Below are 144,179 nucleotides of genomic sequence, written 5' to 3'. Positions count from 1 at the left end.
TTTTTAAATGAACTGTATATTTTTTAAAAATTATTCCCCTTTATGTCGTTCTAGTCTGATATAAATGTCTAGGACAGCTGTATTCTGCATAACTATTCTTCTAAAAAAGTTAGGTACCCTGGCTTAGAACCCGTCAATGCCTCTCAATAATTACTATCTCCAACAGACACCAGCCTCATGATGATCTGAACGGCTTGTTCATATTTTGATAGCTCTGCTGGATACCAATACCGCGATATCCCCAGAGGGGTCGAAAAGGGTTGATCTGAGAGTGGGAGTAATGGAGTTACCCGGTTCCGAGATTTACCAGACGCTCCTCTAAAATTGCTCTCCCGTGGTCGTTATCTCGCGTTACTAACGGAAACATCACGTGATTCGATAAGATTTATAGACGATAGAATTTTGGGGCTGTGTAAAATATTAATAAATGTCAGTGTATGGTTTTATTATCTATTTCTGTGTAACTTTGTCAGTATAGAAGACAATGTTGTGGTGATGGCCATTTAAAGTAAGCTATTCTCTCATCAACATCAGTATATGTAACACGTATTCGATTATTAACCGATAGCTGTTCCGTTACTTTAGATTTTCACATTAAGATTAAGAAAGATGGCCAGTCAGTTGGAGCACATACAGTAATCCCACTCACGCAGACAGTTTTCTTACTTATCTGATCGTGCACTCTGCATATTAAGGAAACAACAAGGCGCTGGTCATCTCCGTCCTGGACGGCTACACCGTCTTGGTATTTACTAACCACATATGTGCAAAGACTTGTACTCATCTACATACATGAATGTCGATCAAGAAAAGATTTCCAAATGTGTACAAAAGTCTCCACAAAAGAGCCAAGATGAGCCAAAGCTTTTCTCACCACAGCCGATAATCCCCAGTAAGGTTGTAGGCTCGAATCCAACTCTCGCTCTAACTTCAAGTTGGCTGTGACTTTAAGTTAGGAGGTTTCAGAAGTGTCAGGTGAAGGGTTGCAGATTCTTACACCTGTAACCCTGACCACTTTCGTGTAGGTGGAAACATAATGAGTTTGGCCTTTCTCACTAAATCTGTTGATTAAATCAATTATACTAAATTCTCTCATATATTTTGTACGGATCGAGGAACAACATAGTTAAAATCTGTAACTTCACTTTACTGCTCTGTAAAAAAACATATCAGCCACTCACAGCCTGGATGGCCCGGCGATAGTTTTCTGATCTCTGCTAGTTTCGATTTATAAATGAACATCAGGTAGCAACATTAATCAGCACTTACAGTACTCCCATTCACGCAAAAAACAATAAATCATTATGAGAACAAATACAGGCCCAAGCTGAATCTCCATTCGTCTTGTACTTAACACAAGTTTGAGACTTACCTGACTTAATACTGAATAATAAGGGGAAGGCTGTACGCGTTGATTGGCTGCGTCTTAGTAAATGGGTAGGAAGAAGTGTTTTGATATTTATTCTCCATGTTATATCGGAGGGTTGCTCTCACCAAAGCTGATAATCTCCTGGTCACTGAGGTCGCAAGCTCGAATCCAAAGCTTGCAGACTCATTTTGTATGGATTGAGGAAGAACATCAATAAATTTATGGTTTAACTTTATTGCTCTGTAAAAAGCCATAACCATACCACCCACAGCCTGCATGGCCTTTAATGCACACTTGGTTTCTCAATTACTATTTGGTAATCAAGACATTTGGATAAATTTCACCTTCCCTTGACGGCCCCGTTACGTCAACAAAAGTTCCACTGCTGGCATAAAAATTGTGCCAAACCAAACAGTTGGTTATTTACACTCAGGATGCACACGTCTGGCTCTCCTCTCTAGAATCGATCTCCTGTGGCCGAATTAACGCAAAGGGCTCACTGATATTTCTGCGACGGAAAAAATGTCCTAAAGGCTCTTTATCGGTGGACTGTAAATAAACCCTGGGGGATTGAGTCTTTCAGAGACTCAGGGCGATGCGGGTTGCATTGACACGTCAGGCTGTTCAATAATAACCTTGTATCTTCGAATCCACTGACGGCAACACCAACTGCGAGTTTAGATTCCACGTCATTTACAATCTCTGCGTCAATGTACATGGCACTAACAAATAATTTACATCTCCTAGTATGTCGCTCACTACATCCAATCTCTCAAGAATTCACATAAGGATCTCATTTCATTAAAATCTTCGGGACTTTTTAAATGTACTGTATTAATTATCCCCCGCCCGCTTTTTGCCATCAGTGTATGATATAAATGTATAGAACCGCTGTATTCTACACGGTTTCAAGGCTAATGACAATTGTTGTCCTGGCTCAGTGCCCATCAGTAATTACTGTCTCCTACAGACATCAGCCTAATGATGATCTGCACAGCTCGTTCATATTTAGATAGCCCTGCTGGATAATAAATTCCACATATCTCCATAGAGGTCTGAAAGGAGAGTGGAATAAATGGAGATACCTGGTTCCGATACTTACCACAAGCTGCTCTCAATGTGTTACCGTGTCATCGTTATAACGGGGAACATAACGTGGTTCGATAGGGTTTATGATTACAAGATTTTCGGGCCGTGTAAAATATTAGTGAATTGATTAGTCTAGAAAATTATTTTATGACTGTTGTCGTCTAATTTATAATAATTTATGCTTACGTGTATACCGGTTCTTTTATCCCTTATCTGTAAAGCACATAACCAAAGAATAATCATTAGCTGCTAGTTTCGATTTATTTCCCATTTTATCTAATTATATGTGAGAAAGAATCGATTTATTTTATAATGTAGACCAAGAAAATCAGCTTGAGTCAAGGTTGCCCTCACCACAGCCGATAATTCCCTGGACAGTCAGGTCGCAAGCTCGAATCCAGCTTTTTCTGCAATGTTCGGATTTCTTCATATGTTAGAATGTTTTAGAAGTGGGTGGTGAAGGGCTGCAGTTTTTTTCCCAGAAGTACAGTTTTCTATACACTATTGGCCTGACAGGTATCATGTGCATAGAAAATTGATGAATTCGACAATTATCACAAAATCAATTAATGATATCAGTTTTGTATGGCTTGAACAACTACATCAGGAATGTCTATGTTTTCACGTTACTGCTCTGTAAAAAGCGATCGCCAAACCACCCACACCTTGTATGGCCTTGCTCATTTCTTATTTTGTAATGAAGACATGTGGATAAATTTCAATTTCGATTCTCCTCCCTTGGCACCCCTGTTACGTCAACAAAATTTCCGATTCGGGCATAAAATTATGGCAAACCAAACAGTTGGTTATTTACCCTCAGAATCCACACGTCTCGCTCTCCTCTCTAGAATCGATCTCCTGTGGTCGAATTAACGCAAAGGGCTGACTGATATTTCTGCGACGGAAAAAATGTCCTAAAGGTTTTCTACCGGGGACCTGTAAATAAAACCCGGTGCTTTGATGAAGTCTTTCAGAGGCTCAGAGCAATGCCGTTTTCATCGACACGTCTGGCTGTTCAGTAATACCGACTTAAGATCTGGCGATGTCGTCCGAAATTTAATTTACGTCTGAGCAGATCTAAGCGACGTCAATCCCTAACAAATAAGTCTTTTTTGTCTGCTGAGGAACACTTGAGAAGGGTTGAGCTGTCCAGATGTAACTGCGTCCTGGATATTACAGAGCGTTGCCTGCTAACTTCAGGCAGATCTGCTGGGAAATGCTACACTTTCATATCACCCTGATATGCCTGCTAGCCTCTCTCTGTTTGTCCTGACACAGACCAAAATTTACGAAAGCCGTAATATTTAATTACGTATATATATAATAGGGAATGTTGTTCATACTGGAAAAGGGTCCACCTTTGAATCCTCAGACGCCAACAACAATTGCGATTTTAGATTTTACATCAATTACAATCTCTGCATCGATGCACATGGCACTAACAAATAATTTACATCTCCTAATAGGTCACACGCTACAATCAACCTTTCTCTCACCAGAATTCACATGAGAATCTGACTGCATTGTGCGACTTAAATTAACTGTACCGGTTCGTTTTTATTAATTATTCCCCTTGTTTTGCCATCAGCACCTGATACAAATGTCTACGACTAATGGATAAAGTTGCGGCTAATGACAGTCGGTGCCCTGGCTAACAACCTATGAGTGTTTTTCAGTAACTACTATCTCCTACAGACGTCAGCCAAACCATGATCTGCATGGCTTGTTCATATTTAGATAGCCCTGCTGTATACTTTCGTAAAGGTTGGAAAGATTGATCTGAACTAATCTAGTTATCCGGTTTCGAGATTTACCAGACGCTTCTCTTAAAATGCGCCCTTGTCATCGTTTTCTCGCGCTGTTAACGGAAATATCACGTGATTCGATAAGGTTTGTAGACTATAGAGTTTTTAGGCTGTGTAAAATATTAATAAATGTCTTAGAAATCCACTTTGTGTATTGGTGTCTATCTCTTTATGGTTTTACTATCTATTTTTGTGTAATTTTTGTCAGTTTAGAAGACAATTGTGTGGTTATAGCGATCTAGAGTAATCTATACTCTCATCAACAGAGGTCAGTATATGTAAGACGTACCCGATCATTATTCGCTAGTTCATCTCTTACTTTAGATATACACATTAACATTTATAGGAGGCGTGGCCAGTCAGAAAGCACACATACAGTATTCCCACTGACGCAAATAAACAATAACTCTACACGCACATTGTACAATGTTTTGTATGTTGTAGATCATATCAATATGCCTTGCGTGTCCTGAAGTCAGGTGATGTAATCGAGAAGAATACTACACACTGTCCTTGTGCAAAGGAGCTATTCTACAAAAGGCCGAAAAAGGGAGACGTTGAGATGAAATTTTTGGTTGATTGTTTCTAGAATATGCTGACAGTAGTGTCAAAACATAAACGTGGTTCCCTGATCGCATTAATAGCAATGATGATACATGAAACTATAATAGATAATATTTAATGTATTTATCGGTAGGATATTGGATATGAAATAGACTCCATATTACAAATTCTCCGCTCTGTCTCAAGCGTTTGTCTGGTGTCGATTGAGGAAATTCCAAAGTCTTATTCTCACCAATGGAAAAACATTTTGGTCTGATAAAGAGAAGTTCATATACTACAGTGTATATGAAATAATACGAATTAATTTATTATTAATTTATTATGACAAAAACCAACATGCTCTAAAATGTTGTTTAGGTCAACTGAACAGACAAACTGGACAAGTTTTTTAAATTTTCCAACTGAAATCTCTACATGAATGTACATGGCATTGACAGATAATTCACATCTCCTTATAGAGCACACATCATAATTATTCTTTCTCTCCTTGGGATTCACGTTAGAATATCTCTTGATTGAAATCTTGGCGACTTTATAAAATTAACTGTGCGTTTATTAATAATAATACCGTGTTTTCGCCACCACTGCTAATGACAATCGGTGTCCTGGCTCAGAACCCATCAATGCCCCTCAGTAAATACTATCTCCTACAGACTTCAGCCTAATGATGATCTGCACGATTCGTTCATATTTTGACAGCCCTGCTGGATACCAATTCCCCCATATCTCCAGAGAGGTGAAAAAGGTTGATCTGAGAGTGGGATCAATCGAGTTACCCGGTTCCGAGATTTACCACACGCTCCTCTTAAAGTGTTTTCCTGTCATCGTTATTAAAGGAAGGATCATGTGATTCGATAATGTTTATGATCACAAAATGTTAAGGCTTAGGAAATATCTTAATAATGGCCCGGAAAATCAACTTCATAGAGTGATTTTTTATTTCTCAGTTATTGTATGTGCTTGCTTTCAAAGACAGGTTTATATACAGCAGTCTGCAATTTGTCGAATCGACTCGGATGAAAGTAGGGCACTTCGCATACAATGGAATCGAACAAATCCGCTATGATAATCTCACAGACTGGCAGAAACTCGTGTAGCACAATGGACAAAGTGATTCAGACACGTGACACGTAATGCCGTAAAACACCACACTCAAAAAAATAAAAAGCCCGTTTTCTGAAAGATGCTCGAACGTCTTCTGTTTTTACAACACGATATTCTATCACATTCAACATAACGTCCTGTTAGTCGAATATAATCTTTGTGTTGAATTAATAGAATAAGCGTGTGATATTTACCAGAATAATCTGTTGCAGTAACAGAATACATTCTAGCACCCCTCAGACAACAGGCTTTCTGTTAAAATTAACAGATTAACGTGAGTGTATGAATTTTTACTTAAATGATGGCAGTCAGTTTTATTCGTGGAGGAGACGTGGTTGACCGGATTAAAGCAGCTTACCTTTGGTAAGTTGCACAGACATAGTAAGTTTTATTCGTGGAGGAGACGTGGTTGACCGGATTAAAGCAGCTTACCTTTGGTAAGTTGCACAGACACAGTAAGTTTTATTCGTGGAGGAGACGTGGTTGACCGGATTAAAGCAGCTTACCTTTGGTAAGTTGCACAGACACAGTAAGTTTTATTCGTGGAGGAGACGTGGTTGACCGGATTAAAGCAGCTTACCTTTGGTAAGTTGCACAGACACAGTAAGTTTTATTCGTGGAGGAGACGTGGTTGACCGGATTAAAGCAGCTTACCTTTGGTAAGTTGCACAGACACAGTAAAAAACAAATGCACACCATTTTGGTAGGAGACAATTTGTCTTCAACAGACACTAGATTGAGGAAATGGGGTGTTCGACGGTTTACTGACCCTGCGAATAGGGTATTCCTTGACGGTAATAGTGAAGTAACGTTTTTTTAAGTATTTGTTTAAAATGCCCACCGCGCGATTCTTTTCCAGAATCAACAGTTGCTCGTCGTTTCTCCACTACTTAATATCAGTTATCCCTTCTGTGTGAATTCGAGTAAAGATAGGAGAACTGCTAGGATCCTGAGGGGTTAATACGAGACTGTTTGGTTTGGCACATATGCCATCTGTGTCCTTTATGTGAGAGGGAAATTCTGAATAGGCGTCGCCAGGAATTGTCGAGCGCGGATCCACTCTCACGTCTAATTGGCGAAGATCCAGGGTCTGCCTGGGCCCAGGGAGCTCCGAGATCCTACAGAGGCCTAGAAACGCATCCTGACCACTTTTCAGCATTGAAAAGGGATTTCATCTGAGCTCTAAACACGGATCTCGACATAATCAAATGTTCAGGTGCGGAGGAACGCAATATGATGTGTGGTGAGGGTTGAAGCGGCGAAAATACTACGTGTATCCTGGGCCGAATGTCCTCAGGCTGTCTAGGCACCGATATTTCAGACAGCCGGAGATACGTTTGGGGGCGTTTCTATGTGGTGGTTAAAATTATAATAGGAAACCTGGATAAATTACATAATTTGTGTTTTTTTGTTTTTTATTTTCAGAAAGATTCATATCGTTTGGTGGCTGAAATATTCCAGCCTAATAGTCGAGGGTTCAGGGGCTTCTCATGCAGGCCCCAATAGAGCGGCCGATTCCACGAAGCCAATTCTGACTTTAGTCAAAATTTGAAATACGATCTTAAAGTTTATTATTCGACTTTAATTTTGTGTCCACCTGATCAAATGCATCCAAATTTCAACTTTCTGTACCAAAATGTAAGCATTTTGAAGAGGTTTTAAATTTTGACCTAATTCAGATATGGTTTTGTGAAATCGGCCCCTGGTAACTCTGATAGCCGGAGATACACTCTGAAGACAGACTTCCTGTACAAGTGACGTTACGCTCTTAGTATAGAATGTGCTTTTTCTAAAAATCATTTTCCAAAGTTTTGTCCTTTTTTGAAAAAAAATAGTGGGTCGTTTGGACTTGGCGCTGATAGATTGGACAGGACTAATTCCGAAATACTATATAATAAAAGGCTTATACCTTAGAAGAAAAAAACAGAGCAGCGACGACAGTGTGATAGACGTAAATCATAGAGAGTAAAACCAGAGCAGCGACGACAGTGTGACAGACGTACAAAACAGAGACTAAAACCAGAGCAGCGACGACAGTGTGACAGACGTACAACACAGAGAGTAAAACCAGAGCAGCGACGACAGTGTGACAAGACGTACAACATAGAGAGTAAAACCAGAGCAGCGACGACAGTGTGACAAGACGTACAGCATAGAAAGTAAAACCAGAGCAGCGACGACAGTGTGACAGCCGTACAACACAGAGAGTAAAACCAAAACAACGACGACTGTGTGACAAGACGTACAGCATAGAAAGTAAAACCAGAGCAGCGACGACAGTGTGACAGCCGTACAACACAGAGAGTAAAACCAGAACAACGACGACTGTGACAAGACGTACAGCATAGAAAGTAAAACCAGAGCGGCGACGACAGTGTGACAGCCGTACAACACAGAGAGTAAAACCAGAGCAGCGACGACAGTGTGACAGCCGTACAACACAGAGAGTAAAACCAGAACAACGACGACTGTGACGATAGCTGGAAATGGACATCAAGGTTTGAGCTGTCATCGGACAACGATCTGGTAGCAGTAATAAATCTATCTGTCCTGGGTATGATGTCATAAGTGTTAGTGAGTATCATCTCTACGTCTAGACTCGATCGTTGGAGAGGATTATGCTATTCAAGCAGATCTCGTATAAGCCTGCTGTGTTCATTCTACTGTATGAAGACATTTATGATGTTCAGACAACATGTAATATCAATATAATAATCCTGGCTTCAATGCGTTTTGCCAAATTCCCTCGTGATTTTAGATTATGTAATATCAGGAACCCTTTTTTCACGATAGGTATAAAATATTTAAGACTTTCATGAAGATAGAATATGAAGGTGACACAAAACTTTTTGTTATTGTATTATTATTTATGTATCTATTTATTTATTTGATTGGTGTTTACGCAGTACTCAAGAATATTTCACTTATATGACGGCCAACATTATACTGGGAGGAAACCGGGCAGAGCCCGGGGTGGTGGTGGTAGGTGGGGTGTGGGGTGGGGGTGTTTGCAGAAGACCTTAATGACGTACGGCCGGAGATGATACTGACTGACTATACCTCTGGTAACAAATGCAACAATAAATCAATCTGTCAAGCGGACTTATTTCGGAATTGCTTTGCGCGTCGAAATCGAAAGGATTAAAAGTACGTTTTATTTATTCTGTTTTTTAGGTCAAGGTTTAATCTTGCAGGACTTGTTCATACTGCCTTGCGGTTAGTGGAAATTGATGATCCCACGTAGAGAAAATCACTACCCGTCAGTAATTACTGTCTCTGGCGACTTCATCGTTATATGAATGATCCTCACGTTTTATTCAAATTTGATGGCCTCGGTGGATAAAAACTCCCCTTGTATAATATTTCTATTCAGGTTTAAATAGGTTCCTGGAAGAGCTAGAGTAAATGCGTTACCTAGCTCCGAGATTTACCAGGCGCACCTCTTGTCTTCACCATCCCCGTAATCTAGCGATACTGAGGGTCACGTCGATTTTCCAAGGGTATTAAATTAAAGAAAAAGTGGCCTGGTACTTTGCTGACCAACAATTTATACACCACAATATCCGGATGAACAATTTATACAACACAATATCTGACCAACAATTTATACAGCATAATATTTGGATGAACTATATATACAGCACAATATCTGCACCAACAATTTATACAACGCAACATCTAGCCACCCATTGCTAGATCAGCTGTGAAAATAGATCTCAGTAATGGAAGGCGAACACCGCAAAAAAGACATCTCCCAAATTAAATGAGCATCTCCAAAACGAAAAAAGAATCTACGGCCATACCAGATAAGCGTCTTCCAAACCAAGCAATCATCACCAAAACCAAACAAACATCTCCAAAACCAAATAAGCATCTACGGTAAACCAAATAAGCAAACACGCATTTCCCAAATAGAATAAGAATCCCCTCACCAAACAACAACAACAAGTGGAAGAAGCAACTTTCGTAGAACAAGCATCATAATAAAAACTGAGGTTTTTCTCTTTCTTCAACAATGATCGGTGTTCCATATTTTTTGTATGATGTGCGACTCCTCTATAAAGCACAAAACCAAATAAACATCTACGGTAAACCAACCCTCATCTCCCAAACCAAATAATCATCTCCCAAACCAAAGAAAGGTCAAGTTTGACAAGTTAGAGGTTAAATGTTTAGTATGCAGCCAAACTGTAGTGTTATATATTTAGTAAATACCGTGGCCACAGGATTTCCCTATAGTACCCATGGTCTTTGAAAGTTCGAGTTACTCTAGTTATGATACTTTGTTGCTAAATATGTTATCCTATGACCGACGAGGACTACACAACGTTGCGTGGTAGCGAAAAATATAACCCAATAAGTCTATTGTTGCAGAGTGTCTGAGGTGTAAATAAACATAATATTGGGAGCAACGTTTGATTATTATTATTATTATTACTTTTAGCCCTGGACATACCACTGGACATTCGGTGTTGACCACGAATTTTCTTTGCACGCTTACAGTGCCCACGGGGCTTGGGTTACACGGTGTACCGCACATAGGCTACTGTTAGGAACGCTGTTGTAATAATCCTGGCATATATCGGATGGACATAAAAAATGGGCCGTACTTGGACACTTAATATCTCCGAAACCCTCTTACGTCAGCTTCTGAAAATTTACACACTCAAAAGCCATTGTATTCTTAGTATACAGACCAAATCTCAATATCATCCTTTAAGATTTCTGTTCATTGGACCAAAATCAAACGCATGTTCCGGACATTTCAAAATGATGTTCTACCTTGTTTTGCTTGAAAAGGTGATCATTTCCTTGTCCGCCTCAATCTTGATTCAGCAAAACCTGTGCCTATGTGGCAGAAGGGTTTCTTTGACACTAGAACCAGAGAGTTTTTCCAGACGACATATTACTGACGCGTGTCACACAGGTGCAGCGCGTGCTCTACTCATGACACCTGACAGGTGATGCAATGTGGGTCACCGGAACGTGCGTTTTTTGAGGCTATGTTTTCATTTTAACCCTGTGTACAGGCTACTCAAGCTATGGCCTCGAAAACTGGTCAGTACATTAACCAAATCATGCCATTTGAATGTTGAAAGTTTGAACAAAGGATAATAGAGCAAGGCACCATCAAAGTGCGGCCCATTTTTTATGCCCACCCGATATATATGCAATGTTCCTATAATGATGTTTTGGCAGTTGAAAGTATTAATCGACATCAACAGTACAAATGTTCAGCAAGGTTATACAATTGCTTATTGAGACAGGAACAATTCAGTAGTAAAACGTTAAATGTTCTTAAAATAGGCCCATATATACTTCTGTGGTCTTTGAGTGATCTTTTTTTTAATATAGTAAGCTTTTGCATATACGTAAGTCTATTAACATAAATGATGAGTATATTTAATACTCAGGCAACAATTTCATTGTTATTAGTGGCCTGAAGTAAGCCAAGAGTTCATCTGGAGTATTTAATTTGATATCAGTTTTTATAAGTCTGCGTTGCAATCACATCTGCTCAGTTTATATATCGTAGATCACCACGCAAATTTCATCATCATCATCGTGTAGAAGGGGGCCGTCTAAGGCTAACTACATTGAACGATGTAATACATTACCTCTATTAACAGTGAAAAAATAAAGCTCCAAGCACTTGAAGGATTTTAAAGAGCTACAATATGTAACAAACATTACTAAGTATTAATCAGTCAAACACTTTGTTGTAATATACAACATTCATCAGTAATGAAAAACTAATCTCTGGAAAAGAACTGCTTTAACACAACAAGCTAATACTAGTAAAATAGTACGAAGTGGATGTTGATGCTTAATCGGTTTATGAGATGCATGTTTAGTTTGGGAGACGCATGTTTAGTTTGTAAGACGCATGTTTAGTTTGGGAGATGCATGTTTAGTTTGGGAGATGCTTGTTTAGTTTGGGAGATGCTTATTTGGTTTGTGAGATGCGTGTTTAATTTGGGAGATGCCTATTTGGTTTGGGAGATGCATGTTTAGTTTGGGAGATGCATGTTTGGTTTGGGAGATGCATGTTTAGTTTAGGAGATGCTTATTGCATTTTGGATCTATATTTTTGGCAGTGTTCGCCTTCAATACTTGATGTGAAATGAAGCTATATAATAAAGTATGGCTCACCACATGAATGCTGAAAATATATAGTCGCAGTATTGATATGATCATATCATAATAATGCTGATTCGACAGATTCGGCCATATCACAATAATGTAGATTCGGCCATATCACAGTAATGTACATTCGGACACATCACAATAATGTAGATTCGGACACATCACAGTAATGTTGATTCGTAGACATCACAGTAATGTAGATTCGGACACATCACAGTAATGTTGATTCGGACACATCACAGTAATGTAGATTCGGGCACATCACAGTAATGTAGATTCGGACACATCACAGTAATGTAGATTCGGACACATCACAGTAATGTAGATTCGGACACATCACAGTATTGCAGATTCGTACACACCCCAGTAATGTAGATTCGAACACATCACACTAATGTTGATTCGTACACATCACACTAATGTAGATTCGTACACATTGCAGTAATGTAGATTCGGACACATCACAGTAATGTAGATTCGAACACATCACAGTAATGAAGATTCGGACACATCGCAGCAATGTAGATTCGGACACATCACAGTAATGTAGATTCGGGCACATCACAGTAATGTAGATTCGGACACATCACAGTATTGCAGATTCGTACACACCCCAGTAATGTAGATTCGGACACATCACAGTTATGTAGATTCGGACACATCACAGTAATGTAGATTCGGACACATCACAGTAATGTAGATTCGGGCACAACACAGTAATGTAGATTCGGACACATTACATTATGTTGATTTTGTCACACTGCCATATTATGCAGATTCGGTTACATCACAGAAGTTTTAATTCGGCCCGATAACCGTATGGTTAAATCAGTCACATTGCTTTTATGTTGATTGGGTCCTTGGTGTTCATTTCACCTCACCACTTTGATGCTCCCTAATCCAGTTTATCGGTTCAGATGTAACGGTATTCTTACCATGTACGCAATGGTTAAGGAGAAAAAAAACATAAAAAAACGAAGCAAACATCAGACGGAACGTATTTACAAATATGGTGTTTAATATTTTTTTCTGTTTTCGTTTTCAGGAGATAGGGTAATTGAAAATATTTTTGCACGGTAGGGATTTGGGACCACAATTTGATACAGTCTGCATTATATCGAATTTGCACTATAATATTTTCAATAAGGATGTAATGCACATCTAATCAATTTATTTCAATGTAAATTTGTAGTTTACATCCAAAGATATAAGTTTCATCTGAATTATGAAAATATTTATGAATATATTAAAAGTATAAATATGATTAAAATTCAGGTTACATCCTTATTTAGATCATTTTTTGCAAAGACAATATGTACCAAGAGGTGGTCCCAAAATACCCTTTATACTCAAATTATTTTGAAATGTCCATTTCTAATTAAAGAAAATATTTAAGATCTTATATATAACTAGCTTTTCAAACTCTTTCATATGAAATTTGTGTAATTCTTAGGCGTTCCCCATTAAATACGTGTAGTCGTTGCTGTGCACGTAGACTATAATTTTCAGTGGTCAACAATCATCTTTCCTCTGCATAAAAGAACCTATTAATATCAGGTGTTGATCAAAGCCGTCAGCTTGACAGAATGATTTCGTGGATGACTGAACAGCCTGATATGAACCAGTTTTATAGAGACGATACATCTTGTTCTGGTGACAAATCGACTTGTTCTTCTTTGTAAATCTCACCATCGGTAGATCTGCAGAGGCCAGGAAAATAGATCCGTATCGATCAAATCTGCAGGAAGGACAGGAGCAGTATGTTAGTGACACTGCTATTACGATGGCGTATGTGGATGTCTATTGGGTAACCACAATGATCGATTGTGGGTATCCAAGTGGTCGATAATTCCATGATCATTATCAGTGAAGCAATCTAAATTATAGATGAATGATGAACCGTTTTACAGACGGAATTACACAATGAAGCATTTCACTTGTTAATAAGATGTTCTTATTGTTCCTTGACTGGTAACGAATGAGGGATGTGGCGGGTAGAGTGTGTTCTGTGTGTACATAGATGCAGTGAAACAGGCAGAATTGATACGTTGATTATAAGGACCTGGTCGTGCCCGATGTGTCCACAATTTTAGGACAGGCAGATTTCAGGATTCGCCTGCTTGATCTAATGTTCTCGAGTCCTTGGTGACAATAAACAGTCGACGGAGCTATTTTGTGTGGTCTTGCATAACGTAAATAAATAAATAAATGATTAAAAAATACGTACTCCTACAAACATGAGTTCAAATCCAGCTCATTCTTCATGGCTTCCTCTCTGGCCGTTCGTGGTAAGGTCTGTCACCAACGTGCGGATGGTTGTGGGCTTCTCCGGGCTCTGACCGTTTCCCTCCCACCATAATGATGGTCACCGTCGTATAAGTGAAATATTCTTGAGTGTGGCGTAAAACACCAATAAAATAAATGTATAAATATACGACGAGAATCTGTTACAAGGTATAGCATAACAACTTTATCTCAAGCGATGGTTATCTTTTCTTTGGATATACACAGAATCAGTCATTGTCGTACAAAGGACTCCACTTCGTTCCAATCACACCTACTTGTCCGGCAACTCTCAGACATGTGGCGTGAGTGGTTCTCAAGGCTAGACCTCGAACTAGACCCACGGGATTATGATGAATGTTTGGCAACCACGCGAGGAAGGACGTACAATTGTCCAAGTAACTTCTCCTTCACACACCAAGGCTGTATTCGAAGCCACGTTAGAGTATAAAACGAATGCAATGTTCTCGTCTCCACGTCTACGAATATGCTAAACTACAAAAAGAACACAGAGGCTACTTTATTCCAGTATAGTCCTTTTTGCACCGCTGTCCGAACCGTGAAAAATGGGGAGAGACCCCTACCCCTCCCCAACCCAATACACAGATTTAGCACATATTAGCCCCTGTGTCATGTTCGACTGCGCCTTGTGGCTACAGATCAATTGGTTTTCTTCTATCGCCTGTGATTCGTCGTGAATAATTCAGCTGTGATCCCGGGTTTCTTACATTAGCAGCCCCATAAAACCGTCAAACTACGTGGTGGGCAGCTAAATTAAGACCACCCCTCATCTTCGCAGAATTATAAATTTACATTTGTTAAATCTGTGGGGAAATTCCCTTGGCTGCGCCAAGATAGAATAAAGGTCATATGAAATAAAATAATTCTCATTTCTCAAAGTCTCATTTCGCCTGTGTTTTGTTTATTTATTTATTTATTTATTTTATTGGTGTTTTACGCTGTACTCAAGACTATTTCACTTAAACACGGTGGCCAGCATAACGGTGGGAGGAAATCGGACAGAGCCCGGAAGAAACTCACGACCATTCGCAGGTTGTTACAGACCTTCCTACGTAGGAACAGAGAGTGGACTTGAACTCACAGCGGCGGCATTGGTAAGAGGCTTCTGGGTCATTGCACCGCCCTGCCACAAGAAGACACATAATATGTATACGCACACTTCATGACTCTTCGTCGTGAAATGATTGAAAAATTATTAAGTACGATGTTAAACCCCAAGCATACATCCACATATATACATACATTAAACCCCAAGCATACATCCGCACATATGCATACATTAAACCCCAAGCATACGTAAACACATATACATGCATTGAGCCCCAAGCATACGTAAACACATATACATACATTGAACCCCAATCATACGGACACACATATATACATTAAACCCCAAGCATAAACCCACGCATATGCATACATTAAACCCAAAGCATACGTACACACATATTTAAACATTGAACCCCAAGCATACGGACACACATATGTACATTAAAACCCAAGCACACGGAAACACATATATACACTAAACCCCAAGCATACGGACACACATATTTACATTGAACTCAAAGCATACATGCATATATACCAAGCGCTGACACGCTAACAGCCTCGGTCACGGAGGCCCTGTTTTGTCTACTGGCCAAAATGAAACACATATAAAGCTAAATTTTACGAAGTAGCTCTCATGGTTGGTTTTGAGGCAGCCCATGGACGTCTGGTCAGGGAGACCTCGGGTTCAAATCCAACTGTTGCTGGTTCGGCTGCGGTTTACGTAAGGCAGTCGAGAATTGTCTGGTGCTTGTCGAGGGGTAATATGACCATTTTACTAATACGTTGTGATGTGTTGGATTTCTCGACCCATGTGATATAGGTCATGCAGGGTGATCAGGTGTGATTACCACGATTACCAGGTATGGTTGCCACATGATTACCAGCGCAATTATCATGTGAGCCATGAATGCCTTTAAGGCCGTCTTCCTTTGTCACTTGGAAAATCGTGGCATTTTCTCTGTACCGTTTCGATACAACCGTATAGACCACGTGGGGCCTCCGTGGCTCAGTTGGTTAGCGCGACCCAGGTGTCTCTCACCAATGAGGTCGCTGTGAGTTCAAGTCCAGCTCATGATGGCTTCCTCTCCGGCCGTACGTGGGAATGTTTGCCAGCAACCTGCGGACGGTCGTGGGTTTCTTCCGGGCTCTGCCCTGTTTTCACCCACAATAATGATGGCAGCCGTCGTATAAGTGAAATATTCTTGAGTAGGGCGTAAAACACCAATCAAATAAATAAATAACAATAGACCATGTGATCGAGTGTAGCAACGGGAGCCGCTAATCAGTGTTGTCACAAGCAGTAGCTATAGCCAGAATTTTCCTTTCACTGTGTTGGTTGTATGACTCAACCATTAATTCTGAGTTATGGTTTGCTCTATTTGTCAGAACGGTTTCATTGCTTCCATCAGACAGGATACGTGATACATGAAAGGAAAAAGACCATCCCCAGCCCCTGACTGTTCATTTAAAAGCATTCATATTCAACGCTGATTGACTGTGACGATCACGATATGATACCCCGGGTTAAATCCGTCTTTCCTCATCAGAAACAGAAGATATATATACCACCATGATACGGTCACTGGATAAAGGAATACCATCTCTGATTATGTATCTACTGAGCCGTAAAAGTGACATGGTGAAAAAAAATTTGGAAGAGAAAGAAAAAATTACATGGTGAGAAAAATGTCTTGGGAAGAATTTTTTTAACTCCCTACTTTAAAAGTCGGGGCCCAGAGTTCACAAGTAACAACTTATTTACAAGTTAAAACTTACCCTGAGTTTAAAAGTCGGGGTCTCGACATAACTGATCAATCACAATAAAGGGTTACGCTAAAATCTAATGTATATATATAGAGGGCATCTGTCTGATCGTCAGTGACATTACGCTTTTGTAAATTAGCTTTTGCCGCTTGCAAATTATAATTTCTCACTTCCAAAATGCTCTTGTAGACGACGGAGATCGCCAACACGATTTACAGTATAAGCTCCAACAATCCCGGATTATTATTAATACAGTAAACACTCGACCACATAATACGATAGGTTTAACACTTATCACAGCCGTTCTCAAACATGTATATGACATAAAGTTAAGGCCTTTGGTCCTAACATATATAGCTTGCCTTAGTTCCACCCTGGCTGGGTCAGGTACATGTATTCGAATACTGTCTCACATATAGCTGTTGCAGTTGAGATTGAAAGAACTCATCTAGGCTATAATGTCACTTTGAAATCTGTTTATTAATAAGCTGCCTCGTTGGTGTAGGGAAACGCATTGCCCGCCTTCAGCATGTCAGCGTACCTGACGCCACCCGTCTTGATCACTGGGACGGTGGTCTTTTATTTTCACCATTTGTTTTCATATATACTACTTGACCAGATACAGAAATGGGGGCAACATTATAGTGCATGCATACTATCAGCACTCTTCTCAAGCAGAGGTCCTTACCAACTGTCCCAACAATTCGAATGCTCTGGTGTGGAGGGAGTATACTGGTAACAGCCGATGAGAATTTTTGCTTAGCTCAGTAGGTAAAGTGTGCCTTTCCAGGTAAAAGCATTCTGACCCGAGGCTGATGGGTTGGGAGGACAGGCATATGAGGTCTCAAGTTAAAGTCGTTTATTGTCATTAGAAGCAGAAGAGCAATAAAACTATAATACGAGTATTTCATGGATATGTGATAACCATCTTTTAATGATGTTGGATGGCTTTCACAATAAGGCGAATCGGAATTTGTCTCACAAGTTGTAGGTTTAACCCAAAAGGCGAGGGCTCTCTCACAATGACGCATTTAAAAGACGCGATTTTACGGTATTATGTAAGGATGCCGTAGCATGACAGATCTATGTATGCAATTGATTGCCGGAAAAATCCTGTATATTGACCACGTTAGTTTGCAAAAACCCTCATTATTTCTCGCCAAAACAAGTCAGATTTCGCGACAATTCTAAAATGGCGATTCGGCTTATTTACTTTTCGTAATGTACATTTACTGAATCAACAGTGCAGATTAATGCATTTTACGATGCATTACGTTAATTCAGTATTGCGAAGGTGTGTATGAACGCTGTAACGATAACATGATTGCGCTGTCGACAATGCTGTTTCCTAACACCACTTGTTAATATTTCATTTAATACCTAATGCATTGAAAGTCTAAATATTATCTATACTTTTTCATCTTCTTCAAATGGTTAAATACAAATCAGAATTCTTAACAATTTAACATTTTTGCTGTTTGCATATAAGACATACGATCATTAATAGATCTGCAAAACGTATATATCAAGCAGAAAAGAACAATAAACGCACATCTGTTACAGTGAAAATAATTTGTCACGAACACCGTTTAATTCATCAGTCAATAAATAATAATAATAAATAACAGACTACTTATAATAACATCACTGTACTCGTTGGAGGCCGTTTTAAAGACAAATATTATCATCTAAGGCTCTTTCGTATTTTCCAATCACAGGTATGGGGGGTAAACGATTGCAAAAATAACAAATTTGACAATAACGTTGAAAAAACTTACACCATAACTCAAGAAGGATTAATCAACTAATATGGCGGAAAGAGTTTACAGTGAACGTACAGGATATACATTTTACGGATTAACAATTTGGGGTTTCAACATGAGAAACAAAAGCACCTGATTAGGCCGCACCGTTGATAGGTCGAGACATAAGTTCTGGCACGTAATGATGATATATGGATCATGAATATAATTTGATGATTTATGTCAGTGTCCTACATTTTATATTCGGCAGATGAGTTTAAGTCTCTACCACAGAACCCTATCCTAACGCGGTAAGTAAATGTCACAACGCCACATCAGCCACACTTGCTGAGGTCAGATCAATTCTGCTTCAAGTTTTGCTTTAAGTTTTGCCAACTGATAAGGCCAACGTCACATCTCCCATGATGTCCCCTCAACGTTACACCCCTCGCGGTGCCCCATCCACGTTACATCCCCCATGATGTTCGATCAACGTTACATCCCCCCATCATATCCCTTCAACGTTACACACCCATGATGTCCGTTCAGCGTTACATCCCCCATGATGTTCCATCAATGTTACATTCCAGTACTGTCCCCTCAACATTCCATCTCCGATTATGTCCTTTCAACGTTACACCCCACGATGTCCGCTCCACGTTACGTCATTCATGACGTTCCCTCAACGTTACATTGCCCACGATGTCCCCTCAAAGTTATATCCCCCATGATGTCCCATCTACGTTACATCCCCCACGATGTTCCATCTACGTTAAATCCTCATGATGTCCATCTACGTTACATCCCCCACGATGTTCCATCTACGTTACATCTCCCATGATGCCCCATCTACGTTACATCCCTCATGATGTTTCATCTACTTTACATCCCCCATGATGTCCCAACTACGTTAAATCCCCATGATGTCCATCTACGTTAATCCCCCACGATGTTCCATCTACGTTAAATCCTCATGATGTCCATCTACGTTACATCCCCCACGATGTTCCATCTACGTTACATTCCCCATGATGTCCCATCTACGTTACATCCCTCATGATGTTTCATCTACTTTACATCCCCCATGATGTCCCATCTACGTTACATCCCCCACGATGTTCCATCTACGTTAAATCCTCATGATGTCCATCTACGTTACATCCCCCACGATGTTCCATCTACGTTACATCCCCCATGATGTCCCATCTACGTTACATCCCTCATGATGTTTCATCTACTTTACATCCCCCATGATGTCCCATCTACGTTAAATCCCCATGATGTCCATCTACGTTAATCCCCCACGATGTTCCATCTACGTTAAATCCCCATGATGTCCATCTACGTTAATCCCCCACGATGTCCCATCTACGTTAAATCCCCATGATGTCCATCTACGTTAATCCCCCACGATGTTCCATCTACGTTACATCCCCCATGATGTCCCATCTACTTTACATCCCCCATGATGTTCCATCTACGTTAAATCCCCATGATGTCCATCTACGTTACATCCCCCACGATGTTCCATCTACTTTACATCCCCCATGATGTCCCATCTACGTTACATCCCTCATGATGTTTCATCTACTTTACATCCCCCATGATGTCCCACCTACATTACATCCCCCATGATGTCCCATCTACGTTACATCCCCCATGATGCCCCATCTACGTTACATCCCCCATGATGTCCCATCTACGTTACATCCCTCATGATGTTTCATCTACTTTACATCCCCCATGATGTCCCACCTACATTACATCCCCCATGATGTCCCATCTACGTTACATCCCCCACGATGTTCCATCTACGTTACATCCCCCATGATGTCCCATCTACGTTACATCCCCCATGATGTTTCATCTACTTTACATCCCCCATGATGTCCCATCTACGTTAAATCCCCATGATGTCCATCTACGTTAATCCCCACGATGTCCCATCTACGTTAAATCCCCTTGATGTCCATCTACTTTAATCCCCCACGATGTCCCATCTACGTTAAATCCCCATGATGTCCCATCTACGATAATCCCCCACGATGTCCCATCTACGTTAAATCCCCATGATGTCCATCTACGTTAATCCCCCACGATGTTCCATCTACGTTACATCCCCCATGATGTCCCATCTACTTTACATCCCCCATGATGTTCCATCTACGTTAAATCCCCATGATGTCCATCTACGTTAATCCCCCACGATGTTCCATCTACGTTACATCCCCCATGATGTCCCATCTACGTTACATTCCTCATGATGTTTCATCTACTTTACATCCCCCATGATGTCCCACCTACATTACATCCCCCATGATGTCCCATCTACGTTACATCCCCCATGATGTCCCATCTACGTTACATCCCCCATGATGACCCATCTACGTGACATCTCACATGATGTTCCATCTACGTTACATCCCCCATGATGTTCCATTTACTTTACATCCCTCATGATGTCCCATCTACGTTACATCCCCTATGATGTCCTATGTACGTTGCATCTCCCATGATGTCCCATGTACGTTGCATCCCCCATGATGTCCCATCTACGTTAAATTCCCCATAATGTCCCATCTAAGTTACATCCTCCATGATGTTCCCTCAACCTTTCATCCCCCATGATGTCCCATCTACGTTAAATCCCCCGTGATGTCCCGTCAGCGTTACATCCTCAATGGTGTCCCATCAACGTTACACCTCCCACGATTTTCCCTTAACGTTAAATCCCCCATGATGTTCCATCTACGTTGTTCCCTCAAAGTTACATCCCCCATGATGTTTCATCTATGTTAAATCCCCCATGATGTCCCATCTAGATTACATCCCCCATGATGTCCCATCTACTTTAATTCCCCCATGATGTCCCCTCAGCGTTACATCAATTACATGTATATATATACATAAGTATCGGCGACAGTGCTGGCTGCCATTTTAAATACGTGAGGTAATGTCAAAAGGGCTTTGAACAAGCGGGCTCTCAGCCACAAAACAGTCCATTTTTTTGGAGTGGTCATTTTGTTGTTACCTCAAAAGCATACGTTCAGATTGTCACTTGACCAAATTCTCGTGGTCTGTCAGATTTACCCATACATGATGCGCCGACATAACCATTTGTCCTTGCTACAACATCGTCACGAGACATTCGCTGCCTCATTTAACAGCAGGGTTCCTCTCTTGGTAACCGATTCATCACTGACCAGTGAGGCCAGAGACTCGATTCCAGCGATCGCTAGTTGAATGCTGTTTTAAATGAGGAGGTTTCTCTGGTACCAGGCCAAGGGCTGTGGCTAAAATACGGGCACTGCCCTCAAACTCAGGCACCGTCGTATCACCAAAAATACTTGTGTACGGTGTAAAATACAACACCAAACTGGAAAAAATAACTGCGACGCATGCGAAATTCATGAATGCACCCCATAACAAGGAACAAGAAAAGCGCCATCTCCGACAAGAACAAAAATAATGCAGCCAAAAACCAAAAATTTATACCGGTATGGGTCCTATATCGTCAGAGCGCCTTTTAGCCACTTTCACTTCGTCGTGACATTATACTGTCTTGATATTTTCGCGCTTCGATCATTTTTTCAGGATGCTTTCTCCCCAGCATCAATTAGATTGCAATTAGATTGTAATTTATCCTTGGAATAAAGGTATGATAATACCAGCTCTCCATATTTCTGTGCAATGAATCATTGACTTTCTCCGACTCTCCAAAACAGCGACAGAGAACGTTTCAAAAGGTTCTGTCCATCTAGGTGTTCTCTGAGGGATGTTTTTCTGATGATCTAGAATAATGAATGAATCTTGATGAGAAATTGATGAATATTTAAGTGGTGTAATTCCATCATCTGTTTATAAATCTTGAGTTGAGATATTCCGTCATGTTGGTCCAAATCGAATCAATTAAGTGCACCATTTTGTTGTCGTAGTGATCCTTCGCATATCCTCCGGCGTCTGTCCGGTGAAAAAGCCCTTCGGAATTCTTCATCATGCACGAGAAGTCCCTGTTACTCACGCGCGTGCCAAGGAATGTCAGAAGTTTGCGCATTTCCGCTAAAAGGTCCGTCATGAGATTCTCGTAGCGAATCACGTGCAACGGGCCATCAAACTGCAGCCAATCAAAGTTCATTTTCTGCCAGTCACGTGAACGGGCGTAAACGAATTCACGCCAGGCTATAAATAAAAAATCAGAACATTCATTAGCCTAAACGATATGCATTTTATCGGCCAAATGAAGTCACAGACTCCAATCCAGCATTCACTAATTCGGCTACGGCTTTAAGTAAGAGAGGTTTTGTCAGGGACCTGGCAAAGGGTGGCTGTTTACTCCGGTCACTCCGTATTTCTCGACCCAACAACCTGACTGCATGACGTCACGTAAAAAAAATCTTGAGTATAGCGGTACTGCACAACTCGAAAAATTACATCAATGAAATTTTCACTCGAAGAATTTGTTTTTGAGCCACCTAACTTTTACGGCTCGGTAATGTCCTTACTTACCCCTGCCAAAATTGCTGGAGGTAGCGTGGCCGCGATGGCCGGCATGGCGTCGGTTGAACTCGGCCAGGAGGGCGCCGTAAGGTTCCCGGATAATCAACACGCACCTGTCAAACTTTGCTCGTTCCTGAGGTCCCCATTCATGGGTTTTTACGGCTATCACAGACGTATTGGCGACTCCCTCCCCAGGAAACCCGTACAGTTTTAAGGCATAATCACGGTATACACTGCCAGTGGCGATACCTGTGGAAAGACAAACACACCTTGTCACTGACTTATTTATTTGGTACAGCTAGAGTACTATAATTAAAAACTATCTATAAGCACTACCTGTTTGATATTTTCCGTCGTATACGCAAGATTATTTAAAGCAATCGGGCGTGCAGGGATTAAAAGACAACACTAGACCGATTGTATATATGCTTCGATAAAGCATCCCACAGGAAGGTTAAAACGCATAGCCGAAGCGCTAAGCACGCCAACGCGGCACAATGATCCAGAAGCCTCTCACCAATTCGGTCCAGTTTCAATTCAAGTCCAGCTCAAGCTGGTTTCCGCTATGGACGTACGTGGTAAGTTCTGCCAGCAACCTTCGGATGGTCCTGGGATTCCTCCTGGCTCTGCCCAGTTTCCCGACCACAATAACGCTGCATGGCCGCCGTCCTATATGTGAAATATTCTTGAGTACGGCATAAAACACCAACCAAATAAATAAAAATAAAAAAGCAAAACTATAGATTTTTGTGATGTTACACATCCGCAGGTCAAAGTAAGCAAAATCGCACATATTGAGACAATCACAAGCGACACTTTCTTATCCGTTTTAACAAGTCAGGTGCGAGTAATTTCTATAACCAGAAGACGCAGCTGTTACCTCTGGCGTCACTCAAACTTACTTTGCCTTTCAACCATATGTATACGTACGGTACGAGTGTCGCGACATTATGTTTCTAGTTGCTCTTACTTGGCTTATTCCATGACCTGGTTAGAATTCCTCATTAAAAGCTGATTTACAGAGTTGCCATGCACGTCATAAAAATGCCTGTGGCCTGTTAGATCTGTTTCCACCTCTCTCCCTAATTATTTCAGGTTTTTTTTATTTCTTGCCTTTTCTTTACTTTTAAAATGAAAACTCCAGGACAGCAGCATAATGACGTCACATCTCAGACGCGCATGTGGTGTGGGATATTTATCGGGGTGGAGGTGGAGAGGTGGGGCCATACTGATTTTTGAGCGAATTGTCAACGTACTAAATGACAACCTATTCAACTGCATATGAGGAAAGCCAACATTTGTCACAGATATCTTTACTTTTATAAACCATGGAACAAAACTGTAAAATCAGTTTCTACAAGTCATAATAAAACCTCACGTGTTGTCAAGAACAGCTAGCCCAACAACAACAACAACACGAACTAGTTTACTTTTAGTCTCTGGACAAAGACATCACATGTTGCTCCACAACATCTAACTTAACAAAAGCAAGAAATAATTCAGTTTTAGCCTCTAAGCAAAGGGGATGTATATTTTATCAACCTATTGCTCTCTCAGGTTAGCTCTCTGTACGTTACTTTAAAAGCAACACACCTCGCTGGGTACCTGACAAACGTCCTAACGATACAAATTAACTGACGATAGTTGGGATCCCTCTGAGAGAAATAATTCTAGCAAATCCACAAGTACGTGAGGCTACTATGTGAGCAACCAAAATTTCTAACTGTATATCCGAAGGTGTTTTATATGTTGCAATCGCTCCGAGATTCAAACTGAGAATTTCTTAATTTTATATAACACGAGACGACTATTTGCTAAGCTCGTGTTACCACCCGCAGTTCCTCCAGGGACTATTTGTCCTTTCGTCATCGAGCATGACGGAACCAGTTCATCAAGACGGCGCTTACCTTTGTTAATTAGGCTTGAGAAGACGAGCTTTTTCCGGAGAGACTGTATTTGTTTTTGACCCGATGAAGATCAATACGAGCCGGTTTCGTCGCATTACGTAAAGCTCTGCTTCTATCGGCCTCTAGTTCGATATCACATTCCGCGCCCACTCAGAGGAGAACAAACATTTAGTGCATTATTCAGTTTTGTTACCTTCAAGATGTCTGCATATTGAATGTTTGCAAAGTCCAAGGCTGCAAAAGTTCGCAAATTAGAAGATTGTTTACATTGCTATTTCTGGCGAGTTACATTTCCTAGTTTTATGAAGATTATTAATTTCGATCTGGGCCCGGATCGACCAAAATCTTCATCGTTTAGAATTGTTAATCCATCGATGTTTTCATTCTGCTGGAGGCCAGCTCTCGCTGAATAGTTTGCCACTTTACTTCAGCTACTCTCGAAGAATCTCGTGCACCCGGCATTATCAGCAAGGCGTTCAGCGGGTAGTCTGAGAGCTGACCTCAGACAGTTAAAAAGCTTGTACGGCAACAATTGTCACTCGATGTCAGCGCTTAAACATTTCTCCGTATGACTTGCGCATAAATCTGTCTGTACAGAGTTCAGTGGCGTGATTTTTTCAGTGAAGACAAGTGATTCTCAACGAGGTCATTCAAATGGTTTTCAAAAAAGACAAGTGGTCTTCACATCGCTAAACGTGACCACTGACTGCCAACGAAGGCGGTGAAATCTGGAAAATGCGTGTCTAGGGCCCCGATACTCTCTTTAATTCATGCACACAAATATTTCAATAGTTTCAGACCAAACTGCATTTTATTAAACACAGTTTTTTTACCTTATCTTAAAGAATAGTTACTCAGATGCCATAAAGCAATGGATAAGAAACACTGAACTAAATGTTGAATATTAAACCAGCGCATGGCAATTCACTACATACGGAGACAATATATAGGACTACCTTTTAGGTAATCTAACGGTACTGATTGTCAGCACTTTTTGCCATAAAGCACCCATCTAATTCGCTCACCCCTGTTAGCTACAAGGTATAAATGGACATTTAACTACGTCAACCGACAATGCACGCGACACTTAACAACATTGCTTGCAAACAGACTTCTATTTTCAATTAGCAGAGTGCTCGTTTGAACAATCAGCCAGAGGCTCTACGACCGTTATACAAGCTGGATTAACAAACTGCGGCTGCATGTATTTGATGAGAAGACTCTTTATCGGCCCAGAGCTCGTGGCTAACGGTCCTTGTATTAAATAATGGATAACACAGTATAATCAATCGGCTTTTCTCCGAGGATCGCTGTATCGAAAACACAACACTGGATTAGCTACCATTAATGACTTGCCAATGGCTAATCACGAAAGTAAGATACCGTATTTGCCTTAAAAATCCGTCAAAAAGTGCATTTGTAGAGGCAAATAAATACCAGAACTATATTACTTTCGGTGCGGAGTTTTTATGATTTTTCTAAAAGGGTATCATCCTTGGCACCTTCGACAAAACACCTCTTATAGGTCAAGAGAACTCTCAGAATCAGGCAAAAAATGTAACTTAGTCCTGGTCGAAATTTAGGTCAAATATGGTAGTTGTTACGGAGAGTGAGGATAAGCCACAGGTGCATTTGAATGAATGGATTAGTGAATGAATGATAAGGTTTAAGGCCACACTAGCATTATTTCAACCATATCGTGACGAGAACCTGTTAGAACCCAGAACTGTAATGACTTTCAGCATGAAAATGAAAACATCCAAAAAAACATTAGCAGACGGTTTTTCCAAACCAGCTAAAAGTGTGAATTAAAAATTCTAAAACCACACTGAATATAGTTTGATTACAATATCCTAATAAGATTAAAAATATCCTTCAAATATTTAGTTTCGAGAAACAATTTGTAGACTGATTTGCCCTCACTGTTTTGTAGGGTCTGGTGACTATAAGTGGTCAGCAGTGATCGGCTGAATGTTTGGGCAGTTTAACGTTCTTAACAGATCACTTTTTCTCCTAACCAATATGGTGTACATGTCTGCATTATAATCAAAGACGTACAGAACAGAGAGTAAAACCCGAGCAGCAGCGAGAGTGTGAAAGCTGGCAAACGGTCATACGTAACCAGTGAAATACGGCCTCTTATCAATTTACCTAATTCTGGGTTTCATTTTAACTGTTGATGCAAATGCATAAATAAGAGCAATTTACATGCCCCTAGCACCGCGACTTAGAAATTAGGTAAAAAGAAATACAGTGATGCTAACTGCAATTTGTTAGACTTCACTGGTCTAGACTTCACTGGACACGTGCATACCACACGTGGGAAAGATCGTCATTAGCTTGCCAAAAGCTCGTGGTTTACCCCTTGCTCTCCCATTCCCTACACTCGTAAAACTGCCCGCCATATTATTGGTGAAAAGTTCTTCAGATTCAAGCTGTTGAAGTCGAGTTGAAGTATCGGTGGAATTTCTTTAACCATGAGGTTTTCTTTTCTTATGGTCTATGAGTATATGTCTCTACCCATGTGACAATCACACACCCTGCAGGAGTGAGAAGCGACTATGTTGTTCAGGTGTTTGTTTCTGAATCATTGCTTACGGAGCTGTTAGTTTAATTCCAGCCTCGCACAGAGAATTTTCGAGAATTCCTGCACCCACCTCGTTTTCGAAGCCTTGATAGCGGTAAGCGGTTTAAGGGATCTTATATGAAGTTCCTTAGGGACCACCTGCATTTGACCAATTCTGGAGTACAGATTGAGCTAGCACTGCGCATTAGATCCACACCTTGCCAAAGGTCGGTGGTTTACTCCAGGTGCATATATTTCCTCAACTTTTAACACTGATCGCTGCTGTTTGACACCGTATTCAAGTGACCATTTAGCATACTCGTGGTATTTATACTAATGTACACAATCAGGAATGTTCATTTGACTTACCGCTAACATGAATACTAATGTACACCATCAGGAGTGATCATTTGACTTAACCCTGTCAGTAATACTAATGTACACCATCAGGAGTGATCATTTGACTTAACCCTGACAGGAATACTAATGTACACCATCAGGAGTGATCATTTGACTTAACCCTGACATGAATACTAATGTACACCATCACCAATGACTAAGTGGATTATTCAAATTAGATATAATTCTACATCTGAAAGCCATCTACTTTGGAAAAGTAACATTATTTTTAAGATCGGATTAAGATTGGGCTTGTTTACATTCAAAGTTGCTATAACACCCGCACATGCGAACGAACCCGGGTTTTTCTTTCAGTCTGAGCTATTGTAATTGATATGGCTGTAACTAAACGTGTCATGCTCGGTTTCCAGAAAAACAGACAGCTTTTTTTTAAAATAAATATAGCGATAGTGATGATTACCATTTACCAGCATTGAGAAATAATAATTACATTTAATTCAAACATAGTTACGATGATTTCACGTCACGTTGCTAATTACCGATTTTCCTGTCGATGAACCCCAATCGCCATGAACCCACAATACGTCTTTTACCCATCTTTATGGATGGGGGATTTTCTGAACGGTGAAGGGTAATAACTGTAGGATTCAGTACATCATTGGCTGCCTCACGCATGCCAAATCTTGTCATTCATGTAACAATCACCAAACGTGAGGTCTGAATGTATTTCCTCCGAGAAAAATATGAAGCCGTGTTCGATTTTTGGCAAACTGTTGGTGAACTCCACATATCTGCTCACCTTCCGGAATTGACAAAGTATAGGTCTACCGATCTGAATCGGGACAAGCGCATGCACAGGCTTGGAATGTAGGTAAAAGTAGAGTTATTTTTATAAGACCGAAATATTTCGTTACGAAGAAATGGGTTTCTTCATACAATGGAGCTTCAGTTTAAGTCAGCTTCTCCCTGCTGCCGATTTGCTTTAGGCCAGTAAGGCAGTGGGTTCAAATTCAGCTCTGGCTATAGAGACTAAGGATTTAAGTTCGTATGAATTCGTTAGGTATTTAGCGATTGTCAGTCGTTGACTTAGATTTTTTTCCACCCAAAAACATTCCCGCCGTCAGGTTATTGAAAATTGTCGAGTACGGTGTTAAACTCTAGTCAAATAAATGTAGCATTAAGATACAGCAATGGGAACTATGATTGAGTATCATATTAAAAAAGGGTATAGGACAAGATCAAGATAACTGAGACTAATAATTTAGCGTTAGTACTGTCTCATCTAAACTGAGTTATCACAGAACATGAATGACTATTTTAGACTAATTTACGGTTACATGAACCAACTACAAATGCTCTTTTCATTTACAGAGATGGTCAGCGCAGTTTACTATAATTAATATATGGCCTGTTGCCAGAAAGTGTTCATTAATCTATCCTCATTATACAAAAGAAAACAGACTTCCCACAATGTAAGCTATACACGCAGCGTATTTAGGAAGAGTGCAGGGTACAGAGATACCCTCACATAGAACTGACCGTCGTGACATAAATACGAAATTGGCCACACATCGGGGCATTGTCAGTTACACACATCATACTGCATGTAGGCGACGGCACAACGAATCATTAGAAACGTACATTAATTAGGCACTGGTGCATTGATATGCAGCCCGTAATTCCACTGAGCTGGTTTATCAACAATATCAGACCTCTCTTTGCCTTTAAGATAAATGAGCTCACTGTAAAATGGTTTGGGGCACGAGATATGTGGTATGATCTCCACATACAGTTGATTAACAGTAAATCACACGCACTCGATCAAAGATGAGAAAACAATACCCATGCGTGATTAGGGACTTTCGCTGAGACGCCATCCATACTATAGGCTATACCTGTCACCTGATCATACTTTCAACGGTAACAATAAAGAATAAAAAATGTTCTCCATTCATGTGTAAATGTTGTTTGTTGGGGAAGAAATTCCAGACGGATGATTGATGGCATGATTACACTAAGCAGGTGGGTAACTGATGGTATCATTGAACACCAAGTCGTTGCTCTCAAGATGGAGTTTTCTGCCGGATGACAGAAAACCACTACAGCACTGTGTCTCAGTGTATATCTCTACCAACGCTTTGCTGACAAATGCTGAGAACGCTCGTATTCTGACTTGTTCTCAGAAAATCCCATCAAAGCCTAAGTCAGCGTGCTTGGTAAGAAGATTCTAACGTCTCATATCAAAGTTTGAAATTAAATTACATGAAGGCACAAAATCAGCGAGGAGTATGGAACGGGTTATGTCGTCACATGTCAGCATAAAGAGAAAGTGTCCTTCGATTTGGGAATTGTCCTTGCGATTATTGACTCGGAACATCCATTTTGGTTGACGGCTGGTAGACGATTGTCTGTTTCGATGCATACATAGATCCTGATTCATTTTCGAAAAAATTCTAAATTCAGCGTGGTTGTGGGGTTATGATGTCAAAGTCAAAGATTCTGGATTCAGCTACCTTGAGTGTAATGTTGGTGTGTGTGTCTAAAGGTCAGATTTAGGATGGTCTTTGAGGAAACATCTGATGATCGCCAGCGCTCTGACACAAGAGGCGTTGCATCTGTCATAGTTTGGCATAGGAAATCATCAGGATTCTTGCGCTGTCAATATGGGCCTTGGTGACGGTAAGTCGTCGGCAGTTTTCATGTTTCCGTTCAGGTGGTCTAACATGAAGTTCTTTAGTGATCACATGCCTTTCATCTTTTATGTGTAGGTAAAAACCTCTGGGTCATATGTGAGAAATTTCTGGTGTGGAGAAAAGTCAAGTAACTGTGGATACGCAAGTACGAGGTGCGAGGTCATAATTACCCAGGAATGTACAGTTTCGAAGTCTTTCTCCCATTTAAACGGTTGCATTGGTGTTAAATAATAAACGATTTCTGTGTTTAGCGGTGAGAGGGAGTGAAGATAAGAAATAGGGAGATAACACGGGAGCTTTGTGTTAGTTGTATGGCGACAAGGCCAAAGATATGCTTGGCCTAATCTGGCTGACAAATTTTGTACGGCTGCCTAAGCACTTTTGGCCACAGTGCTATAACACATGTACCCATGATAATGAAAGGACTTTAAATAAAGAATTCATTAAGTGCTTACAACATCAGCTTGACAAATAGAATATATTTCTTTGTATATTTATATTTAATTTGTAACTGTTGCTTGATGTCATACTTAAGAAACCTTCATTTACACCATGATAGTTAGCTTAAGCGTGGAAGCATGATGGCCAAGGGTATAGTCCTTTGGTATGTTAGTGGCTTGTGACGTAGACACTTGCACGCCATCTTGGTGGATTCCGTGAATATCAACCGTTTATTGTCACCAATCCCCCCCCCCTCTCCTCACTACCGGTGAGAGCGTGTAGCAGTTCGATAGGAGAAATAAGAGCGACGTTATCAGGATTTCTGCTATGACAAATGCTCACAGAGAAACAACAACTACGGAATCAAATGCAAACTGACTGACTGATAGCTGCCCGGCTTCTTCCGGCACCGGAAGAAGCCGGGCAGCTTAAAAAAGTGATAAATCTATTGCTTCTGCGCAGCACGCAGGAGATCGTTTGTATATCTGCGATCGACTGATAACGGTGCTCACACATCTGACAGCGCCGGGCAATCGCCTTAACAAATCGTGGCATCAGCCACCGTGATAATTGTCACCAGGTGGATGTGGGCTCCGGAGGCGGACGAGGCACCTGCTGGCAGCCAGAGCGTCTTGGAGAGTCTAACTTCCGGACCTTGTACAACAGAGGATCAGGGATGACAGGACCAACCGGAAGTGTGGGTTTAGGTGGGAACGAGGAGACTAAATTTTCAAGAAGGAGAGAGATAGAAAAGGGGTAGGGGTGTCTGGAATGTAGGCCTAGTGACGATCGGGACATAAGACTAGCAATGACATGCAGGAAGCAGAATTGTTCATTTGACACAGCAATAAGAAAAATGTAATTGAGAAACGGTGATCAAAGGAAGGGCATGGCTGAAAAAAGAAATGCGACAGCTGATTTAATTTCTCGGTGTATACTTAACAGATATGTAGTATATCATTGTAGGCGGAGAGTTTTGTTTCGCTACATGACAATTCTTAACGGATCTATGGTTCAAAACAGACATTCATATACCAGCCGTCAGTTAATATTGAGTAATTCCTAATACGACGTCTAACACAAACCATCAAAGAACTAAGAAAGTATATAAAGTACGAAATTAGGACGGAATCATTCAAAGAGAAGTCATCAGTTTTCAATGATGTGGGAAAAGCGCATGGTATGTTTTAGGCAAATGAGTGCAAACAGTATTCAAATCGTGTACGTGTGATGCGTCATTCGTAGTTAGTAAAGGTGATTTCTTAAATTCTTGTTTTCCCACGACACCTCTGTCCATAGACACACTGCTGATGCCTCACAACTTGCACGGCTTATATACCTGGTTACTTGGCCATTACCTGTGGCCATAACTGCTCTATCCTCGGTGTCTTGGAGCCTCTGCTAGTATAATAACGGTCATATATTAGATTAGCCAGAAGTGATGAGGGGCATTAAGAGGCTGGCTGGTTGGCATAATTTACAGCGCCCTGTCAAGGCTTTTAGCATGTCCCCAGCGTCCTGGCCTAAAATTCGTCCATGGCAGGCTGATGTACGGCATCTTTAATCCAATTCTCGCGAGAGTTGACTGACGTGGTGAATGTTGAATTTGACGGCTGACTAGCTGTCCCTCTTATCAGTAGTCGCCTAATACATATACATGAAAGCACATTGACTTCTATACAAAATATAAAAACTCTACCGGTGCGCAATATATTAGTGATATGACACGTAGGATATACAATGTACGATGTAGACTCTTCATCTATATGTGTACTTCTGAATTCTCTAATTGGAATGTTCGGTTCTGCGTAAATTTCATTTGCAAACTTTGCAAACAGTCACCATGTTACTTTTCACATTATTACTAAATACTAACTCAGTGTTTATGTATTTCGATACTTGATAAATTCTATAACTTTCCAGGAGCCTTTTAGACGAAATTCCATGACTTCTTTGCTTTGCGGGTTATGAACATGTACAAACTATCACTCCCCAGACACTGTTCTGTTTCTGCCCTAACTTGCAATTACCCTTGGTACGTGCCATTTCCGTTAGTGTATGTACGTGTCACTATCGCTGGTACATGTACGTGCCATTTCCGTTGGTATGTGCCATTTCCGCTGGTTTATGTACGTGTCACTGTCATTGGTACATGTACGTGCCATTTCCGTTGGAAAAAATGGCATAGGTTGGCTTTTTGTTGAGGAGTCACATTCAAAAGCTTTCAGTGGAAAAAGAGGATCACGATACACAGGAAACCTTTCACTACAATGACAACCCGTTCTTGTAGAAAATACTACAGCCCGTTCCTGTAGAAACACGGCAGGAATTACAGTCTTAATATTCCGCATATCAGTGCCTAGGCATCTTCAATGAGCATTCCTCATGTCTTCATGCTCCCTGCGTTAAAAATTACGCTGGCTGTGCTGCAGTTGCCAGAAATTTGAACCTCGGGAAGAAATGGACAAGTGATTATCAAACGGGGGAGTGTGTTAGGCCTTTCCCTGGCTTGCTTCCGGCTTTTGACTGTGAAGAATTATCGGGAAGTGCAAACAGACCCACCTCCGTCTTTATGGCCAGCGGCATCGCCACTGTTCGAATAAGGGTTAATACCGTAGAGTTGTGACACAAATGGAGTGTTAGCCTTCAGTTGTAGCAGAACGGTGTTTATGGTTGAGTGACGCTATCGTTTTCGCGCTGCATTTGAGGTAGGTTTTGTGACGGATAGTGTTGCATGTTGGCACAGTTGATATGGCATACATCTGTACAGTGCTCCAAATGTGCCTGCAGTTCGTATCAAACGTTTGAACATTATTAAATCAGTATTTTATGTTTTAATTACCAATCTTTGATATGAAATCGTCCACATCCTCAGTGCAGGTGCGACAAGAAATGGAAGCTGTGACAGTCGTTTCTTGGTGTTACATTTATTAAATGACTAGCACACTTTGAGTTTGTATCAAGCACGTTTATCCATCATTGTGTCTAGCACGTTTTGTCCATCCTTGTATCAAGCACCTTTTATATTTTCCTTGAATCAAGCACGTTTATTCCATCATTGTGTGAAGCACGTTTTCTCCATTTGTGTAACAAGCACGATTTCTCCATCATTGTATCAAACACATTTTGTCCATCCTTGTATCACGCATTCTGCACATTGTATTAAGCACTTTTATCCATCACTGTATCGGGCACGTTTTATACATCAGTGTATCAAGCAAGTTTTATCGATCTTTGTATCAAACACGTTTTATAAATCTTTTTATAAAACACGTTTGTCCCATTCTTGTATCAAGCGCGTTTTATCCATCATTGTATCAAGCAGGTTTTATTCACCCGTGTATCAAGCACGCTTTGTCTATCACTGAATCAAGCACGTTTTATCAATCATTGTAACAAGCACGTTTTATCCGTCCCTCTACGAAGCACGTTTAGTCCATTCTTGTATCAAGCACGTTTTATCAATCTTTGTATCAAGCACGTTTTATTCATCCGTGTATCAAGCACGTTTTATTCATCCGTGTATCAAGCACGTTTTATCCGTCCCTCCACGAAGCACGTTTAGTCCATGCTTGTATCAAGCACTTTGAATCTATCATTGTATCAAGCACGTTTTATTCATCCTAGTATCAAGCACGTCTTCTCCATCATTGCATCGCGCACATTTTTTCCATACTTGTACCAAGCACTTTGAGTCCATCATTGTATCTAGCACGTTTTGTTCATACTTGTACCAAGCACTTTGAGTCCATCATTGTATCTAGCACGTTTTGTTCATACTTGTACCAAGCACTTTGAGTCCATCATTGTATCAAGCACGTTTTATTCACCCCTGTATGAAGCACGTTTTGTCCATCCTTTTATCAAGCATGTTTTATTCATTCTTCTATCAAGCATGTTTTGTCCATCCTTTTATCAAGCATGTTTTATTCATTCTTCTACCAAGCACGTCTTCTCCATCATTGCATCAAGCACATTTTGCCCATACTTGTAACAAGCACGTCTTCTCCATCATTGTATCAAGCACGTTTTGTCCATCATTGCATCAAGCACATTTTGTCCATACTTGTAACAAGCACGTCTTCTCCATCATTGTATCAAGCACGTTTTAGCCATCATTAATTGACTTAATACATATTATAGCCTTGCACAATTTTCGATGATTCCAAAGACAAGCACTAAACTGTCGTTTGAGGCCAAATACGGCCTTAGATACGTGCTATTCGTCGAGTATGTAATCGTGTTTTCTCTTATACATCATACTCTACACTGTTTTGTAGCGTGTTTTAGTCCTTGCAATGGCTGAATATACGTTGTTAAATACGCCAATTTTGCATACGCAAAACAAATTCAAATTGTATATAGCAAATGCAGTCAGTCACATAATATGGGGGCATCTTGCTTTATTATGAACAACACCTAAACAATGTTGTTCAATAGTCTCCTGAAAATACCCAAGTGAACAGTGAGATTGAATCTGAAACAGACATTCGCACACCAGCCGTCAACCAATATGGAATTCCCAGGGCCCGGTTTCACGAAGTACTCTTGACGTTCACTTATCTACCACGGCAACCAGTACTGAAGGCATTACGTCGTCATGGTAGTTGCGAGCTCGTAACGTTAAGAGGGCTTCGAGAGACTGCGTCCTAGTCAATCATCACAAGGTCCAAATCGACAAAGCCTTTCAGTATTAAACATACAAATTACAACTACAAGAAATGAAGACAATTGTAAAATTAAACATTTCTCCACCCTTATTGTTCATGTAAAATAGCGTTCCTCACAACTCTCGAATCTATTTGTTCGTAGAACAACTGACTGTGATCTCAGAGACATGCTGTCGGCTTTTCCTTCCTTATTTGCTCTATAAAAGAAAAAACTGTAAGAAGCGAAGCTTTAATAAAACAAATAGTTAAAATAAACCTCTTGTGATGTTATAATGCTCACAGCCAAAGAAAAAAAAACATCAAAGAACGTGCGTGTATTCTTAAAAACATTATAGAAAAAGACAGGGTAGGAAGGGATTTCAGAGCTCCCTGACAACTAGCATGGAACCAGTGAATAAACAGCTTACAAAGCAAATATGTCGACGTGTTCACGAAACTGGTTAATGTTATTGCCGGCCGATTATCGACGGATGTTAATGGTTTGAAGAAATTTTTGCTCATTTCGCTGATGTTAACACGTCGCCATAGCTATGAGTGAACATTGGGGAACAAATCTGGAGATCAAACAAATCCTCAACAACCGAGTTAGTTATGACAATTGAAACCAGCATTTCACATGCAGCAGTTTGCTGTGTTAACGCGTTCAATAGGGCCTAATCAGATTTTTTTCACTCAGCCTAAATTATCAGGGGACGCCTATTTTCAAAATCTAATGGAAGTATAAAGGAAGGTATGCAAATAGAAATGCCATTTAAACAATCCATTTTTTAATTCAACATTAATGACATTCTATATATGTACACAGACCTATACCAACTTTCTAAACAGCTTTTTAATGGATGCACGTAGACCACAAAGATGACAATTTTGGTTTGAAGGTGCAGCTTTTGGGTAATTATTACACTCACAATTATAAACAACTTTCCTCACATATATACGTGTATTCGAATGATAAACAGCGTGATACTTTTCAGTCAGTCTAGACCAGCGACGCAGTTGATATCAATGGATTTTTTCGTGGAGTTTTCTTTTGCGTTTGAGTTACTACAATTGAAGCAGCTTTAAAACATTAGAATGAAACTAAGCAATAAATTGACAAGAGACTACTTCGGTGGCCTAGTGGTTAGATCGTTCGCCTCGAAGTCGGGAGACCCGGTATCAGACCAAAGACCATAAAATGGCCCTTTTTGCTGCTTCGCTTGGCGATCAACACTGAGAGGTTAGGGCAAAGAAAGAGGACTGGTTGACCCGGTGTCAGTCAAATGTGACTAGGTGACGTGTCATGTCTAGTGTCATACATACATAAATATGTATAATAAACTGCATTTCACTGCATTTTTTCTATTTTGGGGGGGGGGGGGGGCTTTGAGTTGCTACAATTTAGGCACCTGCTAAACAGTAGGATAAAACTAAATAATAAATTCGCATGGCATAAAGACTGCATCCCACCGGTAGCCATTTGCCAACTTTCACATCGTCTTCGTTGTTTTATTCTCCATACTGCAGTCGTTTATATTGTTACATTCATGATTAATTAATGTATTAAAGTATTTACTTTTTAAATACATTTAAATACATTTACTCTTTAATTAACCATTAATGTATTTACTTTTCTCAGCTTTCCTGGGAACAGCCTGAAACTTAAACCTGCTCGCACAACTAACAATTAATAGATCAGCATGGTAAATTTAGTGCAACAAATGCACTCCGAGTTTCTGCACTCAGGACAATACAGAAAATAGAAGGGAAAAATTCGAACGTATGGCGGTAAACACCAACCAAATAAATCAATACACAACAGCAGATATATACCAGAGAGAAAAAAAGAGAGAGAGAGCTGGATTGGAACACCTAGAGATGATTTGACGGCCAGACTGGGGGAGATTTATTGGCTCACCTGTTCGGGATAAAGAGGATGAGTACACAGAATATTACAGAGTACAGCGTAGCATGATAGCTGGCGAACGGTCACATGTAACCGGTGAATTGTAGCCTCTATCAGTTGACCTCAGTCAGTGTTTTATTCTAAATGTTCATGCAAATGAGACAAATGCAGCCAATTAGACACCTCTTAGAACTATGAATTGAGCAGTAAGCACCATGACACGTACTTCAAGCTGGTCTGTCTAAAATGTGGAAATTAAACTAATGATCGCTTGTCGTTATATATCACGTGTATGTATGTATTTGTTATATCGCTCCATTTTCGCATGTGTATCTAGTGCTTGCCAACCAGGCCGTTGAGCGAGTTTGTGGATTTCATTCCTAAAAAATTTTTCAGTAACATCATTGTTTTCATCTGTATTATCTGCGATGTTGGCTTTAGCCACGTTCTGCTGCTAAAGTGTTCCGATGTAACAAGATAGCGAATCGTTTTCTGTCGCTCTGGACCCGTATTTATCAAGCTACTTGGGGTTTAAGTCATTAATGGTAAGTCCTTTAAATCCAAACTCAGGACAGGAAAAAGATAAAATTGTGGTTTGTACATTGCTCTGCGGTAAAGAATCAGTGTACAAGTTTTAAACTTTCTAGAGCAAAACATTTTAACTATAGCTGTGTTTGAATATTTGACTTAAGTCTTAAAAGGTTTCATAAATACGGACTCTGGCTCCCATTCCACTAAGAGTCGTATGTCGCAACTCTGATCCTAAGTTAAATCTTACGACACACGACCCTTTCACAGAACAATGCTTCCTATTCCTTATTGTGTACCGACTGGTAAAACTTACGACTTAGGACTTGCGATTAAGATTTACGACTTAAAATTTATTCGTGAAATGATGAAATGTACTTATCAAGCAACTTTTAAGTCATAAACTGCGACTGTTACGGCTTCCCCGGTATGCGGTTAAAGTTGTTACGTAACACGTGTAGCCAGTAAACTGGATCAGCTACAAAGTAGTCGTCAATAATCATAGGCCCACTGCGGCTTTTAATACATGGGCTAATGTAAAACACTACAGCACAGAAAGCAAAACCAGAGCAACGATGACAGTGTGATAGTCGCCAAATGGTCACACGTAACCGATGAAACAAAGCCTCCGTAGTTTACCTTACTTAAGGTTTTATTCTAACTGGCCATGTAAATAATTAGATAGTAACAAATTACAGGTCCCCTTAATAGTAACAAATTACAGGTCCCCTTAATAGTAACAAATTACAGGTCTCCTAGCATCTAATCTGGATTGTTAACAGTTTAGGAATATTTATTGTGATGGGAATTCCCCCAGAATAAAACCCTTAAACTGGCGCAATCTACATCCGACCATTCTTTTCTTTTAAGTCCAACTCACCCTTGGCCGCTGTTGTATAAGTGAAGTATTCTTGAGTACGGCATAACACACTAATCAAATAAATTAATAAATAAATAAATAAATGAATAAATAACTAAATAACTAAATAAAATACTTCTGTCTTCCGGAAAAACAAAAAGTATGATTCACAACACTTCAAATTTTCTCATAAATTGCACTTTATTACTTTTATTATAAATTTTTCCTATTTTCTGCATAAAATTATTACACTTCATTACTACACCAGCGGTCGGGGGACGATCCCCTATCTAGTTGAGGTTCTTTGGCTGATACGGTTTTCAGATTCGAACCAGGAAGAGTGTTTCGGTGGCCTAACGGTTAGAGAGTCCCGTTTCTCTGTTAAGTTTGTGGGAATAAAAAAAGGTGTAAGCAATTTGTAAACACTGTCAGGTGAACTATTTAAAGTTGGGAGGTATTGAATGTAATCAGGTATGTGCGAGCAGTTACTCTGCACCAGACTGCTTCGGTGGCATAATGGTTAGAGTATCCGCCTCGAAGTCGGGAGATCAAGTCCGGGTCTAACGATACCAAAGACATTAAAAAATGGTACTTGTTGGTGCCTCGCTTGGCCCTCAGCACTGGGGGGTTAGAGAAATGAGACAGGACTGGCTGGCCCGGTATCAGTATAATGTGACTGGATGGGGTGTCATGAGTGGTGTCTTCGACATGATACTTCAGTGGCGGCAGCACTTTGGCGGCATGGACTCGACCTGTACAAGCACCTAATGATTCCTCGTCGTCATATGACTGAAAAATTGCTAAGTACGACGTTAAACTCCAAACATTCATTCATTCATTCATTCGAGCCAAGGGCCTCAATCAGTCAAACATTCATTCATTCCAACCAAAGGTCTCAGTCAGTCATCAAATATCTAACGGCACAAATGTACACAAATCTAATTGATGCGGGCAGCGTTGATACTAATACAAATGCCTTTCGTATAATATTGACGGCTGCGATTCAGGAGGCTTAAATTTTCACGAAACGTGTTAACATTTGACCAGCAGCAGATGTGACAACTGTGAATCATTTTATGTAACAGGCCTTATGATCCATTATGAACAACGATTTTTAATCTCGTCTCGCGCGCTCATAGTTGGTGATATGGCGATCACCCCGATGATTACCTTCACGTGGGCTGGGCAGATGCAGGTCTGTACCGTCTTCAGCTACACATGACTATCAATGTACAAGTATCTCCGCCGTCTGCAAGGCATTGGTCTTAAAGCCGTAACACTGTACAGTCATTCCACACTCCATCAGAGAGCTATTAATAGAATGCTGCCTTAGAACTGCAAATATATGTGAGCAATATTAAGACCGTGTATTATATCCTATGAGGGCGGTAATGGAAACTGCAAGTGTCGGTTGACTAGAAATGAAGGAATGGTAGGGAAACAGTCTACTGCTCATACGCTATACACAACCAGTTAAGGAGGCCTATGTCTATACATTGACAAATAGCTCTTCGACATCAGTACACCCATGGATGGCCCCATCATTTCTGCTTCATCAAATAGGCATATGATCATTTGAACAAATCGTTTACCTCATCGCAATATGCAATACGGTGTTTATGGGCAATGGAGAAAGGCAGACTGACCCAACTTGATAAATCACGTTTCTACATTACGGTGACAAAAACTTGTGTTAAGGGCTTTTAATCGAACATGTGGCCGTTCATTGCTTTTGATGACATTTTTTTGGTTACGATGATTGAAAAAGATAACAAAATGATAGTTGGTACACGGTCGCATGTAACCGGTGAAATCCGACTTCAATTTTTAGGGAACATACCAGCTACCTGCTTTAAAACCACTAGACTACACATGTTGTAACTGACGACGAACACGTTCGTAACTAAATTCACCATATTTACACATTGCTTTCTTCGTGCAAACACCAATCCACTGATGCCTAGCCCTGATTAAAAGTAGAGCTTCCGGGCGGAATTTGAAGAGCTTACCTGTGGGCTTGTTGTATCAGGTGTCTCACCCAGGTGTTTCCGGAGCCCGATAACTTGCTAAGGCCGTCATAGCTAAAGGGTGTCCGAGATAAACTTAGCTGTTTGCAGGACCATCCCCTGACCCGGGCTAGGCGCGAGAACCGGCCGCCCCGGGGAACGCCCTTAGGGAAATAGACATACCCTCACCCCCGGGGTCCCAGGTAGATTGGTCCGAGAGACGGGAATGGGTGATCAAGTTGAACACCCCGACGTAGAAGATCACCACACTTATCACTAGGGCACAATTTCCACTTGCAGCCGCCGAATTTCCGCCGGCCCATAGAGCCAGTGTCGTTCTCTTCCCCTCGCAGGTAATCGTACTCTAGTAACAGCGGCTGCTGTGTCTGGCCATGACTCCTCGGCTGCTCGTTGTCGTTATCAGCCTCCAGCCTACTCGAGCCGCTTTCATGCCTTTCGCTACACACAGCCGTTCTGTCCCGTACTCATCGGTGCATACATATACGCTGAAATGATTATGTGTAGCTGACAGACTGGTTGTGGGCACGGCGTATGACACACGCCTGCTGGAGTCTGGGGGCGGGAGGGTACGCTACTCTGCTCTAGCTGTTGTCTGTGCAGTCGATTGTCCGTTCCTTCGGGAACTCCGAGTACGGTGTGGCTGATACGGTGCGGACGCGATGCCGCACCGGTCCTCTCACCTCAACACACGGCTACGGCATCCCCTGCTTTGGACACTCGACGTAATCCCCTCCGTATTTCCGTCACAGGAAGCCGGCCATGCCGATCTGTCTCCGGCATAGCAATGTAACTGGGAAGGGGTGGAGGCGTGTTGGGGTAAGATGTGGGTCAATGACCAGTGGAAAGGCAATATGTTGTATAAATTTCTGTGCAAAATTACTATCAAAATAATGAGTATCACACTCTTTGATATATCTTTGATATATGCTCACGTGCTTCATTTTTCAACTATCCACATTTAAATTTTTTGCATCAAATTGCAGCAAATTAGGCGTAAACGATGTAATGAAAATGAAATTAAGTCACCTCAAAACACATTGTATCAGTTTAATTTCATTAAATGAACGAAGTATTTGAATTTTGAGAACAGTTAATATCTCGTAGGTAAAACCATTTAATAATTATTCCATCCTTAATTTGATATTGACAACACGAGGTATTGGTGTTTATTCTAACATTCTAGTTTTGTGTGTAAACGACAAGCCGTAGGCAGTAGAACTATAACGACAATAATAGTATGATACAGTTTTATAGGGACGTCTAAATATATACATGAAATGCCGGAATAAAGCCTGACTGAGGTAAATTGACATTTGGCTGGAGTTAATCGGTGTGACCATTGTTAATTATCACATTGTCGTCACTGCTATGGTTTTACTTTCTCTGCTGCAGTATTTTATATTGTATACAGGGTTAAAGACGTCGTTTTGGCAATTGACATGCGAAGATTGTCCTTTAACGTCCATTTTGGTTGGCGGCTGGTTTACGAATGTCGGTTTTTGGGGCCTTGATTCTATAAAAGCTCAAATACACTGTACCATATGAATATACCCCTCCCTATCGACACACAATCACGAAGCAGAGTGCTGGGATTCCTGGACGCTCTGTCTGTGTTGTGTGCGTAAAGATGTATGCCACATGTGGGACATTTATAATCTATTGTCGAAACAGACAGTCATATACCAGATATCAGCTCATATGGATCTTTCAGGTCAATAATCACAAAGCCAATTCCCAAAACGACGTATAAACCAAAACCACCATGAAAGGACTATGAAAGTATATAAAGTACGAAATTAGAACGGAATCATACAATCATACCAAGCACTCAACAGATTTCAATGATAATGGAAAGACCTAACTGTATGTCTACCAGAATGAAATGTAATCAGTATTCAAATCGTCTACCATGCTAGTACTGAACAATAAAATATGTATCTCAGCTGCACTTTGAATTCAACTGTTCATATATGCAGCACGATGAATATACAGTCGCAAACCTTGGGTTAAGCGGCGTTAGACACAATCATGAAGCAGAATGCCAGAGATTCTGGATGCTCTGTCCATATTTACTTACTGAGAAGAATGTTGGCTATGTTCGCATAGAGATGTATCGCAATATGTACGACATTTCTTCAGCCACTTTTCGTGTATATGGAAATATTTGCCTGAATGAAGCGAATTGCACCTTTTGAAAGTTCAGTGGTTAATTACATGTATAATTTTCCCAGCGTTTTAACTCTCAAACAGGGTAATTCATCTTTCTTGTCAATATTTACATTTTTTGCGGTAAGCGGTGAATTTAATTTCCGTAACTGTAACCTGTGTATGTCAGACTGCTACACGTTAGTTAAACTTCAACCGCAAAACTTTACATGCCAAGTGTGGCAAAAATATACAATTTCCGGCAACATCCCATGTGCTCTGTACATAATACAGGGACACACGTGACTTGCATGGACAATGTGTATTGGATTTTTATCTTACATCATGCAAGTAGGCCTACGTGGCGTGTGTAATTTATGTGAGATATAAATGACAGCCGATTACCTTGTTAGTATTATTCTAAAAATGGCAAGGACAATTCTATTTCTGTGAGACAAAACCATTAATATTCAGTACATTTCATTAATAAAAAGTTTAATAGAAACACTGGGGCATCTGATTAAGGAAAAGTAGTCCTTGTTTAACCAGTCATATGTATGGAAACTGACTTACACGTTAGAATATTAAACATTATAACATGGTGTCAGAACAAAACCCTGGCAGCGCATGACAGTGTGGCCAGTGACACATGATTCGGGGAATTTCGGAGGGCAGACCACAGATACTAATGACGTCATCCACGACACTGCAAGAGCCATCTCACTGCAAAACATAACTTGCCATTTACTGTGACATCATCACAAACACATAGTTTTTGTCACTTTTTTTTTATCTCACCACTATTACCTCTGATTTCTCGAAATTCCTGACTTCTGACTTATAAACTTACAGACACATGTATGCTGTTTTTTAACAGGCAACAATGTTAAAAGGCAGCTGTGGTATTCAGAAATAAATTTATTATATACACCTTACATGATTCCACTGTATATCTTACTTAAGACAGATTATATATTTATAATATATATTTATATTATGTAAATATATCAATTTAATAACAGTCTTTGCGTTATATTCAGAGAACGAAGTACTGGTTATAACAGTTTGCCACATACAAGTGGCAAGTTAAGCAGGCGGTGTATTAGTTTGGTATTTACGAATAACTGCTTTGAGGCTTGGATCCCAATCATGGTAGAAGCCAGCTGACTGAACAAACTCTTTGCTGGAAACATTTTAACTTCGAGCTCCTGGGTTTTGCAGGAATATAGCCTCTCAAACGCCTAGAGTCTCTGATAGCAAATTCAGGAAACCTGCCATTTGATTGTTGGCCCGGTGACCCCCGAGAAGTGATTGTCGATCAATACCTTCTGTTGTCATTTTTTTTCGCGATAACAAAAATAGTTGGGTTTCTTCATAGAAGAACTGGCGATAAGTTTATGACACAGGATTTTAGGCGGGGGGGTGCTTGGTGTTGTAGAGGCAAACCGATGCCTAATTATAACTGTGCCATTTCCATCACTGACCAGTATAAAGTACCAGTGATGATGTCAAGATGTCTGTTTTGGTCAGACTTTTTCTTTGGATCATCACAATAATATTTAACCTGTGTCATCTGACAATATCAAGCCGGGTGATTGTTCAGTTTTCGTTCAGAAGACTCAGAACTGACCTATGTAAGGTCGGTGGTTGGGTAGTTTTCGTTCGGCATACTCAGAACTGAAGCATGTAAGGTCGGTGGTTGGGTATTTTTGGTTCAGTATACTCAGAACTGACCCATGTAAGGTCGGTGGTTGGGTAGTTTCGTTCGGCTTACTCAGAACTGACACACATCATGTCGGTGATTGGGTAGTTTTCGTTCAGCATACTCAGAACTGACCCATGTAAGGTCGGTGGTTGGGTAGTTTTCATTCGGCATACTCAGAACTGACCCACATCATGTCGGTGATTGGGTAGTTTCGTTCGGCATACTCAGATCTGACCCAAATGAGATCGGTGATTGTCGTTAAGCGTACTCAGAACTGACCCATAGTAAGCCGTCGATTGGGTAGTTTTCGTTCAGTATACTCAAAACTGACCCAAACAGGGTTGATGGTCGGGTCGTTTTCGTGCAGAATACTCAGAACTGACCCATATCAAGTCGGTGATTGGTCAGTTTTCGTTCAGCATACTGTACTTAGAACTGGCTCATATCAAGCCGGTGATTGAAATGTTTTCGTTTAGCATACTCAGAACTGATCCATATCAAGTCGGTGATTGGGCAGAATTGATCAGTGACAAAATGGGTGATTTGTACATCCAGTGGAAACAATGGTGCAATGCTGCGCCCAAAATAAACGTGGACAGATAATAATCATATGGTATATTACACATATACTTAACTTTAGTTGTTGGAACATTTCACTGTGATTGTGTAATAAATGCGTATATTTTCTATTTTTTTTTTCTTTTCTCTCATATATTCCATAAATAATGTTGTCAGTAAATTCGTAGATATTACGGGCAGGTTAAATATACCATAGAAACTGTAAACGATGGAGAGAAAGTCTGCCCAACCGTATAAAACGCCATTGCCATCCCTATGTCTGAGTATGTATGTAGCACATCATTTTCTCAATTTTCCAATTCACTTATTTATCTGAGCCAGGCTTTCCTGGCTCATTCTACGCTGGAATTATCTTCAATGATAATGGCGTACCGTCATGAAAAGGTCAGAACTCTTTATTCGTAAAAACATTTTGCCGGAATATTGCGCAATGATAGAGTATTCAGTTCAACCTTGTATAAATTCGGGCCCATTGCTTCCCTGGGGAAAAGGGGGTGGGGGTATATAGGTGCTTTTCTATATTCCTAGTACCGTAGTCAACTTAAGAGCTTTTTGAAAAATATGAACCAGGTTTGCCAGTCCCGGTGGTACACACTATTTACGGGCAAACCATTGACCAGAGTATATGAAATAATATAGTTTTCCTCCTATCCTTCGTTATCTAAACAACCGTAACCGGCTTATATAAAGTGCACTATTGGGGCCCTTGAGTGATCTATAAATCTCTCTGTAACAGGGAATTTCCGAATGAATACAAGACCAGTTTGATCGAGTTAGGGTTTGACCTTGGGCAGCTTGTTTGACCTTTGTCCGAGAAACCGTCAAATTAGTTCCTGTCCGAGCTATCAAAATATGAACACGACTGAGGCATGTGTGGTTGATTCTTATTGATCTGAGAATATCTAAAAGTCCTCCACAGAGCAAGCACAATCCAACATGATCCAAACGTTACTATAAGGCTCAACGGAGGAATTGATTTATTGAGAAGCCGGCGTCCTCAAGATTCCACTCAATCACGGATTGATATAATTACTGATTAGTTGCTATAGGTTACATTCGCGATACCCGAAAATGACTTTGAACAAAACTGAAGACTGATTAGATATAATATATCCAGAAAAAACATTGCAATTTGGTGATACGCCCTCAATTTCTGAGCCGCTTTCTTGTACATACATAAAAATGTCCGATGTTTTTATGTTTTGTATGATAAAATCCGAAAACCTTCGTAACCAATCGATAACCTAGCCCAATAGGAGCATCGATTGCTCACGTTTTCGTGTCGTGTGTTCATAAAGAAGGATGATTTTAGGAATTGTGTTTTTTTTTTCTTTAACAAAACGACAAAGGTAATTAAGTTTGGAGAATATAAAGCACTCTGAGGCAAACTGACTGACTGCCTTAGATCGGCTTCTGTGCTTGATGACAGTCGTCAGGGCTATTGTCACACCATTTCTTTATTTCGAATTTATATTTGAAGACTGTGTTAGTGAAGGCCATCGACTGTTTGCTACTGTTTGGCGTGCAGTTCTGGCGATATACATCTTGATCTTACCAAAAACCTTGGCACATTGGTCAGAAATGTACCAAGCGATATCTGTATTTGACCATAAACCTTGACACACTGGTGAGGGAATGTGCCTAGTTATGTCTCGAGTTGACCAAACGCCTTGACACACTAGTGAGGCGTGTGCCTAGCCATACCTCCATCTAACCTGGACCAAAGGCACACTGGTCACAAATGTCCCTAGCGATATCTCCATCTAACCAGGACCAAGGGTACACTGGTTACAAATGTGCCTAGTGATATCTCCATCTAACCAGGACTAAAGGTACACTGGTTACAAATGTGCCTAGTGATATCACCATCTAACCAGGACCAAAGGTACACTGGTTACAAATGTGCCTAGTGATATCTCCATCTAACCAGGACTAAAGGTACACTGGTTACAATGTGCCTAGTGATATCTCCATCTAACCAAGGACTAAAGGGACACTGGTTACAAATGTGCCTAGTGATATCTCCATCTAACCAGGACCAATGGTACACTGGTTACAAATGTGCCTAGTGATATCTCCATCTAACCAGGACTAAAGGTACACTGGTTACAAATGTGCCTAGTGATATCTCCATCTAACCAGGGACCAAAGGTACACTGGTTACAAATGTGCCTAGTGATATCTCCATCTAACCAGGACCAAAGGTACACTGGTTACAAATGTGCCTAGTGATATCTCCATCTAACCAGGACCAATGGTACACTGGTTACAAATGTGCCTAGTGATATCTCCATCTAACCAGGACCAAAGGTACACTGGTTACAAATGTGCCTAGTGATATCTCCATCTAACCAGGACCAAAGGCACGCTGGTTACAAATGTGCCTCGATATGAGCAGGAACGGGAATATCCAGAAATGTGCTTAGAAAAAAATCTCGATCTGCAAGAGAATCAATTCACACTGGTCTCAGAAGAGCCTAGCGATATCTCGATGTCCCAACAGAACCTAGCTACACAGGTCACAAAGGTGCCCAGCGATATTTCAATATCGAAGTCATAATTTGTCCTAAAAACCTAGGCTCAGCATAGAGATGTCTCGATCTGCCACAAAGTCTTGGCACACTTGTCACAATAGTGCCTAGCAATATGTCGATCTGCCGAAAAACCTGGCACACTGATCACAAGTGTGCCTAGCGATGTCAAGATTTGCAACAGAACCCAGGCACTTCCCAATTCATCTGGTTATGACGCGACGATGAAGCCTACATCAGTAAAGATTCCATTCCCCTCTAGTTAGGATATTGTCAATGGGTGTTTAGATAATTTCGTGCAGACAGAGTTATATAATTGGTAATCTACCTGAACAATTTAAACTGTTCAGATTTGCCCTTCAGGGCGTTTGGTGTGCTAAAAAGAAACCACAAAGCCTTAGCGTTTGATGTGCTAAAAACAAAACCACAAAGGGTATCATCATTTCATTCCGCACTAAGAAACTTAGTAATTCGCGTTTCGTAACATTCGTCGTAAATCATGGCGCTATAACCTACAGAAACGTCATTTACGATAAATTGGTAAGAAATATGGACTTGGGAGTTTTGTGAAAGTGGCCCTGCGCCGGTGTGGAAATATCTTTGGGTACAAGTAGGTTATTGGCGTAAAATACCAATCAAATAAATAAAATAAAGCAGGTTAATGGTTTGGTATATACTTACATATTGCCTTCCTTTTTTTAGGAATTTGTACAGTTGTAGCCGTACTATAATATCACCACCTTCTAAAATAAGCTCTCACTAGTATTTTTCCTCTCGCCCTCATCATTTGGCCTGTAAGGTGTTTATTTAAAAAAAATGAATGCGTTTTCCAGCAATAGACCTGTTCCTCTCTGTCAAATCTCGGGCTCCCCACCTAATTTTGACTGGCAAGGCAATTAGTGATGCTTATCCCCAGTTGCCAGGAGCCACGATGAGGGCCAGTTTATTATTACCGGCTAATGGCCGTATTTCTACCTTGGGAACCTTTATAAACGGTGTGTCTCAATGGTCATTGGCATTAACTTACAGATACATTCCGTGTGGAAGACAATATATACACCTTTGTACTGGGGAAATAATTAAACAACGGAACGATTATAAACACTAATGCCTGGTTCGCTAGAAGGAGAGTCGAGCTTATTCTATAGGGTGATAGAGCTTGGTGTTTAGCAACTCTCTACAGAATACCAGTGTGACCGTCTTCATACTGGAGCGTGAATAATTCATCCGCAACTATCGAGAACCTGCGCTTTTCGTTCAATTAACAACCCTGATGGGAGACAGCTGCTGTTTGCCAATGGGGCACATGTGTAGTTAGGTATAAAAGCTGCTTCCGGAAAGCCTAAACCGCACGTGAAACAAAATGTTTGTATAATCATATGAAAACACAAAAATATATTTAGAATTTTATTTAACGTTGAACTCAAAGTGAGATCACAAACTGTATACGGCTTTGTCTTCTTTTGTTTGAAATGGCGTAAAATGGCATTCTGTGTAGCGGTGTTTGTATAAGGCAAGGCAATATTTCACACTACAAGGCCTGTATAAAGGAAAAGAACAATGGGCTTTTATATAGCCTAAGACGCTTACGACATTTTCATATGTAAAATACACTCCTTAAAAATAATGTGTAAAATAAATTTTTATGCCAAAAAATTGTCTCAGTTTTCTGATAAACTAAACTTGTACAACTGCTTGTTTTCTGGTAAAGTCGTCACCTTACTACAATATACATACATAACGTACGGACCATACAGAACTGTGGAATATCTCCCGTATGTTGATACAATAGTCATGTTCGCTTCTTGTTTCTTTCATTTTCTGTCGATGTACCTGAATGCTGTATTCTTGAACCCCCCCCCCCCCCCCCCTTGATCACTGACCTCGACATTATAGAATAAATTCTATATCCGGTTCCCGTATAGTATGTCAGGTTCAGATAAAAATATATATATAGTCCTCACATACTCGTTATGAGGGGCCTCCGTGGCTCAGTCGGTTAGCACGCTAGCGCAGCGTAATGACCCAGGAGCCTCTCACCAATGCGGTCGCTGTGAGTTCAAGTCCAGCTCATGCTGGCTTCCTCGCCGGCCGTAAGTGGGAAGGTCTTGAAGCAACCTGCGGATGGTCGTGGGTTTCCCCCGGGCTGTGCCCGGTTTCCACCCACCATAATGCTGGCCGCCGTCGTATAAGTAAAATATTCTTGAGTACGGCGTAAAAAACCAATCAAAAAAAAAAAATCATACTCGTTATGCATATCACATCCACTTTAATCAATATAATTTGCGAAAAATCCGTTCACATTTTGGAACAATTTGTACACATTGTGTTCACAGAACAGTCATTTAACTCATTCGACATAGGTGTTCTTCTCACTGCAGCCCATTTATTTTTATAAATAAATACATATACGTAAATGAAAACAATGACTTCGATTTACCTGTTGCCTGTTGGATCAGGTGTCTCAGCCAGGTGTTGCCGGATCCCGGATAGCTGTATAAGGCCGTCCGGGGGAGAGGTGTCCGGGAGTAGGTGACTGTTTGACACGGATTAGCTGAAGGTCTGCGCTGCATGGATTGGCTCAATGCTAATTCATGAAATGTGTGGGTTTGATTATCCCACACCTGTCCTATGTGCAGAATTACTTTTACAGCAAGGATGTTGACAGCCACCAGAAAGGCATATGCAAACACAAGCCGTGTACAGAGGCTGCGCTGTGTCAACGTTAACATTGCTTCAGTGAACCCAGCCAGCACGTTTATCACCCAGAGCTGGGAGGCAAAGATCATTTATCCACCGTTAAGTGTTTTGTTTTGATATTCTTTGGGTCGCTCAACGTCAGGGTAGTTTAAGAGGCAGCACAAACTTTAACGACACCTCCTCTGACAAGCACAAGTGTGTGCCGAAAGATTCTGTTCGTTCCTCGCTGTTTAAAATCGGCTGTTCTCACCTTCCGTCATAACACACAAAACTATCTGCACTTATTACGCACATTATGTAGGTAACACGTTGATAACGACTATACCTGCCCTTTGGAACATAGATACGGATAAAATGGATAAGTAAATGATAAAGGTTTAGCACGCTTATGGTCATACTTAAGCACAATAAATTTTCACGGTGTGTAGAAAGACCGAGTAACGGTCTATTCCTTAAAATTAATCGATCAATTAATTGATTAATTAATTATATTAAAGTATAGGGAGTTACGCGGACTCTCCGTTACTTAAAACCCACCCTGATGACAATCGTGTGTTTACATGTAAAAAACATATTTATGCCGTTAGGTTCCCATGCATGCAAATAAACCACACAGATATGCAGCATCGCCTGCATGCTTGCCCCAGGCATTCCGCTCCTGTGGCAATCGCTCCGTAGTTTATAAGTAATGTAGCGGTGTTGACGTCATAGGTGACGTCCGTGCTTATCATGAGGTTATGACGGAAGGCAGTCACCATACATGAATGTTTATATACATTAATGCTTTGATTTATTTTTATGCTTCATGGGATTACATCGAATTTTGAAAGCCTGGTTTATTTTTCTGCACGTTATGGTTAAGTGAACATAAAGTATGTTTTTTTTTTAAATATTTGCTGCACCAAAAAACGCAATGAAAACAGGACAAAGTACAGTGGTCTTCTAGGATCTACAAGTGATGTTACGTCACATGACTTACTTCCTGTATATATGTATCTATGCTTAGGGTTTTACGTCGTATTTAACTATTTTTTAGTCAGATGATGCCGAGGAGCCATTAGGTGTGCGTTCATATATATATATATATACAGTGTGTTCTTGTGGCGAAGCGAATCTGGGCCGTCAAAGTTAAGTGGCCACCAAGTATCATGCCGAAGACACCAGACATGAAACCCCATTCAGTCACATTATACTGACACCGGATCATCCACTCCTGTTTCCTTGCTCTAACCTCTTAGAGCTGAACGCCAAGCTATGCAGCAACAAGTACCATGTTTAAAGTCTTTGGTATGACCCGACTGGGTTTTGATCCTCAGAGAATTTCCCTTATATGTCAGCGAAACATTTCCGTGATATCGTCTATGATGAACTGCCTTAGGATTTTTGAACACAGTTCTCTTATGCATGATACACGATATGAATACTGATTCAACTGATTTCCCTAGAACACCTCTTTGCATGAATCCGTCCTAAGTTCTTACTTATTTTCTTTCATCTTTTCTTGGTTATTTGTGTTAAACGTTGCCACACTGGGCGGATTTTTTTTTTTGCTTGTAGGGACGAACTTAATCGCCCGCGAAATACGCTCACGATATTCGCAGCATAGTTGCAGACACACTAGGCGGACTTTTCCTGTTGACAGTCATCAGTAGGTTATGTCACGTGACCTAGTAAACCATGTGACACAAACAAAATTTCACAGTTTAACATAATTCTGTGTTGTATGATTGGTCAGTCTGATTGTCTCGATCGCCAAAATTCGCTGGAGCGGACACACTACGCCGGCCCACCTTTCTTCGCTGGTATCTGACATGTTTGATACAAGCGAACTTCGGGTTGGAGAAAATCTCCTGCTAAATACACCGTCGCGGGCACGAACACACAAGGCGGATTTTTATAAATTCCCAAAATATGAATGTAGGAGTGAAAAAATCCGTCCAGTGTGTCCCCGGCTTTGGAACTGGTGTATACACGAACGTCTGTTTCCACATCAAGATTCTAAATGAAACCCTTTTGCGAAAGAGGAAAACAATAAGCATGCATTGCCAGTGTGGAGAGAGCCAAAGCTGTGATATTTTGGTACCGATTCACACCTTTGCCGACAACTTTGTCTGTCGAAATTCGGCCCCCAGAAGATCTATTCCCAGGCAAATCGTTTTTTTTTCTTCTTCTGTACATTGCATTTTAGCTGGAATGAGGGAAATCCGGATGGCTAATCTGCGACACGTGACCAAGCGTCTTGCACAGGGAATCAAACACGTTAAGGCCGTACCCAGACTGGAGTGAATTGCACGCTGTTTGTAGTTTGCACTCGGATTTGTTCCGGTAAATCCGGAACTTCTCGAAAACCTCACGGAATTGAAAAAAAACTTCACCCGGTGAAGTGCTTTACATCGAGACAAAATCATAAGGGTATGTTTTGTGTTTACAAACATAGATGTAAGAGCATTTTCAGATTTCAAGCGGTCTATTTAATGTATAGTTTCCAAAAAAAGTGGGAAGGCACAAATCTGTATTGAAAATGAGAGTTAAAATCCGAGTCGAGCAAAAACATGCAAATTTAATGTTGGCAATTATGTATAGGATGTTAGCCAACATATTGGCTATACGAAACAGTAATTACAAGTAAGCTAATGTGAACGATGCAGTAAATGTTTCTACAAACATGGTTTTGGACAGAACTCGTGACATTAACCCTCGCAAAGCCATGTAGCATCACCAAGAGTAACAACTGCTGAAGGGGCGATAAGTGTCCAGATGTGTAATAAGAAAGCTGGAACACCTTCTCCACACAGCATGTTAACAAAAATGGAAGTACAATAGTTATGCGCTTCATTACTCCAGATTTGTTTATTTATTTATTTGGTGTTTTACGCGGTATTCAGGAAAGTTTCGTGTTAGAGAAATATTCTTGGGAACGACGTAAAACATCAATCAAATAAATAAATAAATAAATAAATAAATAAATAAATAAGTAAATGAATAAATAAATATAATGGACAATGAATCTTCAAACTATTTATTAAACGGATAAACAGTTTTGTCCAAAATCCTTTGTGTGAGTCGACGAGTTATCATACACATAACTGGTATGCAGGATATTTGATTTGTTATTTGATTGGTGTTTTACGCCGTACTCAAGAATATTTCACTTATACGACGGCGGCCAGTATTATGGTGGGAGGAAAACATGTAGAGCTCAGGGGAAAACCCACGACCACCCGCAGGTTGTTGGCCGACTTTCCCACGTACGGCCAAAGAGATAGCCAGCATGAGCTGGACTTTAACTCACAGCAACAGCATTGATGGGAGCCTCCTGGGTAACTTCGCTGCGCTGACAAGCTATAACCACTCTTTCTTCCAGAAAAGACATGTTTCTCCTCTCTATATATAGTTAATCGGCAATAAACTGACTCAGTCACCTGCACATATAGTCCGCATTTATGATGATTCCTGTTGATTTTGTCCTGCTTCTTTAATTAGAATTTCCTGTCCGCCAACAGCTGATGGCATAATAAAGCCGACCTACTCTGTTAGTTGATCGATATTCATGTACAGCCTGTATGCGTCGTGATCAATTGATTCGTGATATCTTTCACATAAAAGTAAGGTTTTAACAGCCGCGCAGTTCAGTTAAAAAGGCAAACAAGAAGTAAATTCGCTGACTGCAGTCAGCTGGCCTTTGTGGGCAAGCAAGAACCCACGCGACAATGTGCAGGTCAAGCTGGTCACATGACCGGGATGTATCTTGTCGTTTGAATCAATTGTAAAAAGAAATCATGCGGTCAATACCTTTGTTAATATGCAAGTCACAAAAACAGCCAAAGATACAGTGTGGGAAACGGTAAGCATCAGTTTAGAGCCTACACAAGGACAATGAAGCACTGGCAGGTCATTGGCTGACGTCCAGTGGACCCGATTGTCTCTAATGGCAGTGTGCCATCATTACGACAAAGTTCCGGCAGACAAGAATCTGGAATAATTAACGATTGGTTGTAAACTGAGTACGCCACTACGCACATTCCATCTTCCTGTAGCTTTGCGTGCCCCAGCACCTATACCCACAGTTACGTCTCACGGGAGACTGTATATTTAAGCCAGCTGATGAATGTTTTAAGAATTGGCCCGGGAAATTGAAGACAGACAGCCCCTCATAAAAGCCGCGTAATCTTGGAGTTACAGATATCTATAGGATCAATTGATCTAGGGTCAGAGGCCCTCTGCTGTCAGTGTGCGTAAGGCTTCAGACAGACATATTTGTTTCAATGTGTGTTATTGGAAAAAGAAGTCATTTGTTCACACAAGTATTAGATTAGCATCATTTAGTCTTAATTGAGCCATGAATTAACACCAATTCTGACATATAAAATCGATTTCAATTAACTCTAAGTCAGTCTAACTCTAAAATCAGATTGCTTTGGTGGCCTGGTGGTTAGAGCGTCCGCCTCGGAGTCGGACGAACCTGAGATCAAACCAGGGTAGGGTCATACCAAGGCTTCAAAATGGTACTTGCTGCTGCTCAGCCCTCAGGACGCTCAGCACTGAGAGGTTAGGGCAAAGAATGAGCACTAGTTAGCCCAGTGTCAATATAATGTGACTTGGTTGGAAGTCCTGTCTTGTGTCTTCGGCATTCAAGTTTAGTGGCGGCAGCACTTTGGCGGCAAGAAGTCGCTCTGCCACAGGAAGACGCAAAGTTCCGACAAAACATTTTACACTAATTCCATGAAAGTATTCATTTCAGAAAAATCATTAAAAATATGACCTGTGCGGCTTAGTGTTTAGTGTCCTACCGCCGAACAATGACCCAGGAGCCTCTCCTGGGAGTTCAAGTCCAGCTCATGCTCTTCTCTAGCGTGGGCGAGACAAAAGCCCAGCAAACAAAAGCCCCGCAAACAAAAGCCTCGATGACTTAATTTACTGCTAAATATTTGTTGACGGGAATTTATGTAGCGTAACTTTGTTTTTCATTTCAAAATTTGTCATCAAAGTGTACCCCAGTCTCTCACTCGGGTTCAGCATCTTTCCTCTCATAAGCATTGTACACGTACGTTTTCAAAACAAATGGCCAAAAATGAGTGTTTCTGATGTCTCTAATATTATTCTCAAATGCTTTTCGTCCAGCAAATATAAGTTTATTCAACCACTATAGTCAATTTGTTTCCATGAAATATTTCAGCACGGCGCGCAAGCTATAGCTTCCTATACTATCCAAAAAAAGAAACGCATAACCCGGTTTTTTGCGGAGGTGATGCAGTCTTTTCAATTATGCATAACTAAATAAGAATTGCTATTCTGCAAATATTTTTTTACACAGATTAAAGAAGGGTCCATATCTAGACAACAAGGCCATTAACTTGAGGTAAGACACTCACAATGAGTCTCCAACTTGAGTGGAATGTCAGTATCTGTTGTGCCCACCACGGGCACGAATACCAGTTCTGACACGCCTTGTCATGGACTGGATGAGACGCTGGATAGAGGCCTGGGGAATGTTCTGCCACTCCTCCTGCAAACATGCAACTTGCTCTTGAAGCGTTTGGGGTTGAGGTTGACGTTGGCGTAGACGTCGATCAAGTTCATCCCACAGATGCTCAATTGGGTTAAGATCCGGGGAACGGGACGGCCAGGGTAGCACATTTACATTGTTTTCGGCGAGGAAGTCCCTTGTGACACGTGCCGTGTGCGGTCTGGCGTTGTCCTGCTGGAACAACTCCCGCTGAACGTCAATGACAGGTAAGAGGTGTGGCTCCAGGATGGTGTCTCTGAACGTGGACAAGATTTGTACGACCAGTATACGATATTGCTGCCCACATCATCACACTCCCTCCACCAAATCTGTCCACTTGGCGTACGCAGTTAGGGGCATAACGTTCGTGAGCACGTCTGTAAACCCGGTTTCTACCATCACGTCTCTGCAATAGGAATCTGGACTCATCACTGAACCAAATGCGTCGCCAGTTGCGTAGATTCCATTGCAGTCACGTTGTTACACCATCGGAGGCGATTGGCGCGATGGTGAGGACGCAGCACGATCCCAACATAGGGCCTCCTGGCTCTCAGTCCATGTTCCCTCAGCCTGTTCCGCACTGTCTGACCTGATATCCTCCTCAGTCCCGGTATGCTGGCTGCTGTGCTTTCATCTGTAGCACAACGGTCACGCAAATGGAGGACCCTTATGTAGCGATCTTGGGCTGCTGTAGTGACACGTGGTCGACCTGAACGCCGACGGTCATCTGTTGTCCTAGTATTGTTGTAGCGGGCAGCAAGCCGTGAAATCGTGCTCTGGCTGACGTGTAGACGCCTAGACATGGACGATTGGGACTCTCCAGCTTGAAGTCTTCCAATGGCAATATTTCTTGTGACAGTGTCAAGATGTGGCATGTTGAATCAGCTTGAAAACACCACTTGAAAGACGCCGATTTCCGGCCCGAAGTTGCGGTTTTATAGTCACACACTGCATGCTTTCCATGCGTAAGTTCGGCGTGTAAGACTGCACGTGATGCAGTGTGGTGCTGTATTTTTTACTTCTTCCAAAAACGGCCTCCAAACTCAACATTTTCAACCAAGAAATGTTTTGAGGAATAAAATGTGTGCTAACTGTGACTATTAACAATATTAAAACACATTTTGCTCATGAAATGAAGACAAAATGTATTTATTTCATTTTAAAATAAAACAAAACACCTATGCGTTTCTTTTTTTGGATAGTATACGATTCACAGTACCACCTCGTAGATGTCGCGTAAGGTTGTGAATTCTGAGTCGGTTTACAGGTATCTTATGCAATTTTATGTGTTGTATTTAAAATTATGTTTTTTTTTTAGAAATTTAGACCAAATCATGTTATAGTTGACAAAAGTAATATTATTTTTGAATACTCTTAAAACGAATAAAAAAAAATAATTTATTTTGATTGGTTACTGTGTAGTTTATTCTTATTTATATGCCCTACATGGATGTATATTATTTAATACATATTCCCTTGGAAACTGGAGCGCCCCTTCATCGTGAATGAGTGATATACAAGTCTCGTGCTCCGTGGTCAAGGTGGTTAGCGTGCCAGCACGACACAATGACCCAGGAGCGTCTCGTCAATGCGGTCGCTGTGAGTTCAAGTCTTCCTCTCCGGCTGTACCTGGGAAGGTCTTCCGGCAATCTGCGGGTCGTCGTGGGGTTCCTCTTGCTATGATGTTGGTCGCCGTCGTGTTAGTAAAATATTCTTGGGAACGACGTAAAACATCAATCAAATAAATAAATAAATAAATATAATGGACAATGAATCTTCAAACTATTTATTAAACGGATAAACAGTTTCTCCAAAATCCTTTGTGTGAGTCGACGAGTTATCATACACATAACTGGTATGAAGGATATTTGATTTGTTATTTGATTGGTGTTTTACGCCGTACTCAAGAATATTTCACTTATACGACGGCGGCCAGCATTATGGTTGGTGGAAACCGGGCACAGCCCGGGGGAAACCCACGACCATCCGCAGGTTGCTGGAAGACTTTCCCACTTACGGTCGGAGAGGAGGCCAGCATAAGCTGGACTTGAACTCACAGCGACCGCATTGGTGAGAGGCTCCTGGGTCATTACGCTGCGCTAGCACGCTAACCGACTGAGCCACGGAGGCCCCAGTATGCAGGATATATAACATAGAGAGATATGTTCAAGTGACATGACCATATCACTGTCTTAGACTTAAGTGCTTTATGATGTCGAATCTGAACTTATTACTTTGTATCAAGATGGCGACGAGAAAGAATATTCGCAGTTCGCAAAATTCGCGTTCTGCATAATAGCTAAAACTCCTGTGGTATACTACGCAGTGGCAGACGCATTTCCTTTATCGCCTCAATCAAATATCCGTACAAAATAAGCCGTATTTGCAGCGAAAATATATTTTCTTAGTTTATCTTAACCCAAAGATACTTAACAATGCATGCTTGAAGCTTAATTTTGTGTGGGATATATAAACAAGGTCCGATTTCACAAAGTCAGTTCCGAGTTAAAATATTAAATATGACTGTAGAGCTTACTTTTAGGCCCTAAAAACTAAAAGTGTGACCACCTCACCAATTTTAGCTTAAGGCAAACGTGTCAAAATTTCAACTTCTTATACCAAAAAACTAAGCACCTTGAGGAGGCTTTAAATTTTGGCTGAAGTCAGAAATCGCCTTGTAGAATCGGCCCCACGGCTAGAAGTGTAAGCTTATTTCGCAATCCCATGACACTTCAAAGAGTATAACGATCCCATGTCGAGCAAAGGTGAGAAATATAGAGTAAAGCATCACTATGCTATAATTATTTACTTAACTCCAACAAACAAAGCATTATAAAAATATTAGCACGTGAAATCCATTAACACGCCCTTTTTGACCTAACAACTGACATGTCTTGTCCACTAGAGATCATTACCACTCACCGACTTCCCGCGAACTATGAAGGTCTGTCTTTACACTATCTCTTATAGGTCAAGATCGTGTAAATCACACTTCTTCGGTGTTAACCAACTTACCGTCTTAACTCGACTGTCTTGCTTGTCAAGTCAGCCGTTGACTGCACCAACGAGAATGACAATCGCTGGTGGCATTCGTGAGACTCGGTGTTGGCATTCGTGATTTCAAAATTCTACCAGCTGCAAACATAGGCTCTGGTGTAACTGTCGGTCATTGGGAACGAGTGGCCGACATCTGGAGACAGAATCCTTCAATTATGTGGAAATTTAGGTTTTAGCTTGGCTAGAGGTAGGCCTACATGACAAAGGTGCGCTGACTGATTCAAACGAACAAAACAAACAGCTGGCAAATACACAAGCTACGACGGCTAATTTCACAAATATTTGGGATTTGCCTCTGTATCTCGTGGTGGCAATACAGCATTTTCAGCAATATTAGATCAATAACGTCTCATAAATTGTAATTAACATCACTGCAATTCACTTGAATAATTCTGCGGAAGCCTTTGTGTTACTATAAGCATTAAAAAGTGGGAATAAATCCCTGATTGAGGTAAATTAATGAGAGGCCAAACTTCAGAGGTTACTGGCAGCCATTTGGCAATTATCACGTTGTCGTGGCTCCTCTGGTGTTTCTCTCTATATGTTAACAGTCTTTTGTACGCTCTATCATTTAAACTAAAATGGACTGCGTATGTGGCAGAGATTTTTTTACCAAAAGCAGTGTTCGCGTGGACACGTTGAAATGGATGAGAATGTCACCGACAGCAGCCGACACCTCGTAAGGAACGTCCGCTGACAACGCCTGAGCTGGGATCAATCTGTTAGCGTTAGGATTGACATCAACACATCCTATCAATCGAATTTCAGGACTACCTTGAGAAATTAACTGCCATCTTTAGGTCCTGGCATTATTATTTTCTGACGGCAGTCAGTAAAACCTAATTGTTTATGTTATCTATGGTGTAGCCTTCTATAATGTAGTCCTGCATAAACCGGGTTTCTGAGGGTTTCATAGCATCCCCGAGATGTAGTCCCTGTTCATTGTATTTTAAATGCGATGGCAATACAGCATTTCGAGCAATTATGAACCACTGACGCCTAATTTACCTAATTCTGTTAAAGCCATGGTGCTGGTGTGTGTGTAATTTGCTACTATTTATGCATTTAAATGAATAGTTAGAATAAAAACCCTAACTGAGATAAACTGATAATAGGCCGCATTTCACCGATGACGTGTCAACATTTGCCAATTACCACAGTCCCATCGCTTCTCTGATTTTGTTCTCTATACTGTGTATCTTTTATATTTTGTTTTGTATGGATATCATTACCGCTTCTCCGGATACTAACAAGTTAACCGCAATGCTCGGGAGTGCAATGCTGAGTGGTAAAACACTATTGACTATTACAATGCCGAGGACGTAGGTGAAAAGGTGGTTTGTATCCATCACAGGAAACAAGCCGGTTCTCAGCTGGATATTGACTGCTGCAGCGACCCATTGGGAAAATAAACACACTCCTAGTCTGTCCTGATTCAGCGACGTTAAACTCTAAGCACTCACTCACTCCTAATTCAGCGATTCTAGAGAGCATGCAAATAACTGTTGTAGGGTCTTTTGTGTTGTTTTCAGTGGACAATGTAGAAACGTCAGGGTGTCAGGTCCGACATTTTCATCCTGTCTGTAAACCATCAAAAGGACGTTCCAAGTCGATAACCACAAGACCCATTTCCAAAACAGCCTGAAATACCAATTCCCAAAGGAGAAATATTTACATTAACAGCGAATTCAACTGATTACCCACATGAGATAAACAGTGTCCGACGACACTGGGTACCCTTTAGATTCCTTATTCCTTTTGGTTGCTTTTAGCATTATTTCAGTTACTCTATGATGGTGTCTCCTTGTACCCGGCCAGCACTAATACAGATCTATTTGAGGTGCTGTCTCAATAGATTACCATGCTGAGACACCGCATATAACGCCCCGTAATGTCATGTTTTCGCTACAAACCGATGTTGATTCCATCTATTTCTTTATGTCAAATGCATAATTCGACAGCTCTGAAACTACAAACCATGGTATACATGAATTCGATGTGATTGTTGTTACGAAAATTACTAGCGCTTCAGATGTTCTACCGGCGGATATGTGTAAGGTACTGTCTGAAATCAGGAAATGGGAGGATATCTAGGACTCTGGTGGCTATGTTCCCCGACGCGTAGCGTTATTTGGAGATGCAGACCGAAGTGAGTTCCATACCCGTACTTTTGCATATATTTGTATAATATATGTTATAGGGTACATAGCCAGACAGGATCCCATGTTGTTGTGAGTAGTATGATAGGCCTAGTGCAGTTTTTTTTCTGTCGAACCATGTATTATATCTCAGGGAATGGGAGAATATTTATTACTTTTTCCAAATAACAGATGTGTGTAAAAAAAACTTTTACCTTTAAATTATAGCTTGTCAGTGGTATATTTATCGTAAAGAAGGGGGTTAAGAAACAGCCTATACTCTCTTCTTGTTGGATTGTGATCATGGCAGTCAGCAATGATTTCCCAGAGGCTCCGACGGACGTACGGCCATATTCTGAACCGTTGCCAATGAACATGGTTAATGCCATAAGCTTCCATCATCGTTGAGAAGGCACAGGTGGTCATTATGACCAATGACATTAGGATTGAAATTATACAAAGAGAAGCTGTCATCAGTTTCAGCGATGTTTGAAAGACGCAAGATATGTTCGCGAAGTAAGAGTAAAATCAATATACAAATCGTGTTCCATGTTAGTACATAAGTTGTCGATACTAAACGCTTGTAGATTCCTGAGTCATTGGTGTTTGTATATTGTTATTTCAGTGTCATTGATACTTGAGCGGCCATTGCTATGAGCGTTTCTTCCTATACGCCTTATTTAATTTATTTATTTGCTTGGTGTTTTACAATGTACTCAAGAATATTTCACTTAAAAGACGGTGGTCAGCATTATCATGAGAGGAAACTGGTCAGAGCTCGGAGGAAACTCACGACCATCCACAGGTTGCTGGCAGAGTGAACAGCGAACATGAGGAAGCGAACATGAGCTGGACTTGAACTCACAGTGACCGCACTGGCAAGAGGTTCCTGGGTCCTATACACTTTCATTATTGCACATGCAGGATGAAATATTACTGGCTCAACCCTTTCAACCAAACTATATCAGAGACCATTTGAACATATGCAGTGCATGGTTTAAATGATCTTAACTACATCAATTGCGCTTTAATTTCTGTACACGGGTAAAACAACATTGATAAACAATGTTTATTGGTTGGACATGACAAACTGCATTTTGTCCCAAATTCCTTACTTCTTCGATAAAGAAGGTTGGATAGAGCTCGCTTTGTATACTATTTTGGGTAAGAGACAAGTGAACACAAATGAAATCCGAGTGAGACTACTCAAACGGTCATTTGTTTATTTATGTATGTATTTATTTGAGAGGTGTTTTACGCCGTACTCAAGATATATCTCTCTTATACGACGGCGACGGACAGCATTATGGTGAGGAAACCGGGCAGAGCCTGGATTAAACTTACGACCATTGGCAAGTTGCTGACAGACCAACACACGTACGACCGGAGAGAAAGCCAGCATGAGCTATCAACCTACCCCCTCCCCTCCCTCGGCCATGGAGTCCTCCTCGGCCATTTGTGCCCTGTCCTCCGATTATATTGGCTCGTACCATTGCTTTCCTAACCGTGCATAAGGACCTCGAAAATACCTTAAGAAACCTTCGCCTTGAAATAGGGGACTAACTAAACGTGTAAAACAAATCCCATAAATAGATTATTCATGCAAAACAATCCCATAAATTACATAAATAAACTTAGCATTTAAAACAATCCCATAAATTACATAAAAAAAGTTAGCATGTACAAACACTCACATAAATAAACTATACATGTAAAACAACCACATAAATAAATTGAAAAACACATAGCCAAATAAACAAAAAACTAAACATGTAAAAATATCACCTAAATAAGGTAAACATGTAAAATAATCACATAAATAAACTATACATGTAACTTGCAATCGCTCACAAAAGATTATAGACCACATTTACCACGTATTTTGTGTATGGATAGGTTCCTGTCTGCTCTGCCCTGAGTATAGCAGCATATACATTCACAATATCCCAGCAGGCTTTTCATCTTTTTGGTCACTAAATACGGCTACTGTATTTCTTCGGAATGCTAAGTGAAAATAACCCATATACTTTCATAAGTTACGCTTACAAATTAGTTTTAATACAGTTACCAGGGGACCGTTCCACAGAGGCGTGAATCAAAATTTAGAACTGAATACATAGTTTACAGTGTAAGAAATTCAAATTGTCATAACTTTGTCTTGCCACTTGTTACATGTGTTTCAAATTTAATTTGTTTGTCACAAAAATTAGCGGTTAAATAAAGTTTTACCTTTTAAGTGAAGTCAACTCTGGCTTTGTGGGACCCAAGAAGGCCTAAGTACAGAAGCCACCATCGTGCGATGAAGCTAGCTTCGTGCCATCACTGTGCATCATCGGGCCATCGCTTCGTGTCATCGCCAGGCGATGGAACGATGGTACGATGGTGCGATGGTGGCCTTATCCGGCTTCCACACCTGAGGCACTAAGCACTGGCGCGTTTAGATTTCACAAAACAATAGTAATTATCATTACTGAACCCAAACACCTTTATGAATCTTAAACAGTATATCAATGATGAAAGAGGTTTAAAAAAATTTCCTCGTTTTCCTTTGAATCCTTGAACCAGGCACAGTGGCTTTATACTGTTAATGAAACTGTTTACCATTAACCGCTGTATTCTTTATCAGAGACGCGCCTAATTACCTCTCTCATCAGTACACACTAACCTAGTCAAATATTTATCTATTTCATTTTGTCAATTATAGTTTGTGTCATGCAACAAACCTTTAATCTATCCACCATTATTCCATGCAGTAAACCTCTATTTTATCCATTATTTGTGCCATGTAGTAAACCTCTATTTTATTCATTATTTGTTCCATGCAGTAAACCTCTATTTTATTCATTATTTGTTCCATGCAGTAAACCTCTGTTTTATTTATTATTTGTTCCATGCAGTAAACCTCTATTTTATCCATTTTTGTTCCATGCAGTAAACCTCTATTTTATCCATTATTTGTTCCATGCAGTAAACCTCTATTTTATCCATTATTTGTTCCATGCAGTAAACCTCTATTTTATTCATTATTTGTTCCATGCAGTAAACCTCTATTTTATCCATTATTTGTTCCATGCAGTAAATCTTTATTTTATCCATTATTTGCTCCATGTAATAAACCCCTACTTTATCCATCATTGTCCCATGCAGTAAACTTCTATTGTATTCATTATTTGTTATATGCTGAAAACCAAAATTTCCTCCATTATTTGTTCCATGCAGTAAACCTCTATTTTATTCATTATTTGCACTATACAATAAACCTCTATTTTATTCATTATTTGCACTATACAATAAACCTCTATTTTATTCATTATTTGCACTATACAATAAACCTCTATTTTATTCATTATTTGCACTATACAATAAACCTCTATTTTATTCATTATTTGTTCCATGCAGTAAACCTCTGTATTATCCATGATTCTTTCATCCGCTTTAGTATCTTATTTATGTTGCATGTATTTATGAATGATCGAATCGTCGTAGAAATTTAAGAATATTTTAATTACAAAATGACTATTCATAAATATTCAAAATATATTTAAAAATATTCAGCAATTGGTACTTTAGGCTGTACCTAGGAATATTACATTTAAACGACGGCAGCGCGTATATAACGATTGTTTGCCAGTTGAAGCATTATGTTAAGTTACTGGACATGTTTTAACACGTATGATGTGAATACAAGGCTTGAACATACAACGTAATAATGAGACATACAATCTTAAATTATAACATTAATTATCATTTCAAAAAATGTTAAATTTTAAACACTTGAGAAAGTGTTAAACCATCGATATAAAGGCACACAGAAAATCTTGTCTATACAACGTTACAATAGCTACACATAGCAGTCCTGTTTCAAGAGAGAATTTACTTCACAGGCAATGTACAGGGACGGATTTATTCGGTTGTGAATTCTGCAATTTGTATCATCGTCTGGGAGTACATCGACTAGATACACGTATAATTTCCAACACCGATAATTAGAGACCAGCGCCAAGTCTCACACCAGGGAGTATTTTCTCTGTTCTCGATTTAGCAGTGTTTTAAATTATATCTATTTGTAAATTCTGAACCTCTATAACGACCCTTGACGGGTGTAGGCCATGCATAGATGTTAGTCTGAGTGATACTACTAATGATATGTTTGCATGTAGGTATGCTTGGGGTTTTACCTCGTACTTTACGATTGTTCAGGCATATGATGACGAGGAGTCATTAGGCCTTAGTATAAAGGTACATGAGTTATACATGGCCTACATCAGCAATTAGCAAACATATATACGACTTTTATGTGTTTATGGCGTGGTAATTAGAATTGGGAGGGGAATAATTGAACCCAATGGCAGCGATTAATACGTTCGGAAAATGATGGTGATGGCTTGATAATTCGTCACATTAGCCAGTGCAGGGAAGCCCATATTATTGGCACCATATATATGTATACGCAAAGTTATGCAGAGAGAGCTTGCTTCTGTCAAACAGAAGGCACGGTCCATTATTACATGACACTGTAAATCGAACTTCTCATGTACGAAATATTGCCCCGAAAATTTCACATTTAGAAGTAAATAAATATGATTTAAACTATTATCACGGGTGCTGTATCCAGTAGGATACCATCTTATCTTCCAAACAAACATTAAAACACCTTTGTAAGAATAAAGCTCTCAAAAACCGCCAGAATGTGCAAAATATCACGTCATTTACCGTAAAGGTTTTTGTTGGATTTAACACTATTTTATATATATCGACGGGATTAACGAGAAAAACTACGAAAAGCTGATTTATGAAGTCGCAACACGTAATATGTTCACGCATCAACACAAAACGTGTGCTGTTTTACAACCAATTCAACACTTAACTGATTGTTGACGTAAGTCGTGGACGTCAGTAAATCAAACTGGTTTTTATTCAGTGCTGGATACAAAGTTCTCATCCCTCAGAAGGACTCTGCCCTCAAAGAAATTCAAATTGCCAAAAATATTGCCAAATGAGGCACGTTTTATAGCTATACATGCATACAGTAGACCTGCAGAAAAGCGTAATTATTACAAACATATCTATAAGATAACCATGATGATAAAAATTTATGGTGACACTGACCCCATTCTTCATCAAAAGACTGTGGACTTCAGAAAGAATTATAAATACAACTATAAATGTTCATTACCATGCTTATCAGACATGTATGTTTGTAATAATTATGCTTTTCTGGTAGCGTACTATATTCAAGAAAACTATATACTATATACACATAGCTAAATGATCAATGAGATTGTCACAATGGATGTGAATTATTTGTTTTCTTGCATCAGGTTGACATTGTTTTTAAATCTTTGTTCATTTATTTCAGCCGTCAGGTGATGAACATTGGTCACAGGACCGGAAAAGGTAATCACACATGTCATTCTGCGAGTGCGTCTTGGAATCACAGGCAAATCACACAGCAAAATTCGCACACTTCTTCGCACCCTTCATTGATAGCACAAAACACGTCATCAGGGGCCCGACAAAGGATAAATGATTGTAGGCTCTAATATATATATATATATATGAAAAAGATCTGAACTATTTCTCAGGTTTGCAACGTAGTACAATATTTTATAGTCTATATACCTGTGGAAGATGGTAAACCTTGACAGAAAGTTATGTCCATCTAAAATAAAAATCGGTGAACGTATCGCACAGGCCATAAAAGACGATATGGCTCTTAAAATTGGTATTTCACACATATCATTTAATGAATATTAGAACCTTGGACCCCGAAAATATCCCCAAAGATCAGCATTTTACTTGATGGACAAGTGTAGCATTTCAAGCACTGCCCTTTTAAATGTTTAGCTGATTTAATACTGTGTTCCCTATGCTGCTGCAATTGTCATGAAAGGTGTCTAATATCTATTAAATGATGTGTGTAAAAAATAGCAAAGCCTTATGTGTCAAACATTTTGAATAAATACGAATTTAAGCGAGATGAGGGTTTTTTTCTGGTTCACCAGGACAGCGGTGAATAGCGTGTATAGAATGATCTATAAACGCAACTGAGCAAAAGTCGTAGGAAAAAACCATACGAGGCATGGCTACATTGGTTGTAGACAAAATTTTGTCTCTTCTAAAGCCTCTACATTTGATTAATGTACATCGGTAGATTCAATTAGCTGTGGGTTTTTCTCCACGCATAACCTGGCTCAAGCCTATACTGATGTTATCAGGAGTTCGGAACCCCTGGGAAATTAGCTAATTTCAGGACATTGTGAAAATCCCTGCCGCAATTTTATCTCCTTGTCTGCTATCGACAAGTGTATCCGTCCGCTAGGGCAATGCTATGTTGGGACACTGTCGGTGCTCTCTTTCCCTGGTAATTACGAAAATAGCTTCAAACTGACATGTTCAAAGTCGATACCTGTCGACAGAGATGCAATCTAACAAACTAACTATTTTTTTTGCTTTGGAACAATCCAATTAATGAGAAAACAAAGGGCGTAGGCCGGTCAATAATATCAGCGGTGTGTAATGAGAAGCCCGGGGGATTGAGTTTAGAAGCTCGCGAAAGTTTAATGATCAAATTTTTTTTCCCGAATACAAAATAAATAATTCAAAAAGAATTATTAAATAAATTTTAAGGAAAGAAAAAGGAAAACAATGAGCTGGTTCAGGTAAATGCAGGACTTACTTACTGTATTTTCAAACATGATGGCAAACCATGAATATACCGATGGTTTAGTTATCTCGAATGAATGAAGGAAGGAATGATTGGGGTTTAACGTCGTATTTAACAATTTTTCAGTCATATGACGACGACGAGTCATTAGGTGTTTGCACCTATACTTCTTGTGGCAGGGTGATCCCTGCGCCAACGTGCTTCCGCCACTGAAGCATCATGCCGAAGACACCAGTCTTGACACCCCTCCCTGTCACATTACACTGACACAGGGCCAACCAGTTATGTTTACTTGCTCTGACCTCTTGGTGATGAGCGCCAAGCGAGGCGGCAGAAAGTACCATTTTTAAAGTCTTTGATATAACCCGACCTATAGCTATCTGGAGACAGCATGTAATATATATACACATTCAAATTGTAATATCCTTTATAGGACATAAGAAACTGCAGCTTAAACAAACTTACAGTAAAATAATTAGATGTCACTGATATATACGGAATAGGTCAATATAAGTGGTACGTGGGAAGGTTTGCCAGCCAAAAGCGGATGACCGTGGCTTTCTCCCGGACTAGAAAGTCTGGAAAACTGTTTCAAGACAGACACATGCATGGCGTAGAGGAAGGGAACCAATAAATAAATATCCCAACCTGCGGATGGTTGTGGGTTTCCCCCTGGTGCTGCCGGGCTTCCTCCCACCATAATGTTGACCGTCGTCGTATAAATGAAATATTCTTGAGTACGGCGTAAAACCCCAGTCAAATAAATAAATAAATACATATAACTGCAACAATGTAACACTTAGCAATGTGGCACCAGGACAGCTTGTGTAACCTCCAAATGGACTGTACAAACCAATAAACCACCCAGAGTGAACCTCCCTGCTATTTTAAGTTGGTACCTGTCTTTACTTCATGTTCGTAGCTTTGTATGGGTTTTGCGCCCCCCCCCCCCCCCCCCTATAATAAACATACTTATTGTTCAATGTGCTAACTCATATATTGCCAACAGTCATAATAACAGCGCTATTTCAACCCCCAGTCAACTCAGGAACAGAGTGCTTACCTTTAGGAATACTTCCTTAACTAATTCAAGCTATTCTCTCAAACATAAAGGCAGAGTTGTTGATGGAAGATGACATTTTAGCCCTCCCTGTGTGAGAGAGGCGTGAGCTACAGGGGCGAGAAGGACTGCATCAGCAATTTTGTTTGGAGCCAGACGCAAAGTTTATGTTTTGTAACATTTTACGGTATTCTATCGTGGCTGTGTTAACAATTAACGGTTGACTTCAGATTTAAATATCTAAATGGTAAATTCCAAATGACACATAGCATGGGTCTTTCCATCACTCAAAATACCAAAGGCAACTGCAAGACTTTTGATTCTTTCAGAGGGACATTCATACGCCAAATGTACGCGGCTTCAGCTGCACCACATACATACATGTATTTGTGCATAGGGTTTACACCTACATGTATACACATATATATTTTAGGTCATTTACCCTTATATTATAAGTAAACCAAAACGTTTCAACACCAGTCTTACAAATTCCACTTTTAAGCAAAGAGAGAGAGTTACATGCGTTTGTTTAGGGTTTAAAGTGAACATGAAGTCTGCCACTATACATACATAGAGAAAATGATACAGGACACAGTTATCACAGAAAAATATGTGAAAAAAATTCTGTGAAGTGTTAAAAGCCGAGAAGATGAAGTTCCTTGGGGATATGGCACTGACGGGCAATTCACTGCCAGTAGCCATGTTGTAGAAGCCTTTGTGAACTTTGTTCATCAATAGCGCTGAAAGAGTCACGTGATAACTGGATTATGCGGTTAGTTTTAGTGTTAAACTAATGCATAAACCACCCGTTTATGAGCAGGGAGCTGAGGGAGGCTGCCTGTGTCACAATGCGTATATATTGGGAAGGATACTGCAGTAACTTGTCAGGGTGAGCTGGCAAGAAAAGCACCTTAGGAGAGCCATTGCTTGAAGCAAAATATTGTGACTTTGCATTCTTTTTCCTTACCAAAGTCAGATTTATTACGAAAGTATCTTTCCAAAATCTGAATGAAAAGGTCTGTTATCAATCTGAATGTCCTGCTATGTTCGATAAATTCCCTGAAGTCGGTACAGCCAGTACAGATGAGAACGAGCACGACCCCGAAAACAGGACGCTTGTGTCCACTAACATCACCTTGAACATGGAACAGAGCTTATACACTTTGGCTGGGTGTCCGGCGTTTTCATTTGTATTTTCCCATTTGTCACATCGTTTAATACCGATCATACAGGAGATCTCCTAGGTTTCTCCTAGATAACTACAATACGGCAAAATGGCGTCAGCAAATTAGTGGCTATAGGTGCTAACGATTGTTTGCTACTTATTTTGTTTATAAGCGGTGTAGTCTTTTAAGAATATTTTCTTTGAATACTACTTGGTTAGTTAATTCAGCTTTATTGGCTGACTTTGTGTTCACTTTAAAGTTGCTCGTTTTCAACATTCTTTCCGGCTAATCAGTTCATGACGGTGTCTTCTTGCAACGGATTCGCTCTCACAGTGACATTTTTACAGTGCTGCCTCACTGGACGTTTGACATAACTCTAAATCTCTCAATACACGGACTCTGGGCGAAACCAGTAGGCTACTTGGCCTATCCACTTATACTGATCATACCAAGATTACATACTTATGGTCCGCGGCTCGGTGCCCTCATCGACTCCTTCAAAACACCAATCATATCAATGCTCAGGTATAAGGCGCTTTTGTCACAAACTCACAGCCTCAAAATTTTGAATACCATTTTAAAGCTTATTTTTGGATCATAGAAACTAACATTTTGACCACCCTGATATCAATGGTACGTGTACCAAATCAAACGTCTCCACCTTTCAGCTTCGAGTACCAAGTCAGAAACGGCATCGTGGAATCGGCCCCTGAACCTCAAGTCTTCCTCTTCAAAGAGTGTGTATCCTTTGGGTTTTACATCGCACTTTACAAATACACTCAGTATGTGCATGTGTATTTACTGTGGCAGGGCGAGTTCAAGCCTCTCAAGTATAATGCAGGCATGACACCCTCACCCGGTCACGTTATACAAACATCGGGTCAAGCAGTCCTGTTTCCTTGCCCTGCTCTTTCAATACTGAGCGCCAAGCGAGGCCGCAACAAGTACCATTTTTAATGTCTTGGTATGAACCGACCATGCTTTGATCCCTGGTCTCAAGACTTCGAGGTTCAAACCTCGCTCTCTAACCATTAGTCCACTGAAGCGGTCCGCTTCCAAGACGTATGCTCAGATAGGACCTTTCACGTGACTACTACCATAGTTTCAAATATGTCTGGAGTGGAGCAGCCACGAGAGTTACAACGCGAAAAGCTTTTTAATGTTTCGTAGCCGCTGAAGACGCACATGTTTTGCGCGATTTGTTCAAAGAAAGCAGCTCCTCCCTGGATCCGGAGCTGTCACTGGTAGTTGTATATTGTATTCGACCACTTATCGCAAAGAGAAATCTCACCGATAAACTCGCGTTTTTTGCTGTAACACTCTTTTCTGAAAGGCTCACGCACTCTTTTTCTCAGTATCGCAAGAGTTCGTTTTAGACAATGTGCCAGACTAAAATACAATACATCTCCCTGGGAACGGAGCAAAATATTCCACGACATATTCAGTCCTGTTTCGTATTGTACATGTAACTCGGACCCCACTTCGTCAGAGTCACATGTTTGCAACCATACTACTACTGGCAAAGTTAGGTCATCGTCATAAACTTATCTGGTCTCATGTTTGGTGTTATCTCCAGTGTGTTTCTACACGTACGTGACCAAATCATGTAGCCCCAATCAACCTAAAGAACATCTACAATCAGACACCGGATCAGCTGGTGTATATATATATCTGCCTGACTGTAAAGGTGACAATTACCCTGATTCTTCTAATTTCTGGGACAGATATTAGTAGTGCTGAAAATAGAATATTACATTTTTTTACCAGCCTTTTGGAAAAGTAAGGATATGACTATGTTGTTCATTATATGGTCTAACCATGTGAGGAAAGAAAGAAAATCAATATTCCTGCTACAACTACATATACATTGGCTAAAATGAGCAGACCAGGTGTCAAACAAATTAGAAGAAATAGGGTAAGCCTGGCGAAAAAGATGCCATATCAGGTTCAAAAGTCATATACCGACGAAAATCATGCAGCTTAAAAGAAGAAGCAGTAAACAATATTCGGTACCTTTAGATTGTCATTTCACAAGTGAAAAGCGCCTTTACAGTTGAACATACTACATGTACATCAACTGAAAAACATCCATAATCAGTTGTGCTGCTCCTCACCAAGGGAGGCAATTTGGCCGAACAAAATAATGACTGTGAGAGTGACGCCCCCTGAAACTGGGCTACGATATCACAACATGATACAGAATTACTCAAACCATTGTAATATAATTTATTCCACCCCAAGTTATACAGAGCCTTTCGGAAAATCAATTCTATTACAGTTCATATTGAAAATATATGGTACCAATTTCGAATGCAAGCTATATTTGTATGTACACTTGAACTTGTGATAGTTCTTAATGTCAGGTTGTCTTGAAAGCCACATGCTACATGATTTGACTTAAACTGCAACAAAATCACCTTGTTGAAAATTTACATCTTCAAATGAGTTATATACAAGGCCAAGATTTTGTTTCATGTTTGCACAAGTTCTACACAAACCATATGAAAAATTAGGCTTGATGTCACACTTGACTGTTTTGATCAGCCCAGCTATTCACAACTATGATGTACAAAATTCGCATTACTTCCTACTTCTTCTTTTTGCCACCGCCTTTCTTCTTGCGGGCCTTGAGGGCTTTCCTGACCTTGTAGGATCTCCAGAATGCCTGAATGGTTGTGGCAGATTTTATCATCAGAGCCATTTCTCTCTCGGCTGCTTCGCGTCGTTCTCGCGCAACACGACGCTCCTCCATGATCTGCAGGTACTCTGCCTCCAGTGTGGTAAATCGTTCCTCAAGTTCATGAAGCTGTTTCTTTTCCTCAGTGTATACAGCATCAATCTCCTCATATTCGTCCTTTGATAGGGAAAACATACAAAATCAAAACCCGCCATTTAGTATAATACAAGTCACAGAAAAAACATCATATTACCATAAAAGTTAAAGAGGCCATACCTGCAATTTTGGGCAAGATATCAATCATCGCAAATCCAACTGAATCTTTTCTATTATTTCAGAACAGCCAAAATAGTTACCTTTCACAAAATGTCAGCCTCATCATGACAGGGTTACCATTCAAAACCAGTAGTGAAGTTCCATAAATTTATAAAGTGGGTTGCATTTTAAATTTTTCAAACTTTAGAATCATTTAAACAGGTGTGATGATTGATATTTTCTGAAAGGCAAAAATATGAGCAATTAGTAAATACAAATATCATATTACACTATGATCCTATCCTTTCTTTGCAAAAAAATTTTAAAAACTCACAGGTTCTTTTGGCACAAGTCCACTGGCATTGTTTCAATTCAACTAATTGCAGTGACATATATTTCAGATCTACAGCACTATTACATATACAATACATTATGTTACCACATACCTGTCGTTCCCCCATATCACTGTCATATTTCTGGATCCAGTTTTCAACTTCAGTTTCAATCTTGAATTTTTTCTGTAATCAGACATCATGAGAAATGGTTTTCATACTAAAATGTTATCAAAATAATTTAAATTCTTAAATACTTCATTAATAATTTTTTTAACTGTTCTCACATAATTATAATACACATGCATTTGAAACCCTTACATACAACAACATTCCAACAGGGATTGAAAGTTGTAAAAAAAATTAAATTTAAACTTAAATTTAAACTCTTAAGGTAAAGTTACTTAAGTTGTTGACAATGGTTGTGGACAATACAAACTCAGTGCTGCTGCACAATTTGAACACGTCCACACTGATGGTATTTATCCCTCAAAATACATGTAGAGGTACTTGAGACAAAATGGACTCTTCAAGTGTGTTTACCTTCCTCAACTGCTGTTCCTGCTCTCTGTGCTCCTGGATGAGGTTTTGCAGCTGTGTTTTCAGCTGACTCGCCTCCTGAGAAAGCTTCTGTGTCCTGCCCTCACTGTTTTTGATGTCAGCAGATTCCTGCTTCTCGGCCTCAGACTTCACTCTTCTAATGTGTTCCTCTGAGAACTTCTCAATCTGATGCAGTTCTGCCTGCAACCTTCTGATCACGTCATTCTTCTTCCTTATCTGACAGGCAAGAAAAAAAAATATATATATATATATATAGACACATATATATAAGGTTATCTTAAGTATAAATATTTAATCTTTAGACCAATCTAATTCATCACAAGTAACATCAGCAGAAAACTCTGAGGAGATACCACTGGCCCATCCACACAGGCTTCCCAGTCTGATGGTATGCTCTATAAGCATTTCTGAGCAATCCTTTAAACAAGTCAAAATAACAGTCAAATAAATTTATATATAAAGAATATTTATATGGAAGGATATATTCTTAAAGTAGTCACAGTTAGACATTGATGCTCATTGTACACATGGTCCCAGAAGTCATGTATATATCCAGATTTTCATTTTTTTTCTGTGTTTCATATTTAATACTGATTTAAATTTTTTTCTCTCTTCCAGAGTTAATTATCTCTTGGAAGAGATGGGGCAACACACTCTGTACCTCAAGCATTCAACCTCAACCTAGATGGTGCGCGACTTCTGGGACACCCTGTATAAAGAACACATTTTCCACTTTATCAGTGGACCAATTCACCTGTTTCTGCCAAAACTGTGAAATGTTTTACTAACCATTCACTTAGCTAAGCTGAAGAAACTTAACTCTGAGGTGTGCATGTATATATGTCGAGGTCTTCACTATATCAGCAGATGGCATTATACATCAACCTTACCCTAACCCTAACCTTACTCAAAGCTCAAATTACATTTATGATGGCTTAGTAATATGGGCACTAAGTGATGAGGGCACTTATCCAAATATACACATATATACCCTTACTGACTTCAAAGTTTGCTCACAAAAGCGTTTTTTAGAGGCAAATAAATGTCACAAACTATTATTTTTGGTGCTGAAACTTGCCATTGTAAATCTCAAAACATCTAAAGTTCTAAAATCAATGGAACACTCAGAATCAGGAAAAATGGCTTAGTTTGTCCTGGACGAAATTTATGGTCATTTAGGGTATATATACATATATATATATATATATACATATTATATATATATATATATATATATATATATATATATATATATATATATATTTACATGTATATGTATAGGTATAAAAGTGGGATTTTTCTGATGTCAAGAAGACATTGTCCATGCTGGGATAAATATGCATGACATTAAAAGTATGGTATAAGTATATTTGTTTATACAAATTTCTCAACCTTTCGCATATGAAAGAGCAACTTTCAGAGCAATTTATGCAAATTTTTAATTTGATTTTGGAGACAAATATCAGTAAACTCAGAGTAATGCCTTCAGAAATACCTTCCGAAGATGCTTGAATCAACACTTGGCAAACATGTGAAAAGGTGGAAGAATTACGGTATTTATATATTTTATTGCTGAATTTTTCACTTATACGAAGACTGTCAATTTTATGGGTGGAGGAAACTGAAGAGCCAAGGGTAATCTACAGACAGTAACAGGTAAGTTACTGACAAGCTTTCTCACATGTGAAACACATGTAAACACCCACCACCACTGATGGGAGGAGAGAGGTGTTCTTCATGCTATGAATGGAAGACTATACAAATGGCTACATGATCTACAAATTCCTTGTCTACAGGTGGATTGTAACTCACACCTCATATGTCATACTGACTTAAAAAAAAAAAAATATATAGTCTACATATCACTGAAGATGTGTAGACTATGTGATGTGATTATAATACCTCCTCATCCCGGTCGTCCTGTGCCCCCTTCACTTCAGCCTCTAGCTTTACGATATGAGCTGCATTTTGTTGTTCCCTGAGAGAAATCTCATGGAGATAATCAAACTTTTCCTTCTCTTCGACTGGAGTGGTCAACAATTTGACCAACAGGACTTCCTTGAGCTCCTCCAGAGCTGTGATAAATGACTGGCACTCTCTAGCTCTTTCTCCCACCTCTGCTCGCACCGCACTCATCGCAGCAGGATTGACTGAGAATAGCCTCAGCACATTTTTGGTTGATGTGCTCAATTGCTGCGCAACAAAACTCAAATTTCTCATAACATTATCCATTTGACTTTCCGAAGCTGATACGGAATGCTGGCTGTACTGACTTGTTGGTCGTGACTTTTCTCCCGTACTTTCACCATCTTCAACATCATGCCCTTCACCCTGGTCAGCTTGGCTAAGATTTGAGTGCAATGAGTCTGAACTTTTTTCACGTCTTCGTCGGATCTTTTCTAGCTGATTTCTGATCTCCTCATAGCTGTTCTTGATGGATCCATGCTGCTCAAGGGCTTCCACCAACTCGGACCCAAAAACCACATTAAACCTTGACAAGTTCTCCAGTACAAAGGGCATCAGTGTTATAATTTCCGAACGCTTTATTGTCTCGTCAAAAACGGTCATCACACGCTGAGCTTCAAGTGTTGCTATTTTTTTCCTAGCTGGCTCCAGAGCACGGGCAGGATCTAAACGTAGCCTGTTATTAGCCTTGCTATTCTGCAGTGACAACACATTACCTTGGCCTCTGTTCGCCATATTTGGACGCACATGCATAGTCTCCATCTGTCGACCGGCCGACAGCGGTGGTAAAGTTCTTGTTACTGTTGACGCCATTTTCGCAACTTAAAAGTCAAGCCCTCCGGCTGGGCGGTTAAATATCTATTTCACCAAGGAATCATGGAGTTTCGCAAGCTAACCCGAGGTCTTATTTAAAGTTCCTCTCGCAGTGTTAACTTTGACAGTTCTGCACTTCCATCCTTTCAATATTCGGACCAACTTACTCTGTTTATCATCAACAAGTACGCCTTGACAACAAATAATTCTTAAGCGAGTTGGATGTTTCCCCGTAATATTATTTGAATTAGATAATCAGCAAGCTTCATTTTATTGCTCATGTAAGTTAGTCACTATTATAATTCTAAAATATTGCAAATACTTTGATATTATTGCACTTTGTTGTCTACGAATTACTTCGCCATGTCGCCATGCTAGGGACTTCTTTAATATTCGTCGAGTCCAGTAGGCGGCGCTGTTTTACAAAAACAACAACAACCCCAAAAATGGCGAGGATTATGGAAAGCCCCCTGCTGATACGAAATGGAGCCAGTCGGACATTTAGCATCAGTAAGGCGTCTTTGTTTCTTGATGTTAAAATGTTTTGTTTTTCGCTGTTAATGTGCATAGCGGTGGCATCAGCATTCTAAAGCGTGAGCCAATTTGCATTTGTAATGTGACAAATTTTGATGTGATGGCGAGTTCAAAAGGTTAGAGAGCTGTCAAAACGACAGTCATCTGTCAGTGTGAATGAATGAAAACAGTGAATAATTTAAATTCTTAATTTGGCGCCACGCTGTGTGGAGATATTGCACTTCTAGGCTAAGGTTTCTGTTCTTTTTTTTTTTTTTTTTTTTTCTTTTTTTATACCGGGAGTAGGATACCAATGTGGTACAAGCCAGATCGTATAGTGTTAGACCTTCATGTAAAATTAGGGCCACATACCTGTTTGATTCTGCATTACCAGTACATAGAAGTAGATATACATGAGTGTAGATCTAGAGGGCAAGAGGGCTTCACGGACATCCTAGTAAGAGATAATGTGGTTAGTCAAAGAAGCCTCCCAGTTTACATGAGGAAAAATCTCTGCATTCTATCACGGAGTCTTATTTATATAGCTTTGAACACCAGGGTTCCTCACAAGGAGCAGGAGGTGATAACATAAATGCCATGGAGCCAATGGGCAAAATGCTGATTTTTGCCCATTTCTAAAGTTTAAAGTACAACAGGACTTTGAAACTATCATATCTGAAAGATAGATACATTCCGATTACTTTTCCGAAACAAATTGCTTACCTAACAGTTATATTTCTCCTTTTTTTCATACCAAAATCTTCTTCAATGCTTATCTCCTCTGGGTTAAATTTGATTGCTTTATTTTCACATCCAGTACTGTAGTCACGTGACCAAAGGGCGTGCAGATGATTGGCTCAGAGCAGCTGTGACACGTATCACTGAAAAACTATGTATTCATGCACCAGTAATCCATTATGACATTTTTGTTCATTTGGTTTGGGATTGGAAGGCCTGTCACACTTGATGCCTTGTTTGGTTCCAACATGCCTTGCACATAATTTTATTCCCTGCATCAGAACTTGCTATTTCATTTCTTGCCAGAAATTGTTACAAAACCTGACATTATCAATGGAAATAGCTAATATAATCATGATGAAAATTGTTCTGCTGCCCACACCAATTTTGCGAAAGATTTTGACAGAGAACAAGAAATCTACTATCACTTTCATAAAGAAGAAAACGCAAGCCATTTTAGGTCAGTTTAAGTATCTTGACCTTGTAAAGCCGCCTTGAAAGTCTTGCATGTTCATGTTCTCACATGTATTTATCACTCAGGTTGTGATAACTGGAATGAGGTAATAGTGGTGTGAATTTCTATTAAACATATGTGTTAAAATGGTAGAAAATCAGTTGTCCTGACTTGCCTCTGTTGGGTGCCAGCAAAAGCATTCTGATTTTAAGGGATGATCTGTGCTGATCATACTGGGAAACAAAAACCATAACTTTGCTTTCAAATATGTCATGTCATACTTTATCTTGATATGGGCCAGGTTTATTACACCACTTCTGCTGGACAAGGAATTCTGATGAAACATCCAGTTCAGCAGGGAGCTTTAATAATTAACGGAAAGGGAATATTAAATGTTTCTTGTTTCAGGTAGGCCTACATATTAGCATGTATACATGTACATTTATCAAAATAACAATGATAAACTGTACCTATCTGTAATGTATTATCTTCATCTGCTATTTTTGTGTCCTTGACTGCTGACATTAAGAGGGTCTTATTTGTTGATACATTGTACATGCATAAAGGCAAAGTCAGTGTACAACTTCAGTGTGATTGGAAAATGACACCTGTATAAACACAGCGAGAAGTTTTCACATGTACGTGCAGTGTTCTTGGAATGGAGCCTCAGTCATGTTCATTCAACTATAGGATTTAAAAGAAGACAAAATCATGTCTTTCAGTGCCAAATTTGAATTAATATTAGGAACACAATGTTAACATGGAATTAATCATTCAAACGTTACATAAATTGCTTGATGGTCATGAAATAGCTCAGTTGGCTACAGTTTCTTTACATATTGATGAGAGTATAGTGTAGAATTTTTGACTGAAACCATCCTCTAAGTAATACAGTACATATAGACATTATTTCAGAAATAGCTCATTTTGTACATGTATTTCAAATACAGTAGCACCTCTGATCCAGATTACACTACAGCTGTGATCTGTTCAAATTAAAGGGCACATGAAAAGTAACTCTAAAGGAAAGATTATTTATTTTGAGGAACATTAAAAAAAAAAGTGTTCTCCCGCAAAAAAACGAAGAAAAAAATCATTCATATTTTACACATTTATCTCCTCATTGGCCCTCTATTTTTAGGTCTGTTTTCTGTCCATGGTTAGTAATTTTCAGAAATGAGTGTTACTGGTGTACCATTCTGACTGTTATCACATAGAGTTTTGACATGCACAGTGATGTCATGACACACTTGACTGCTACTTGATTTCCGGATTCAGTGACGAGTTTAAGGCAACGCTTCCTCCCCCCCCACCCCACCCCACCCTCCTTGCCAAAGAACAAGACTGAGAAGCTCTCTTTTTTTATGCACTAAGGATATATCCTAAACCGTATAAAGGAAAAAAAAGCATACTTATCTTAAATCTTGTAAATGAAGATTTATCTAAACACAATCTTTTTTTTTTTTTTAGTGCAGTAAATTTTAATTATGACAAGTATAAAGGAGAGCTATCAAATTTTAGAGGTTTGTAAATATTCTTTTCTCTAACATTAAATACATCTGTAAATAAAATGTTTGTGTGTGTAGTGCTATTAATTGCTCATAAAATTTAATCAGATTAAGATATTCATTTTAGCTGGTGATGACATAAAAATACATATATTGTTAACTTAGTGTCTTGTGCTCCAATAATATATTGTTAACTTTTTGTTTTCTGCTCCCACAAGTAATGTTTTTGTTAACTGGTAGGCAGTACTTAGTGGTTACTGATTACACACATGGTTAATTCCATGTAACTTGTTCACTTAAATACTAAAACTTGTATCGTAGGTGCCATATAAATCCAGGAATGTTCATAAAACATAAATATAACTTTTAAAAGACACAGTGGCGCCTGAGGACTGATATTGCAAGTGCTGATTTCCAGAAATTCACTGAATTAAATGCTGTCAAACATTTTAAAGGTTTGAATATTTAAATATGCTTTAAGGACTGCTTTATTTATCATGATGTGATAGATTTTTTTTTTATCCTAATTTTACTGTAGATAGCTAAAATACATGTAAGTATGCTGACAAATTAATAGAAACGGTTTGAGTGAGACTGCACCTTGATCCTACATGCAGTCCTAAACATTCACAAGTTTCTGTTTATAAGGCGGATTGATTGTCTCTTGTAGTGTGGAGTTTGTACACAATACAGAACACATACCTCTTAGATCCATGAGGCATGTACATTTGTAGACAATAACATGTACATACAGTGCGAATCTTTATGCTCTCCATCGGATATTGGCCAATTACTCTTCCATCATTCTTTGACTAAGTAAAGGAGACATGTTGACTTTTAGGTGTAGGTTGAGCGAGCGGTATCCCTCTCTATTCGATTGTATGCCTACACCATTGCAGTGACATCCTCTATCTGGTATAACTGTGTCGTGTGAATATGGGAACGTTTGAGCAGAAATGTAGTATAAATGTATTGGGACCCTTGAGTTTTATGTACACTTTGACCTTTGTAAGGATTACTTTGTGTCGGATTTCTAATCCTTGCCTAATTTAGAACTGTAGGTGTCCTGTAACACCTTCTGGAAAAACTGATCATGTACATATTTGAGGTCTTTTACTGTTCATACAGATTGAAGTACAGTATACTGGTGCACATTTGGGATCATTTACTGTGCATACATATTAAGTACAGTATATAAGTGCACATTTGGGATCATTTACTGTGCAAACATACATGTATAAAGTACAATATACAGATGCATATTTGGGATCATTTACTGTACTTACATATGGAGTACATGTGCACATTTGGGATCATTTACTGTGCAAACATACATGTATAAAGTACAGTATACAGATGCATATTTGGGATCATTTACTGTACTTGCATATGGAGTACATGTGCACATTTGGGATCATTTACTGTGCAAACATGTATACAATACAGTATATATGTGTACATATGGTTGATCTAAACTTTACAATTCATGTAGAACTGTACACATTTATCTACAAGTGTACAAAGTTCTAAAAAAATCATATTTTTTGTGCTGGAAAAGTACACAAAATGTTTTTCTCCCAAGCTTCCGTGAAATTGAAGCTACGAAGATTTATTAAGTGACTGTACCTGTTACGCATTTGATTCCAGACAATAACTGTGTCAAGTGTTGTCAAGTTTGGGTGAAATGTTGTATGCAGTTTTAATTTGTGGAAGCTTTGAAAACAGGTGTGATACATGTACGTGCATATGTTTTGCATATGTTTAATGATTTTCTTTGCTTCTGATTTAGTGATTGATTTGTGCAATGACAGCTTTATAAAATGCAGCCTGAAGCAATACATAGGCTTAAAATAATGTCTAATTCCCCTCAGAAGATTTTCATGGATGTTGAATACCCCTTATTTGTGTACACATCACTTGTGTCTGTGTAACATGCCTGTGTTAAAACTCTAGACCAGCGCTACTGTATAGGATTGTTTAGGGTTGCAGGTGATGTGATGACATGCTGACAAATAAACAGGTATTTTTTTTTTTCTGAAATTGTTGAGATTATGTTTGATAGATGCTACACTCAGAGTTTGCTCTGGTATGTAATTTTCACTGATGTTTACTTATTGGTTTCCAACCATATCGTGCCACAGTAGATTGTATTGTGTGTATAGGGTTTCAGGAAGTATGAAGATAAGCTTACAGATAGATAGCAGTATCATATGATTGTCTAAGGAAATGACGTAGCTACTGTAAGATTACCTTCTGAAGAGCCAACCTCAAAGACAGCCTGGTGTTAGATTTCTTGTGTCTGGTTGAGTGTTCTTAGTTATGTCCGATATGGCAGTAAGGATAGAAGACAACTTTGTCACTCTCAGAGCTGTTACAGGGAGATCAAATTCACTGTTACGAAATGAAACGTGTTTCTCTTGTGGTAAGCCATTCACCTTGCTGATTATTCCCATGTTCATGTATATTTATTTGTGGTTGTTGTTCTGATTTTAAACTCTGATATTTGCATTCATTAACACATATACATTGTATTTACATGTACTTTCTCAAAGGAGAAGAAAATTTAAATATCAATCAAATAGCATTGAAAAGAGTATGCATTTCCTCACAGGTGCATGCCATAAAAAACATTCTAATGTGTACCTCAAGTGGATAAATTATAAATAAAGTCCGCGCCAACATCCGCTGTGGGCAACTCCATTTTGCCTAAGAACTAGTCCTGAAGTCTTCTGTGTTAGGAGGAGAATTGCTGTCGGCAACCACTGAAGTGCAGTTCGTACATTTCCGTTAGAACTCTTCTTCCCGGAAGGTAGCAAACAGTACAGTTCGTTTTCCACTTGACGATCGAGATACCGGAATGTTGGACGTAGGTTCTGACTTTACACAAAGAAGCTGGCAGCTTTAACGACTCTCATTGGCTGAGAGGCAACACACCCCCCTGCATAAATTACAGGGTGTTAAAGATGGAGGACGCGACGGATTCAGCAATTTATGCCAGCTTTGCCGTTTTCAGGCTTTATGTGTATGGCAAAGAAAAATCGTAAAATTATGCAGCAGGCAACACCAGATAGAAAAAAATGCGCTCTTTTTAGCCTATAGTGTCACGTTTTTAAGTTTTCTTCTCCTTTAATCTCCTTGCAAAGTGACCATACATATTTTCTGTGATGCTGGAATCAATGACATAGCTCTTCTCAAAATTTATCTTAAAACATTTTAAAAAAAAGATCATATTGTGTTAATTGTAGTCTATGTGTATAAACTGTGTTACAACTCTGGTTATAATAGGCAAGCAGTTAATAGTGCAATGATGTACTGGATTTCCGCATTAGTTTAAGACTCGTACACTTTGTCAACCTGTTGAGATTGATGTCATTCAAACACTTTTCCTGTCAACCATCCCTTCTGCTAATCAGTGTACCGGGCTACTTGCAAGCAGCAACATAATTTTCTTATTTATCCCACCTAGGTCTAATATTTTCCTGTAGGTTTCCTGTCAAGGGTTGATTGTTAACTTTAGCTTAAAGAATATCTGACAATTTACTGTGAAGGCCATGCTTTAATACAAGGCAGCTGATGAAAGTCAAGCTAATACAATTCCTAAAACAAAATTTCCTTTTTGAAGCTTACTTTATATTACATAATTAACCTTCTATTCTATGCGTATTTTTTGTCAGTGGCTGGAAATTTTTGTGGAGATGATGTCAGTCATAAACTAACTGACAAGATTTAACCAGCTGAGCGAACCCATATAGACTGTGCACAGAGTTTTGACAGCTTTCACTGTTGACATCATCACTACAGGTTATTTTATTCCTGACCACAGGGGTCCTAAGAAAACTGTAGTGGAAGATCATATTTACTCCCCACGAAGAAAGCTGAGAAGGTTTTCTGTTATTTTATACATGAGTATACATTGTACTCTGCACGCCCCTATGCTGAAATAATAACCCCAAATGTTTCAAGGAGTATAATGCCAGCCAGTTATTAGTTGTGTGTAATGTGTTGAATATCATTTCTCACAGGTCACTATCCCTAACTAAAGAGCAAAAAAAAAAAAAGAAAAGTAGTTTAATGTGTAAAATATAGAGAATATAAAATAGATAAATATAAATACAGAGAATTTTTTTATGAGATGGTAAATAAATTATTTTCCCATTAAATCATTGATTTTTGAGATTTTTGTGTGGCTTCAAAGTCTCTGTGTTGATGTTAATAATTGTCATTGTTACTTGGGATTCAGTTCGAATTGGTTGAGAGGGGAGGAGACTCTGAGTGGGTTAAAGAGCTCCCCTCACAAGGCAGGACTTCAGTCAGGAGTATGGACATGGTAAATGTTACAAATGAGTGGAAATTGATTGTGTGGATCTTCCTTGATACATGAAGTCTTTATTTAGGTTTATGTACATCATCCTGATTTTATGCACAAAACTTTTTTTGATACCGGCATAATTCCTTTGATCGCTTTGTTTCGACAGATGATCCAGAATCCGATATTGCCAATGAATCCGGGAACATGGGCTATGACATTGAACTCCCAAGTGCAAGATTCTCACGACAAGAATCCGAGAACAACCGACTCAAACTTTGGGAGCTCAACTACCAGGAGGCTGCCATTTTCTTACAGGAGGGCGAGAATAATGACAAATACAGAACCCACCCGGCGAGTCATGAGGCCCTCCCAGCCTATCAGATTGCTCATAACAAATGGTTCTATTTACTAGACTTGATGGCAGCCATATTGATTCTGTTCTTGGCAGCTTGTGAGAAACCTGCAGTTCCATGGTTACGGCTAGATGTTGGGGTGAGTATGGCTGATAGGATTAATTTCATATACCAACAATTACATGCGTTCATGAATCAGTGATTGAACAAAAGTATTCTAATTTCCAAATTCTTACTTCGGAATAAAATTACCACTTAATAGGCGGATTAGTTCACCGTTAAGCAATTATGTCATGTATTATGTGAGAGGATGAGTTTGTGTCTGTTGTCTGTTTTGAGGCTGTGACATTGATGACTTTGCCAGGGTCTTCCCAAATGGACTAATAATGTTCTGAAAAATAACAACTATAAAAATTTGACTTTCTTGGTTTCTGACTTCTTAATTCACTAGATTCAGTTCCTCATATATTTTGCCATCAACCTGATTGTACACACTTACATAGATGTAGGCTCACTGATTTTACTTTCCAGATTCACAGGTGTCTGTGGGTGTTCTACCTACTGGTACGGAGTCTTAACGTTGCCATCAAGCTCAAGTGTACAAACATACATGTACATGTTGGCTCACTGATTTCACTTTCACTTTCAGATTCACGGGTCTCTGGAGTTGTTCTGTCTACTGGTACAAAGTCTCGATATTGCCATCAAGCTCAAATGGCTAGGATGGAAGATATTTTTCAGACACAGACGTACAATGCTCAAGGTATGCCCATACCCTGTATTATAGGGTAACTTTTGATGGCAATTTCATAGTTTGATTACTTATGGTATGTATCACAACATAGATGTTTGTGCCCTCCACTTTTTGGACAGAGACCGAAAGTGTACCCAAGTTTGTGCAGTTAAGCACCTTAGCTTGTGTCTAAGATATATTCAAAACTACTGGGCAGAACTTTGAATGCATTCTTATGGTGATATTAACAACTGATTAGAATTTGGTGCCTTTGTGGTAGAGTCTGTTACTCTTTTTGTGCAGATCTGCTTCACAGAAATAAACCTGATTTGGTTTCAGGCTTTTTATGAGAACCTTAACAACTGATTATACATGTATTTTGGTGCATGCTTATCTGTTTGGCCATTCGTCATGTTTTAGTAATTTTAATTGGCTACTGTCATATCTTACAAAAATTAATTAAATTTGGTGTCCAGTTTTTTCATTAGGACCTTAATTACTGCTTAGATGGTGGAATTTATTTGTCATTCTAATATACCTCCAAAAACTTTAACACTGAAAGCAGTGGTGAGAGAAGTGTGCTCAAATTGACAGTCTATACACATTTGCCATCCTCGTCATGGTCGTCACCCGGACACAGAGTGTGACCTCAAGTTGAAGAAGCTGTGGGCCCAAGTCTGCAGAAATCAACTCCACATAGTCATCAAATTCTGGGCAACACTACCATCTCAGGAAGCACCTTCCATTTAAGTTTCAACTGAATCTACAAGTTTTTTGCAGGAAATAAATCGCTCACTGCTGAAAGTTTTTTATTAGTTTAACTTTAAATCATCATTTCTCTGTTGTCTCAAAACTGTTATTTTCAAATTTGGAGCTAGAACTGACATGAAAAGGCGCAGGCTGGAAATGTGCATTTATTGGTCAATAACTGTCACGTGCCTCACTCTGATTGGATGATTTAGTTCCCACCCATTCCATTGACATGGACTTGTCCAAAATCACAACAAAACAACCAGTTCATTACATATTAACAGGAAGGGGAGAGCAGTTGTTTAAGTGTTATCTTCGCCCTCTGGTGGCTCTGTTATTTCATAATGGTATGTTAGAATAAAAATAAAACGTAGTTTGCCATGCTCAAATCACCAAGATAATGCACAGCAGATGGGAGCTGTCCACTGTTTGAGAACTCATTCTCAAATGATGGACAACTTGTTCTCAAACAGTGGACAGCTCCCGTCTGCTGTGCATTATCTTTGTGATTTGACCATGGTAAACTATGTTTTATTTCTTATAGCCATTTGATGAAGTTTTAGCCTTTTGGACATGTTTTAGCCATTTGATCATTTTGCAGGCATTTGATCATGTTTTTGCCACTTGATCAGGTTGTAGCCATTAGATGAAGTTTTAGCCATTTGATCAGCTACTGTTTGTCTGTGAAATATCTCCTGAACTACATGTACTGACCCTGATTCCTTGGCTTTTTGTGCATGAAAGAGCATGTTTCAGTGTAATTTATGCACATTTTTTTTTATTTTGATTTGATTTTGGAGATAAAACTGCCTTGGTGATAGGTTCACTAATTTCAGGGCTTCAACAAAAAGTGTGATTTTATCAGTCTAGACAGAAAAATGCCTTCAACATGTATTTGAATGTACACCTTGCAAACATGAAAAAAGGTTGAAGGTTTACAGTAATCTAATTGAATGGAATGTCAAGCTGTGTTACATGTATGTGATGTGAATACTTCGCCATATTTTTGTGCTTTTGGTCATCTTTTAGACAGTAGTGTTGAATTTGTACTCAATACAGTATAGCTGAGTGAAGTCTGAGGTACATGTACAAAACCCCAATGAAACAGCTGTAGAGGGCACAATTGAAGCAGACTGGCATGACAAGAAAAATATCAGATGCAACAAATTATTCATAGCAGGAGTAATTGAGAGTAAAAGTCAGTTTTCATGATCAGTATATGTACAATTTATTTCTTGTGCTTCTCAACTGGTGCAGGATTTACATATACAGGTATGCATTTAAAACTGATACAGATTGACATGTATACATTTAGATAACACTTTATACAATTATACATAAGCATACAGTATTAAATAGAATGTTGAATAAATAGAATATTAACATACATGTAATTGGACATAGATACTCAAAGGACCATTGGCCTGTTTATCAGTGCTGTGACCTTCGCTACTCTCTCATGTATATTATACCTGCAACAGGTGGTGGTGTTGTTGTTAATCACATTGTGTCCTGACCTGAAGAATTCTGCTGCTCTCAGTGAAGCAGTTCTGTTGGTGTATGTTGTCCTAATAAGGGGGTCACTCAAGTAGATAATAACATACCTTTGTGGCTGATCAGTAGGCCTAACATTCCAACAAAAAAATTAAAACGATCTTCAGCAGTGTATAAACTATTGTCCAATACATTGCTCTTGAATGGGAAATCTTGAACATTCCTGATATCATCAACATGTGTTTTCTCAGGTACTGTGAAACAGGTTGATTTTGACAAATACTGTGTATTGTCAGTGTCAGCTTGCCTGGTGGCAGACCAGTGCCTTCATAAAAATTGATCATTTCTGATCCGTCTGTGTGTAGAGCCAGTGACATCAGTAACAGTAGCCAGTCAGTGTACTAAACATCAGGCCATCTCAGACATTTTGTGTTAACATGTCACATATTGCCTCTTGTCCATAGAGCCGACACCTCAGACCGGTTACCTCATCACCTTTGGTCAGCGCGTATTCAAAATACATCGCTCTTATCGCTGTGGCGATGTCAATCTTCATTCTGAGCTTTGAGCACGCTCGGTTGTCGTAGACGAATCGGCTTTCTTCTCTCAGGCGACACTCAAGGTTGTCCAAGGTCGTATCGATGGTTGCAATTCTCTCGCAGGCTTTGCTGAAACGTTCCTCGACTTTTTCCAGCTCAGAGACCATGTTTTTGTGACACTTTTCCTTCTTGGCTCTTGCCTGTTGTTGATGTTTCTTGGTATGCATGTTGTTCTCCGATGGATTAGTATTCACAGATGTTAGGAATTGGCTTCTTAGGTTTCAGAATCTCCTCTTATATTGCAGAAATTTCTTGACCAGTGTTCCACTTCCAACACACCTTTGATTTCCAGTTAGAAAATTTTTGTGTTTCACCGGGATAGGATGGTGCCCTGTTTAAAAAGCCAATAGTCTTACACCACTGTTTTGACAAAAACTCCGCAAGGTCTTCTGTTCCTCTTAAGGGTAAATAATAGAAGTCAAAATCACCTGCAGCACTGAGTGTGTGGCCAGTTTCTATTCCTAGAGGGATAACCGTATTTCACTTAGACAGTGTATGTCACACAGTACACCTGTCTTCTTCAACGGTATACTCTGAAGCTTCTGTGTGTGCTGTCAAAAGTGCCTCTGCTTATAAGGCCTCGTGCACAAGTGCCTATCGGGAAGTTGACAGACGTTTGAGTGAAACTGTCTGGCAGTCCTCTTAGCACACAGTGTCCATCAGGTGAAGTAGAGAACCTTGAGTAGACAGTGGACAGTGATATGGCTACTGTTTATAGGGTATTAATAACAGGTGAGACACACTGGTCAGCATGATCTCTTCCCTAACATGGTACCCTAGGTATGGTATTGTTATCCCTCTGAGTAGCTAACAATTAACTCCTACCCCTGACTGCCCGTCCCCCCTGGGGACACACATATTGTTGGTGAGGAGACTTGTTTGGGCAACCCCCAGGCTGGCTACTTCTTGCTCTCCACACTGTACATGTACCTACTCCAGACAGGCTTTAACCAGTGAGAACAGCGTCCTGGGGGTGGGGTAGGGGGACAATGTGTAGATTAACTTTTGTGTTTGCTTTGGATAGATGTGAGAAAATGATCAACAGTTGTTTTAATTGTTTGAATAACAGTTTCTTTCCTAGAGCTTTACTTTTAGTAAAAACAGGAAATCCTGTCAAATGTCTACCACACCTGTCAGGGACCATGTACATATAACATCTGTTTAGATTTTTATTCTATATGTATATGGAATGAAATCAATATCAGTCAGGTAACAAGCTGTTGAACATCAATTACTGATACATAACCATTCATTGAAAACCTGCTTTAGATCTTTTGTGTGAGGAAGTAAAGAAATCAAAGCAATTTCTGTTGATTGTAATGCTCATATCAGAGCTGGTTAATGTTTTCATATCAGTGTTATTGTTATTTACCTCAGGGTATAGCACAGTATAGTGATGAAAGTTGTCAGACAGCACTTTTTGTTTCAGTCAATGACTTCAGAGTCAGGCACCTAATCACTTAAACAATAAACTAAACCATTCAGCCTACTGGCCTTTTACAGAATCAGGGGATCCAACTGCAGCTGACCAATAGATTTTTATGTAACTGTCATGTAGTAATTCCCCTCTGATTTTACCAAAAGATAATAGTTGAAAAGGACTTTCATTGGATGGCATATACAGGGTGGAACCAAAGTCTAGACCCATAGGCAATTTACTATATAACAGTTTACAGTTTACAATAAGTGTTCGAACTGACTTCCACCTTCCTCCAAACACTTTCTTACTCGGGAGACACATGTTCTTTGCACATTTTGAAGCATAGAGTTATTCCCTCTAATGGTTTCAATTTCTTGTGTGATGTTATCTTTTAGTGCTTGTAATGTTCATGGTTTGTTAGCATAAACCACTGATTTAAGATGTCCTCATCTTAAATCCAAAGGACACAAATCTAGAGATCTTGGTGGCCATTCAACTGATGTCCAATCCATTTCCATGGAAATGTGGTGTCATGTAAAATTATACATCACTCTTAAATGATCAAAATTATGTTGAAAGTAAATGAAAACAAATTCTATAGTAAATTGCCTATGGGTCCAGACTTTTGCCCCACCCTGTATAGAAAGTGATTTACTGAAACAACATTACATTATATACTGATAAAGTAGAATACACTTGTTAGCAGCAGTAATCTTGTTGAACATTCCAATAAATCAATAAATTTGGTCATTGGGGATTATCAAAACAAGGATGTAATTTTATTTTTGACCAGTTTTAATTGTTTTATACCCTAATTTTGCAGTCTCTCACCCTGTCTATCATGTTTGTGGAGGCGATCGTGGTGCTTATCAGACAGACAAATCACTTTCGGGTCACACGGGCCCTCAGGCCGCTGTTTTTTATTGGACTCCTACTATTGCAGGAGTGTGCGGAGGTAAGGGAGGTAACGCTTAGATTTCGTCTTGCAACTGCGATTTATGTTCAGGCCTTGCATGTTACAGGGTAAAATTTGTTGAAATTAGTTTTGTGCCACAGACTTCGTGAGAGTCAATTATTCAGGTGATAAATTTTTATCTTTATTAGGCAATGAGAGTTAATATAGGTCGTCATGTTATATATTTTCAATCTTTTTGACCTCTACAGCACTTTTTTTAGGGGAATTTAGGCATACAGTTATTATGAAAATGACACCAAATATTATTTATTTGTGTCACCAAAAATGCAAGCTTCCTTAAACTATACAGATTTTTTCTCTACACCTCTCAGCTCTCTGAGAATGTTTCAAAATATTGGTTGTAGAGGTGGTTGAGAATGTTGAAGAATCCGGGTATGGATAGTTAAGGTGTAGATGGGCAAATGTTCATGTACGAGATTGAGATGTGACTTTAATAATGTTATCAATGGTAGAATGCATATTGACATCCATTGATTGTTTTTTGATTTCTGTCGATATGAAGTAAGTAAGCTTGTTGCTGTTCCTTTCTTTACAACTCACAGTGAAGTGCAGTTTTTCACTTACTTTCATAGTAAATGGAAAAATTGCATTAAAAAAGAGCAGGAAGGGGCATTATTAAACTGACAATTTGAACATGAATGTCCTTCAAGTTAAACTGTTGTGTATATTGTATGAAGGAAGTGATTTATGTGTGGCTGTCCAGATATCTCATGTCCGTTGTTTTCTTCCTGCTGTTTCAGATTTGCCCGGCAGATTTTACAGTCCCTCCCACCTATTTTAGATATGATAGTCTTACTTCTATTCTTCATGTTGATATTTTCTATATTAGGTAAGTCGTTCGCAGTATTGACAAGTGGGAAGTAAATTCTCAAAAGAAATCCACATGAAGCAGAATGAAATCTAAGCCTTCATGTTTGGTTATACTATCTGTTGTTACTGTTTTCTAATAAACTGAAACTCGAGTAAGTCAGTTGCTAGGCATGGTATATAAATGCTTATAAAAATAACCTGCAATGAATTAAACAAGCATATTTGTAGAGCTATACATCTGTGAGTGATAATGTCATGTTGGGCTTTAACAAACTTGATACATTTGGTCCACATGTATAGATGATAACCAACGGTGGCTACATATACATTTGATATAGCCAGTGGATTTCCTGTTTGTATTCTTTGTTTCAGGATTCTATTTATTTTCACCAATAGCTAAAGACCAGGTGAGCAGGAATTGTATTTTTTATTCAGTAATTTTATTTCTGTTGACATTAATTTTTTTTTTGGTGTTTGTTGAACATAACTGCTTTTGGTGGCATTTAAAAGTTGGGGAGGAAATACACCAGCGCTCTGTTACTTACAGATATACAAATTTTTGGGTTTATTATCACGTTCTGATGTCGTAACTAACATCGTGATCAAGTGATATAGGAAGTTCAAGCCCAATGATTTGATGATGATGTTAGTAACTACTTCGAAAGTTGTATGTCCATATAAAGGAACATAGTCTGAGTGTATTCCCTCGAACATGTTTAGGTAACATAGTGATGGCTACACTTTAATCTGTTATTATTCATTCATAGCAGAACACATAAAATATGTTACCATTATTAGAATTTTTCTGCTATATTTGACCAAAAATTTTACCCCTGTTAAATTCATTTTTTGAGTGGAAATAAGTAAGGCATAATAAAGCTTGGGAGAACCAAAAGTACAGTTTTAAGGACTCCAAGGGCCACTTTGGAATGCCTAATTGACTAATTGTGATCATTTTTTACTCGTTTTTGCATAAAAGCGCATTCATTGGTCAAAATTTACAAGCCAAAGGGCAGCCTCCGGTATCAGACTTCAAAGTAACCTAGATTTGACTGTGTAAATGTCATCAGATATTACCGTTAGTAGGATATCGTCCGAACTTCCAAACGCACTTCAATTTGACACATTTCTGAGAACAATATAACCCTTAGAATTAATACTGGAAATGAGTTACCACAGTGATTGATGAAATTTTAGGTCACTTACAGTAACTGGTTTTTTTTTGGTCATATTTATAGACATCCTTGCTCTTGGCTAACCCTTGCTTTATACATGCCTGTATACAGTTTTCACTCTGCCGATGCTTTTTCTAAAGGCTGTAACCTTATGAAGTTGATTACTTTTGTTTGAAATAATACTTTTCATTTCTTGTTAATGTTGACCTTTCAACTAACTCTCCGTCATTTGGTTATTTACTTTTTGTAGTATTTTTCAACTATTCAGGACAGTTTTGTCAGTCTGTTTGTTCTGCTGACAACTGCAAAGTAAGTTTGGCTGCTCAGCTTATGTCCCCTGTTTGTCTCATTCCTTGTGTGTCTCATTCCTTGTTTGTCTCATCCCATGTTTGTGTCATCCCTTGATTGTCTCATCCCTTGTCCTGATGTTCTTTGTGTAGGTATTAAATGAGAGCTCAGTTGAAATACTACATGAAATAAATGTATGAATCAGGGATTATTGCAAAACAAAGACTCTGGAGCCTCTGACCATTGCAGTCGCTGTGAGTTAAAGTGCAGGTCATGCTGGCTTCCTCTCCGGACGTACGTCTGAAGGTCTGCCAGCAACCTGTGGATGAGCGCAGGTTTCTCCCGGGCTCTGCCTGGTTTCCACCCACCATAATGCTGACCGCCGTCCTGAAAGTGAATATTCTTGAGTACAGCATAAAATAATTCGATAAATAAGTGAACTTTGAATCATTGGAAACGGCAAAAGTGTGTTGATTCACTTCCAGCCACAGACAGGGAAGCTGGTCTTACGGAGCCTTGGTGGCAGTGAGCCGTTAGTAACTGGTAGATCCTCTTAGGTGATCTTACGTACAGTTCATGAGAAAATTGAAATCTGATTGTTGTCATCAATAAATTGCCATACTAACAATGATGCACATGTAATGTGTAAACATAAATGTATTGTTCAGTTGTTATGTGAAATGAATATGCTGTTGTTGAAATGATGAAGGCATCACTCATTAGTGGTATCAAGGCAGGTAACTGAAATCATGCATCGTGGATATAACCAGACATCTATGTCTCTGTACTGAAGTTGTCTTACAGGTGTGGATTTTACGCATGCGTTAATGTTGTCTTTTGACATTGTAGTTACCCCGATGTGATGATGCCAGCGTTCTCAGTCAACCGGTGGTACGCTATTTTCTTTGTGGTCTACCTCTCCCTGGAGCTTTACTTTCTCATGAATCTGGTAAGACGTTCAGTGAGATTGTCCAAAGCTGTGTTCAGTTTTCAACACAGTAGTTCCCTATAAGAGTTGAAAAGTAAACAAGAAAACAGAACAAATAGATACTGCAAGCTCTGTTGTTCACTGTAGACCAAGATTTATGTGTATATATTGGTTTTCAGGAGTCACTGTGAGTTCAAGTCGAGCACATGCTCACTTCCTCACCGGTCGTACGTGGGAATGTCTGACAGCAACCGATTGATGGTCGTGGTTTTCTCACGGGCTGTCTAAGTTTCTGGTTGCCTTATGAGTGAAATGTTCGTGATGATGGCACAAAACACCAATCAGATAAATAAATGAATATGTTGGTTTCTCATGTCGACAGTGTATTTTAAGACCTGCTTCCCTTTAGCGTTTGACATGTATGTCAGGTCCCAGTATCGCCACAATTTCTGAAATGTATTTTTTGTGTTAACCCACTCTTGTAAATCATGTCAATTTCATGAGTAAGAACAATGAAGCCACTTTGTATTCTGGAAAAAATATACGAGGGAAAGAATAAATGAAGTTGTTGGCTGCGTGTTTATAAAAATCTGTAATGAAAGAAAAAAAGAAAGAAATGTGCGTAAAGTCCTCGCTAATCGTCCATGGTGTATTTTTCACTTTTAGCTGCTGGCAGTGGTGTATGATACATTCACAGGCCTGGAGAAGAAGAAGTTAAAACAGTTGTTCTTCCACAAGAGACAGGGGTGTGAGCATGCCTTTAAACTGCTGGTCAGAAAAGGGGTGAGGCTTACTGTTGTATCATTCATCACGGCTGTATTCAAAACATAATAAATAAATGGTTCTGCAAATGTTTGTGGAAACTTTTGTTTTTTCCATTAAGTACATATCAAAATGATGTTGTCTGCGAGCTATATGGATGATATTGTCAGTTGTATCATATTTTTGTTTAGATTGCTTGTTATAGTTTTAATACAGCTTGATTAGTTTAAGGTATTTATGTGATTTTTGCCTCTGCCTTGAAGACCTGGCATCATCCATTGCTGACGTACATATTAAACCACAAATGGTGCTGTATGTTCAAATGGTTTTGATGGCATTTGATCACAGTTGCCTTACTAGACATCATATCCTCCTAACAGTATTATCGTTATTGGGGATTACACTTTCTGAATCTAGCACAGATTCTAGTGCTGATATTTGGCTGAGACCACTGCTATATTCAGAAATTATAATCTCTAATAACGATAATACTGTTACTTAATTCACTTTCTAAACTTGACGTTCATATGTGTCTGATATATTCACCTGAGGGAGTAGATGTTATTTGTGATCATCAGAGGGGTAATGCATGTTCGCTTTAAAGTCTACAGTTCAGCTACCTTCTATTTTAGTGGAAAGCCTGTTGATTGAGTGGTCTAGATGGTTGACATGCATTGCTGGCGATTTGGTGCCCGACTCTGAGGTCGCTGGTTCGAAACCCGCAGTGGTCTCAAGCCAAATATCAGCACTAGAATGTGTGCTATATTCAGAAAGTGTAATCGTTAATAATGATAATACTGTTACTTAATTCACTTTCTAAGCTGACGTTCATACTTGCCTGAGTGAGTGAGTGCTTGGGGTTTAACGTCGTACTCAACAATTTTTCAGTCATATGACGACGAAGGAATCATTAGGGTGCATGTACGTGTAATGTGCCTCCTTGTTGCAGGACAGATTTTCACCGCTCTTTTATTTAGTGCTGCTTCACTGAGATGACTTACCGAAGGCAAGTAAGCCGCCCCGCCCGAGCCATTATACTGATACGGGTCAACCAGTCGTTGCACTATCCCCTTCATGCTGAACGCCAAGCGAGGAAGTTACAACTTCCTCTTTTAAAGTCTTAGGTGTGACTTGATCTAGGATTGATCCTGGATCTACCGATCCCGAAGCGGACGCTCTACCAACTGTGCTATCCGGGCCGGTCCATACTTGTCTGATCATATCTTCCTGACTTAATGTCAGAAGAAACATTATAGCATCACATCGTCGCAAATTTTGCCTTGCAGAACTGTTAAGGTGTGGGGCTTAAATAGTGCTATTCATCATAAATGCATTTGAACCATCATGTTACAGGTACAGGTACTGTACACATGTAATTCTTTAATCCTTTTGCATGGTTGCAAGGTGCTTATTCAAGCATATTCTGAAGACATTATTTTGAGTAGAATGAAAAAATTATACGTTTTGTGAAGCGCCGAAATTGGCTAGTCCAACCAATGTAGTTTTGTCTCCAAAATTAAATTAAAAATGTACATAAATTGCACTGAAAATTGCTCATTCATAAATGAAAAGGTTAAGGAATTAGGGTGGTCTTAAAAGATGTCCTTCATATCATTATGGTCAACTATACCCTCAGTTTCTGTAGGAAATGGAGAAGCTTTTTAGGAATTGGCTATTACACATTAATCTTTTCTGTATGAAGAATCCAAATGGAAGAGTATGTTTTTGTCTCATTTAATTCTTCAATAATCAGCATGAACCAAGTAGGGTATTAATTTATTCTGTCTTGTTTCAGTGTTCAAGAATCAGTATGAAACGAGTACATATATATTTTGTGTCTTGTTTCAGTCTTCAAGAATCAGTATGAAACAAGTACATGTATATTATTGTCTTGTTTCAGTGTTCAAGAATCAGTATGAAACAAGTATATGTATATTATTGTCTTGTTTCAGTGTTCAAGAATCAGTATGAAACGAGTACATGTATATTTCTGTCTTGTTTCAGTGTTCAAGAATCAGTATGAAGCATTTCTCTGGAATGTTGAAGTATTTTTCACCTCGTAAAAGTAAGTAACAATTTAAGAAGCAACTTTGATCTTTAAAGTGTGACACTTTCATCGGAGTTCAAAAATTTCTAACTAACACGCTGCCTAAAGCAAGTATTTGCACTTAACGTTAAGCTTGGGTTGATTGTATATACTTAAAGCAGGCCGATTCAGTTGTAATTTCTGACTGTAAGTTACCTTCCTGACGTAAAGGTGCAGCCAAGTGTCGGATTGTATGTAAAGCAAACAAAGGAATTGTAGTGAATTATTTTAATGAGAGCATGTCATTTGGCTTCTGTGAATTAGAAACTTGAAGATTTTGACATAAATTAATAATTAATTGATAAATTAAGGTTTAAAAATTAAGGTTAAAAAAAGAAAAAAAAACATACAAGAAAGAGATTTTTTGTCAACTTGTGTGTTGAAAATCGCCTCCATTTTGGGTGAAGCAAATGGCCTTTTTCTAGTTCATGTGCTCATGCTCAGTGTTTTGTGTTAATTAGAAATGTTTTGTGTTACCTTTGCCAGGTAGACGGGATACATACCTGTTGTTCAAAGCCCTGAACACGAGTAAATGTGGTGCCATTACCAGGGAGGAGTTTTATAACATCTATGACATGAACAGTCTCCAGTGGAAGGTAATTTGGTATAGTTTTATAACATCTAGAAGGTAATTTGGTATAGTTTTATAACATCTGGAAAGTAATTATAGTTTTATAACATATAGAAGGTAATTTGGTATAGTTTTATAACATCTATGACATGAACAGTCTCCAATGGAAGGTAATTTGTTGTATTTTTGTGAAATCTTTATACCCTCAACAAAGCTAGCTGGAGTTTGGCAGGGGGAGGTGTACTTGACGGCCGGCCGTCCGATTTTGTCCATGGGTCTCCTCCCAAACTACTGCGCTGATTTCAAAATGAACTTTTTCATAATTAGCCCCATTACATAATTGTGCTTTCCATGTATTCATATTTTGTCCATGCGTTTCCTCCCAAACTACTGCGCTGATTTCACATGTCATATGAACTTGTTCATAGTTAGCCCCATTACATAATAGTGCTTTCCATGTATTCATATTTTGTCCATGCGTTTCCTCCCAAACTACTGTGCTGATTTCACATGTCATATGAGCTTCTTCATAATTAGCCCCATTACATAATAGTGCTTTCCATGTATTCATATTTTGTCCATGCGTTTCCTCCCAAACTACTGCGCTGATTTCACATGTCATATGAGCTTCTTCATAATTAGCCCCATTACATAATAGTGCTTTCCATGTATTCATATTTTGTCCATGCGTTTCCTCCCAAACTACTGTGCTGATTTCACGTCATATGAACTTGTTCATAGTTAGCCCCATTACATAATAGTGCTTTCCATGTATTCATATTTTGTCCATGCGTTTCCTCCCAAACTACTGTGCTGATTTCACGTCATATGAACTTGTTCATAGTTAGCCCCATTACATAATAGTGCTTTCCATGTATTCATATTTTGTCCATGCGTTTCCTCCCAAACTACTGCGCTGATTTCACGTCATATGAGCTACTTCATAATTAGCCCAATTACATAATAGTGCTTTCCATGTATTCATATTTTGTCCATGCATTTTCTCCTGAACTACTGCGCTGATTTCACGTCATATGAGCTTCTTCATAATTAGCCCAATTACATAATAGTGCTTTCCATGTATTCATATTTTGTCCATGCATTTTCTCCTGAACTACTGCGCTCTTATTGATGAAACTTACCATACATCTTTACCTGTCATCTGAATGTAGCATGCTTAAGTTTAATGGGAATTGGGTAATTATTTTTCATAATTACCTCCATTTAAGTCTTTGCGCAGTAGTGCTTTTCCACGTATTCAGATTTTGCTCATGCATCTCTTCCTGAAGTACTGAACCTATTTCCGTGAAACTTAGCATACATCTTCCCTATCATCTAAACTTGTGAATGCTTAAGTTAATTACAGTTTGATAAACATTTTCATAATAATTACTCTCATGCAGGTACTTAATGCAATAATGGATTTTCATGTACTCTGTACTTCTCTTCTTATTGCTACATTTTTCCATTCAAACCAAATGTACCAGTATTGCAATCAGTGCACATCACATCAAAGCGAAAGTACCAACAGTGCAATAAAAGCAAATCACAGATGGCCCATAAAACATTCTGTATGAAGCCAAATCAAGCAACATGGCATCCTGCCATTTTCTTTAGATTTTCTTAGTTTTCTTTCTTTTATTTTTGGAAATGTTGGTGGATGGAAGTGGGATATTTCAGACATTCTGATTATAGTTTACATCAGAGAAAATGTTAAGCTGTCTGACAACAAATTTGGATTCATCATTATAATGTAATGGTAACAAGGTTTCCATCATTCGCTGACAACATTCCATACATTTTTCATTCTTAGCCAAAGAATGCGGATACGACCTGGTCCCACAATTTCAGACCTCCTTTTAACAGAATTTTTAAAGGTAAGTCTTGGATGTTTTGAAGAGAATTTTGGTGTTTCATCTAGCGATTTTGGTATGCATATTCTGAAGAAATGAAAAAAGGTGGAAGTAAAATATCTAATAAACATCATGAACTATCATTTTCAAAGTACATGTAATATCTCGTGTTTTGATACAAAAATTTGGACATTTTTCCTTTATATACTAAGTTGCAGGCTATGCACTCAGTGTCAAGTATGAACTCAAATTAATATTTGTGATTCAAATGGGGGGAACATAATCTACCTAAGTCAGCTCAGGCAATTTATGCCCTTGTTCTTTTCTGTAAATCCAACCCTGATAGCACGGTTGGTATGGCGTCTGCTTTGGGAGCGGTAGATCCAGGGTCAATCCTGGGCCGAGTCACACCTAAGACTTTAAAAGAGAAAGTTGTAACTTTCTCGTTTGGCATTCAGCATGGAGGGGATAGTGCAATGACTGGTTGACCCGTATCAGTATAACAGCTCGGGCGGGGCGGCTTACTTCAGTAAGTTGTCTCAGTGAAGCAGCACTAGATAAAAGAGTGGTGAAAATCCGTCCTGCAACAAGGAGGCACATTACATGCACTCCTAGGATTCCTTTTGTTGTCATATGACTGAAAAATTGTTAAGTACGACGTTAAACCCCAATCACTCACTCACTCACTCTTCTGTAATACATCCCATATTGTTTACATGGGAGATGCTCCCCATTATGGTTTCAAGACCTTGACCATTTTGTCTGTTTCTCAATTTTTCAGCATTGTACAGATTTGTCACCTGGAGGTGGTTTGACTATTTTATCTGTAAGTCCAGTAACAAATTTTGTTGAAATATTATCTATGTTTTTAAAAAAAAAATAACTGTATATTTCCATGTAATTTCTTAGTTTGAATTATTGACATAAATCTTAAATATCCTTTTGTTTTAGTCTTCATCGTTTTTTAGGGTTTTCTTTTCATTAAGTGGATACATGTTGAGCATTAAGTAAATACAAGTTGAAAATAATTTTTTGATTTCTTGTTAGAGTGAACTTGCAATGTTTATGAAACAAGTCAACCATGTGTGTGTACATGTACAGATATTTTATACTTGCAAAGTTTTCAAAGTTGTAAATATTTTTGTCAATTTCGACTTACAGATTTGGTGATTGCTGTTAACTTTTTGTGGATTTTAATTGAAACCATTCATATATCAGGTATGTGATTATTTAGATATGTAAATGTATAAATGCAGCATGATATTTCGTTATCAGTTCCGTGATCTATACAGGTATTATGATGAGTGTTTTTTTGGCACAGAGTAAACTCTTTCCTCCCACCCATTTCTGTGCGTTACGCTGTCATAACCCAGAGGTATTAATTGATGTATGACCCTCCTGTCTGTGAGCTCATTTGTTAATCGTCTTGTTTGATGAGCGTAGAATTTTGTGTCATCTTGCACGCAGACCCAGTGTTTAAAGATAAGATATAAAACATTCCAATGACTGACGGAACAGTGACTTATGGCACATGTTATTCACAGCTTGACATTACAGTATCATACCACAGTCCTGGTAGTATGTAGTATGTGAGTTGAATGGTTCTAGCAGATTTTTATTGGTCTGTCTCCTTATCCTTACAAACCCTTGTAGTTATGGTGGCAAATGTACACACCTAGCAGATGGGCTTGCTAGGGGAATGGTTGTGGAATGATGAAGGTGTGCCAGTGATGCACTAATGGCATGCCAGTGAGAACCTTCTGGTCCTTCAGTACTGTATTACTGATGACAAAAACTGGTTTCAGACAAGTTGGGGCAGCATGACTGGGTTGTAGAAATAATTCTTATAACCCATTCAAAACATGGTCACTCTTTATTAAAATTTCATTGTTTGGCAGTAGCGTCTATTTATGATCAGTGACATGCTAGCGTAGCACAATGACACATGAGCCTCTCACCAATGTGATCCAGCTCATGCTAGCTTTCTTTCCTGTTTTACACAGAAAGTTCTGCTAGCTATCTGTGGATGGTCTTTCCCAGACACTGACCTCCAACTATAATTCTGGCTGCTGTCATTTACTTATTTATTTATTTGATTGGTGTTTTACGCCGTACTCAAGAATATTTCACTTATACGACAGGGGCCAGCATTATGGTGGAAGCAAACCGGGCAGTGCCTGGCGGAAATCCATGACCATCCGCAGGTTGCTGACAGACCTTCCCACTTAGAGCAGAGAGGAAGCCAGCATGAGCTGGACGAATTCACAGCGACTGTATTGGTGAGGGGCCTCTGGGTCTTCAGAATTTGAACTTGAATCGATGTGCTGATCTGAAACTCAACACTACACCAGCTGATGAAAAGCTACAGGGACATTTCCAGTGGCTACACATAGTACATGTTTAACCACAGAAAAGCTGCTCTCATTGCTGCTTGTGGTCACACAAACACAATCGTGATATATCCATACATGCAACTGGTGAGAAATGACTATCACCCGAGTGGGTAATACATTTAATACTGACCTCAGGCTAAGTATGTCTTTATTTCCTTTTCAGTGACTTCCATGGATGTGACCAAGTATAATTTTTCCACCACTTATGCTTCCATAGTATTTTTATGTGGTGAGTATAGTATTATTAGCCATTGACGAGGAGTTGCCCTCTTCAATTTAACACAGTGCGGTCGTTATGAGTTCAAGTCCAGCTCATGCTGGCTTCCTCTCCAGCTGTAAGTGCGAATGTCTTCCAGGAACCTATGGATGGTTTAGGGTTTCCCCTGGGCTCTGGTTTTCCTTCCACCATAATGCTGGCCACAGTTGTGTAAGTGAAATATTCTTGAGTTCGGCGTAAAAACACCAATGAAAATAAATTAATAAATCAGTTTAAAACAATACAATACAGAAATAGTTGTGATAAAAGAAGCATTTGTTTTGGTTGCAGTGTATGGTATAGAAGTCATCATCAAGGTTCTTGGCCGAGGTCCCATCGACTATTTTACCTCTGGCTGGGATTTGTAAGTACACCAATATATCATCAGATTCTCTAAATTTTCAGTGCCTTTAAAGTACCGTTTTCAGAAATATGTACCATTTTTTTGCAGACACATGGTCCATACATAGCATAATACATATAAAATGGATGTGCAAGAAAAGAATATAGCATCTTTCCTTCATTGTGATTATCTCTATAACATTTTATGCCATTTGGAAGGCATTGGTGAGACAAACATAACATCAGATGACAGAGTGACATCTTCGCTTCATCGCAATTATCCCTATAACATTTCATGCCATTTGGAAGGTATTGGTGAGACAAACATAACATCAGATGACAGAATGACATCTTCCCTTCATTGCAATTATCCCTATAACATTTCATGTCTTTGGGAAGGCATTGGTGAGACAAACATAACATCAGATGACAGAGTGACATCTTCCCTTCATTGCAATTATCCCTATAACATTTCATGTCTTTTGGAAGGCATCGGTGAGACAAACATAACATCAGATGACAGAATGACATCTTCCCTTCATTGCAGTTATCCCTATAACATTTCATGTCTTTTGGAAGGCATTGGTGAGACAAACATAACCTCAGATGACAGAATGACATCTTCCCTTCATTGCAATTATCCCTATAACATTTCATGGCTTTTGGAAGGCATTGGTGAGACAAACATAACATCAGATGACAGAATGACATCTTCCCTTCATTGCAATTATCCCTATAACATTTCATGTCTTTTGGAAGGTATTGGTGAGACAAACATAACATCAGATGACAGAGTGACATCTTCCCTTCATTGCAATTATCCCTATAACATTTCATGTCTTTTGGAAGGCATTGGTGAGACAAACATAACCTCAGATGACAGAATGACATCTTCCCTTCATTGCAATTATCCCTGTAACATTTCATGTCTTTTGGAAGGCATTGGTGAGACAAACATAACATCAGATGACAGAATGACATTTTCCCTTCATTGCAATTATCCCTATAACATTTCATGTCTTTTGGAAGGCATTGGTGAGACAAACATAACATCAGATGACAGAATGACATCTTCCCTTCATTGCAGTTACCCCTATAACATCTCATGTCTTTGGAAGGCATTGGTGAGACAAACATAACATCAGATGACAGAATGACATTTTCCCTTCATTGCAGTTATCCCTATAACATTTCAAGTCTTTGGAAGGCATTGGTGAGACAAACATAACATCAGATGACAGAATGACATTTTCCCTTCATTGCAGTTATCCCTATAACATTTCATGTCTTTGGAAGGCATTGGTGAGACAAAGATAACATCAGATGACAGAATGACATTTTCCCTTCATTGCAGTTATCCCTATAACATCTCATGTCTTTGGAAGGCATTGGTGAGACAAACATAACATCAGATGACAGAATGACATCTTCCCTTCATTGCAATTATCCCTATAACATTTTATGTCTTTTGGAAGGCATTGGTGAGACAAACATAACATCAGATGACAGAATGACATTTTCCCTTCATTGCAGTTATCCCTATAACATCTCATGTCTTTGGAAGGCATTGGTGAGACAAACATAACATCAGATGACAGAGTGACATCTTCCCTTCATTGCAATTATCCCTATAACATTTCATGTCTTTTGGAAGGCATTGGTGAGACAAACATAACATCAGATGACAGAATGACATCTTCCCTTCATTGCAGTTATCCCTATAACATTTCAAGTCTTTGGAAGGCATTGGTGAGACAAACATAACATCAGATGACAGAATGACATCTTCCCTTCATTGCAGTTATCCCTATAACATTTCATGTCTTTTGGAAGGCATTGGTGAGACAAACATAACATCAGATGACAGAATGACATCTTCCCTTCATTGCAGTTATCCCTATAACATTTCATGTCTTTTGGAAGGCATTGGTGAGACAAACATACCATCAGATGACAGAATGACATCTTCCCTTCATTGCAGTTATCCCTATAACATTTCATGTCTTTTGGAAGGCATTGGTGAGACAAACATAACATCAGATGACAGAGTGACATCTTCGCTTCATTGCAATTATCCCTGTAACATTTCATGTCTTTTGGAAGGCATTGGTGAGACAAACATAACATCAGATGACAGAATGACATCTTCCCTTCATTGCAATTATCCCTATAACATTTCATGTCTTTGGAAGGCATTGGTGAGACAAAGATAACATCAGATGACAGAATGACAATTTATAAATGGTTGTTGCTTGAAGGTCCTCTCACTATGCAAGACCGCCCCAAGTGGTGAGACATTATTCATGACATAGTGCAGTAACCGTCAGAAAGTATTGATAAACCTGATGCGTAAATAAATATTTATAAAATGAAAAAATTATAAAAGAAATAATTTTAAATCTATATTTTATGACATTATGTGTAATTTCATGTTGTCTTACAGTGTTCTCAGAAGTTATTTATGTTTATTTGGATGAATTGTGACAGCACCTTCGCATGTGGGTGTCCAGCATTTACTGCTAAGTCTTTATTATGGTCAAATCTCATTCAAAATTTACATGTAATATTATACTGTGCAGTGAAAGAAAGATGTACTTAAGTGGTTTGAATCCATGATTCTGAATATTTTTGCGTATAGCTGTCCATCACACGGCTGTCTCATGGAACAGATGAAAAATCCCGAATACAACAACAACAACAACATGGCCAGGCCACCACTGAACTCTGTATGGCTCAGAATGGCTCAAAATGGCTTGACTTGCACTCAGACATTCTTCTGCTCTTGTAAATATAAATAAGTTTATATTCAGATACCAATAAAAAAAAATCAGTAGGAATTACTTCATACACGTACATCATCATCCCTGTGAGCCTCAAAGTGTTGTTGGTGGTTTTAAAATTTTTTATTTGTTCTTTTACAAGTTTGTCTGTTTTATGTCAAGGTGATGCATTATGTAGGTAGTTGCATAACCCGTGTCATTTTTGGCCCCCACCTGTAGTTTTACCTGCCTTTTTGTGTTTCTGCATATAGGTTTGACTTCATTGTGACAATTGTCTCAATCGTTGGGGTGCTCGGGGAAGTCTATGCTGACAGTTTTTACTACATCATGGTGTTGAGACCATTTAGGTTACTCAGGTAAGTAATGAGGGAACCTGATTTGTGGTTTTTGGAAAACATTGAGTCTGTCAGTGAAGTTTCTGTAAGGTGGATTGATTTCATTGCATGATCACCCACTGATAAGTGGGACATGTATGTTTGAGCAAAGAAACACTGCTAGTATAAAGGAAAAAAAAACAAATACAGCGCGGTTTCATGATCATTTACAGTTGATTTGATAGCGTTATAAAAGTTAGAGAAATGAAAAATGAAGTGAACATCACCATAGACCATGGGAACTTTGTATAAAAGTAGCTTTGGTAATGTTTTTAGCCCATTTGCAAATGCTGTGAGGATTTCTTCCTTTCTGCCTGCCTTACATGTATCTAGGCATCTGGGTGTGTTCACATGTGGTGTTGGCTGTGGATATGACATCTCAAAAACTAATTGAGATAAAATTTTCAAATTGTGGACAAGACAGGACATGACCTTTTCAAAGTTTTGTCATAAACACATTAGTCTTACATTACTTCTTCATTTTTACAAATTTTGAACTTGTTTTGCACTTTGCACAGAAAGGAGGCAAATGTGTTTAAATATTTAATAGAGTTTTTAGTTTAGAAGTTTTTTCCACTGACTTTAATACAGTCAGATGCTTGAATTCTGCAGTGGTCAGCAGAGGTGTTTTCACTTAGTGTATATAGACTGTTCAACATTGTAGGCATTGATTGCCAGAAAGCATTCAGATGAATTGGCTGGGTAGCAGTTGACAGTGGTGTGATTTTTATTTCTTAGGCTGTTCAAGCTGAAGAGAAGATACAGAGATGTGCTGGGAACACTGTTTGTCCTCCTGACCAGACTCGCCACGTAAGTTGTGAAGGGCCAATCACACAGTCTTTACAATATACCAAAAGAAGCATCCGTATGTGAGAAGGCCTGTCAGCAACCTGCATATGGTCATGGGTTTCCGAGCCCAGTTGACTCCTGCCATAATGCTAGATGCTGTTCTATCAGTGAAATATTATTGAGTACCTCGCAAAACACAGTCAGATAAATCACACAAATGAGGCATCCGATTAAAATTGCACGTAGAGTAGCAGAATGCATATATATCATTTTTCAAGCTTTTCTCTCTGCATTACATTATGTAATCTCTATACTGACAGAATGTTCACTGTCTTACCAAACTTTTTGAGTATGGCGTGAAATAACAATAAAATAAATAAATATAAGTGCCTGTACCTGCAAGATATTTTGTGAAAAGAGACATGGAAGTATGAAGCACTTCTGTTTTGTTCTGATGTTTTAATGGCTGTGTTTCTTCCCCATCAGGTTGGCCATTGTCATAATCCTGGTATTCTATTTCTTCGCTATCATTGGCATGGAGCTGTTCGGATCTGTGGACCTCAAAAACTGCTGCAGGTCAGTCATTTTGTTCTGAAACTACTGTTTTTTTACTTGTATTTTTCCACATACTCAGTCAGTGAATAAAACACTCCATCAGTCAACCTTACCACTTGTTTACAGTATGTGTGTTGCACACCAGAACTGTGGTAGTTCAATCGGATTGAGGTTTTTCATCTGTAGATCTATTCATTTTTTTTCTATGGCCAATAATATGTTGTGAAGTAATTGGGTGTGATTGCTATGTTGTACCTCGTAGGTATAAAAGTGTCTCATAGCAGCCAATCGGACTCTGTAAAACAGTGAGGTCACAGGTTCAAATCCAGCTCTGGCTGGCTCGCTTGATGGTTTTAATCAGAAGGATTGTCGAGTGCCTGGTGAGAGGTTGCTGATTTACCCCACTCCTAATTTCTTCCATCTGTAAATTGTACGTTATCTTGCAAGTGGGCAGTGTGTCAAGTATGACGTAAAATCTGATAAGTCATGTGAATATTGAGGTTTCGTCATCAGACTTTTTCCCTCGAAATTCAGGAACACTTCAGTGGAAGACTTTTATCGCTATGACAACGAGAGTTTGTTTGAGGGCTATTACTACCTAAACAATTTTGACAACATTTTTGTAACAGGAGGTAAGTTGTTCATCACTCATGGGCATGTTGTTCATCTCATGGGTTTGGTGTTCATCTCGCATGGGCATGTTCTTCGCCACTCATGGACATGTTGTTCATCTCTCATGGGCATGTTGTTCATCTCTCATGGACATGGTGTTCATCTCTCATGGGCATGTTGTTCATCTCGTGGACATGTTATTCACCTCTCATGGGCATGTTCATCACGCATCAGCATGTTGTTCATCTCGCATGGACATGTTGTTCATCTCTCATCGACATGGTGTTTATCATTCATGGGCATGTTGTTCATCACTCATGGGCATGCTGTTGATCTGTCACCTCTTGTTGTTCACCTCTCATGGGCTTGGTGTTCATGGTGATGCCAGCACATCTAAACACCTAGGTACATATGCTTATCATAATTGAATAAGATCACTATGGTGTACTTGTTTGCATTTTGTCCATTTTTGGTCAAAAAGTAATTTCATGTACATCATCATATCATCAGTTGGTGGGGCCTCCATGGCCTAGTGGTTAGTGTGCCCGTGCAATACAATGATCCAGGAGCTTGTGAGTTCAAGTCCAGCTGATGCTGGCTCCCTCTAACTCTGGCTGTAGGTGGAAAGCTCTACCATCAAACCTGCAGGTATGTGGGAAGGTCTGTCAACAACTTGCAGATGGTCGTGGGTTTCCCCCAGGCTCTGCCCGGTTTCCTTCCACCATAATGCTGGCCGCCGTCGTATAAGTGAAATATTCTTGAGTACCGCGTAAAACACCAATCAAATAAATAAATAAAATCAAACTGTGGTTGGGCTTAGGTTTCCTGCAGGCTTTGACCAGTTTTCCTCTCACCATTATGCTTCCAACTGTGGTCTTTACTACTGCGTAAAAGTCCAATCATGTAAATATATAAAAAATATGAATTTTCTTTCTTTTAAACTTTGGTGAACATAGTATCGTCAAAACTTCTGACCCATTTCACTGAACATGGATACACAGATTCATGTTTTACTCCAAAGTAAGATCTCTGACAATGCCAACATCAAGCTGTCATATTGAATTCACGTACATTGTATTTATCTAATAAAGGTGTTTGTTTTTTGTTTGTTACCAGTTACTCTGTTTGAGCTGACTGTAGTGAACAATTGGTTTATCATCATGGTAAGTGCTTGTGTGAACTGTGTACTGTCTTCATCAGAATTCATATCAGCAAAAATAGTGACAATCATTCATGAAGTAAGATTGAAGGTGTAACTTTAAATATACCCTAGAGCATAATGATGTGGTACGCATTGTAAGGTAAGAGATATATACTTCTTGGCCTGGAGTACCCATAAAACTGACTGTTCAGTGGCAACCCTATTTCTTCTGGAATTTGGGACACCTGATCTGCTCATTGTAGCCACTATATATGTAATTCTAGCAGGAATATTGAGTTTCTTTTTTCTCACATGGTTAGACCATCTAATGAACAACATACTCATATCTTTACTTTTCCAAAAGGCTGGTGAGGAAATGTAATATTCTGCATTCAACGCTACTAATATCTGTCCCAAATTTTAAAAGAACAAGGGAAATTCTTGAAAGTGGCATTTAAACAATGAAATAAATAAACGTTGTCCTATTTTTATGTATTGACAGGTATTAAATTTCACTTGTCACTTAATGCTTCTTGTATCCTGTGTAATAATGCCCACTGCTGGACAGGCCAGTATATTGACAGTCAGACCCCAGACACACTTAGATGAGCTGTAGATTTGGTATGACACACAGTGACCCACTGCTGGACAGGCCAGTACATTGACAGTCAGACCCCAGACACACTTAGATGAGCTGTAGATTTGGTATGACACACAGTGACCCACTGCTGGACAGGCCAGTATATTGACAGTCAGACCCCAGACACACTTAGATGAGCTGTAGATTTGGTATGACACACCGTGACCCACTGCTGGACAGGCCAGTATATTGACAGTCAGACCCCAGACACACTTAGATGAGCTGTAGATTTGGTATGACACACAGTGACCCACTGCTGGACAGGCCAGTACATTGACAGTCAGACCCCAGGCACACTCAGATGAGCCGTAGATTTGGTATAACACACAGTGAACCACTGCTGGACAGGCCAGTATATTGACAGTCAAACCCCAGACACACTCAGATGAGCTGTAGATTTGGTATGACACACAGTGACCCACTGCTGGACAGGCCAGTACATTGACAGTCAGACCCCAGACACACTCAGATGAGCTGTAGATTTGGTATGACACACAATGACCCACTGCTGGACAGGCCAGAACAATAGACGGTCAGACTCCAGACACACTCAGATGAGCTGTAGATTTGGTATGACACACCGTGACCCACTGCTGGACAGGCCAGTATATTGACAGTCAGACCCCAGACACACTCAGATGAGCTGTAGATTTTGTATGACACACAATGACCCACTGCTGGACAGGCCAATACATAGACAGTCAAACCCCAGACACACTCAGATGAGCTGTAGATTTGGTATGACACACCGTGACCCACTGCTGGACAGGCCAGTATATTGACAGTCAGACCCCAGACACACTCAGATGAGCTGTAGATTTTGTATGACACACAATGACCCACTGCTGGACAGGCCAATACATAGACAGTCAGACTCCAGACACACTCAGATGAGCTGTAGATTTGGTATGACACACTGTGACCCACTGCTGGACAGTCCAGAACAATAGACAGTCAGACACCGGACACACTCAGAAGAGCTGTAGATTTGATATGACACAGAGTGACCCACTGCTGGACAGGCCAATACATTGACAGTCAGACCCCAGACACACTCAAATAAGCTGTAGATTTTGTACGACACGCAGTGACCCACAACTAATGCTTCTTGTATCCTGTGTAATAATGGGATATAACCCTGCTGTTGTCAGAGGTTGAAAATACTGTGTATACCCAAACAGGAAAGTGCTTTGATGGTTCTTAAACTTTCTGACTTAAAGTGACAGTAAAAAAAAAAAATGGAAAGAATTTGGTTTGAACTTGTGACTTCATAGGTCATGGCCAGATCGAGGAAGGTTGTTGAAAAACAGCTTTTCATGTGTACTCTTCCGTGTTGTAGGATGGGTATGCTTACCACGTCAGCAAATGGGCACGACTCTACTTCATGCTGTTCTACTTGGTCATGATGGTAAGCATAATTCAGCTGAGAAAGCAAATATTATTCTATTCTGAGCTGTACTTTCTGTTCTGAGCTGTGCTTTGTGTTCTGAGCTGTGCCTTGTGTTCTGAGTTGTGCTTTCTACTCTGAAAGCCGTGCTTTCTATTTTGAGCTGTACTTTCTATTCTGAGCTTTACTTTCTGTTCTGAGCTGTACTTCTATTCTGAACTGTACTCTCTGTTCAGAACTGTGCTTTCTATGCTGAGCTGTTCTTTCTGTTCTGAGCTGCTCTTTCTGTTCTGAGTTGTGCTGTCTATTTTGAACTGTACTTTCTATCCTCAGCTGTACTTTCTATTCTGAACTGTGCTTTCTGTTCTGAGCTGTACTTTCTATTCTGAGCTATGCTTTCTGTTCTCAACTGTGCGTTCTGTTCTGAGCTGTTCTTTCTATTCTGAGCTATGCTTTTTGTTCTCAACTGTGCTTTCTATTCTGAGCTGTACTTTCTATTCTGAACTGTGCTTTCTGTTCTGAGCTAAGCTTTCTATATTTTTGTCCATATCTTGCATTTGAGACCAGATGAGCTGTGTGTTGTGGTGAGGAGAAAATTATACTGAAAATGAACATCTTCATTTTCTACTTTAAACGGACTTACAGTAAATGTAGTACTCTTTTGACATTTGAGGTTAATCTTTTGTGAACATCAGCCACATCGGTTGGTCGGGTTCATGTGTCTTTGTCACCAATATTTTTGTAAACATGTAGGGGGGTCGGTGTCTGAGGTGGTTAATGTGCCTCTCACCAATGCGGTCGCTGTGAGTTCATACTGTCCAGCTCATACTGGTTTCCTCTCCGGCTGTACGCACAAAGGCCCGTTACCAATCTGAAGGTGGTTGTGAGTTTCCCTTGGGCTCTGCCTGGTCTCCTCCCACTATAATGCTGGCTGCCGTCGTATAAGTGAAATATTCTCAAGTGTAAAAGGCAAATCAAATAAATTAATAAGTATAAACATGCACCTGCAATTTGGAAGAGAACGCAGTCATAGGATTTATCTAGACATATGTTAGGTGCATAACTTCCAACTGCTGTCACTCAAGGTGAGGGTTCAGACCTGGCCAATTTTCCACTAATATCTGGTGCAAGTTTGTAAGTCACCTGTGAAAAATGTCGTCTAAAACTAACTGCCAATTTACCACCAATATCTGGTGCAAGTTTGTAAGTCACCTGTGAAAAATGTCGTCTAAAACTAACTGTCAATTTACCACCAATATCTGGTGCAAGTTTGTAAGTCACCTGTGAAAAATGTCGTCTAAAACTAACTGTCAATTTACCACCAATATCTGGTGCAAGTTTGTAAGTCACCTGTGAAAAATGTCGTCTAAAACTAACTGTCAATTTACCACCAATATCTGGTGCAAGTTTGTAAGTCACCTGTGAAAAATGTCGTCTAAAACTAACTGTCAATTTACCACCAATATCTGGTGCAAGTTTGTAAGTCACCTGTGAAAAATGTCGTCTAAAACTAACTGTCAATTTACCACCAATATCTGGTGCAAGTTTGTAAGTCACCTGTGAAAAATGTCGTCTAAAACTAACTGTCAATTTACCACCAATATCTGGTGCAAGTTTGTAAGTCACCTGTGAAAAATGTCGTCTAAAACTAACTGTCAATTTACCACCAATATCTGGTTGAAGTTTGTAAGTCACCTGTGAAAAATGTCGTCTAAAACTAACTGTCAATTTTCCACTAATATCTGGTGCAAGTTTGTAAGTCACCTGTGAAAAATGTCGTCTAAAACTAACTGTCAATTTACCACCAATATCTGGTGCAAGTTTGTAAGTCACCTGTGAAAAATGTCGTCTAAAACTAACTGTCAATTTACCACCAATATCTGGTGCAAGTTTGTAAGTCACCTGTGAAAAATGTCGTCCAAAACTAACTGTCAATTTACCACCAATATCTGGTGCAAGTTTGTAAGTCACCTGTGAAAAATGTCGTCTAAAACTAACTGTCAATTTACCACCAATATCTGGTGCAAGTTTGTAAGTTACCTGTGGAAAAGGTCATCTGTAACTTACCAAAACGGGTAACAGTTTCCATCCAATGTCCAAGCCTCCTCCACTCCTTAAATTGTCTACCATTGTATTATTGTTACAGTGTATGCCATTAGCAAACTATCAAATAAGCCAGACAAACACTTTGATTTTTTTTAATCGTTATATTACCCTTACAATTAAAGAACTTGGTTTCCTCCCACCATAATGCTGGCAATCATGGTATAATTGAAATATTCTTGAGTACTGCATAATACTCCAATCAAATAAATAAATCAAATCAATAAGTTCTAATGTATTTTTCAATAAGTCTCTGTGTCGTGGATGATGAGCAGTTCAAGGTTCATTTCTGTGTCTTCAGGTTGTCATGACGATTGTTGTTGCCTTCATCCTTGATGCCTTCATCTTTAGGATTCAGTACAGAAGACAGATGCATTGTGAAGATATTGAAGGTATACACAGTTAAAACTGCAGGTGCTGAGCAGCTGTTGTGTAACACTAAATATGAATCGAGCTCTGCATGATCTGCGCTCGAGAGCTGACTCCAACAAGCTAGTTTTCACCAGTCAAGAATTTTCAGTATCTGTTTAATTTTTTGTTTTTTAGACCCTCTAATTTGTGAGGTGAAATTACTGAAATATTACATTAAAACAAATTTCCCACAGTTTGACAAGTCACATAAAACTAAAAATTTTGATAAAGTTAAAAATTTTGACGTAAAATTCAAATCAGAGATCATATTTTGATTTCTGTTTTTTGTAGCATTATGTATTCTTTTCTTGGCATATGAGGTAAATGTTTTAAGGGTAAATACATCAATCTAACTTATGTGATTTTGTTTTGTGTTTAGATCACATGGTGTCCCGGACAGAAGTGGCATTGAGCCCTGAGGAGATGCAAATGTGTGACGATATCACCCACGGCTGGACAGGCCAGTACATAGACAGTCAGACCCCAGACACACTGGTAAGCTGTAGATTTTGTATGACATAAGGTGACCCACTGCTGGACAGGCCAGAACAATAGACAGTCAGACTCCAGATACACTCAGGTGAGATGTAGATTTTGTACGTCACACAGTGACCGACAACTGGACAGGCCAGGTACATAGACAGTCAGAGCCCAGACACACTCAGGTGAGGTGCCAGTACATAGACAGTCAGACCCCAGACACACTGGTAAGCTGTAGATTTTGTATGACACACCGTGACCCACTGCTGGACAGGCCAGTACATAGACTGTCAGACTCCAGACACACTCAGGTGAGATGTAGATTTTGTATGACACACAGTGACCCACTGCTGGACAGGCCAGTACATAGACTGTCAGACTCCAGACACACTCAGATGAGCTGTAGATTTGGTATGACACACAGTGACCCACTGCTGGACAGGCCAGTATATTGACAGTCAGACCCCAGACACACTCAGATGAGCTGTAGATTTGGTATGACACACAATGACCCACTGCTGGACAGGCCAGAACAATAGACGGTCAGACTCCAGACACACTCAGATGAGCTGTAGATTTGGTATGACACACCGTGATCCACTGCTGGACAGGCCAGTACATTGACAGTCAGACCCCAGGCACACTCAGATGAGCCGTAGATTTGGTATAACACACAGTGAACCACTGCTGGACAGGCCAGTATATTGACAGTCAAACCCCAGACACACTCAGATGAGCTGTAGATTTGGTATGACACACCGTGACCCACTGCTGGACAGGCCAGTACATTGACAGTCAGACCCCAGACACACTCAGATGAGCTGTAGATTTGGTATGACACACAATGACCCACTGCTGGACAGGCCAGAACAATAGACGGTCAGACTCCAGACACACTCAGATGAGCTGTAGATTTGGTATGACACACCGTGATCCACTGCTTGACAGGCCAGTACATTGACAGTCAGACCCCAGACACACTCAGATGAGCTGTAGATTTGGTATGACACACAATGACCCACTGCTGGATAGGCCAGAACAATAGACGGTCAGACTCCAGACACACTCAGATGAGCTGTAGATTTGGTATGACACACCGTGACCCACTGCTGGACAGGCCAGTACATTGACAGTCAGACCCCAGACACACTCAGATGAGCTGTAGATTTGGTATGACACACCGTGACCCACTGCTGGACAGGCCAGTACATTGACAGTCAGACCCCAGACACACTCAGATGAGCTGTAGATTTGGTATGACACACAATGACCCACTGCTGGATAGGCCAGAACAATAGACGGTCAGACTCCAGACACACTCAGATGAGCTGTAGATTTGGTATGACACACCGTGACCCACTGCTGGACAGGCCAGTACATTGAGAGTCAGACCCCAGACACACTCAGATGAGCTGTAGATTTGGTATGACACACAATGACCCACTGCTGGATAGGCCAGAACAATAGACGGTCAGACTCCAGACACACTCAGATGAGCTGTAGATTTGGTATGACACACCGTGATCCACTGCTGGACAAGCCAGTATATTGACAGTCAGACCCCAGACACACTCAGATGAGCTGTAGATTTTGTATGACACACAATGACCCACTGCTGGACAGGCCAATGCATAGACAGTCAGACTCCAGACACACTCAGATTAGCTGTAGATTTGGTATGACACACTGTGACCCACTGCTGGACAGTCCAGAACAATAGACAGTCAGACACCGGACACACTCAGAAGAGCTGTAGATTTGATATGACACAGAGTGACCCACTGCTGGACAGGCCAATACATTGACAGTCAGACCCCAGACACACTCAAATAAGCTGTAGATTTTGTACGACACGCAGTGACCCACAACTGGACAGGCCAGTACATTGACAGTCAGACCCCAGACAAACTGGTAAGCTGTAGATTTTATATGACACACAGTGACCCACTGCTGGACAGGCCAGAACAATAGACAGTCAGACTCCAGATACACTCAGGTGAGATGTAGATTTTGTACGACACACAGTGACCGACAACTGGACAGGCCAGGTACATAGACAGTCAGAGCCCAGACACACTCAGGTGAGGTGCCAGTACATAGACAGTCAGACCCCAGACACACTGGTAAGCTGTAGATTTTGTATGACACACAGTGACCCACGACTGGACAGGCCAGTACATAGACAGTCAGAGCCCAGACACACTCAGGTGAGATGTAGATTTGGTATGACACACAGTGACCCACTGCTGGACAGGCCAATACATTGACAGTCAGACCCCAGACACACTCAGATGAGCTGTAGATTTGGTATGACACACAATGACCCACTGCTGGACAGGCCAGAACAATAGACGGTCAGACTCCAGACACACTCAGATGAGCTGTAGATTTGGTATGACACACCGTGATCCACTGCTGGACAAGCCAGTATATTGACAGTCAGACCCCAGACACACTCAGATGAGCTGTAGATTTGGTATGACACACAATGACCCACTGCTGGACAGGCCAGAACAATAGACAGTCAGACTCCAGACACACTCAGATGAGCTGTAGATTTGGTATGACACACCGTGACCCACTGCTGGACAGGCCAGTACATTGACAGTCAGACCCCAGACACACTCAGATGAGCTGTAGATTTTGTATGACACACAATGACCCACTGCTGGACAGGCCAATACATAGACAGTCAGACTCCAGACACACTCAGATGAGATGTAGATTTGGTATGACACACTGTGACCCACTGCTGGACAGTCCAGAACAATAGACAGTCAGACACCGGACACACTCAGAAGAGCTGTAGATTTGATATGACACAGAGTGACCCACTGCTGGACAGGCCAATACATTGACAGTCAGACCCCAGACACACTCAAATAAGCTGTAGATTTTGTACGACACGCAGTGACCCACAACTGGACAGGCCAGTACATTGACAGTCAGACCCCAGACAAACTCAGAAGAGCTGTAGATTTGGTATGACACATTGTGACCCACTGCTCGACAGGCCAGTACATTGACAGTCAGACCCAGACACACTCAGATGAGCTGTAGATTTGGTGTGACACACCGTGACCCACTGCTGGACAGGCCAGTATATTGACAGTCAGACCCCAGACACACTCAGATGAGCTGTAGATTTGGTATGACACACAATGACCCACTTGTGTACAGGCCAGAACAATGGACATTCAGACTCCAGACACACTCAGAAGAGCTGTAGATTTGGTATGACGCACAGTGACCCACTGCTGGACAGGCCAATACATAGACAGTCAGACCCCAGACACACTCAGATTAGCTGTAGATTTGGTATGACACACCGTGACCCACAACTGGACAGGCCAGTACATTGACAGTCAGACCCCAGACACACTCAGATGAGCTGTAGATTTTGTACGACACGCAGTGACCCACTGCTGGACAGGCCAGTACATTGACAGTCAGACCCCAGACACACTCAGATGAGCTGTAGATTTGGTATGACACACCGTGACCCACTGCTGGACAGGCCAGTACATTGACAGTCAGACTCCAGACACACTCAGGTGAGCTGTAGATTTGGTATGACACACAGTGACCCACTGCTGGAAAGGCCAGTACATTGACAGTCAGACTCCAGACACACTCAGGTGAGCTGTAGATTTGGTATGACACACCGTGACCCACTGCTGGACAGGCCACTACAAAGACAGTCAGACTCCAGACACACTCAGATGAGCTGTAGATTTTGTACGACACGCAGTGACCCACTGCTGGACAGGCCAGTACATTGACAGTCAGACCCCAGACACACTCAGATGAGCTGTAGATTTGGTATGACTGACAGTGACCCACTGCTGGACAGGCCAGTACATTGACAGTCAGACCCCAGACACACTCAGATGAGCTGTAGATTTGGTATGACACACCATGACCCACTGCTGGACAGGCCAGTACATTGACAGTCAGACCCCAGACACACTCAGATGAGCTGTAGATTTGGTATGACACACTGTGACCCACTGCTGGACAGATCAGTACATTGACAGTCAGACTCCAGACACACTCAGATGAGCTGTAGATTTGGTATGACACACCGTGACCCACTGCTGGACAGGCCACTACAAAGACAGTCAGACTCCAGACACACTCAGATGAGCTGTAGATTTTGTACGACATGCAGTGACCCACTGCTGGACAGGCCAGTACATTGACAGTCAGACTCCAGACACACTCAGGTGAGCTGTAGATTTGGTATGACACACCGTGACCCACTGCTGGACAGGCCACTACAAAGACAGTCAGACCCCAGACACACTCAGGTGAGCTGTAGATTTGGTATGACACACAGTGACCCACTGCTGGACAGGCCAATACATTGACAGTCAGACCCCAGACACACTCAGGTGAGCTGTAGATTTGGTATGACACACAGTGACCCACTGCTGGCCAGGCCAGTACATTGACAGTCAGACTCCAGACACACTCAGATGAGCTGTAGATTTGGTATGACACACAGTGACCCACTGCTGGACAGGCCACTACAAAGACAGTCAGACTCCAGACACACTCAGATGAGCTGTAGATTTTGTATGACACACAATGACCCACTGCTGGACAGGCCAGTACATTGACAGTCAGACCCCAGACACACTCAGGTGAGCTGTAGATTTGGTATGACACACCGTGACCCACTGCTGGACAGGCCAGTATATTGACAGTCAGACTCCAGACACACTCAGATGAGCTGTAGATTTGGTATGACACACCGTGACCCACTGCTGGACAGGCCAGTACATTGACAGTCAGACTCCAGACACACTCAGATGAGCTGTAGATTTTGTATGACACACAATGACCCACTGCTGGACAGGCCAGTACATTGACAGTCAGACCCCAGACACACTCAGATTACCTGTAGATTTTGTATGACACACCGTGACCCACTGCTGGACAGGCCAGTACATAGACAGTCAGACCCCAGACACACTCAGATTACCTGTAGATTTTGTATGACACACCGTGACCCACTGCTGGACAGGCCAGTACATAGACAGTCAGACCCCAGACACACTCAGATGAGCTGTAGATTTGGTATGACACACAGTGACCCACTGCTGGACAGGCCAGTACATTGACAGTCAGACTCCAGACACACTCAGATGAGCTGTAGATTTGGTATGACACACAGTGACCCACTGCTGGACAGGCCAGTACATTGACAGTCAGACCCCAGACACACTCAGATTACCTGTAGATTTTGTATGACACACCGTGACCCACTGCTGGACAGGCCAGTACATAGACAGTCAGACTCCAGACACACTCAGATTACCTGTAAATTTGGTATGACACACAGTGACCCACTGCTGGACAGGCCAGTACATTGACAGTCAGACTCCAGACACACTCAGATGAGCTGTAGATTTGGTATGACACACAGTGACCCACTGCTGGACAGATCAGTACATTGACAGTCAGACCCCAGACACACTCAGATTACCTGTAGATTTTGTATGACACACCGTGACCCACTGCTGGACAGGCCAGTACATTGACAGTCAGACCCCAGACACACTCAGATGAGCTGTAGATTTGGTATGACACACCGTGACCCACTGCTGGACAGGCCAGTACATTGACAGTCAGACTCCAGACACACTCAGATGAGCTGTAGATTTGGTATGACACACCGTGACCCACTGCTGGACAGATCAGTACATTGACAGTCAGACCCCAGACACACTCAGGTGAGCTGTAGATTTGGTATGACACACCGTGACCCACTGCTGGACAGGCCAGTACATTGACAGTCAGACCCAGACACACTCAGATGAGCTGTAGATTTGATATGACACACCGTGACCCACTGCTGGACAGGCCAGTACATTGACAGTCAGACCCCAGACACACTCAGATGAGATGTAGATTTGGTATGACACACTGTGACCCACTGCTGGACAGTCCAGAACAATAGACAGTCAGACTCCAGACACACTCAGATGAGCTGTAGATTTGGTATGACACACAATGACCCACTGCTGGACAGATCAGTACATTGACAGTCAGACCCCAGACACACTCAGGTGAGCTGTAGATTTGGTATGACACACAGTGACCCACTGCTGGACAGATCAGTACATTGACAGTCAGACTCCAGACACACTCAGGTGAGCTGTAGATTTTGTATGACACACCGTGACCCACTGCTGGACAGGCCAGTACATTGACAGTCAGACCCCAGACACACTCAGATTACCTGTAGATTTTGTATGACACACCGTGACCCACTGCTGGACAGGCCAGTACATAGACAGTCAGACCCCAGACACACTCAGATTACCTGTAGATTTGGTATGACACACAGTGACCCACTGCTGGACAGGCCAGTACATTGACAGTCAGACTCCAGACACACTCAGATGAGCTGTAGATTTGGTATGACACACAGTGACCCACTGCTGGACAGGCCAGTACATTGACAGTCAGACCCCAGACACACTAAGATTACCTGTAGATTTTGTATGACACACCGTGACCCACTGCTGGACAGGCCAGTACATTGACAGTCAGACCCCAGACACACTCAGATGAGCTGTAGATTTGGTATGACACACCGTGACCCACTGCTGGACAGGCCAGTACATTGACAGTCAGACTCCAGACACACTCAGATGAGCTGTAGATTTGGTATGACACACCGTGACCCACTGCTGGACAGGCCAGTACATTGACAGTCAGACTCCAGACACACTCAGATGAGCTGTAGATTTGGTATGACACACCGTGACCCACTGCTGGACAGATCAGTACATTGACAGTCAGACCCCAGACACACTCAGATGAGCTGTAGATTTGGTATGACACACCGTGACCCACTGCTGGACAGGCCAGTACATTGACAGTCAGACCCAGACACACTCAGGTGAGCTGTAGATTTGATATGACACAGAGTGACCCACTGCTGGACAGATCAGTATGTTGTGAAGGGTTTATATCCCAGTTTCCTCAACCCTTAACGTCACCAGCCTTATGGTAAACATTTTCTGACCACAGCCTTAAAAACTAGTGGAAAAAAATTTAGACTATTATGAGTTTGATGGGAGGATGTATAAAGGTTATACAGTGAGACCCTGTGTTATGAGAGATATCACTCGAGTCTATTAATTTTCAGAATCACGAGCCTCAATTGGGAAAACACAGACAAACAAAGTTTAAGTTTTACAGCACAGCACTGGACTCAAATAAGGAATACAGCATGTGTACTCATTTACCGTAAAAGGAATTACCAAGGTCGTGACTAAGTGGAAAGGCCAAGGCCTGCTATTTTGCGTAAAAATTGTCCCAATTTGTAATGTTATTGTCATTGGTTAACACTTTATGATGTTGTCCAATTTACATTGCATTAGTGGAATTGAGGGCATAATCCAGGTCAGAATATTACTCCACCACTTTGAAAAGCTTTGTTTTCTTGAAGCCAAAAACCATAATTAAACTGGTTGATTATGACAGCAATAGCGTATTGCTTGAGAGTGGAATTATTAGGGTTGTAGTGTGAGAAAATATGATAACTGGCTGTATGTGCTATCTGAAATTGTATGTGAAATATTAGGTACCTTTTCATCTATTGGTATGACTTCTTGTGAAGAAAACCTGTGGTTGTTTCAGACACCACACGTGTTCAGAGGAGAGAGAGTCAGAAGTAGAGAGGACTTTAGTTTACAGATGCATAGCGATGAAGTACAGGTGAGTGTAGTTTCATATCCGTTTATAATAAACCATGAAATCAGAGTGCTCTATAAATCTTTCGATGTGATTGTTTTGACTTTTGTTGATAACCATTCTTTTTATATTGTCAGCATGGTTTATCTTCGCCTTTAAGTTAAGATGATGTTGTTTACCTGGATGTGCTTTACTTACATCTCTCTGGCCTCCTCCACATGACGGACTGCTTTGGTGGCCTAGTGGCCGGAGTGTCCGCCTCGAAGTCGGGAGATCCCATGACAAACCTGAGTCAGGTCATACTGAAGAGTGGTACTTGATGCTTCCTCCCTTGGTGCTCAGTATTGAGAGGCTAGAGCAAGGAAACAGGACTGGTTGGCCAGGTGTCAGTATAGTGTGACTGGGTAGAGTGTCATGTCTGGTGTCTTCAGCACAATACTTCAGTGGGGGGCAGCACTTTGGCGGCATGGACTCACTGTGGCACAAGAAGACTCAGTATATGTACACACACGTATTTTCAGTGACTCCTTGTCATGATATGACTGAAAAATTAAGTATGACGTTAAGACCCAAGCATTCATTTCTCCTCCAATGTTGAATAAGTTAATAATTCTTAATACCGTTAAATGCCAATGAAGTAAATGAGATAAGTAGTCGTGTATGGTTGAGTCTATGTATGGTTTACTGTGCCCACCTAGTGTTGAAGTGTCAGAGCCTGATTTAGGTGATAAGCTTTGTAAAGGAACAGGCCAAGTACGTATACACTGCAGCATCATGTCTGGTGTGTTCAGCATGGTGTTTCAGTTAGGCAGGGCTGTGAATACATGCATATCAATGTTGGGGCCAGTCTGCTGCATGGAAATGCCATAATCTGATCTGACCAAAATAATGTTTAAAGCAAAATTACACAGCCCCCACCCTCTGGAAACAAACAATCATTCTAACATTGCTCTAAATACACATGTATTACTGGTACGAAAGAATACAAAGAAGAGAATGATATAAGAAAGACAACCAAAATCTGAAATGAAATATATGCATACTACATTTTTTCTCACGTAGCTGTAGATAATTAAGTGTTTGAATTCTAAAGTGGGCTTTATGAACTATTATCAGGATTGTGTTTTTTCGTGACTTTTTTATCACTGGAATCAGTGTAGCATATCACATATCCTGTTTAATAGGCTAAGAATAGATTTCGCAAAAATTTAGTTTGGGGTGAAAAAATGCCTCTTTATCATTATACCAAAATATAAACTTATGAATTTCATAAGTTCATATAACCACACTTTTCTGAGTGGAAGATAGTAAAAAAAAAAGAGAAAAAGTTGGCCTATTTATTTTTAAGATACAGTTTGTTCATATTTTCTTTTATGTGTCCTGAACAGCTTACAGACTGGATGTATGGCCTGGGGTGTTGACTGCACGGGCTTCATTACTTCATAACACATATCTGATTGTACCCGGCTTCCATGCATGGCTTGTTGCTGTCAGTTTTATGCCCAAGAACAGTTTGATATTAGTGAATCTAAATGACACATGTTATTATAAAACAAGCCGCCTTGGAGTTAAGCAGGACATTAGGAAATTGTATCAACCTCAGGCTAATGCTATCACATCATGCATGTAACAGTACATATGCATGTACATCTGTGCTACTAGTGTCTTAAAATTTCCTGACAAACTTGATCAATTTACCGCATTCTGAGAATTCTGTTGATTCTAGAAAGGTGCTTTAAGGCTGGTTTGGAAGGTATTATGATATCCTGCTGGAAAAAGTTATGTTTCAGCACCAAATATGATATTTCATGGCGTTTATTTGCCTCTTAAAATACACTTTTTGGGGCGAAATTTGGGGTAATTTAGGGAATATAGATTTTAAGACATACCCAGAGCAATACAGACCTTGTGACAGAGTTTATACTGTACAAATAATGACATCAGACACTGACATCAACTGAAGTCAGATTTTATAGCCTTGGCTTCAGATCTGTTAATTGTGCTAAAATTGTGAGTTCCCTTAGAAATCTTTATTTTAATAATGAGAGATATGGTAGACTTCCATTAATACAAAATTGACAAATGGCATTTAAATTCAATTCATTGTTGACTGTGCTAAAATTGTGAGTTCCTCTAGAAGTTTTAATTTTAATACTAACAGAGATATAGGAGACTTTCAGTAAATACAAAATTGAAAAATGGCATTCAAGTTCAATTTTAAAGGTATAGAAATACTGCCACGAGTTAACTCTGACTAAAGTCTAAGACAGCTTAATGATGTTGGCGTCAGGTATGCAGTGGAGGGAAATCATTCTATTAAATGATGTGTAAACAGAGTGTAATTTCCCCCTACCATGTCACCAGCTTTCTCTCTTGATTGTCCGCAGGCCTGGGTAGAGGAAGAGAAGAAGAAGCACCTGGTTGTACGGGAGCTACATGCTGAAGGGTTGAGACAGAGATTGAACACTAGCAGCAGCTCTTTGGAGCTGGAATACGATGTAAACACAGAACCCACATCATTCTCTGCTGTGCCATGCTGACACCATACATTCTGTAAGTTCTGAACATCATTCTGTCCTCTGATATCATTCTGACACCATACAGACATTGTATTCTGACACCATACTGACACTGTGTATTTTGACAACAGACTTACACTGAGAATTCGTACACCATACATACACTGTGCAGTCTGACACCATACTTATACTGTGCAGTCTGACCTCATACTAATGCTGTATTTTGACACTGTGCAGTCTGGCACCATACTTAGGCCGTATTTTAACACTGTGCAGTCTGACACCATACTAACATTGAACATTCTAACACCACCGTGACACCCTAATTACACTGTGCAGTCTGACACCATACTTACACTGTGCAGTCTGACACCATACTTACACTTTTCATTCTGACACCACACTTACACTGTGCATTCTGACACCACTGTGATACCATACTTACAGTCTGACACTACTGTGACACCATACTAACACTGCAGTCTGACACCATACTTACACTGTACAGTCTGACACCACTGTGACACCATACTTACACTGTGCAGTCTGACACCACTGTGACACCATAATACACTGTACAGTCTGACACCACTGTGACACCATACATACACTGTACAGTCTGACACCAGTGTGACACCATACTTGCACTGTGCAGTCTGACACCACTGTGACACTATACATACACTGTACAGTCTGACACCACTCTGACTTAAGTAAATGTTAGCGAGCTCAATTTCTTCTGCTACCTGAAGGCCACTTGAACAGCACTTGAACGCCACATGAGCATAAATGTGTATACCAATGATGACGCCATGGTGGAACTTACCCAATTCAGGATGCGGCGTATTAAATTAGAAATCGTTCTATTGCTGACATGCTTAAAAATGGTTGATGTCAAAAATTGAACTAGGATATAGTATGTTTCACATACTAGGTCACAAGAGTTGGTTTTTACTTGTTGCTGTTGGGCTGTGTATTATTGTTATATGACTGTGATTAAGTGAGGAAGGGCAGCTTCTGGAAGCCACAGTTTGGTGCTGCAGGGTCTCTCTCAAAAATGCAACTATTTTTGATCAAATTTACTGTAACATTGATGTCTGAAAAAAGTTTCACTGTGAATTACAGTAAATTGCTTTTATTGTGCACGAAGCCTTGGTGTCAAGAATGAGTTGATGCCCTCATGGGGCTATTTGGGCAGTCTATGTCCATCAGAGGTCACTTATCTTCCAAACACATTGCATGCAAATCTGTAAATTACAATTGGGAAAGTTCATCTGTTGTCAGAGGTGGGTGGTTTAGCCAGAGCATTCCGGTTTATTCATCCGATAAAAACGTGACCACCACTGTTGAATTGAAAAATTCTTGAATAAAGTGTTAAACAATAATGAAATAAATATATATGTTGACATGCCAGTACCAGTAATTTGATTAGTTCGTTGGCCATTTCCTTAAAAGGTATCATAGACTGCATGTGAAACTATACCAAGGCAACGCTGTGACCATGACATGATGCACATGTCTTGTTCTGTGGTATGCCAGCAACGTGATGCTAACAAATCCAAAGATGGAATGAAAATGAAAACAGCATAAAACACCGATCAAATAAATAAATAAATGAGATGATGGGTTGTTTACATTTGTTTATATATATATATATGTATGTATACCTTTATGTACCCTTGTAAATATATACATGATCTATCATTTGTATTATAAATATTATGTTGTTCTGTCATCTTCAAGATATTAGTAATATATATGTATTATAAGTTTTACACATTCAGTCATCTTGCCATATGGAAACAAGTCTGCAGAGTAATTTTGATGTGAGTACAAAATGTATATCTCTTATATTTGATTATACTGTTTAATATTTACAGTTAAAGATTCATACGTTTGAAGCCTTCTTCCAGTTTCCATACTTAGTCAGGTATTAATACCACAAGTCAGCAATTTGTAAGACAATCTGTAATATTTTGGGGTAAAATTTTTTTTTTTGTCATTGTATACACATTCCACATGTATGTAGAATATTCATAAATATGTTTGATAATATGTTCTAGTCATCTTGTAAGATTACATGTATCTGTTTAAGTAATTGAGTTAACATTACAGTCAATATGAAGGTCAGCATAATGTTCCAAGAACCAAAAAAAAAAAAAAAATGCAGATAAGTGACAAAGAAATACTAGATAGAAATGTTCTGGCAAACAACCGATACATGTGTATCAATGGACAGTTGTACTGTTATCTCTAGATTGTAAATACCATTTATAGCAGTGGAGAGAGTGCATTATTCTCTCTCCAGTTGCTGTTACCACCACCAAACCCACACTGAAATAGAACCCCAGCATTATACCCTATCCAGTTGTTGTCACCATCACCAAACTCACACTGAAATAGAACCCCAGCATTATACCCTATCCAGTTGTTGTTACCACCAGTAAACTCACTGAAACAGAACCCCAGCATTATACCCTATCCAGTTGTCACCACCACCAAACTCACACTGAATAGCATTATACCCTATCCAGTTGTTGTTACCACCAGTAAACTCACTGAAACAGAACCCCAGCATTATACCCTATCCAGTTGTCACCACCACTAAACCCACACTGAAATGGAACCCCAGCATTATACCCTATCCAGTTGTTGTTACCACCAGTAAACTCACTGAAACAGAACCCCAGCATTATACCCTATCCAGTTGTTACCACCACCAAACCCACACTGAAACAGAACCCCAGCATTATTCCCTCTCCTGTAGCTGTGACCACCACCAAACCCACAATGAAACAGAACCCCAGCATTATTCCTTATCCAGTTGTTACCACCAACAAACCCACACTGAAATAGACCCCAGCATTATTTCCTATTCAGTTGTTGTTACCGCCACCAAACCCACACTGAAATAGAATCCCAACATTATACCCTATTTAGTTGTTGTTACAACCACCAAACTCACACTAAAACAAAACCCGAGCATTATTCCCTGTCCAGTTGTTGTTACCACCACCAAACCCACACTGAAATAGAACCCCAGCATTATTCTGTCTCCAGTTGTTGTTACCACCACCAAACCCACACTGAAATAGAACCTTTTATTCCCTATTCAGTTGTTGTTACCACCACCAAACCCACACTGAAACAGAACCCCAGCATTATTCCCTTTCCATTTGTTGTTACCACCAAACCCACACTGAAATAGAACCTTTTATTCCCTATTCAGTTGTTGTTACCATCACCAAACCCACACTGAAACAGAACCCCAGCATTATACCCTATCTAGTTGTTGTTACCACCACCAAACCCACACTGAAATAGAACCCCAGCATTATACCCTATCCAGTTGTTACCACCACCAAACCCACACTGAAATAGAACCCCAGCATTATACCTTATTTAGTTGTTGTTACCACCACCAAACCCACACTGAAATAGAACCCCAACATTATACCTTATCCAGTTGCTGTTACCACCACCAAACCCAAGCTGAAATAGAACCCCAGCATTATGCCCTATCCAGTTGTTGTTACCACCACCAAACCCACACTGAAACAGAACGCCAGCATTATTCCCTATCCAGTTGTTGTTACCACCACCAAACTCACACTGAAAAGAAAATTACCAAGATCGTTTCGGTTTCGCCCTGCGACTGCCTCTTTGGCTCACGTAGCTGTTCAACTGATTGCCTCCAGATATGCACCTGACAAAATTATTTTTGTTCTCATTTATTCATTTACTTGTCTGTAATGTAAAGTTTGGGTTTAACCTGAACGTTATTATTTTTTGTGACAAAAGATTTCATCAAAAACTTTGGTATTGTTTCTAATGTAAACCATTTTTTGTGGGAGCATAACACATTGGACGGGAACATATTGTATATTTTAAGATTGACAAATGTTCTATGTTTTATATAAGACATTGAGGTCAGGCCAATTTTTTAAAATGTAATTATATTGTCGAAGCTGCATGCATATAAATAGTCGATTTGTGCGTCGCAATAATATTACGTGGCATGTCTTGTGTTTTTGTTGTTTTATTGTCACTGTCTGTAAATCAGTCGTTCATACCTGTGCAGAATTTGTATTTTACGTCTGAATGCTGCCGGACTGTTTCATAATGTGTTGAATTTCATCTTATCCATGGCTTTTGATACGTCTGTTGATATGTCTCTCTGATGATAGAAAACACTGGTACAGGATCCAATTTTATGCCAGAAAGGTTTTTGGGAAGTTTTGATTTCATGAGAATGTTCATCTCACAATCATTCAGTCATCTCCATGCGGAAATGTGCTAATCGCCCTGTGGCATCCTGTCCCGATTATTCTGTACAGTTCTCATCCTTCATGAATATGCCGATGTAGCCCCATCGTTCAATGTAACTTCGACAAAAGTGTTGAGGTGATATGATATCTTAGTCATGTTCTTTTACAAAATAATTACTTCACATTATGAAGGTTCAGCACATATTAACCATACTTATGGAAGACTTTGAATTTGAGATGATGATTTTTGTGTAACAGCTGATAATATATGAGTATTTATATGTATTTATATGTTTAAATTTTAATTACAATTTTTACGTCTGGTATTATACGTCAGCGTGTTTTTAGTTATCTGATATGTACATGCTGTATATTCCTGTAACTAACAGTACAAAGTGAATGCGTTATTGAGTGAATTAGAATGCAGTACATTTTCCTGTTTTTTGGGGAACTCGGGTCCAAGCTGGATTGATTCATGTTGTAGTACACGCGTACTAAAAAATTACCCCCCACCCCAAATCGGCACGCCAACGTCAGGAGTAAACAACAAGCTTTTGAACTTGAATTATGTCAGGTGAGAAAAATTGCCCTTATTGTTTATGACAGTGTTAAGTTTGCTGTGTGTTAAGTTTTCATGATTTTATATAGTAAAGGGACCACAAATGACTGTTGATATGAGTGTAATGAAAATGCCTATTTTTCTTATTCACTATATATAAGTTTTTATTTGCAGCTGTTGTCATTTTCTATTTGCTGATCATTGTCGTCTTGTTGAATATTCCGAACGTGTTTTTCAGTTTTGTGATATTCACATTAAAATTAATGTATACTACATCAAATGTAAAACTGTAGACGTTGTTAAATGCTATGTATTTATAGACTAGTTTACATACACTGGTAATGAGCATGTGTTAAGCTTAACAGGCATATAATTTGAGCTTGTCTTCTTAGCATAAAATGTGCAATAAATAAGTTTAAATTTATTGTGGTTAAAGACTTGTTTTATTTCAACTGGTATTGATGTGAAAGATAAAAATATTGAAGTAATCGTCAGTGGAGAGACCACTGAAAATGATATGTCAGATTGCCTTTACTTCTTTCTTTTTTTTCATCACAAATCCATATTATGGCAAAGTAATCATGCCCCCTCGACTTGATATTCAGGTCAACCAGAAAACTATTTAAATGGAGATGTTTCGGTCAAATTCATTGTTTCCATGCCAACCAACTGGAAATAGCAATTTTTACAGACTTGACCACTATAGAAGTTCAACCGCTTCAAAGAAGGATATCATATTGGGTATGTAGGTTGATATTGATGTGAACTCTTATTAATAAGAGTCATTCTGTTTCACGCAGGATTGGTGTGAATTAGGTTGCTATTTAAACTGAGGCTACTCTGCTCAGATATTCCGGTTTCAATGGCAGCGGACTCAAACTAGCCATTTTAAACTACATGAGCACAATGAAAAAATCAAACGATTTAAAGTAGGGGCCTCCAAGTTGGCATACAGGCTCTTACCCATTGATGGGTAAACTACTTTCCAGACTGAGTCGATCAGGTTTCTGGTTTCTGAAAACAACCAACTAAAAGCAGTATTGTTACAGTTGCTGAGCTTCACAGATACTAAACTGTGACCTTGTTCACTTGTGTTTTAACGTAGCAGGATTTCCATCATATGTCCGACTACTGAGCACGTGTGTTTTCACACTCCGATCTAACTGACTGTGACTTTTCTTTTCCGACTCCAGCTGGTTTCCTCCGCATGCCCTGTCAACCTAACGATCGTCATAAATGAGTTTAATTTTCTTGTGAAATAAATGAGTGGTTTTGGGAAAGTAGGCCTATTGTGTTAATTGACGTCGAAGTTATCACTGATAGGGATGCTGTTCTGCGTTAGACGATCTGTTAGAAAACTTGTCATGCGGCTTCCTGCAGCGTAACTCATGAACTGAAAACTACATGATGTAGCCAAATGGAACTGAATTACCTCGCCATGTTGACACAATGAACATTTCTGAAATGAATTTATGTATATGTATAAGTAATTGTACTGATGGTAACACGTCTAAGTGAAGTAAACACGTGCACAGTGCAAGTTTTGATGTTTGTAGTGTGCATTTTGTGTAGGAAAAGATACCACATGTATGTGTTCAATTCGATCATATTTTCATTCCTTTTTTTTCTGAATTGTATTAATTTTATAATTACACTTCAGTGCGATAATTTCAAGGTGAGTTTAAGGCGGCGTGGTCGGATAAGCTCGGAAAAAATATTTTCCCTGAGTTATTTTGAAACGTTTACTCGGATCTGTTCGACTGGACTTTTCAACCATACCCTGTTACAGTTTAAGAGATCTGGCTATTAATATGTAACGAAGTCAGAACGCGTTTGTTTACATCCTTCATGGCCGACTGTCGACGTGCCTTGACAACGGAATTTCCCGATCACCTGAGCTTCTGAGGGCTACCTGCTGCAAGTCCAACTTTTACAAGCTCTAGATCCCACAGGTATATTATGAGATAGTCCTGCCTTATTGTCTGTTTAGGAACACTGTCGCCTGGAAAATTCGAAAGTTAAAAATGTTGAGCCTTACGCTACTACTCGAATATGGGACATAGCGGAAAGCTGTAATTTTGCACATAAGCTGTATTCATCGAGCTCCATCACACTGTGGAGTTTCAAAGTTTTAAATCTTGATCCGGCTATCTCGCTTTAACGTGTATAGTTTCGTGTACTCGTCAGAGTATATACCGTTAGTTGAAGCATATAAGTAGAAATTTATTCCACAAAGTAAGATTCGACGTATAGTTCCGATGACAAACGTAATACACCAATCGAAGAAATCAAATAAATGAATATAAAAAGGTAATGGCTTCTGGTTGGAGATCCTGATCCACGCATTGATCAAAATATCCAGGGTTCGAAACCTGCTATCGCTTATTTTGTTGTAGCCCTCCGGTCAGGAGGTACTGTAACTTACCCCGGAATGTTAGCAAACCCATAAAGCTGACCGCCGTCATAGATGTGAAAAGCCTGTGTTCGGTGTCTAAACACATATCAAGGAAACAAATATATCATAAACGTGAACTAACAGAATAATTTTTGTATGTTTTTTAATTGTAATTATTTGTTGTTACACATTCATAATATGGAAGTAAACTTTAACACAAGGGTGACAGAAAGAATTGGCAAAAACATGTTTTGACTGAATATCTAGCATGAATGTTGACACAAAATAAATGATTATGTTCCTCGATGAAGATGGTCAATGTTCTTCAGTGCTTCTGATCAATGTTAATGTGTCATTTTCCCACTCCACACAGTCTGTTGAAGAAAGCTGAAACACACACAAAAACAGGCTTGAACAACGTTGGCGAGTTCATGCGGTTTTGTCGAAATCTTCTAGTTCGGCGTGGTCACCAAAATTAGTAGAAATCACTAAGTTTTGGCAAAATTTGCTAGTTTGGCGAGATGACCAGATTCATGAAAAGTCTCTACGTTTGACAAGATAAGTGATCCCCAGGTAAAGTATGTGTTAATCTTACTTTCAAACAGTTAAATTTATCAAGCTGTTATTTTCTAGGAGGCTAATTACAAAACTGTCTTGCTAGTTAAGCTATACAACATCCAAAAAAGTTTAAATCATATGCTGCAATAACTACAGTTTCAACAAATCCCAAAATTATATGCTTAGATTTTAATTTGAAGATAGATGAAAATTACCATTTATTTATTTATTTTGTCAATGCTTTCGCCTTACTGGAATATCATTTACTTAAACGCTCAGACCTTTTTCCCCCGAGTTGAACAATATCAGGTTTTGAACCCCTATCCACCTTTTCGTAAAAAGGCACTGGTTTTATGGCGTAGTTCCACAAACACTATAAATCGGTTTGAACAAAGGTGACTGACTACCTCCCAGGACTTTGTTGATGGCCGCTCTATTGTATTGCCCCGAGCCCCGGATGGTGTAGGAAAACGACCAGGAACAACCCCCAGCCAGGTCGGTGTTCTGCAAAACCATTCAGAATCTGTTTAACACAACGACTATCTAAATTCCAACAAAAGTCAAATTACCAAAGACCAGCTTCATTAATAAAATTAGCACCACAATCTCTGAAAAATATAGGTAATTTTACGGATTGAGAAATTGTTTCCTGGCAGTCAGTATTCAGCAGTTTTCAATGGTAACGGGAAAACGCGTATATTTCAGATGCGTCAAATTCAGAAAGTAAATGAAATTCATCATATGGAATTAAACAAATTTTCCCATCCACTCTTTCAGTCCGAGCTTTAAAATCATTTTCTTCATGTTAAGTTTAAACCAGCCTTCCAATACCCTCTGTACAACTCCTATCTGGTTAAGTTAAGTTTAAGCCAGTCTGCCTGTACCCTCTGAACAACTCCTATCTGGTTAAGTTAAGCTTAAACCAGCCTTCCAATACACTCTGGACAACACCCCTTTGGTAAGGTAAAAAATAAGCCAGTTCTCACTGCTTTCTGAATAACGCCTATTGGGTAATGCTTATGTTAAGCTAATCTTCCGCCACCCTCCAAATTTTTAATGAGCCCTTGTGGAACCGTCTTCAGCTTAAGCTAGCTTTCTCACCATTTTGTTTAACCCATGTTCAGCCAACTTTAGCTTAGACTAGCTTTCCTACCCTTTCTGCTGAACCCTTGTTCAGCCACCCTAGCTTACGCTAGCGTCTTACCATTTCTGTTGAACCGTTTAAAAGTCCTACCGTGAGATTAAGATTGGATCCTGAGGAGCTGATCTCAACAGCCTTGGAGTCGTCACTTCCTTGCGTGGGCAGTGAGCACATACCAGCACCAAGGAGCAAGAGAAGACAGGTAAATATCTGTACCTTCATCGTGTTTTAGGAGGTGACGCTGTATGGGGCAGAAATTATCATCAGCAAAGGTTAGACAAGGAAAACAGGTGAACATCTGTACCTTCATCGTGACTTTGGATTTGGGGGGGGGGGGGGGGAGAGTGAAGCTGTAAGGGGCAGAAAATATCATCAAGACGGTTAGATTTTCAAAATTACTAAAGCCTTGGGAAATCTTTGTGCCACAGGAAATACACCAGTACACAACGCCTACACATATGCAAGGTACACAGTGTGCTTATGTACAAGGCACAAAGTACTCATGTACAAGGTTCACAGAGCTCATTATACAAGGTACACATTACTCATTACACAACGTACACACCATGTGCAAGATACACAGTACTCATACAAAGAACATAGAGCTCATTATACAAGGTACACAGTACTCATTATACAAGGTACACAGTACTCGTTACAAAAAGTACACAGCACAAAAAGTACACAGTACACATTGTACTACGGAGACAGTGCTCATGTACATTATATTCATGTACAAGGTACACGGTACGCATGTACTTGGTAATAAGCACTTATGTAGAAGGCACACAGCATTCACGTGCAAGAAACACTGTAATCGTGTACAAGGTACACCGTACCTATGTACACGGAACACGGTACTCATGTACAAGGTACACAGTACTCGTTTACAAGGTACACAGTACTCATTTACAAGGTACAGAGTACTAATCTACAAGTTACATAGTACTCAAATACAAGGTACACAGCACCCATGTAAAGGTACACAGTACAAATCGTAGTAGATACAGGGTACTTATGTACAAGATAACTGTACAAAAGAACACAGTACACATGTACAACATACACAGTACTCATTTACACGGTACACAACATTCCTATACTAGGTACACACTACTTATGTGAAAGGTGCACACTATTAATATACAAGGTACACAGTACTCATGTACACAGTACATAACATTCGTATAATAGGTACACGGTACACAACATTCCTATACTAGGTACACACTACTCATATGAAAGGTGCACAGTATTTATATACAAGTAGACATTACTTATTATACTAGGTACACAGTACTCATGTACTCGCTACTTATGTACAGGGTACACAGTACTTATGCACAAGGTACACAGTACACATGTACACGGAACACAGTATTCATGTACAAGGTACACAGTACTCATGTACAAGGTTCACAGTACTCATGTACAAGGTACACAATACTCATGTACTAGGTACACAGTACTCATTATATAAGGTACACAGTACTCATGTACAAGGAACACAGGGTTCAGTATACAAGGTACACAGTACTCATGTACGTGGTACAAATTACACAAGTGAACTGTACACAGTACTCATATACAAAGTACACAGCATTTATATACAAGATACACAGTACTCATGTAAAATATGCACAGTACTCAATATACAAGGTACACAGTTCTCAAGTACAAAGGACACAGTATTCGCCATACAAGATACACAGCACCCAAGTACAAGGAACACAGAACTCGTCATACAAGGTAGACAGTACTGGTCATACAAGGTACACAGTACTGATTGTACAAGGTACACAGTGCTCATGTACCAGGTACATAATACTCATGTACAAAGTACACAATGCTCATATACCAGGTACACAATACTCATGTACATGGAACACAGCATTCATATACAAGGTACAATGTCTTTATGTACAAGGAACACACTACTCATGTATAAGGTACACCGTACTCAAGTAAAAGGTACACAATACTCTTCTACAAGGTACACAGCATTCATCTACAAGGCATACAGCACTCAAATACAAGGTACACAATACTCATAAACAGTACAAGCTACACAGCGTTCATATACAAGATACACAGTACTCATGTACAAGGTACACGGTACTCATGTACAAGGTACACAGCATTTATGTACAAGGTACACAGCACTCATATACAAGGTACACAGTATTCATTATACAAGTATATATTGCTTATTACACTTGGCATACAGTACTCATGTACATGGCATTCATGTACAAGGTACACAGTACTCATGTACTCATGGAGCAAAGGACTTCCGTAAAAATACCATACGGTGGCAAAATTCCAGTGTAAACGTAGCAAAATTCTTGTCAAATGTGTCAAAGCGATTGTGACAGGAGAGAAAGTGTATACCTGGCAGGCCTCGTGTAAAGATGTGTTCTCTGGGGCAGTGTGCTTCTATGACGGTAGCTCTACAGAGTGTCCTGTGCTGTCTATGTATGTATATTACCTAGCTACATCTCACGTATAAATAACAAATTTACACGATGAACAGGAAATGCTTTTGCTATCAGCTAGGACAGTTGTCGCCCAAAGGGATAAGGAGTTGAACAATGGCCCTAGTTCAAGAATTGAGGATTATATAAAACGTGTATAAATGGTTAAACGGTTCTGTATGAATATTGTTCTGTTTAATATTGATACTTGAGGCTTGTTGTAAAATTTCTCCTTTGTTTATGTTCCTTCCCAAAACAATCGTCGGCATTTACGATATCATACAGGATTTCTAGAAAGTCTTTAGTCAGTGACACGTAACAACACATGTTGTTAGGTACACATGTACTGCGTACCTAGCAACACTATGGTTTTAGAGTTGAATCTTAGGAAATTCTGTTATGAAAAACAAAAAAAAACAATGTAGTCTGTTCACTGAGAAAAGTACTGCAGCAGTGTAACTGCGTGGAGTTTGCTCTAATCGCATGTTGTTGTATTGTGAAACAAAATTACTCTCCACGCCCATTACCCAGCATGCCAGTTCTTTCTGAATAATAATGACGCCACCGGAGGCAATAGGTTCTTGGTGTTGAAACCAGGCGTATGGAGTACTGTATTCTGACTGCATTTTCCTTTGCAATAATATAGACATATAAGACACGATTGTGTAGAATTAGTGTTGCTGCGTGTCACCAAAGACAGGGAATTTTGGTATAAAAATATGCGACTGGATAAAAGAAATAAACTATAGTATTGTGAGTTTTTCCTGTTGACGTAACCATTGTCATATAAGTGAAATAACCCTCTCAGAAAACAAATCACAGTAGTTTATAAAAGCGCTCGAAGTTACCGAAAGTTAATTGTGAAATTGTCACAGGTAGGCAAGTTGTCTCTCAGGTAACTGACCATGCCAACGAGGCAGCTTTCTCCACCCGTACACGTGACCCATAAAGTGAAAACTACATGATGTGACTAGGTGGAACTGAACCTAGGATAGTAGGAGCCTATAATAACTTATACAACTTTACGGTACAATACATTGTAGTGTTTTGTTTTGCTCTACTGGTCGGTTCCAAGTGCCTGTGAACTGAATTCCTCGCTTTGGCCTCTTCGTGCTGAGCGCCAGGCGAGTCAGCAACTAGAACCATTTTAAAAACCTTTAGCATGACCCGGTTTAATTCCGGGGCCCCCGGACTTCGAGGCTGACCATAAGGCAACCGAAGCCGCCCAGGTGAAATATGAAATTCTCTTTGTTTTGACATACCCTGTGATATCCTAAGCGTCGGAGTTGGTGCATTAATATCAATGGTAAGGGTGGATGTTAAGGGTGGTATCTCAAAAATTAAACTTTATTTATTTGATTTATTTATTTGATTGGTGTTTTTACGCCGCACTCAAGAATATTTTACTTATACGACGGCTGCCAGCATTATGGGAGGAGGAAACCGGGCAGAGCCCTGGGGAAACCCACCACATCCTCAGATTCAAAAAGTAAAGCATGTATTTACTGTAATTACGCAATTTCTGACTTCACATCTCTTTCCTTACTAAAATCCTTGTTATTATAGACATTTGCGTATTTTATGAATTGATCTGAAGCTTTGCATTCATATGTTCTCCTATTAGCTATCTCTTGCCAGTGAGTAAAGCAGAACATATTCTGCAAATTTAAGACTCAATGTCAGACACATCAGTCAAATAAATTAAGTACACAAAGTTAAGTAATGGCTGCTACAGGAAGTTCTCCATCAGTTGATCTATTATTTTCGCGAGTTCGAACCCAGCTCTGGCTTGTTATATTATGTGGTTTAGGCGCAGGAGATGTGATAGTTTTCCCGAGGGCTCTGTCTGCTTTCACTCACGCATGCATGGAACTAAAATATTTTCAAGTACGGCGTCAAACTGACATGAAGAATAAATAAATAAACAAATAAAGAAATTTTGTTCATCCGATTTTAGGGATGATTTTGATTTGCTCTGTTTATTGTTACAAATGCATACAATGGAAGTGCACGTTAAACATAAATGGCTAAGTATTGTCGATCACATGCAAAGCTGCTGTTTGTAGCAGAATATTTCGTATAAATGTTGATACAAAATAAATCCTTATATTCCTCGATGAAGACGGGCAAGATTCTTGAGTGTTTCCGGTCAACGTTGAATATTACATTTTCACAGTTCACACAAGCTGTTGAAGAAAGCTGTAAAACGAAAAAAAGTTTCAAACAACAATAACGTATTACCTCGTGTTAGTTTGTAGTATGCTTTGAAAGAAGTAAGGGTACAGTGTGCTGTATTGCTCATAATTGTGTGTCTGGTGTGGATTTGGGGGTGGGGGGTGGGGTTGGAAGTGGGGGAGGGGAAAGAACTTCATTTCCATGGATATCATCTGGCTTTGATTTGACAATCCTAATAGCAGATCCATAACAACCATATATTATGTTGTGATATTCATTTTGGGGGCCTCCGTGGCTCAGTTGATTAGCGCGCTGGCGCAGCGTAATGACCCAGGAGTCTCTCACCAATGCGGTTGCTGTGATTTAAAGTCCAGTTCATGCTGGCTTCCTCTCCAGCCGTAAGTGGGAAGGTCTGTCAGCAACCTGCGGATGGTCGTGGGTTTCCCCCGGGGCAAAGCCCGGTTTCCACCCACCATTATGCTGGCCGCCGTTGTATAAGTGAAATATTCTTGAGTACGGCGTAAAACACCAATCAAATAAATAAATAAATAAATAAATTATATTCATTTATTGGTTAATAGCGTTTCACATGATTGAGATGCGTGGCGAAGTCTCCTCGCGTGGTGAGGTCTCCAGGTTTTATAGCCACCAAGTTTTGGTGAAATCTTTTAGTGTGGCGAGGTCACAAAGTTTTGGCGAAATCTACCAGCCTGGCGAGGTCATCAAGTTTTGGCTAAGTCTCCTCGTGCGCCTAGGTGACCAAATTTGACATAAATATAATGGGTTTGAACAAACAATTTATCAAACTCTTCATTTTTATGATGCTAATGACAAGACTGTCTTGAGTGTTAAACTACACAACATCCAACATTTAAATTATTTACTGTAGTAACACAGGTTCATCAAGTCCGGAATTTGATGTATTTATTTTATTTATTTGATTGGTGTTTTACGTCGGATTCAAGAACATTTCACTTATTCGACGGCGGCTAGCATTATGGTGGGTGGAAACCGGGCAGAGGGGGAAAACCCACGGCCAACCGCAGGTTGCTGGCAGACCTTCCCACGTACGGACGGAGAGGAAGCCAGCATGAGCTGGACTTGAACTCACAGCGACTGCATTGTTGAGAGACTCCTGGGTCATTACGCTGCGCCAGCGCGCTAACCGACTGAGCCACGGAGGCCCCGGAATTTGATGTAAGTTTTAATCAGCATAAATAATCAGTCCAAAAATTAGATACTTTGTCAAGATTTTAAATTCGAAATTTATCTGATTTATTTGATCAGTGTTTTCACCTTACTCGTATATCTTTTACCTAAACTTTTCTGAACAGAGGTAGTTGATTACCTGTTATAGCGTCGTCAATGGCCTTCCTATCGAACTGTACTGAGCCACTTATGACGTAAGAAAACGACCAGTTGCAAAACTCAGCAAGGTCAGCGTTCTGCAAAATGATTTAAAATCTTTCAGCACAACGAAGTTAATATGAAACTAAATGGAATTTAGTACGTAAGATTAAAGAAACTTTCCGATCCTATCGGCCAAACAAACTTTCCAATCCTATAGGCCAAACAGAATCTCCGATCCTATCGGCCAAACAAACTGTCCGAAACAATCGGTCAAACAGACTTTCTGATCTTATCGGTCACACAAACTTTCCCATCCTATCGGCCAAACAATTTTTGATTCAATCGGCTAAGCAAACTTTCCCACTATATCCGCTAAACAAGCTTTCCCATTCTATCGGTCAAGCAACTTTCCCATCCTGTCGCCAAACAAACTTTTTGATCCTATCGCCCAAACAAACTTTCCGGTTTTTATCGGCCAATACGAGCTTAAACAGTGCCCAATGATGTCAAGTATATTGCTTTGAGCATTGCTCCGCGCTGGTTTCCTGTTACTGTGTTATCTCTTGCGTTGAACTACTTTGGTCTGGCCCAAACGGAAACTAAACAGAATTTCATGAGAATTGTTTGGCACTCATTTAATGTCACTGAAGGCCACACCTGAAGTGACGTAAAAAAAAACGTGAAAATAAAAACTGTGTACAGATTTCAACACCAATGCAAAATATATAGTACAGTATTGAAGAGTGCTTATTACATGTAGCTCTTTTCAATTTTTAGGTTTTACTGTTAACCCGTGAGCGTATAGAATGTGACAGAGGAAACGTCAGCCATGAAAATTCATTTAGAAAATCCTACCGTGATATTGGCATCAGACAGTGAGGAGCTGATCTCTACAGCCTCAGAACTGTCATCTACCTGTGCGGGCAGTGAACAGATACCAGCAGCAAAGAGCAGGAGAAGACAGGTACATATCTGTACCTTCATCGTGGCTTAGAGGGTGATGCTGTATAGGACAGAAATTACCACCAGCAAGGTTACATTCTGAAATTTACTTCTATTGGAAAGACAGTACCAAGGTACAGGCACAAGGAACAGAAGGCACAAGGCACCCAACTCTCATACAAGGTACACAGTATTCATGTACAAGATACACAGTACTCATTTACAAAGCACATGGTACTCATTTATAAGGTACAAAATACTCATTTACATGGTACCGGTACACGTTAATCATGTAGAAGGCATACAATATTTATCAATCCATATTAGCCTACCTGGGTATAAACCTATATACATGTAAACTTTGCCCACAACTTTACATGTTCTTTGTGTGCCTTAAAACTTTAAATAATGTTAATTTACCTGCTAATTCACATTTGCTAACTGAATCCCGCGTTACCTCAGCGTAAGCAGTCAACCATCACAGTACGAAGGCATGCTGGCCTCACCAAGCATATCATATCATGCAATCTCAAGAGAATATATAAATAATAGAGCCACTGAACCATGCAGGCATATGTAACATGTTTGTTGTATACATAAATATGTGCGTGCGTGCGTGCGTGCGTGCGTGCGTGCGTGTGTCCCAAACATCAGCATGTGCATATTTGCATAAAGACGATTGCAATGAGACACAAGAGGAGAGGTTTGTAAAGCAGGCATGCGGACATAACATTTACAAGCCTACACCATCACGGCAAACATATCCATATCTCAAACAGATATTTTGTCAATTAGCCTTTCTAAAACAGCCTATGTTTGCGCACAATTAGTTCACTGATGTAACAACAATGTGGAATTCATTGGCAGGTAATAAAGTATGAATAATGTCGTTTTAACCTAGGCCTATAATTTGTTCACTTGAAAAACGAATTTAAACTTCGTTATAATCCGAATTTGACGAACTAACCGTTATAACGAATAACTTCTACAATTGAATGGAGAGCATTTTGTAAAAACGTACCGTGGCATGCACCTACCAGCTTCCGTTAAAATCCCATACCGGGTGAAATTCCAGTGGAATTAATGTAAAAATTCTAAAGCAAAAATCTATATCAGAGAGATTGTGATAAAATAACAGTATACCTGTCAGGCCTTGTCGAAGATATCTTGTCCCGTACAGTCTGATTGGCTGACAGAAGTTCTGCAGGATCTGAGGAGCTGTTCTTGCCTTTTTGTTAACTATCTATTCACGTGATGTGGCGGTAACAGCGGTATACGATTAACCGGAAATGCCGGGCTTTGGGGAATTTGTTATAGTTTATGACAGTTTTCGCCGAAGGGAAAAGCAGTTCAGCTGAAGGTAACTGATTAGAGGCCGGGTTTCAGTGACTACATTTGACAATCAGACTATCAGACTATCAGGCTGCCATGTTTTTATCTTGTACTATCTCAGTCAGGGGGCACATCCAGCCAGACGTTATGAGGAATGTGCGACTACCACCGCCTATAGACTCCTGAAGATCTAGCCGGAAACACGTTTTAGGTGATTTTTGGTGACTAAAATGATGTTTAAATATATTAACAACATATTTCTCCTTTTCCTAAAATTCATACATTTTTTCATTAATTCTCAGTATTTTAAATTGTGAAATTTCTGTGGCTACTGAGGATAGGAGGCCTTACACAATTTTGAACAAATATGGCCTGTAAGAATACGTTAAATGAGTGATTCCTACATCGTAAAACGCGAATATCGGTTTTATATACAGAAACCTGTGAACAGCACCAAACTTCCAAAATGGAAACATAAAAAAAAAAAACTATTGACATGCAGGTTTCGAAATTAGTGCTTGTAAATTGGTTGTGTTGGAATCCGTGTTGTGTACAAATCTCAGTTTGTTATACGTAACCCTTACAGCTGAGGACGCATGATTAGATCATACTGTACTATAACTCATTCAAGAAAAGATCAACACCAAACTTCATCTCCCCAAAGGAACACCAAAAATCCCACATATTTATATTAATAGAGCTCATATCATATAATATTTTGTAGAGCTACGAAAATTTTGATAAGAGTCTGCGATATATTTGTTTGTAACATTGTTTGTAACATTGTTTGTAACATTGTTTGCAACAAGATGCTGGGCTTTTAAAGGGTGGAGGGTAGGACTCTCCTGATCTATGCACCCTTCCCACTTGATTCGCCAGTAATTAGGGCTCTTTGATTAAAGGTTACACTAGCGCAGTTCAGGCAGTTGGATCCAAGATTTGTCTCCGAATTGACGAGTGCAGGAGCACTGATTGGGTACTACTGTCACACATACATTTTAGGTTGTTGATACACGGTGAATATCTGTACTTCTGTTGTGCACCTAATTACAATATATCAGTTGTCTGTTTTAGATAGAAGTGAAAACTTTTTAACCAGTGTTTCTACCCACCCCCCTGGAGGTTACGAAGGTTCCAAAATGCTATGACTTCACTTCCAGCAACCACAGCTCAAAAATGGTTGTAATGCTAGGTTGATTTTTTCATATCTTCTCGAAAAAAGTGCAAGCTGCATGTGGTGGTATGACATGGTAACAAGCGAAAGTAAGGGGATATATGTTTTTGAGGTTGAAGTTGTCAGATTTACTACATAAATATTAAGGAAAATCAATGCGCTGGTGTAACCTATAGGGTAACTGTTTTGGACTTATTTGGCACTCACAGGTTTCTCTTGACTTAAACCCGTCCTTATTTCTTATTTGATATACTTCCATTGTCCTTTGCAATAGTGGACAAAGGACCATAATCATCCCTCCATCAATTCCCACACCGACGTATGGGACACCCAAAAGGTGGGGCTCAGTTTGTACTTATCGGAATGTCTCTGAACTGATGCTGTACGGTGTTTCCTCCATCCATAATGCTGGCCGTCGTCGTATAAGTGAAATATTCTTGACTAGTGCGTAAAACACCAATCAAATAAGTAAATTGATACATGGTTTCTCCGAATTTCACGAAAATAAATGAGAAATTCAAGGAACTTCACATTTTGGCCGATGCTCTGGTTAATCTACCTTTGTTGTAGTCTTTTATATCATGGTAGACAATTGATGTGCGAATGTCTGTTTTAACGTTCTAGGACGTAACATTTTTCGCAAGTCTTTCTCTTACGTCATACACGCTTACAGTGCTTGGGTGTGTTACCTGCTTGATGGCCACTGAAGCACATAATGTCACACGGCAACAGAGTGGTAAAACACTGATTGGTGAAAAACTGGCTTTACAAGCTGGATCTTTATTAATATCACTGTGGTTTACTGTAAATGTACAAGATGGCAAGTATTGCACTGGAGCACTTCTAGCCGTTCAGCTGAACTGTTCAAAACTACGGCCTAGGTAGAAAGGGAGTTAACTCCGGATAAAAAAAACCCTGAGTGACTGTTTCATTTATACTATATATTGAGTGCGCATAGAACTGGAATAGATTATGTAATATTTTAAAGTGTAATGGCCTTATCGTATTTTCAACAGGCAAATCAATGGAGACCATACAGGCAGTCAATTCATCTCACACCAGCGATATGTCTATAGTGTCTTTTTGTGAAAGGAGTCATTTATTTATTTGATTACTGTTTTACGCTGTACTCAAGAATAACTCGCTTAGAACATTCCTTGTGTCTTCCAAACATCATCGAAAACTGTCGATTGGTTCTTCTTGTATGAATTCATCTTGATTTCGTAATTTATATAAATTTGTAGTCCTTTGTGGTTTATGTTGAACGTGGTTTTGGAAATTAGCCCTGCGATTACAACAACAACAACAAAATAATAATAATAATAATAAAATAAAAATAATCTGTTGACTTCAGTCTGTTGTCCTAGTGACCCTGCAAGTAATGTCGCTACCTTATTGCTGACTGAGTACGACGTTAAACCCCAAGCACTCACTCACTCACACACTTATCGCTGACCGGGCCATGAATACCGTCACAAATGACTCTACCTCGACTGACGTCCGCTGCTCATGTTATTGTATTCTGTGGCCGTTTGAAATACATCATGTGGCCACTTGCCGGTAGATCGGAACACTTCCCTTATACGACAGCGGCCAGCATTATGATGGGAGGAAACCGGTCAGAGTCCGGAGGAAACCACGACCATCCGCAGGTTGGTTACAGACCTTCCCACGTACGGCCGGAGAGGAAGCCAGCATGAGCTGGACTTGAACTCACAGCGACCGCATTGTTGAGAGGCTCCAGGGTCATTACGCTGCCCTCGCGTGC

At 39.8% G+C, this 144,179-nt stretch overlaps 3 protein-coding genes across 3 annotated transcripts; 1 reads left to right on the top strand and 2 right to left on the bottom strand.

The window, feature by feature from the left end:
* Nucleotides 1-22,582: 22,582 nt before the first annotated feature.
* On the bottom strand, nt 22,583-50,907 carry LOC135476480 (WSCD family member AAEL009094-like). The gene is made up of 3 exons (XM_064756511.1): nt 50,775-50,907; nt 23,448-23,687; nt 22,583-23,120 (listed from the first exon to the last, which is right to left on the bottom strand). Exons 1-3 carry the CDS (start codon nt 50,905-50,907, stop codon nt 22,792-22,794), a joined length of 702 nt encoding a protein of 233 aa, XP_064612581.1. The 3' UTR covers nt 22,583-22,791.
* A 21,959-nt stretch (nt 50,908-72,866) lies between these two features.
* LOC135476685 (dynein regulatory complex protein 10-like) lies at nt 72,867-77,375 on the bottom strand. The gene is made up of 4 exons (XM_064756795.1): nt 76,356-77,375; nt 74,436-74,669; nt 74,007-74,078; nt 72,867-73,482 (listed from the first exon to the last, which is right to left on the bottom strand). Exons 1-4 carry the CDS (start codon nt 77,229-77,231, stop codon nt 73,216-73,218), a joined length of 1,449 nt encoding a protein of 482 aa, XP_064612865.1. The 5' UTR covers nt 77,232-77,375; the 3' UTR covers nt 72,867-73,215.
* A 285-nt stretch (nt 77,376-77,660) lies between these two features.
* On the top strand, nt 77,661-125,126 carry LOC135476237 (two pore channel protein 1-like). The gene is given in 27 exon segments (XM_064756184.1): nt 77,661-77,741; nt 84,920-85,245; nt 85,756-85,869; nt 90,926-91,018; nt 91,020-91,057; nt 91,819-91,907; nt 92,261-92,295; nt 93,314-93,372; nt 94,201-94,300; nt 94,946-95,062; nt 97,046-97,106; nt 97,614-97,723; nt 99,512-99,575; nt 100,333-100,377; nt 100,713-100,769; nt 102,108-102,173; nt 102,492-102,564; nt 105,574-105,678; nt 106,435-106,506; nt 106,972-107,061; nt 107,575-107,672; nt 108,769-108,815; nt 110,773-110,841; nt 113,225-113,315; nt 113,714-113,829; nt 121,471-121,548; nt 123,912-125,126. Coding segments are annotated over 27 exon segments (2,430 nt in total). The 5' UTR covers nt 77,661-77,677; the 3' UTR covers nt 124,065-125,126.
* Nucleotides 125,127-144,179: the final 19,053 nt, after the last annotated feature.

This window comes from Liolophura sinensis, chromosome 10, assembly GCF_032854445.1.
Source record: "Liolophura sinensis isolate JHLJ2023 chromosome 10, CUHK_Ljap_v2, whole genome shotgun sequence".
Classification (NCBI taxonomy): Eukaryota; Metazoa; Mollusca; class Polyplacophora; order Chitonida; family Chitonidae; genus Liolophura; species Liolophura sinensis.
Note: the sequence above shows the minus strand (reverse complement) of the source record. Positions and strands in the feature narration are given on the sequence as shown.

Bases quoted from the DNA above. Each gene is read 5' to 3' on its own strand.
- LOC135476480 (XM_064756511.1), bottom strand. From the start codon at position 50,907: ATGCAGCGCAGACCTTCAGCTAATCCGTGTCAAACAGTCACCTACTCC. The intron at 23,688-50,774 runs GTAAATCGAAGT...GTCTTTCCACAG, and splicing joins CCTGATCCAACAGGCAACAG to GTATCGCCACTGGCAGTGTA. The intron at 23,121-23,447 runs GTAAGTAAGGAC...TTTTATTTATAG, and splicing joins CTCCAGCAATTTTGGCAGGG to CCTGGCGTGAATTCGTTTAC.
- LOC135476685 (XM_064756795.1), bottom strand. From the start codon at position 77,231: ATGGCGTCAACAGTAACAAGAACTTTACCACCGCTGTCGGCCGGTCGA. The intron at 74,079-74,435 runs GTAAACACACTT...GTCTGATTACAG, and splicing joins AGGAACAGCAGTTGAGGAAG to AAAAAATTCAAGATTGAAAC. The intron at 73,483-74,006 runs GTATGTGGTAAC...TCCCTATCAAAG, and splicing joins GTGATATGGGGGAACGACAG to GACGAATATGAGGAGATTGA.